The sequence below is a fragment of the Plectropomus leopardus genome, chromosome 8, assembly GCF_026936395.1.
Source record: "Plectropomus leopardus strain MGB_pleo_1.0 chromosome 8, ASM2693639v1, whole genome shotgun sequence".
Classification (NCBI taxonomy): Eukaryota; Metazoa; Chordata; class Actinopteri; order Perciformes; family Serranidae; genus Plectropomus; species Plectropomus leopardus.
The window spans coordinates 21492332-21611299 of record NC_142183.1 but is presented as its reverse complement, the minus strand read 5'-3'; the positions used below and the strand labels follow the sequence as shown (position 1 = coordinate 21611299).

The following is a 118968-nucleotide window of genomic DNA, read 5'->3' as shown; positions in this document are numbered from 1 at the left end:
CATGTCCATAAAAAGTCTGATCAGTCTAATAAGTAAATATGTTCCAATAAGTAAACAGTAAAAACACAGAGCAACTAGAATACGTAAGCAGTAAAAAATGCAAAGCAATATAAAAGGTAAATAGTAAAAAAAAAAAAAAAAAAAAAAGGCAGGGCAATATAATAAGTAAATGGCAAAAAGAGCACTGTAATAAGTCAACAGTAAAAAAACACACAGAGCAATATAATAAGTAAACAGTAAAAAAAACACAGGGCTATGTATTAGGCCAAGTGAAGACTTAAAAGCAAAATACAATAAATTTACAAGTGAATTAATGCTGGTAATGCATGTATTCCACAGTATACACATAATAGATATTGCACCTTAGTGACTGTCAGTAAAAATAAAAGCAAGCTATTATAAATAGATCAGTGTAATTGCTAGATTAAATAACATAACACCTTGTTATTGCAATATAAAAGTGGCCATGCTTCAAACTGAGTAAATTTGTTTTTGACTCTTGACAAGTAACTTACCTTTTATTTTTGATGTTTTTGCAGTTCTCCTTAAATTACATTTCGAGGGCTTTTACCTGTAACAGAGTGCTTTTACATTCTGGTAGTGTGGCCTACTTGTAATTATGGAAAGGATGTGAGCACTTCTTACCACTGTGTGTGTGAAAGAGAGGCTGACTGGCTGGTGTTTGTGAGCTTGTAGCCTATAAGCCAATTGTGTAGTCCACTTACAGTTTATCTATCCACCTGTTCCAATTCAGGTCAGGGTGTCTTTGCTGTGTGAAACTCCAATTAGCGAGGAGTCGGATGTTTGAGATTACGGATTGGCATTAAACCCCTAATGTTTATTTAAGGTCAGGGTGAGGCTGTGGAGTCAGAGGACAGGGATTAGATCCAGGCCTGAAGAGCTGGCAAACTATTTCATAATGCAGCTGTCATTCGAGGGGTCAAAAAAGGAAGTATGGCTACTTTTAGTAAAACATTCTCTTCTTTTACTTTACTCTGAGTTAGAGTTTGTGACTTCATGGTAGCCTATAATCGAATGCATTGTGCTGATCAGCTGGGTAACACTGATTATTGATCGGCAACTGCCCCTGTGATCATATTTCCATTAGAAAGCTTTAAACTTCCTGTGTCACTCGTATCCAGGTGCACAGTCTGTGTGGGACACTGACATAACCCTTCCAAGCATTGCCTTCTTTGACCTAATGAGTCATGTGACCACATGTCCTCTATCATGTGATGTGGATGAGACAGCCAAAGCTATTTTGAAGGACGGCTTTGTCTTAGATTTGCCCACTTTGTAATCAAAATCACCAACCTCACGAGTCACGAGGTCAGAGAAGGTGTATTATTACTTCACAGCTTCTCCACTTAAGATATTATATGGATATGTAGCCTTTTGATGGTGCTGTTGATGTCATGTGTTCCTGTGTGGTACACTCAGACATTAGGTGTGATTTATGCAGTTTTTGTGTTCATTTAAAATTGTATTTATACTTCATATCATTTAAAAGCTATTTGTTGTCTTGGAACAGTTTGGTTAAAGCCAACTTAGTTTTTTATGTAGTTCAGGATTGATTGTTCACTACTTTGTAGCAGTAATCAGTGCTATACATTTAAACATTTAGATATCAATATTCACCCCAAAAGAAGATAAAATTATATCAAAAGTATAGTCCTTATTAGTGATGTTGTAGACCTTGGCACCCGAGGCATCAGCCCTAAATACTATAATAATATCATTTATATTATTTATATTTCTAATATAAATAGCCCTGGATCTGAATACATAGGCCTGATAATAATAATAATAATAATAATAATAATAATAATAATAATAATAATAATAATAATAATGATAATAATAATAATAATCCCAAGATCTAATAATTTGTAACTCTGGTCATACTTGTATTTACCACAAACACTTGAATAAGTATAGCCTACTTATTTTTTTCCGACTCTCGTCAATGAATTTTTAAAAACAGCATTTTTTTTTTTGTTTCTACCGAATACTAATTACTAACTACTAATATTTTTACCATCACAATTCATAATTAATCTGGAAACGTTTTGAAGGGTAAATAGATGCCAGAATGAATAAAAAAGCACACGACAACTACTATTAATACTACTGATAAATTTAAAATAATAATAATAATAATAATCATTTCCAAGGCGAGTATCCCCCCAGACCCTCTACAGAAGGCCGAGCTAAACCCCAGATGTCCTCAAACCCTAGAGCCGCCCCTGTTCCTTAGAATATTACAGCAATAACTTAAGATTCAAGATTCAAAGTGTTTATTGTCATATGCACAGTATGGAAACATGTTTCCCTGTACAATGAAATTCTTACTTTGCTGTCCACAGAATGCCTAACGTGTAGCAAATATAAAAGAAATATTAATAATATAATATATAATAATAATAATTTACAATAGAGTATTTACAGAGTACAATAAGTATTTATGATTATGACATTGTTCTTTTAGTTGCTTAATGCAACACTTTTTTCTTTTCTTTTTTTTTTTTGCATGGGCGCGTGTTGTATAATGCACGTTGTGGTGACTAATCAAAATCACGACTTTCCCTGAGCTTCTGTTCTCAGAAATATGAATGATAAAAAACTTTCAGGATAATCCCAGTAGCTATCATTGCACAATTAAATTCCGAGTAGTGTAGCTCCACACAGCCCATCAAGGCCGCTCTAATCTCACCGGTGAAGAGGATGCAGATAAAGCTCTTGTAGGAATATGATCGCACGGTGATTTCTTTGAGGAATAGTGTAGTATGCATGTATGCGCATATCAGAGACAAAAATGTGCAGCGCTGGCGCCTCCTGTCGACAGTTATGGGCCACTGCCGGTGCACTGAGCTGCAGAAAGAGAGGGGCATTCTCAGATTTCCCGATTTCTCCCAGCCGAGTCCGCTCTGCCGCTTCCACATCACGGCCGACAGCAAAACGAGACGACGACGACGACATGCTCCCGGCGTGCTTCAGTCCCGCAGCCATCCCGACCGGACCGTGTCGTCCCGAATCCACGTAGACTCAAACAAGGTGAGTACATCGACACAACGCGGGTCTCGTCGCGGTGTTTTCGCACATGTTTGGTAACACGACCGAGAGCCCCGCCGCTCGGTCTCCCAGGCCAGGCTAGTGAACATTGTCTGGCGCAGACGGAGAATGAGGCCAGTTCTTCGGCCTGACTCTCTGCTGGCTGCAAACACGAAGCTCCAGTGAAATGGTGGAGGCTCCGCGTCGCTCTTCAGCTCGTCCGTATGGCAGCAGAGAAAGCAGGCTAACGTTATTTTTTGAAGCGGGTCGGGTCGAAGTTTGTGCTCGGGATAGAGCTGTGTCCGGCTGCTCAGGTCTGTGATTTAATATCGGAATTCCTTTATCCAGCCGAATACCGTAATGCAGCCAGCTACAAGCGAGCAACTTGTTTTTGTAACTTTGGTGCGATGTGTAGCCTAAATTGAATGTTCGCTCCAAGTTAGCTTCAACAATTCGGCAACAATGTAGCAATTCAACTACAAACGCTACAGTGTGTCTCTTGCAACGGAAAGGCCGAACGATTTTGTGTGCAAATTATAATTAAAGGTCGATACGACTGTCTGCCACCTAATCTAATAGCACCGCACATGACAGAGGTGGATAAAAGAGCAGCATGGGAATGCAACGACCGCTTTAACATTATTCAATTTGTCCAAATGATTTCTGGGAACTTGGGTTAATTATCAGCAGTGATTACTGCCTCTGTGTTACAACAGATGATGCATCAGAGTGTTATTGAGCTACCTGTAGGAATCATCTGCAGGCTGATTATTACAAATAATGCTCGTCAGTAAGAATTCAGAACTATTTTAATCATAAACTGTGTTTGTAGAGGTGAAAAGAGAATTATGACTATACTATATCATTCTCTAGTTGTAGTTTCAAGAAAAGTAGAGCAGTTTGCACCCTCAACAAAGATGTGCACCCAGTTTTAAGTGTTTTGGTATGTTTATATGTGACATAGCTGTTTCACTTTCCACCACCAGTGATGCCTTTCTTAACAAGATCTGTCTTTACTGTATGAGGCTGCTTTGTTTCTCCTTGTTGTGTATCTCCACCGAGGTAGCTGCATCTATTAGATACTATAAACACTTGACTCCACTCTGTGGTAAAAAGGGGCAGTCCAGACCTGCCTGAAATCTGTTGCCCTGGGGTGTGTGCGCGTGCAAGCGTGCACCTCTGTGAGTAAGAGATTACTAAAAGGCGAATGACTCACGCCCAGAATGTATTTGGTAAAGTCATGAGGACTTTCCCTGTGTTTCGCCTCAGCTGCAGAAGACATTCTTGTGACTGAAAAGCGCTGTCTTTCTGGTTTTATGTATCATGAGATTTATTTGACCAGTGCTCCACATTTTTTGCTATTCCCTAGCCATGTGTTGTTTATCACATGTTCCACCCATCATTTGTAGAAAAAAAAAACGTTGGGGCTTATTCCATTTGCAGATTAGATTAAAAAAAGAGTGTGTTGCTGTCATTTGTTTGTCAAATTTGTGGAGAGCTGAATCTTGAGTTACGTTCTATTTATCTGTGCCAACTGTTTGTCTGGTTGTTCTAACCCTCCATCTGACTGCTCCCACTGGCTGCCAAACATGCTGTGATCTAGCGCTTTCAGTTGATGAAGACTGCCACTGCTGCCGCAGCCATTTGATCATATATCAGCATCTCCTCACTTAGATATGCCCGTGAAATGCTGCGACTGGGCTACAATGCCTGCACATGCAGGTTGATAAAATACTGTAGGCACGACAGTATATGACAGATCGCGTCACCAAGCGCTGTTTGGCCGTTTATCAGAATGAGACATGATCACAGACAATTCGTCATTTTAGATTTTAGGCTTGAATGGGGAAGAGTAAGAAGATTGTCAATCATAGCTCTGACTGTTTTACTGCTGCTCATCTCCGCATAGAGGCGGATGTAATTTTAATTGTGATGCAATAACTATACCATCACGTTTAATGCTTCACAAGGTAACTATTGGGAACTTCAGTGCCCAACAACATGCCATCTCTTGTATTTTTCCATGTCAGTGCCCCTTGTATCCACACTCAGTGTGTGGGGGGCAGACCTCTCTTTAGAGTGGCGCTGAAGCCAGGCATCTTTCCAAGACTCGAGCCCCCCCCCAGCCCCTCTCTGCTGGGTATAAACACTGCTTTGTGCGACAGTACTGCTCCCTATGGTTCTTATTCATATACTACTACAACACCACTGGCTCCACTAGATACTAGAATCTACAATAACCCCAAGTAGCCTGCTGTTTGACAGACAAACTCAGATGTTTTCTCATTAAGTCGAGCTTTTGGATTAATAAGACAGAAAACCAGAGGCAGTTTGTACCATTGTAGCCTTTAAGGTTAGTTTGCATTGAAGTCCCATTTTCTGCCTGGAATGTGGCTGCGGCGTTTGTTGGCTTAGCCTGTACTATTGCGAGGGGTATTGGAGAGCAGGAGCATAGTAAATACATTTCAAACAGCACGGCACAACCCGAGTATTAGCAAATGATCCGATAGCATCTGTAATCCTCGGGAAAACCTGGAGAGTTGTTTTTGAATGGCGCTAGCCTCCATCAGATAGTTGGCAGGCACTGGGGGTGTCCACATGTGTGACTGGCTGGCTAGGCTAGCGGCGCGGCTGAATGCTACAGTATGCAGGCAGATCAGATTACTGAACGATTAGCCATGGCCTCCTATCCCCGGCCCAGGGAAATGATTTTCCACTGTCATAATTCCCCAGACTGAATTACGCAGGCCAGTGACTCAGAGATACTCAATACTACAGGCCCGAGTACTGCTCTGCATAACTGTTGCTCTCTGGAGAGGGGAGATAGGTCGAAAGTGGCTGTACCATTGTTGCACCAGAGGACAAAATAGTTCTCTAATCTGAATAAATAGTGGAGCTCTGGTGTTTGTGCGCAAGCACGGGAAGGTAGTGTGACCCCCATCATCAACTGAAAGGGTTAACACTCATTGTGATGTTTACCCTTTGATTTGCACTTTGACATTCGGAGGCAGCTGGTAAACAGTCCCAAAACTCTAAACTGTCCCTCACATGTCCTTCTATTGTGTCAAAAATGTGAGCACATGTCAGATGGGCGATGAGGCGGTGTAAATCAAGCAGGCCTCTCTGGTGGAATTTTGCTGAATGGAAAGATAGATGGAGAGAGAGGGAGAGAGGGGGAGAGGAAAAGTGGGAGAGGCTAGCCAGTGGAGGTAGGCCCATGTTTCCAAGGTGCCTACCCCCTGAGGCAGGAATCCGATACATTCCAGAGGCTCCTGTATCCAGACGAATAATGGTGACTAGGGTGTAGCGTTTCATCAGATGACACATGATTGGAGCGCAAGTGCTGGGAAAGTAGGAGCTATGTCATAGGCTCAGAGGTAGCCAGCTTTGGTTGCCTGAGGGAGCGGGAGGTATGCCAGAAGAACGGGACAGGTTATGTGAGATATGGATTTATCCCCTGCAGAAGACAGCGCGGTTTTTAAAGCTTTTCTACTTGTCACGCCCCCGCCCATTGGCCACCATTTAGATACAGACATTCAAATATTTTTTTGGCATTTAAGTGACGCCCTGATCCAAGTTACAATGAACAGGGCATTGGAAAACTCTTATTGTCTTTGGTACGTTATATACTCTGTCGTATTCTGATAACGCCCACTGAAATTACTTTTAATGAATAACCTAAAGAGTCATTAGAACCTGCTTGGTTACTCTCTAGAAAAGTTACGGCATGAATCCGCTTTCTATATCCAGGAGTTTCTCAGAATATGGTGACATTACGCCTCTTTCCTACCAAATTGAGTGCGTGCACGCAGGTTTTTTAAACACAGGTAAATAAACCTGCTAAAAATAGGCTATGGACTCCTTTCCCATAGCCAGGAGGGCAGAGCTTGTATATGGCTCTGCAGCAGACAAGTGTTCCCGTTGTGTGTGTGGGTTGTTTTGGTGTGTCCATGTGACCTCACAGATGGACAAACAGATAAACAGTCGAAAGAAGAATAGACAGAGGTCTTTGAAAACTGTATGGTGGTTATTTCTCTTAATAGATCTCTCACTTATCCAGTCTCTTTCAGACCTGGTGCAGACTAATTTGGATTGATGTTTGAGTGCTGCTTAGGTGGAGACAAACAGTTATTAGTGGCGGCACGTCAGTGCATGTTGCCAGTTGTACGCATTCCAACTGCACTAAAAAGCTAGATGTTAGCGAGTGTTAGCAGGTTTTTTGTGTAGAGGGAATACGGCTTAAGACTTAACAATTTCACTTGAGTCTAGATCAGCGTCTTCGATGACGCTGTTCAGGAACCCAAACTAATTTTCCTCTTGGAGTTTTCAACCCCAGAAATTTGTGCTTGCCAGCTCCTGCTAAAGGCTATTTATACTGCAGACACAGAAAAATACCCTGTTTTATTTAGTGGTCAAAAAACAAGCTGTCGGGTGTTAATGGACTTCACCTCAGCCATTCCAGCGGACCCTTGGGGTACAGCGCGTTCATACACTCGGCGAGGGAGCTCTCGGCACTGGCCTGTTAATGAAGCCATTTTCAGAGATGGAGAGATGCAGTAATGGGAACGCACCACTTCACTGCGGGATATTCTAACCCCTTGTCCTCATCATAAGTGCTATCAGTCATCGGATACGATTAGCTTTGTTTTGGTTTTTTTTCCCTCCTTTGTCCATGTAGCAGTTCGGAAGGCTCTTTTTCAGATGTTGCTGTAGTATTGCATTGAGACATACTGTACCTTTTATCTTTTATACTGAGGAACTTTGGTACTGGATCAAGGTTTTTACTATTACACAGGCAATCTGTGATAACGGCTGCTTTGTGTAAATGTTACTGTCAGTCAGACATTATCCTTACATCACTGGACCTATAGCTTGGTGCTAAAAGCTCAGTGATGTGAGCTCGGAGGGCAGACAGGTGGAGGGGAGGGATGGGGGGGGGGTCTGTATGTTTACCCAGTTGTCTGGTGGCCTCGGCCGGCCCTGGCTGCACCACGGATACCACACACATACTCTCACCTACTTTAGAGCTGACATGTGTGTACGCCCACACTCATGCACGCCTTAGGTTGTTTACCATGCCTACACCATATGAGAGGAGAGTAAACTGCTTTTACACATTTTCCTTTGAGTAACACACTATATTAAATTCAATTTAATTTACTGTAATGTTTAAACTGATATTTGGAGAATATGTGGATTTTTTTTAAGACCTGTGATTTGAATTGGCTGCTGCTTGATAGACTGCTTTCCAGTTTTCAGCAGTAGATGACTGTCTTTCTGTTGTTGTTGTTTTTTTTCTTTTCTTTTTGGTGGGTCATCTTTGATATCACAGACGGACCTGATAGTTAGTGAACAATAGAAAGCAGTGTGGAGGCTGGTGAAAATGTAAGTTTTTACTTCTTTGTACTTTCTCAGTCTCTCTTTCAAAAGAAACACAACTACATTTTGAACAATGTTTGAGTGCTGCTTGGACAGATAAAGACGGTAATTTGTGGCAGCGATCATTGCATCGCACCAGCAAAAGTCCTAGAAAATTAGCAACTCTGCCAGAATATTGTATTTCTGTCATGATCGGAGCTGAAGCTGATAAATATCTGTGACCACTGCAGAGTCGTGGGTTCAACAGTGAATGCAGACCAGAACCATTTAAGACATATGTTGGTGGACGTTGGCGTTTTGTTTTTTTGTCCAGTGGTAAAGGGGCTTTAGATTATACTGCATGAGTTTTTCCATATCAACCAATTAATCATTATGTTTGTCATTTTCTGTGGAGTCGTGCGAGAAAAAGAAACAAATCAAGGTAACACAGCACGATTAATTAATATAAAACATGTCATTTTGCAGGTGACGTATTCCCTTAACTAACACATAACTGAAAATACAATTAATCTTTTGCCAGCTAATTTGATAATTGATTAATTAGTTGGTCATGGTTCTCTTCTGTGATAGTAAACTGAATATCTGTGAGTTGTGGACAAAACAAGACATTTGAGGATGTTATCTTGGGCTTTGAGAAACGCTGACATTTTTCACCACTTTCTGACATTTTATATACCAAGCACCTTATTGATTAATCAAGACATTATTAGCAGATCAAACAACAATGAAAATAATCCTTAGTTGCAGCCTAACTGAAATGCATATACAAATGCAGAATAAGGTGTTTATATTTTCATCTGCGTCACACAGTTGACAGCTTATTAGATGCACCTAGCTGAAATGAACTGCAGCCCCACAATAACACTTTCAGACAGAAGATTTCAGACTAAAACTGAGCGTTCTGACCGTCATGAAGGTCGGAGCCACTGCAGAGCTGCTGTATTAGTTTTAGTTACCTATTAACTGACAAATAAGTGTTTCGTCAACGTCCTTATCGTCCTATAACAAGTGTAGCTGTCTTTGCTTACTGTGTTTGACTGTTCCTCCTGAAGCTTTAACATCACAGCTGTGGCGCGATGCTGTCAGGAAGACCATGTTTGGTGTTTACCAACTACAGTTTGTGTTTACAGCGCTGTCACGATAAGCGGTGGTATTGTAGGAAAGAGAGGAGTGAACACCTACACAAGGTCACGCAGAGTTTAGAGTTTTTCTTTTGTTAGCTTATGATGATAGAGACTGTTGTTAGCAGGAGAAAAGTGCAACATAAAAACAGGCACGTCAGTGATTCGGCCTTGAGATCAGTCGCCAGGCCGGAGCACCGTGGCATCCCACCAGAGCAGCAGGACTGAGTAAACTTTAGCAGGGCATCTGGTGCCCAGTGCCCCCTGTTCTCTTCTGTTTTCCCTCTCTCCCCTGTCTCTTAGCCTCAAAGCAGAGCACGCCACCACACCACAGCAAGTCATCTGGTGTCCAGTCAGCTCCCATCTGTGAGCGCATTTGGCTTTGCTGCAAACAAAGCATTGCGGCATGCGAGCGGCCTCAGCTACATCTAAACAGCTCGGCCCTGCTATCGAGCTTAATCTTTGGGTGGAAACTATGAGTGCATTGCCAGGGTTATGGGTCATCTCCATTTCAATTCATTAAATTGCATCGAGGCATTGAGAATCTACCGTAACAAACTGACCACAGCTGATGGCATACCTCTTCTCCATTTTGAATTGCTGAGGTGGAAAGAATTGTAATGGTGCCGACCCGAGGTTTAGCTCCTGGCAGCTCCAAGTGTGCCCCTCCACTGATCCGAGGCGGTGCCGTGTCTGCCCGGCCTGCTGTCTCTCATCCATCCTGGGTGGTAGGGAGCTGTGTGTGTGTTTGTGTGTATGCGCCTGTCCCTGTCTGTGCAGGACAGGTGTTGGCAACCCTGAGGTCAGTCCAGATGCAGCTGGGGCACCTAGACAGGAGGGCAGCCGGAGACTGCAAGTGACAGCAGGATGAATGAGCTTTGTTTTGCCGGGTTTTGGCCAGTTTTATTCAGACGGTGCCGCCTCGAACGGGGTCAGTTGTGATGGTCAGGTGGTGTAACGGCTGGCTGCTCTCAGCAGGGACGTGCCACGGCCGCAAGCATTTGGTCCTTACAGAGAGGCTCGGAGGCTGTTTGGGTAAAGAAGCTAAACTTAAGGAACCACAGTGGGGTGTACGAGCCTGCAAACACAAACACAGCCCTACCCCCTCTGTGAAGTGTTAAGTGGCCGGATATGTTTGGTGAATGGGACACAGGTGTCTGGGCCGGGCTGTGTGTGCCTGGCCAGAGGTCTGTGTTTGTTTTCTCTCCGTAATGGCCCCCAACTCTCCGCTGCAGCTCAACCAGAGCTCGTTGGCTCTCAATGGGCCGGGGTGGAGGCCCCCTCCTTTTTCTTTCTTCTACTGTGAGACTGAGCAGTGGATGAACTTGAGTCAAGAATCTGATAATAAAATTCAAGACATCCCACAACACAATGTTGAGGCTACACAGTGAGCAAGCCTGGTGCTTTTTAGATTCCTCTCTCTTCCTTTATTCTTCCCTTTATCCCTCCTCTGCCTCTGATCTACCCCAGCAAATCAGGCGTTTGAAGTTGTCAAGACTCTGGCTTTACTGTTGAGTCCTCAAAGTGCTTATGTGACAGGTAGAGAAGAGCTGGAGGCGAGTAATGTGACTCCCACATAGTCCACAGCCGCCACAGTCTCCATCCTCATCACCCTTGTCTCCCTCTTGCCTCCCGTACACAGGTGTAGTCTGCGGTGATGTCACTGCGCCATGCTCCTCTTTGAGTAACAGCCCAAAGGTGCACTCTGGGTTCTGAAGGAGACACACCACAACTCCACACTGTTCCTCCCTGGGGAGCGTGGCAGGGTGAGGTAATTGGTTGTTAACCCCTCAGCCACCTCTATGCTTGGACGTCCTACCGTCCGTGGCCGCTATCACCACCCTGATCTGATTGTTTGAGTAAACCCCGTGGCCTCTCCAGATGGCCAGGCCTCTGAGCTGGTTTATGATAACCATACAGTTAATATCTGGCCCACATAACGCTCTCCCAGCTTCCTGCCCCCCCACCCCTCCTCTGCTCCCCACAAACTCTGCTCTCATTTCTCGCTGCCACCCTCTGTGCTATTGTCTCTCATGCCTTCTCCTGAGTGCCCTGTTTTATTTCTTTATTTCACTCATCTTTTTAAATTCCAGAATCCATTTCTTTTGTCCCCAGGCACAAAGGGTGATGGCTAGAGACGGTGTAGCAAATTAAATTTGGTCTCCCTCTTTCGCTCCCCTTGGACGTGGGCACGATGGAACAGTAGAAGGAGAACAGTTGCAAAGAAATCTGGAGGAAAAAGCCCATTTCCCATGCATTACTGTCTCTGTCCTCAGGGTCTATAGTGGAGTAACACCAACACCTCTATCGCCTTTTTTTCTCCTCTCTCTTTAATTTTCTTTTTCATGCTCCCTCCCCGTCTCTCTCTCCTTGCTGCTGTTCCTTCTCACGCAGCCTAACCTGAAGGTCTCCCTGCTCTTGCTACCACCGCTAACACAATCTGACCCAGTTTATTAGTTTGGGTCTAGTGAATCATTAATCGAGGTTATCTAACTGTTCCTGTAATGATTCCGCTGTGACTCTTGTGTCAGAGCTTCACAGCGTTTCGTAGCTGATCAAGCCACATGCTTCTTGCGCTACACATTTGTACTCTATCATAACCATCGTGCAAAAAAAAGCATCGACCCTCAAGCTAGACTATATGTTTAATAGGTGTGCCATGCACTGTAATATGTCATTGTGTCAGAGCACAATACGAGGACTAAGTGCACTGAATGCAAATTAATCTTGTGGGATGGCAGCAGCTGAATAGAGTGTGGTTTTGGGGAAAGGAGGGGAGCAAAGGGAGGGACAGAAGGAGGGCTAATAGTGGCGACAGAGAGGAGAGGGAGAGAAAAGAGCATGTGAGGAGGAGGAGGAGGGATGTGGGATGTAGTCATCGCCAGGCCCATTCATCATGCAATGCCTGCTGGGATGCGCTGGGGTCAGTCCCGCACAACACAATTACAGCCTGTTCTGGTGTGTTGTGCTCGGCTCCACTGTGTTCCGACTATGTTCTGTTGTCTTTTGTTAGATTTCCTCTGTTCTAGCTCTCTTGTTTTCCCCTTTGCATGTTTCCCTCTCTGCTCTGTTCTGTACGCTTGTGTTCAGTGGCAGATTTCACATCTTTTTTTTTTTTTTTTTCCTTCTGTTACATATTTTTGAACTCGCTGCTCAAGCTATCACTAAATGATCTGCTGCAGTCCTTTGAGCAAAACATTTCAATTAGCTGAGCATTTGTTGTGTTTTTGTTTGTTTCTTTGAGTCTTAAACTCTCTCTTTTGTCTTTTGCGATTAATTGACATATTTGTTGCTCATGTGGCGCAGGCTGCTCGCCGGGCTGCCGCACCATCCGTTGCGCAGCCTCCTTCTTTCATCCACATCTGAATTGCAGCCACTAGCTTGATTGGTGTGATTGACGGGCCTGGTTAGCATCGGGGTGTGAGCTTCTAGTAAGCATGTTGTTTACCCTGCCTGCCTGACAGTCCTCTATGAGGCTACAGATGTTTCCAGAAAGCTGTAAATATCCGCTGTGTGCTCTAATGTCAGTTGACAGCATATCCGATCATAAGGATATCTCTGCCTCCATGTCTGTGTCTATTCTTCACGTAGAGAAAAAGAGTTTCCCCCGCCAGGAAACCTTTTAGGTGGTCTGAAGGCCTAAATGAAAACATCACACAAGGACCCAACAACATCAGTTTTTGAAGGCTGATCCGGATATTTTTGTTCACATCGTAGCACATGGCAGGACTATATGTTGTCACGGTGGCATCTGTTTCTGTCACTTTGCGGAAAAACAATACATGAGAGACACTATAGATTCCCGAATAGATCAGAGCGGATGATCTGACCGCATCTTGGAGCACCTAGCTGCACATATTTAGACCTAGATCTATTTTGCACTTTAAGGAACAAACTTTATAATACATCTGCCACGTTTTAAAAACCCAGTGAGTCTTTTATTTTTGAAAAATATTAAAGATGGAAATCACCAGAGGCCCCATGGCACAATTTTATCACAATTATCATGATTTTAAACATTTTGCAACATGCTGAGTATTGCATATATGGTTATATTGCAATTTATTCCCTTCCATATCATTTCAACAATATTGTGAATTTTCAAAGCAGCATACTTTTAACATACCAACACATTGAACTCGTATGGCACTTGTATGAAAAACAAATAGTTATCTTTAAGCTAAATTAGAATTAGTACTTGCACTATGAACTTAAGGCCTACATTTCAAGTAAAAGAAAACGGGACAGAATTAGTTGTCACTTTTGCTTAAAAAAAAAAAACTGCAAACTGCAGTTTTAGCACCCCCTGTCTCTTATTGCAATTTTTTGCTACGATATTTTTGTGCTTTCTTTCTCAATGAGAGAAATGGGCCTTTGACTGCAATGCCAGTAGTTTGGAGTTTGGTTTGAATGGGGTTAGTGTCATTGTCGTGCACATGTGAAGGTGCTTATTGACTAGCCAGGACCAATATTTGCGTTTATTAATGTTCATAGTGGAGGGAGCTGACTCACAGCTTTGAGTCGATCCAAACAAAGTCAGATGTGTTACTGCTTTGGTTAGACCAGAGAAAACAGCCAGAATCTAGCAGGTCATTTGCTCCGTGCTCCATGCTGTCCCCTGTCTTACATCTCTCTTACGCTGTTCTCTCTTGCAGACTATCCATGCACAGTAAACAATCGATTTTTATTGGCTTAATTGAGTAAAGCTATTGCTGTATTAACTGGATTAGCTGCGTCTACCGTCTACAGCTGTGACTCTCAGGAAAAAAACCTCTGTGATGATTATTATTTATCCTAATTGATTTATCAGACATTGGTCATGGGCCGGCCTATCACCTGTTCCCAAACCACAAGTCGATGCCTTTAATAATGTCCAATCAAAAGGCCCAATTCCCCAAATGTTAAACTTACTATGTTGTGACACATCTTTTTCAAATTTAACCCTTTGAAACTTGGAGCTCTTGTGCTGCTTTCAGATGCATTTCAAGAATATTTAAACCTTTGAACCCTGAATCAGATTTATTTAAAAAACGTGAAAAAAGACAATGTGCAACCTGGTAGGAAATGTTCCACAAAGTGAAATAAATTATTAGATTTAAAAAAATATATATTCGTAAAAAAGCTAGGAAAATATGTTGAGGGGAAAAAAGCAAAAAGCAAGAGAAAACACTGTATCTATAATAATCATAATTGCATATTTAAAACTATGTTACCAAATGATTACATTTTAAAGCACTTTTTTAAAAAAAACTGATCTTGTTTTTACTAATTTTGATTTTTACTTTTTGATTTTTGGGTCATTTCTTTTTTTGTTGGTCATTTCCATCTTCCCATGTTTTAGAAAGACATGAATCCTATTTGCTCTGGTTACAAAGGGTTAAGAAGCTGGAAATGTTTGACAATTTTGCTTGAAAAATGATTTAAATAATTAATCAACTGTCAAAATTGCTGTTGTTAAGTAATTGTTTAAGCTTTATATGAAACACTGTATGTAATATATAGCTTTTTTGTGATGTAAAAAATGACATCATAAATTATGAATGGGTCAGACTGAGTTGCTGTCTTGTGTAGTTTATGTATGCCTGTTAGCTGATGAGTTATAGGTACCAACTCTTGTGTTTTGATGTTTAATGATGAGGCTGCTGGTCTTTGGTTTACATGTGGATGACAAATTCTGCCTATAATTAACGACATCATTAGTACAACTGGTCATATTTTGTAATATATCAAGTTGATTATGGTGGGATATTATGCAGCTGAATTTCCTTTTTGTCTTTTAGATTTTTTTTTTCTCAGCCTCATATGTAATTTTGATAATTTAACCTGCCAAAAACAAATCCTTGAAATGACAAATACTCAGTGTTCTTCTAGCAATGTATTCTTGGCATAAACAAGCTGTTTATTAAACAGCATGAGGACCGTGGGGAATTGTGGGTTTTTCTTAGGATGTGTATCTGAGCAATTAATTTCCAGTAGTTGTTGAAGGATTTCTGGTAACAGAACAAAAGAAGAACGCACCCAAATGTCCCAGAAGTTCACTTGCTTGCCGAGGTTGCACTGGGTGGTGACTTGGCTGACGGGAACTAATAGGAAGCCCCAAGATTGACTGAAAGAATGACAAATCTTGGCCAGAAAATGCAACAGCCTAGAGTACGGAGCATCTGGAAACAATTTGAAACAATGGATTGTCTTCAGCAGGCTCCATGTCAAACTGTATGGATGCTTCTCCTTCCTGAGTTTCAGCCTCCAGAGACAAACTCACAAGGAGTTGGATGACATCGAAAGATTGACTTGGCATTCTTTGATTTGATATTCACCTTAAAACTTTTGGTGGATTGGCTGAAGGAGGCAGACTTTTTGAGGATTTTATACTCCCACCCCAAAGCCTGACAGAGTAAAATCATATCCTAATTCCTGGCATGTCAGCTGTGGATAGCATTGCCCTAATGATACGGGATTTTTACTGAATGATATAATCGAATCACTCAAGCGCTTTCACACATGCACTGCAGCCATGAACTTATCAAGACATTACCCAGCGGAGCTGTATGTGAGAACACAAATGTCTGAATCAGCTGGACCGGACATTAAATGGGCTTTGTCCTGCCAGCTCACCAGTGCAAAATTTGTGTAATGTCCGATTGAGCCCATGTGGGAAGAGACCAGGTCGTTGTCCAGAGAATTCATAGCGATCAAGTGGGCATGTTGATGACATAGTTATTGGGTGAATGGTGTGACACTGAAAGAATGCAGACATCTGAAGGTGAAGAGGAACGGTAATTTACACAAAGACGCCAATGAAAACTGGAGAAACACGGGATTTGGGAGCTCGCCGTATTTGTCAGACAAAAAACAAAAACGACTAGAGGCCTGGTTGTTTATGACCAATTATTTTTTTCTCTCGACATTTATGCAAAAAGTGCAAATTGAATAAGATAACGCTCCGTTTTCACATTTAAACATACAATATCAGAAAACGTGTCATTGTAAAGAATTGTCTTAAACTAAGTAATCAACTGGCGAAGTTTCATTAAGATATCTAGTTAAAAAATTTTACCCACAGTGTCAAATTTTTCATGTTAAAATGTATGTAATTTCTTTGCAATATATATCTTTAAAGACCCTTCTCTCTCAAAATGAGTTTTTGACATACTCTTGATCCAAAAATCTCATGCTCAATGCTTCAGTAGCATTAACATACTCTGATTTATTCCTGTCTATATCTTGAAAATTCTTACAGAGGAATTTGTTTATATAGTTTAATTTAAAACCTGATAAGCCTGATTTATATAACATGTTATTCCTAAAACATGGCAATTATTTTCTGATTTATGAAGTGATAAAAATAGATACCCCATGACTCTTATATGTCAGTAAAAAGAAAATCATTTTGAACCTGGCTTTGTCCAATGTTCAGATTTTTGTGCTTAAAATGCATGCAAAATAGTATTTTTTTTTATTAGATAATGCATCATTTGCAATTTTCAAACATACAATTCCACAAAACAAACAACATAATCTTAAATAATAATAAGTTACATAAGTAACAATAATAAGTTGCATTCTCTGCCTTTTGTATTTACAACCTGTACATTTTTTGTTTTCCTTGATACATGCCTATTTTTGCATTATTGTATATTTTATATTTTATATTTTGTATATATTGATATTTTTATATATTTTTTTCTGTACATACGGCTGCTGTGACAAGTTAATTTCCCACAAGTGGGATAAATAAACGTGTCTAAGTCTAAGTCTAAAAATAATTGTCTTAATTTAAGTAATCAACAGGGGTAGCTTTTGTTAGTTAAGAATAATACCTTTATTTACCCATGGTATCTCCGCATAGTAAAATCTAATGCAACATAGATGAGTTATTGGCACCAACAAGACCCTGTGTGATCCCTTTTTAAGACCAAATAAGAAATAATTGTTCACTGCTCTACTACTACTCTAAAAACACAACACTACTCTACTCTAATCCATAGATAAGCTGTGTGAAAACTACTGGAGTCAGTATTAAATATGAAGAGGCCTTTGAGTTCTTTCTATAACCTCTACCCCCAACAATAAACCTGGTCGTATTGTGTTATCTAGGGCAAGTTCTAACCACATCCCATGACAACAGTCTGGGTTTCCAAGTACACCTGCTCAGCGCCTCCCCAACCTGCAGACGCAGCGGCCCGTCTGTCGTCGAGTTGTCTTTTGTGTGCCCTAATGAAGCCGGGGAGATGTGACGACATGCCTCACATTTCACTCTTCACCTAATTGTGTTGATGTGGAGGCTGATATTAGCGTGGTGGTGGTGGTGGTTAATCTTCCCAGTGAGAGGAAATGGCGGAGTCATCAAGGGATACGACACAGCTAATTAGACTTGTGTACGCTTCCATGTGTGTGCGGGGAGAGGTGGGGGGTGAAGCGAGATGGAGCGAGAAGAGAAAATGGCTTTTTTCCCCTTTGAAAGTTTTTTTCATTGATTGAATGGGCACTGAAAGTTACTTTAGAAACCTGCCTTGAATGTGTGGCATATTCTTTGAATGCTGTACTGCTTAATGACAGCATCTGATGAGGGACAACCGTGGGGAAACCTCAACATTCATTACAGCCTGACATTTTACCCACTCCACAAAACACCATCTTGGAGAGTCTGAAATTAAAGTCATTTGAAGTTGCACACAGAGCAAATGGCCTACTGGTACAATAATGCTGTTTTTGACTTCATCCTCCCCCGAGAAAAGCTGTTAGTAGGTTTGACTGATTAGGGCCTGAAGCCACCAGCTCTCAATTAGACAGAAGACAAAGCTTCAACCCTGGCTGCTGGAAAATCAGAAGTAATGAATTAGTGATAAAGGTTTTAAAGACAACACCATTAGAGGGGCTGTCGGGAGTAGGTGGACTGCTTTTTCCTTGCAATTTGCAGAGTAGGTAATCTGCAGTCGAAAGGAATACAAGTGAAACGCTTTAGATTTCTCTTTCATTTTCTCTCCTTCTTTTTCTGTCTCCCTCTGGCTACCGATGACAGCAATATTAACCTCATCTCTGCTGCGCTGTCCTCATGTGACCCAGGAGTCATCTCTTGTGAGGAGTGGTCAACTGCTCTGCCGCCCAGGGTCTCGAGCCTCACTGGAGCTCGTAATACATTATGACTCCGTCGCTTGGGGGTGGGAGGATCAAATCATATATTAAGATTATGTTGCGTGCTGTCACGCCCCACTTGGGTTGAGAAGTACTACGCCAGCAAGAAATTTTTGCAGAGTCATACTCTTGATAGGCTTTTTTTTCTCTTCCAAAAGGCCGCCTCAGGCCGTGTTTGATTTTGTTTTGGATTCCAACCTATTGCCAATGACATCCACACCGCTCATCCCCCATATTGACCATTAGCACGCGCTGTGCCCGTATTCATCAGGCTGATAGTGACACTGTTGCGGTCCATCTCGGTCTGTGGCGGGAGCTCAGTGCTGTCACCTGAGGGATAAAGTTTATGGTGGAAACTTATATCCTCTGAGGTATGCAGGGCAGATGCAGACCCCACGTTGGTTCAGCTGTTATGCCCTGTGCCGACAGGGAGGCCACAGCGTGTCTCCGTCTCTGTTATTGCAGGAGTTATAGAGCTGGGCGAGATATTTATGGTTTGCTCTGAGGTTTTCATGCCTCTTTAAATCAGAATTTAGACTCATGGTGGTCCTTTTGCAGCAGAAATTTAACTGTGTATTAATTTAACATCCCACTTTAGCCTCTTGTTGTATCATTTGTTCCACAGCAACATGTGTTTCTCAGACAGCTCATCTTTAACCTCTTGTGTGACATTTTTTCAAAAACACTGGTTGGTGGTTTATGGTTTTGTCGGACATGGTGGCTTGAGGTCAGCCCACTTGTAGTGCAGACGGCAGGGTGCCATTTTTCCCCCACTGCTTAAAGCTCCACGCTCAAAACCACGGGCGCTTGTTTTCGGACCATAAACTAATTAGCAAAATTGTTGTTTTATTTTGCCCGCAAACATTCGACAAAATCAGCCAATGATGAGCTCCCAGGAGTCACAGTAATGAAAATCATGGTGTACATAAACAAACTGTGCGACAGCTCAGTTTATTAGATAAACAGGATAAAATGAAGAAGTGAAATCTTGCATTTTCACTTCATGTAATTTTACTGTTATTTTAGGAACTTTTAAGATCACATTTCCCCTGATCTCTTATTACAGAGAGAGGAGTGGTTAAACTTCCAGAAATAAATGTAAATGATTGCTTTACTGCCCTTACATTACAGCTTTTCCCCTCATCTTGAAGGTCACTTATGCTGCAATTCCACTGCATGGTGCGGCACGACTCTTCTCAACTGGAGTCAGCATGTTTTGGTTTTAAATTATTAGAAGTTGTTGCTAATAATTAATGCTTGTTTGGGTACCACCTCAATCAAGGCTCCAAGCGAGCTGAGCCAATAATAGAAGGCAGTAGAACCACGATACTGGAATTTCCTTCTTAATAAGAATACCTGGAAAAATATCAAAATTTAACACCATGAGGGGAAAAATGGCACTGAGGGCATAAAGTTCAACATTTTTATTTAAAGATAAAACCAATGAGGCTATAACATATCTAAGGTGACTTTTCTTTTCTTGTTTAGTAGCAGAGAACAGCAGAATGACTGCTGTAAACATTAACAATAAGATTAACCATTTCAAATATTCAGAATCAATACGTATTGATAAGTTGATATTTATATATTTTTTAACCTCAAGTGAGCAGAATAAAGATACAGTGAAACAAATACAACATCCACAAATGCACAAGTTAAACAACAGCAAAAGAAACTAAAACCGCACGTTGATGGTAAAACAATAACGGAATAAACTGCACGTCATTTATCACCCAAGTTACAGGTTGTGACACGTAACTCAGCGGTACACCCGATCTGTTAAACCATTAACCATTCGCTTAAATGTTTCATTGAGACTAACAACTGGTTGCCAGATTTTCCTGAAAGAGTCCCTCTCTGTTTGACATAGTGAATCTAATTTTGTCTAAATGCAAAACATTTCCTAATTCCTTCAGTCACACATCAAATGATGAGAGCTTTCCAAGCAGCGACAATTTTCTTGCTATCAGTGTGGATAGAGAAATGGTGTGAGCTTCATGCGGATTATTCACTCTACCTGGTTCATTATATTTTTGACAACGTGGCTATTTGACACCGATTGGTCAGAGAGAACCGTCTCTCATGGACACGGGGCATCCAGCACGACCCGCCATGTTTAAAAAAAACCAAGCCACAATTAGTATTGACAACATTTTTTAATTTTTTAAAATGTTTTGTTCACTTAATACACAGCGCGGCACAATCCGCTGTACAATTGACGACGTGCAGATGTTCCTCTGTTTGGCTGCCTGTGAAAGAAATCAGCGAGTGCGTTGAAGGTGGTGTCACGTCAGTTTCACGTTCAAGGTTCAAGATTTCTTTTTTAAGTTCCAAAGAGTACATTTGTTGTGCAGATGGGAAATTCAGCCTTCCACAGCTATACAGATTTAAAGGACATTAAAACAAAATACATTAAAACAAGTATCATCTCGTATCAAAATAGTTTGAAAGTAGAAGAGTAAGAACTCTTATGAATGTCATGATTAAGTGCTTCTGCTTACACTCACCCACTCACTGCAAAGCTTTAAGTGCCAAGCGCATCAGCTTGTGCTCGCTTTGTTTAGTAGTGCAATAACTGCAGGTACAAAAGTGTTTCTATATATCGTTTTGTTCTTCATCGTGGGGCCACAAACTGAAGACCAGGACCAGAGAAGCTGGGATTCACTATGTCAGGAATGGAAACAGTCATGAGGAGTAGAGCTGGCCTAACACTGTGAGGAGTAAAGAGCTGACAGGTTGAGTTGTGACTCACCTATAATCTTATTATCCCATTTGACAATTTGGGTTAAAGAAGTATTTCAGCGACATAAAGAGAGTCCTCACATAAAAAGTAGGCCGTCTATGCGGTGGAAAGACGTAAATACTTTTAAAACCGATGCTACATGACTAGCGAAAACCGAGAGAAAGGACTGTGGCAAGTAACAGAATCTTGGTTTATATTTAATCAGCGCTGCTTAGTTTTACGGTTTGATCTCTGTTCCTATGGCCTCCGTTTTCACTGTGCAGGATCAGTATGGCACCACCTCTCTGTTCACAAACTCTTACTATTACAGCTTAACACGGCACTAATATCTGTTTCTGGAAACATTTTAGGCTAGAGATAGGCAGTGCAGTAACATAATCTTGATTAATATACCATCAGCACAGCCTAGTTTTCTTGTTTGCTCAGATTTTGTCTGGATTTGAGACAGAAAGGGGGATAGGTCTATCTCTTGATCCACCTGTAAACTCTTTAGGTCCGCAGTGGCGGCACAGGTGGCGGGCAATATGAAAATGTGGAAGTACAGCCTGTAGTTTGAGCAACAGCCCAAGAGCTTGCAAAACTCCTCCGCATGATATAAGATTCGTCATCAGTTTCGCTGTGGGGGAATATCTAGTCACTGTTTAGAAGGGAGGAAGTTTACTACCCACATTGTTTGATACAAAGCTGGTTGAACATTGACTAAGTACCCTTTTAAAGAGTTCTTGTTTTTGGGGTGCCAGGTGGCTCAGTTGGTAGAGCGGGCGCCCCATTGTACAGGGACTGCGTCCTCACTGCAGCGGCCGCAGGTTCCATTCCGGCCTCTGCCCTTTGCTGCATGTCAGCCCCTCTCTCTCCCCCTTTTGCGCTATAGCTGTCCTATTTCCAATAAAGGCAAAAGCCAAAAAAATAAAATAAAATTTAAAAAAAGCTCTTCTTTTTCAGAGACACCATGACCACCATGTTTTTCACCATGAAGGGAAAAAGACAAAATGTACTCAATAAAAGACGGATATAAGAGGGTCATCATGGTATTATCAATATGAAAACGAGACAGTTTTTTCGATAACAGAACAAACAGTTATTGCTTTTTACACATTGCCTCCAGATTCTTTCCACGTGCTGTCGGCAATCAGATGAGAATACCTGCACTGAGATGTGGTACTAGAGGCCGACTAGAGAGCGTCTCAGCGACCTCAGCGTGATGTTCACAACAATCTCTGCACTTTCCCTCACCTGCTTCCATTATGTTAGTGACTGACAGTGACAGTGCCAGTGGGAGATCTGTCTGTGACAGCTGCATAATGAACATCACGGCATCGCTCTCTTGCTCACAGCCGTCACCTCACCTTTCCGCAGACTCGCCCATTCGCTTGACATGACGGTGACTTCACCCTTGCATAATGGAATCCAACCTTCCTTCCCGTCCCTCTTTGCTCTCATCAGCTGCTTGCTCTAATTAGATGAGGGTGATTTCAATAAAGTTACTGTCGTCCTCACTCCATTAGTTATATTAACACTCGGATTCCTGCCCTGGAGTCGTCTATCTATCCTCCGCCTTTCACCGGGGGGGCCAATCCTCTTCTTTCATGGATCTGTGTAACCTAGTTACTGAGGCCCAGCAGGGGAGGCCAATCAATTAATGAACAAAGGAGCCCGCTCACTGAGCAGCGGCGCGAGTCTGGGACTATAAACAGGGCGCTCCCAAAACATGGTCGCTGTCAGTTCAGTGCTCATCTGATGGATGTTGTTTTGCTTTGTTGTTTTGCGTGTATCTATGAGCACTACTTCAGAGGAGCCTAAAGCCAATGCTGCGCTACCTGTTTGAAAACACACAGCAAGCCAATATTCAGCCAGTCCTTACTGAGAATTAGCGGTGAAAGAAAAAGATGGATTTGATGGATGGATTTTTGTGAGAAAAGGCCCTCCGTCACCATTATGTTTCATCATAATTGAGTTGTTGGTAAATGGACTGTGGCATTTTCTGCCACTGTGTTGTGAAAAGGCTGTGAATAAAACCTTTTTTTAGATGTCGAAAACCTCTGCTTTGCCTCAGACAAAATATGAAGCCGAGCTAGCAAATTAGATATGTGGTCAAAGGTTAAACGTCCATATTAGGTGATTCTGATCGGTCTCCAGTGGCAACAGGCAGATTTGGACAGACAGCACTCCTCTTCTGTCCACCTGTGCTCTCTCTCTATCTTTCACCACTTTCTCATCCTTGTCTTTTCTCAGTACCTCTTTTCATCCTATTGAATCACTCTTTTTTTCCCACCCCTCACTTTTTTTTCACATCCCCTCATCTTTCTTCTCTCCAGCCTCTCGGCCTCTGTCATCCCTGTTTCTTAATCCGGCTATTCGCTCCCTAGTGTTTCCCTCCCTGGAGTTTCCAGCTCCGTCTCCCTGTGTGTGAGATCAGGGAGCAGGCTGTTGTAACAAGCTGTTGAATAATGTAAGCACAGAGGCTATAGGCCAGAGTTTCAGTTAACCCTTTGATCTCTGATCACACAGTGGGTGAGGCGGACACATCATAAATGACAGCTCGACAGCAGGGCAAAGCAGCCCGAAGGCCTTTTTGCTTCCGTCTTCCTCCAGCCTCCACCTAAAGGCTAAAGTTCCCCCATCCGGTTTCATTGTCATGGCCTTTGTAAGCAGGAACACAGCGAGCGTCCCTAGCCTTTGTTATTCTAACGCTGATGTATAATTAAAGGGTTAGAAAAGGCAATGCTGAATAATTGATATCGGAGCAAAAATGTCGTGGCATCCTGAACCTTATCCTACTCAGTATTTTTACCTGCAGTGCAGATAAAAGATTTACCAGTTTGCTTTCTTTCTGGTCGTCTACTCCAGTCTGCACTGATTCATCGTGGCACCGTGCTCTCCTCTGACCGCGGCGCTATTATCATTATTTCATTCAGCCTTATTTCACCTTTGTGTACACTGTTAGGTGTCAGAACATTAGGCAGCGGGCTGGAGAATAGTTGCATTAAATCCTCATGAGCAGTCAAGTTTGTGCGTGTGTTACCAATTTGTATCAATTAACTGACCGATTCGAGCTTTTCTAAGCTTAAAAAAAATACTGCAGCCAGCACAAAAGGTCTCATTAACCCTTTGTAATCAATACAGACCCCCCTCTCTCCTTAAGTGCTTCTAGTTAACTTTAGAGCCTCATATCCTGAGGCTAGGGTGTATTGATCTGCTGGACTGATTGGAAGTTTCCCTTCAGGAGGTGAAGGATAGCTGTGGGACCAGGGATGTTTTGGCAAGAGAGGAGGAGTGGGTCCTCGTGGCTGGATCAGCTTACTACTTCCTACCCCCACACACCTGTTACAGCCAGCAGGAGGAAAAACACCCCACCAATCTGTGTGTGGAGTTGTGTATCTGTATGTGTGTGTGTGTGTGAGAGAGAGTAGAAACTGCTGTTTGTGTGCTCAGGAGAGCAAATGGCTGAGAGGCGTAGCAAATGAGAAATGTGTTACATAGGGTTTATGGTGACGACGTGTGCCTGAACCGCATTGACTCTGGCAGCTGCTGGTCGGTTATGGATGGGTGGCAGGAGACAGATTTTAGATTTTTACATGGCTAACACGCTACGTGACAGTCTGCTTTTCAGATTGGGTGTTTGGACCCATAACCCAATACCAAGCTGCGTACACCCAGCAGCACCTGAACGTGCACACCTCTACACACATGACTACACATATACATGTACATATACACACCATTAAACTATTTGGCAGTGTGTGTGTGTGTGTAGACAATGCTGCACAGTGACATTTAATCCATAACTCTGACAAGCTTCCCTTGAACTGACAGGGAAAAGCATAGCTCTCTTCCCACATAAATACCCCCCCCCCCTCTATCCACTGGCCTGTTTCAGTCTCTAAAAAAATACTGAAATACCGTTTTGATCTCAAAGTGTGTTCCAGGACATACACCGTGCATGCAGCCCTGTGGAGGCTTGACCCAAGGCCCCAGCTATCCCCTTCTGTAAACTGATATTCTCGTGTGTGTGCGTGTGTGTGTGTGCGCCTGTGTGTGTGCATGCGTGTAATGTCACGGTAGGACACACAGCAGCTGTAGAGGCGGCAGTGAAGAGGGGAAATGGGAAGAGCCAGCACAGTAGACAGAGCCCAGATAGACCTGTCAGCTCTGTGACACCAACACATGCCTCACCCTCTGGTCCAGGACGAGAACAGAGGAAGCGAAAGCAGCTTGGCTGGCGACAGGTAGAGCGCCTCAGCAAGGGGCTGAAATAGACAGAGATTCTCGACCAGTTGCGGAGTTAAGACTAAAGCTGGGAAGGGGATAATGGTGAGCTGTGCCGTAGCTGTGTTGATTTCAGGGACTGGGAAGACTTTAGGGAGAGGGAGAGAAGACGTGGCAGGTACAATGCCTAAGAAAGTATAACCCTCTCCTTTAACTGTTCATAATGAATGTATTGGATTTTGCCTCTTTTTTTCTTTTAAACCCTAATTAAAGTACGGACAAAATAAAAGACAAAATTGTATAAATATTTATCCACCTCAAGTTAATGTTTAGTAATAGTTTTAGTCTGGCAGCTGTCGCAGTGCAGGCGCTGCCAAGTTTCATGAACTGCAAGTTTTAAGTCCTGCTGCTGATTCTGGATTGCACTGAGGTCTGGACCCAACCACCGGCAGGACATTAACACTGTTGTGTTTAGGCCATTCCTGTGTAGCTTTTGGCTTATTTTTGTCTCAGGTCACAGTCTTCTGTCAGGCGTCAGCGTGATTTCCTACACGCTATGATCTTGCTTCATTCATTTTACCCTCTTCCTCCACAATTGTGTAAATCACCGGTTTTATCATGACACATTATTATGTTATATCTTGACAATGATATATTTGCTGATATCACAGAGTCACAGTAGGATTTTGATTCAGTTCAGGGACTTGCGATGAATATGAGACAATGTCATATGCCAATTTAACACAGGTGGTTACAGAAGAAGCTTCCACCCTTTTCCTTTTTCCCTTTTGGTCATAAAAGAAAATGCCAAAACAGAAGTAACTAAATAATTGAAGCCAGTGACATGCAGTAAAAAAAGAGTTAATTGACTCAACTAACACACATAAAATGTAGATGAATAGCAATAAAATTCAGCTCAATAATAACCATCAAGGTTCATAGACAAAGAAGAAAAAAATTGCTAGTTGCATGAATTACTCTGGCAACAGCATGACCAGCTACATTATCGGCAAGTTGCTGTTATCCTAGATTTGTCACGGCTTGTGTATTTCCGCTACTTGCCACTTAAAGTTTGTAGTGGGTCAAATAATTATCTGTGGTTTTGATCAATGTCCAAGTCCAATGTTCCATTTTAACACAAATTTTAACATCACATTTTCCTGTCCCCATGCATCCCTGTGTGCACCACAATGCACAGAAAGATAGCGTAGTGTCAGCTAACTTAGTTAAATAACACAGCACCGCAGCGAGAAACAAAAACGTGGTAGGTTGACGCCTCACTGCATCATTGGGGCGCTGAAGAAAGTTGAGGCCAGCTTAACTTTGTTTTGTAGCTCATCCCGCATCTCCACAGCGATAAGTCTCGGGAATATTTGTAGGTTAATGTCGCCTGCTTTCAATGAAAATGACCCGTAGCCTGATACTGTGTCGCTCATAATGTGAACACATGTCACTGCATCTTCCGACAGAACAGCACAGTTATTTCAGTCTGCATGTCATTTTTCAGACTAACTTTGTTGAAACACAGTAGCAAATATTGCCATAGTGAGAGCAACAAATTAGTGGAGTGAGATACCCGGCCAAGTTCATCATGTTTCCTGAGTACTTTGTCTCATAAAAGCGTTGTTTACATATGGCATGAGCTTTTCTCCAAAATCCCAAATATTTCCACAGTGCTGACTTTATTCCCGAGAGGGCAGTTATTTTCCCCATCGTCTTTTTCTTGGCTGTTAGCCATTATCTGTCTTCACTTTTTGACAGAGACGCACATGTGCCATGTTAAAGATGAGGACATGGGTCGATGTTTCACTTTGCATAGATGATATCAGATAGTTGAGCAATGTATTAATACATCGACCCGAGATGGATGGATTGTGCTCCCCTAATGGTGGGAATGAGTTTCTGGTAGTGTGCCACATTTGGCTCACACCCAACATAGCTTTCAGTATGATGGCCAAAAAGCTGCATTTTTATCTCATCACACTACAAAACTTCAACTTTGTTTCAGATTCTCCCACATGCCTTTTGGCAAACACTCGCTGAGGGGTCATGTGATTTTTATTTTATTTTTTTTACAATGGCTTTCTCTTCTCCAGTGTGCTGTAAAACTGTAACTAGTGAAATCCCCAGGCAACAGTTTTTGAATGCACACTGTCTCCCATCTCTCAGCCGTGAAACCACGTAGAGCTGCAGGCCTCTTGGTGGCCGTCACACTAGTGTCCTTCAATGCAGAGATGCTCCGTTTCCTCAGCTTTCTCATGGCAAATACACAGCTGTGCCAGATTTGGTCCTCTAATGACTGACCTTACTGTACTGCAAGAGATAATTCACTCTCTGTCTTCCTTGTATTTTCTTGTGTTTGTTTGGACTTTTCCTTTGACCACAAAGGTAGTTTTATGTCAGCTGTTCCTCCAGATACAGGTGTACTAAACATCAGTTTTCACCCTGTAATTACTCACCGCTGCTCTCAATTCAACATATGCAGTTTGTGAAAACTGTGATTGTGATTGTTTTAATCATTTTTCTGACATAAATATTAACATACCAAATAAAGAGCTAATACGCTCCAAATGCCCTCTCGTCAGCAACCTTGTTGTGGCATTGTATCCATCTTATAATTGTCAACTAATTTGTAGATTTCTCGAAAATGGCAAAGAAACAGTCAAAGGGGGGTGAGTGCTGCCACGTTGGATGACTGGAAAGTGTAGCTGAGCTTGACTGTGGTTGTGTTTTAAAAACCGCGACAGAGAAAGAGAGAGAGAGAGAGAGAGAGAGACAGGAAAAGCTGGAGCCGAGCATCAGTTTCAAAAAAACACACAGGATTTGTAATAGGATTCATGACCGGGGCTACAATTTGGAGAGTAATTATTGTTATTGCGATAAACCAATCACGAGGCAGGGTATTTCTCTGCAGTTGGAGTTTTCCCACATTTGCTGCCTAAAATTACCGCGATGGGGGCACGTGTCAAGTGCGCACTGTTTGTTTATGTAAAACGTACAGTATACAGCCCTCCAGACAAATTTCCACCGCCATCCGCTTATCTGTTGTTCTTGATTGTGCTTTGAAAGCAAGCTGATGATTACGAGCACGTTTTCATGCAGGAGGAAAAATCCTATCCGTTTGATCTCGCAGGCAAAAATATGGGCAGCACAACAGAATCTCATCTCTTGTGTCAGCTATTCTTTCGCACCGTGATATTCCCATGGGAACGCATTTCTGCTGTGCGAATCACAGTCAGATCAGTGCGGGCCGTTTCTTATCTGGACATGAAAGAACGGAAGATGGAAGAGGGAGGTTTAAAAAGGGGGAGAGGAAAAAGGGAAAGAGGAGGGGAGAGGGAGGGCTCCCCTGGGAATGATAATACCTGAAATTCACTGGGCGGCTTCCTGAATCCAGCTCATCATCATTTCATGAGCAGGTATTGTACTTATACCTATTATACTTCGAGATACATGCTCCGCTTGGCTGTTCCCCCTCAGTCTCTCTCTGATTGATTGAGTAGATTAGACAGTTATATTGTTTATGTGTGTGCCACAGCCCATGTTACAGCATGCCTGGGGATTTTATTATTAGTTTGATAGTTTTCTTTTATTTATCTGCGGTCATCACAAGCGTTGTTGTTGTTTGATAGCATCTCTGGTTCAAGTCAGGTCAGCAAATCTGTTATTGCTGCTCCGCTGCAGGTATAAAAGTCTTAATAAAACTGTTGTGCTTTAGTCAGAGATTCTGTGCAACTCAGGATCTGTTTTCTCAGCTGAATAGGCAGTTGATTTGATCGGCAGACCCTGCAGCATGAAACCACACTGACAAGTGCTGTTATCTCTGCTCGCCCCCCTTCCACTCAGACCCCCCCCAACTCCCACGCTCACTCGCACATTCACACACACAAACGGACGCGCCTCATCCACGAGCACTATGACTTTCACCTCTGAGTGATGTCCATTGTGTGTATAAGGAGAGACCCATTACGAATCCCGAGTCCCAATGGAGACATTGTGTTGGCCGCCTTGCTCCCCTGTCCTTCAGCAGCGTCCTAAGATGACAGTAGATAAACAATGGGAACAAACAGTCACTCCCACCAGCATTGATCTGGCTCTCTCGGCCCCCCCTCCTCTCACCAACAACGCCACATTGATTCCACCTACACTCAATTTATATGAAAGCCCCCGTGCCCCACCTCCCTTTGCTACCAAGACTGACAAAAATGATAAATGACCAACCCCTTCCTCCCTCGGCCGCCGCCTCCCTGTGCCTCGCGCTGGCTGTCCGATGCACTACAAGCCTATTTCTCCCCTCAGAAATCCAATAGACTGAGGGCCCCTCCTTCCCTCGGAAGCGTACCTTTTTATTTTTTTGCAAGGTGGTGGTTATTCATTGCCTCAGGTCCTCGCTGTAATTTCCACTCATAAACATGCCACTGCCGTAATTTCAAGCTTGCAGGACATCCATATGCATGATGTCAAAGCATCAAAAGAGACCAATGAAGGAAGTTATTATGTATTTCAATTGCACACACCGTAGGATCTCCTTTCCTGCTGGCTGCTGGCTAATTGTCTGAGATGCCACTCAAAGATGAAGTCATATACGCAGAGCCTCCAAAGTGGGGCCAGTTATTTCTCTTTCTCTGATTGATCAGTAACATGATTGCAGTAAATTTAGACGTGACACCTTGGCTGTTTGGATCAGCCGTGGTTTGTAGATGATAACGGGTCGACTTCCCATCTTATTGGAGTTTCAGCTCGGTCTCTGTTATTTCTCTGTGCCGCTCCTGACTCCTTCTCAACTGCTAATAAAAGTCTGCAGTATACAAATTATGTCTTGCATGGTCTCCACTTTTTTTTTTTTTATTGTACAGATCCAGTGTCCCCATGCCTGTAAATGGGGCACAGAGTGTCTATAAATAGATATACTGTGGTAGCGAGCTGCCGGTGGTTATCAGCAGCAGTTGGGGGGCTCTGACTGTGTATGCATGCGCTGTGCTTTTTATGCCCTGTGTGGAGGTGATCGAGGCTATTGATGAAGGTGTTGGTTCCGCTCTCGCCACTTTGCGCCACCACCCAGAGGAATAATACCTCTGAGGAAAGTCTCCATTTCACATCTCTGCTACATCATTCCCTAATGACTCCTTCCTTGCTTCGTCTCCACCAGCCACAGTTTTCCCACAGCTCATCCACACTGCTTTTCACACTGTGAGGTAATCCATTTTACACTTCCTGCCGCGCTCAGATCCCTCCTGCCCGAGATCCCAGATCTAAAGAGGCCGGGTGGTTTGGGAGCCTATTCTAAGATGAAAAAGACTTTGAGAGCGCCATGTATATTTTATTCTCTGCCCTGTGTTTTTATTCATCTCGGTCCTAATCGTCCCCACATAATATGAATGTGTAATCATACCATTACGCCATGCCCGCTCAGGTTATTTTCAAGGAGGATGATATCTGTGTTGATGGGATGTGACATGATCTCCCCTAATGGGAATCTAAGGGTGGGATCTTTGTCTTTCTTGAGTTGAATACACAGTACAGAAATGCCCCAATCCTCTCTAATTGTCATTGAACACACTTTAGCTGTCGTTTCATTCCGCTCATAATTGCTCTAAGGAAAAAGACTGCACTCCGTTGTCTGGATTTGAAGAGGAGGCTCTGCCTTTTTGTCCCATTACTGTGTCGACGAATAACATTGCAATCATTTCAATTACGACAGCGCCGGGACCGAGGTCTTCAAGTAGGGCCTTGAGATGTAATTGGAGGGGCACGGGTGAATTGAGGAAAGGCATTTTTCTTCTGTGAAATTGCTTCAGTCTTGGGGACAGTAAATTGAGGTGCTGAAAAATGATGTGATAATTCAGCCGCATGGTTTGGTAGGGGAAATGGTCTGAAAGTCACTTTCTGGAGAATTAGAAGGCAAAACTACATTTCCCTCCCGAGTCCTCTGTCCTTCACGCAGTGGCATGAAATGAATTGATGAGACAGAGGGAGAGGGAAGTGTCGGTGTAAATGTTTGCAGCTAAAATGAAGCTGCCTGCTTGTGCATTCAGATTGGCTGAAGGGTGGGAGGCTCAAGCTGGAGTGAAAATACGGCGCCACGTTCCACGCTATTTCATGGCCTAAGCCTTTAATCGCAGCAGCCACAATGGATGCATAAAATGGAATTCAAATTTCAGATTGATTGATTCTATATTGATGAATGCCAAGGCTGGCTTAAGGAAAGAAAAAAAAACCCTGCGACTGTGGCTTTTTAAAAAAATGTAACCTCTTTAAGAAGGCGAGTCCTTGCTTCTCTCATGTGCCTGTTTGTTGCTTTAGATGTGCTTCAAAAGAAATATGAAAATTTGCGCTTTTTGAAGTTTAATCTCTCGCAAGGAAGGGTAGGAGGCTGAATGCAAATACAGAAATTTGCTTTAGCTTTGGTGCTGGTGCCGGAGAATTCCAGCTCAGTGGTCTTGTAGCTGTTGACAGTGGGTGAGTAACGCTTGCACCATTTTATAACAAGAGTAAAGATGCATCTCATTCGACCTCTCTCTCAATACAGCGTTCAATCCTCGCCCTCGTCGCTCTATTGTGTCTCGTTTCTTAATCCCTTCAAGGCATCTCACACAGTAACAGAGCTGCCATAAGCACATTTGGTACTGTTTGCAGTGTCGAGATTAACAGGATTACAGATTAGGGATTACACTGGCGTCATTCTTACCCATTGTTAACCTTGACCCATACCCCTGGTGTACAATTCAACCAGTCAGGCCAAAGTTGTTTTTGTCTTTTGTTAAGACCTGGAGTGTTTGCACAAAAGCTCAGTAATATTTGCCCAGGAATAAATACAAACAAAACCCACGTGCTTTGTAGCGAGGTAATTTGGATTCTTCTAATGAGTCTCTGGGGTCTCCGCTGTGATCGAGCCACTGTGGTACACGCACATCAATACACTAACAAAGACAGAGAAGTGACAACAACAGTAGCCTTTTGATGAGTGTCCTATGGATTACTGCCCTCCCTCTATTTCCTTCTGCACAGTTTCCATGCCTCTGAGCGCAACGTAACTCCGGCGTTTCCATGGAGAACGTGCGGTTGCCAGGGCCTGTGGTGATTGAACACAGAGGGTCATCGTTTATTTCTGTCAGTCACTGGCAAGGGGACGGAGGGGGCAGCAGGGGGAGAAGGGGATACTGTTGGGTCCCGAGGGGCTTGGAAGGTCTAGCTCTCCTTTAAAAGTTTATTTGTCGAAGGGATCACCAACGGCCAGTCCGACTCTGGTCGACAGTGTTAATGTACCGACTCTCCTCACAAGCCCCGGGATACTCAGTCTTATTCACACTTTAAAAGAAGTGCATCAGCAGTGTCGGGGGGGAGAAGGGGGGGACGTGTGAGGCTACATATGGCCAACCTTAGCGGTGTTTATCCAGAGAGTTGTTACAGCTGAGGACCAGGATCCGGTCCCCCTGTTCCTCATCGGCTCTCATTAATCTAGCAGTATGGTTCTGGCCTGCTTCCCATGATGTAGAGGGAGCAGGTTTTAGTGACCACCCACCCCGAGGAAAAGCATTAGTCTATCCTCTCGGCCGTCACCTGCTATTGTTTATGCCTCCACTTCATCCTGTCACCATCTTTCAGCTGCTATAAAATAACGAGGGGACTATTTTAATTGATGTTTTCAAAGCCTTGAGATGGATGGTCGCCTTAGGGTTGAATTTCTCGCTCATTTCTCCCGCCAGTCTGTTTTTTTTCTCAAGGTTTGGTAGTCGATCATCTTGTCTTTTCCTTTGCCTTTGTCTCCCTCTGCACTCATGCTCTTCTTTGTTTTTCCTCTTATTGGTCTGTCTGCCACCTCCATTGAGGGAAACTTTTAGTCCGCGTGTGCAATTACAGAGCTCATATTCTCTTTGAGCTCTTTCCATCTTTGAGAATGAAAAGGTTGACGATCAGATACGCATTAGTCTCCATCTGCCTCTCCCATATGCATGAGTTAAGACACTGACTCTCTTTGGCAAAGTGAAACACTCTGGTCTCTGCGCACCTTTTGGCTGCTCCTTTCCTTACGGATGTGTCTGCCGGCTACACCTCTCATCAGCTAAACATGAAATATTCATGTTCTCTTTTCTTCCTCCTCTACATTTTTTGCATCAGTTATTTTGGAGGAAGGAGGACGGAGATGTTTGCGGTTGTATCTTGGCTTCTTTCAAGGTATACATGGCACAGAAAGGAGAAGACACTTTAGGTGAGATGAGCGTGCAGACATTTGAGATCCATTAGCCATTATTCTCTTCAGTCAGTGCTATATCCTCATCTCCATTATAGTCTAATGTATTGTACTCTCTCTATTTAGCTGGCCCGATCTCAAAGCCGAAGCTTCACACTCGAGGCCTTGAGCTTTCCCTCTATTTATGTCAGCTGCTCTCTTACTCCCCCCCTCAGGCTGTCACCCTCTCTCTCCCTCCCTTCGTCCGTTGGTTGTATCTGTATCTCAGTCTGAAGGTCAACATTGGGAGGCGGTCATTGCTGCTGCGAATTGGGCAAGAAGTGAGGTTTTCTGTGCCTCTGCTCTGTTTGTGTTGTGTCACTATTTAATCTGCTCCCGAGCCCCTGTCAACGGTGTCATTAGAGTCACGGCCGAGCTCATTGTCTCTCTGCAGACGCAGATAACATGTCTTCATTCTGATTAATCATTAACCCGAAATTACTTTAAAATCACCTTCCTCTTTAAGAGTGGAGCTGAGTGTTTCGAAATAATTATTTCATCATCAATAAATTATTTTTCTATATCAATATACAGCTAGATGTATGCAAAAATGCATGTCAGCTTGATAAACTGATGATCAAAGTAATGAACTGTGGCTCTCTGTTGTGCATAATATAATAATATAATAGAAAAACTCTTCTGTGAAAAACAAAAGTTGTTTATTGCTTCAAATTTTTAACATAAATAAGTATTTCAATGCTGGAAATATAGTCTTTTTTTTTATAACGACCGGCTGTCTATGCAAAAGAAAGACACAAATACTTTTGAAATTGATGCTACATGACAAGTTAAAACAGAGAAAAAAAATGCTTTTGCTCAAGAGGTGAAGAACCCACAACTACCAGAATGCACTGTGCTGCATTGGACCAATAAATGCTTCTGCTCTTAAATGACTTCATGCGAACTCGGCCATTTGACACACTGGCAGCCAGCTGGTAACAAACAGTCTCATATTATAGTTAAACACTAAGGAGGTAAAACATTTGAGGCAAAAAATAGGCAACGCAGTAACAGGATCTTGGTTCATATTTGATCAGCACTGCGTAGTTTTACCGTTTGACCGGAGTTCGGTCTGAATTGGGGTGGATCTGTCTTTTTATCCACTTCTATAGTCTTTGTGTTTTTGGTGTTGGCATGGTTTAGGGCAATAAAATGTAGAAGAAAAATTTTGAAATACAACCTGTAGTTAAAGCATGAGCCAAATCCAGCAAAAAAAAAAAAACAAAAAAAAAACCACACACATACTACCCACATTGTTTTGATACAAAGCTTGTTGAAAAAAAGTCCCTTTAAACAACATTTTTTCTAAAGAAGATATCAACAAACATCACAATATGATTCTGCTGGTGAAATAGCTCTTCAATACCCCTGTGGCATTTAGTAGTGTAGTGACGTTTTACTGAGCGTGGGACTGTTTGGCGACATGATAAACATCCATGTTGTGATGGTTTCACACTGTTCCACTGATGCACAGGTGGCTTTAGTGTGCCAGGAAATGCAGTAATGCACCAGCAAAGGCGAGGAAGAAGAAGACTGCTTGTAAGTTAAGTGCAGGTTGTGAAATGGTATAAAAGAAATAGTTTCGCAAATGTAGACTTGAATTTAAAATATACTTTCATATCAAACATTTATATAAAATCAAATCAAATATGCATGTAAAAAAACAAATAATTGATAGACAATGGTAAACAAGCGCAACAGACAAAAAGCAACTACATTAACATGTTATGTCCAAAACAAAGTAAAAAGAGGCGAGGTGTTTATGTAGTCCCGTCCCTACCTCTAATCCATCAATACTCAATCACACACACCAACTCTTCCCCCCAGTGTCCATCCACACAGCTAAACCTTTGTCTTCTTCATGCATAATTAACAGCACTTCAAATTCAAGAAGGTAAAAATAAAAACGATATTTCCAAATCCCATGCTCTACCTTGCAAAAGTTGTTGTTTTTGTACATTAATTGATATTTTTTCTTTTGTTTGACTCTCTCCTGCACTCCAATCCACAAAATCACTCCACAAATTGTTTTGCACTTTTGAGATTGGTCTGAACACAATGCTGTTTCATTTTTTTTCCTTTAGCTGCCCTCTCTGTCCAAGATAAATGTTTCATATTGCCAGGAAGTAAATAGATTCTTGTTTTGTACATTTTTTGTGAAGTTCTAAATTCTACTAGACCTCTGAATTTCAATGTACGGGACTTTAAAAACAGACTGTTAGTGTGTTGCCAATATTCAACATTGTTTACTATCATAATGACTCCTTTTTTTCTAGCATGCATAATGATTGTAAGCTGCTTTTGTAGGTGTTGGCCCATACCTCCACGCAGTGATTCAAATACGGTAATACAAGTAAACCATACAAAGTGTACATTATTTTATGATCCAGAGTGTTTCTTGTTTTTCCCAGAACTGCGACGCTCCTGGCCAACTTTGCCTGCACATATTTATATGGGATATCCAGCACATTTCTTTGTCCAATATTACACCCAGAAATGTATTTTTATTTACCAGGATTTTTCCTGGCTGAAAATGAAGTGGAGGTGGTACCATCCTGATCATGCGCACACACGTACATCTTTACTGTGGCTTCAGCTGGCTCAAACAACTTTCTCACACGCAATGTATTTTAGGAGATTTTGTAATTATATTTCTGTAAGGTGATTTTGGTGACACAACACTATATGTAAGAGTGAAGAAATCCCAGATTTTAAGAAAAAGCACATTTTTCCAAATCAAGTGTTGTCGTATAACCAAAAGCAGACCATTGATTGAAGTGATTTTCAACGGTGTATAAGAAAGAGGTGTCACTTGAGTTTTAACAGCAGTTTGGTTGTGAGTTATTGATCCAGGAAGTTCAAATCTGTTTATCTTTCCAACTTACCAAATTACACAGAGCTGCATTCACAAACGCAGACTGCCATTTGCAACTACATTTTTTAAGTGCCACTGGTGCTATAACACTAAATTAAAATATCCAACATCAGAGAAAAGGACAATAATAATGACCGTACTGACTCTCTCTTGCATTTAGAGCACTGGTACCTGCTTTTCTGTGTTCCAGCCAAAAACAGATTACTTCTTTTTTCCTCTTTGGCAACGTAGGCAGTGCCTTTCCCGCTGTGCTGATTACGATACAGAGCCTCCACATCGGCACAATGCTGCGTTCGCCCTTTCAAATGACAGAAATCCATGTTTTCCATGAAGACACTCGTCAGTGTTGAGATGCAGCCACCTTGTAAATCTGCAGGAAAAACGAGGACAATTGATGATGGACAAAGATGTTATAGAAAGATTCATTTTAAGTCTTTCTGTAATATCATAGTCAGTTCAGTTTTATGTGCTTATGTTAAGATTACCAAAAATAAGTTTTTGTATTTCAAATGTAATCATTTGTTTATTAAACTCCAACCTCCAAAAGCTGCTACATATTTTCCCCTGAACATAAAATATTTGTGTCCTCTGCAGATGAAACGCATTTCAATGTTCTTAATACTTAAGGTGTCATTTATATACAGATCAATCAGTTCAGGAACTAATACTGACCCCTATGGGAGTCCGCTGGTAGTCACATGTCTGCAAAAACTGTTGCCAGTTGCCTATATGGTCTTTTAACCAGTTGAGGACAACACCTCTGATGCCATACCTTTTCATTTTATTGAGTAATGTGTCATGATGGTATTAAATCCTTTTTAAAAATACATAAATATGCTGTTATCTACACAACTTGTAATTTCTTCCATTAATTCCATTAATGCCATGTTTAATGAGGATAGAAATGCATTCAGCCCATTTGTTAGGTGTCATGCACTTAAATAAGAAACACTGAATGTAAACAAAAACTTTACAGGGCACCTTTTGGTTTGAAGAAAACAAGTGGCTCAAAGATCTAAATTTGAACTTGTACTTTCAGACATGTTATAGACTAAATTAATTAATAAAAAAATAACATTAATTCCGTAATTATGTGTTGCAGCCCAGGATTCACCTGCTATATAGTATTTATAATAATACATAATGAATTAATGCACAGCCCTCATAACTAACAGTTGTAAAGTGAGAAACCTCATGATTGGATGATAGTTGGACCTTGGTGTCATGTTAAAAGTTTTCTCCCCCGTCTCTTCTTCTGCTTGACTGTTTCCAGCAGCAGTCACTTCCTGTGCCTAATCATACTTTGATATGCCATGACACGAACTCTGGCTCCCTCAGAAACAAACAAACAAGGTACCGGGGGATATTCAAGCGACCAGGGCTGTTGGTTTTTGTCTGCTCGGCTGCGATACATTCTCTGAACGCCCACAGTTTTTTCACGGCCTCTCTTTACATTAGACTCTGCCTCCCTGCAAAGAGGAAACTTGGACACGACTCAGAGAAAAAGAAGTGTGATTTCATCCACTGCACTCGCAGGGAGATTTAAGGCATCCCGTTAAGCTTAGCTGGGAGGCTCGAGGGGGCAGAGCTACTCGCCAGAATGCTGACCTTGATTACATTAAAGGGACACTGTACAGGCTGGATTTCCCCCATTCAGTACTGTGTTTACATGAACGATAACAATAACAAAGTGTTGTCTGTTTGAGAATTGTGTTAGAAATAAGGTATGAAAGGATCTGAAGTTTATCTCCGATAAGGCTGAGAAAAATCAATAATTTATTGATTGGAATGCTATCACATGGATGAATGCAGCCCAGTGGATCCACTGTGCTCTGCATAGTATGGCCACTCTTGGATTTTTAATGTTACTCACCTTTAATTAAACCCTGGTTTATAGTATTACTAATAAACCCTATGATGGCATTGTCAAATCCAGTTTATGTCTAATTTGTGTCTGATGAGTCTTGATGGGTTTGGTGGTCACTGTTTAATGTCTTTGGGTTGAGAGGGTTGTGACTCTAATGTGGTATCCAGGGTTTTATAAAGGCTTGTGTGTGTGTGTATCTCGATAGCTCTCCAGCTGACTGGTCAGAGCATTTCCATGCAAAGGTAATGATGCTCCGTCGCGTTTCTCCTCTAGGCCTCTAAATGGAGAAATGATGTATTTGTAAGTGGCTAGCTCACACCGTTCCCATGCTGCGTCTTGTACTTTTTCACTCGGCTTGATGGAGATTGACTAAAGGGCTGGTATATTATGATCGGTCTGCAGAGGGTATGGGGATGTATATTGAGTGTGATAAGGGGTTTTCTCCCCATGTTAAGGAACCGTTGTTGCCAGGTCTGTCTGTCACTGTCTTCCACTCCTCTGCTCTTGGATCGTTTCCCTTCCATCCGCTTGCTTTTCTCCCTTCTGCTGCACTCCATTTCGGTCCTTGATACTGTTGAGGATTTGAGGGAAATAGAAGGCGAGTGTCCCCGCGGGTGATGGCTTCACTTGTATGCAGTCACACAGTCCTACTGGACTGAATCTGGAATTGGCTCGCCTCAAGGCTTTGTTGTCACTCACATTCTGCCTATTGATTGTGTGGAGGCTGCGTGAGCGAGCGATTTTTGTGTGTGTGTGTGTGTGTGTGTATGTGTGTGTTTATGTTTGTGCACACAGGGGTTAGAAGTGTGTGCGTGTGTGTAGGGGGAAATTGGCAGCTCTTACTTTGTGTAGGTGAATGCAAGGACTACTTTGGAGTGAACTTTTGGAGTGTTGGCACTGACAGTATACGCACGTCTCCCACACACAGCTAAACCCACTCGACAAAAGAATGCAATATGTTGTTTGTTCTATAGGCGCTGTTGCCTTGCTTTGAGATTTTGACATTATTTTCTTGTGTCTTTCTGTTTTTCTAGGTGAGGAGATTCGATCCCGAGGGATGGTGCTGCTGAGATGACCTGCGCGACATTGCTTTTCTCAAGAGATCATTCTCTAATCAAAAGAGCGGTGCGAAGTCTACGCGGGACATGGTTGGCAGGTTCACATGATGGACAGGTGATGGAGTCTTCCATCATCTTTCTCCACCAGTGACTCGGCCTGCCAGCCTTCCCTCTGAGGCATAAGTGTGTACCAGCGGTCCAAGGCCCCCTATTTCTCTGCCATGGTGACATAAGCGGCGCTGCAATATGAGGGAGAGCCAATGTGAGACCGTCTTTCTTTCTCCAGTAGCTGCTGCAGCTGCTACCTTAACGCCATTTGTGTTTAGCTCCATAACAAGACTGACTTTGTCGTGAATAACCCCCGCTCGCCGTTTTCTACCCACACTAAGAGAGACTGTCCCCGTATTGCTGGGCTTGTGGGGTGGAGCGGTGTGGCGCGAGACGATGCTGGGATGTGTGTCACGCCTCCGTCGGCTGGTCCGTCTCCTCCCCCTGCAGACCTCCCTCCTCCTCCTCTTCCTCTTCTGCACCATCAGCGTCTTCATCTCAGCCTACTTCCTCTATGGCGTCAAGCGGGAGCTGGAGCCATCGGGAGGGGGCGTGTCCGGGGCCGAGGGAGCATCCGCAGACTCAGACGACCAGAGGGTCACTCCGTCTCGGCTGCTACCTTTACGGGGTGTCTCAGGAGGCCCTGGGGTGGATCCTGGAGGGGCCAGGACAGATCCTGTGGTTCTGGTGTTTGTTGAAAGTCAGTATTCTCAACTAGGTCAGGAGATCGTGGCCATCTTGGAGTCTGGCCGGTTCAGGTACCGGACTGAGATCTCTCCCGGTAAAGGGGACATGCCCACATTGACAGACAAAGAGAGAGGGCGCTTCACACTGGTGATTTATGAGAATATTCTCAAGTACGTTAACTTGGACGCCTGGAACCGAGAGCTGCTGGACAAATACTGTGTGGAATATGGAGTGGGCATCATTGGCTTCTTCAAGGTTAGGACAACACCACACTCCCTCTTCCTCCCTCTCTCCTCTCCCTCCCTCCTCTCACTCACACCTTCTGCCCTGTCCATCTGGCTCCACCGTCTCTAAGGAGATGGGATTCACAGGGTTGGAAAGACCTGCCTGGTTTAATATCACTCAGTCCCACTGCACTGTTTCTCTCATCTCCTATCTATTTCTTGTTTTTCTTTATTCTGTAATCTGGTAGCTTTCACTCCTCTTGCCCAGTATCTTGTTTCTTTTTTTTTTTGTTTTCTCTCCTTTTGTTTTAGTTTCTATAAAGTCTGCAGCCTCTGTACCTCTTTATTTCTCTATATCTCTCTCACTCTATCTCTCTCTCCCTCTCCCTCTCTCTCAGTAATCCCAAGCTGAACCTGTTTGCCCGAGGCCTGTTTTCAGGTCTTATGGTTTTAATCACCATCTCTGAGCCATGGGAAGAATATAAAAAGAGATGTGGAGGCATGGATGGTGGTGCAGTGATGTTAGGCGGTGTAGGTGAAGGTTAGGAGCGAAAGCCTGGTGGGATTTACTGGCTATTGGGAGTGAAGGAAGTAGAGCGAGGGTGTGCATCCCAATGACCTGGACACACGGCACTGCTGCTCTGCTATCTAAACCAAACTGTTTGCAGCAGAACCCAACTGATAACTGTACGCCTAAAGCTTATAGCTTATTACACATATCTCTACAGCGCGTTTGTTGGCGGATAAGTAAGAAGAACTTGCAGTTCAAAAACTGCAGGAGATATTTTTGAGGTAAACAGTGTCACCATAACAGGTATATTAGTTTTGATCTGTAAAATGTTGCCTTTGATACATACCCTCATAATTCCTAAATGCCAGATTTAAAAGACCGAAAATATGTTGTTTTTTTTTAAAATGCACTGTGTTTTATGTTAACGCCTGAGGACCTCTTTAACAGCTCAAAAAACAAACTTGATGTTGTTTCATCAGCTTGGTGCTTAGTGACTTTCCTAATTTTAGTATAATTGCTTAGAAACATGATCTTGAACTAATAAAATGTTTCAGAAGTCCATTATAGAAAATGGCACAATACCTCTGTTTCTCAGAGACTTTGGCTCTAAAACATGATTACATACAACAGGTTTTCGAATTATAGCTGCTCCTCGAAATGTGGAGATTTGAATCATCATTCTGAGACCCCTTAGTCAACTCAAACGGCTTCATGTTTAACAGTCGTTTTTTGAATAGTTTGCTCATCAGCGCTCTGTGTAGTGAACTTCTGGGGACACTTTGGTCCCCAGATTTTGCTGCGGAGTGAGTGCTCTTGACTTTCATAATCCTCTTTGATGCAAGCAGTTGCAGACATGCAGGCAGTGTTATGGAGAGAGAAAGAGACAGCACTGTTAGGTAAGAAGTGGTGAATTTACAGCTCACTGCAAGTTAATACACTGCAGTCTCAGGCTTTTGTTTAATATCTAGTGTCAGCATAAAATGTTGTTGCGCATTAGTGATCTATAATTAGCACAGTTAGCTTGTTTACTACATGAATGCCACAGTCACACTGATTGTCCCACTGAGCCCAAACTTTAAAACTATACAGTATACTGTATATGAAAGAGTCGGGTACAGTCCTATTTCATACGCTCTCTAACTGTGCCCTACCAAGTCTATTTGGATTTCTGTTATTGGTGTTTTATAACAGTTTATTTGTAACTCTAACCAAATCATCTGAAATACCATCTTATGCAAGTGTAAAAACGTATTTTATATTTACAATTTTAGTTTAAGGCGCAATGGAAATCTGCCTTATGACCTTGTGCAGGCCTCCTTCTCGTGAACACAATATCCCAAGGAGGCCTTGAGGGGATTGACTCTAATTTGGCACAAACTCTCAATTAGACCTAAACGATGAACTAATTAGACTTTAGTGGTCAAAAGTCGTTGTGACGTCACAAAACACCCTTTTGGGCATTTTTGCAAATTATAACACAATTTCTCACAAATGGTAAATAGGATGGAGTGATGATATTTTATATCCAAAAGGTCTCAAAGGTCAACATCACTGTGACATCGTAATGCTCATCTCATAACAATTTTAATTTAAAAATATACATACACACACACACACACACACACACACACACATATATATATATATATATATATATATATATATATATATAAAATATATAACAAGGCTATAATACAGAATGGAAACATTGACTTTTCTTGGTTATTAGCAGAGAACAGCAGAATTAATTTAGTAAACATGAAGAGAAAGAGAAAGCAAGAGATCGCAGCCATCACTGGTGTATCAGTATAACGTGAAAAGTGCATTGCAAATGTTTTCAATACTCAGAACCAATATGAATTAATACATCTATATTTTTGACAACACAGATCACCAGCCAGCGCATGTCGGTGTTAACTTTATGAAATACATCTAACACCCATACATGCATAGTGGTGAAATTTCAAGTAAGATTTCGGTAGAAGTGCAGGAGGAAGTAGGGCTTGTGTAACTGTGGCAGTAGAGATGTGAGAGAATCAGAGAATGACACATTATGGTGGAAATTTCAATGAATAATCAGTGAACCCTCGGTGTTTGAATGTTAGAGGACACAGCAGGAGGTTATTCATTTTGACTGCAATCTCAGAGCTCAGCAGATTGAGCATAGCAGGTAGAAGCTGCCTCATGCCTTCACGTTTGAGTAGGCCTGACATTCCTTATTTCACACATGATTGGAGAAATTGGGGAATTATATCCAATACATTTCTGTCTTCATCACGCCAGTGTATGATGAATGTGTGTGATTTCTCTCTCTTGTCTCTGTCTCTCTGTTGATCAGGCCAATGAAAATAGTCTGCTCAGTGCGCAGCTGAAAGGCTTCCCGCTCTTTCTTCACTCTAACTTGGGCCTCAAGGACTGCACTGTCAACCCCAAGTCCCCCCTGCTCTTTATCACTCGATCCGGGCAGCCCCTGCCAGGTCCACTCCCCGGGGATGACTGGACCGTTTTCCAGTCCAACCACTCAACATACGAGCCCGTGTTGCTGGCCAAGACCCAATCAGCTGAGAGCATCGCATCAATGGGGCAGAACGCCGCTCTGCTCCCGTCTGTGGTGCAGGACCTGGGGCTCCATGATGGTATCCAGAGGGTCCTGTTCGGCAACAACTTGGTCTTCTGGCTGCACAAGTTGGTGTTTGTGGACGCCGTGGCCTTTCTGACAGGGAAAAGGCTCTCGTTGTCCCTGGAGCGCTACATCCTGGTGGATATAGATGACATCTTTGTGGGCAAGGAGGGCACCCGCATGAAGGTGCCTGATGTAAAGGTGAGTCTGTGCATGAGTTTGAGAGTGAATAAAACTTTCAGAATAGAAACTGAACCCACTTGGGTATGCATCAACCAGTGTTTTCAACAGCCCTTTGCGAAAATATAAAAATTGCCTCACACATGTGCTCCCCTCTGCCAGTCATACAGAACCCCCGTCTTCTCGCTCCTCTTCTCCTTTTGAATGTGTTCGTCCCAGTAGGCCGCTCAAAGCTGACAGGCCCCACTGCTCACACTGTCACAGAAGCTCCACAGCAATGAATATTTCAGGGGCCCAGAGACATACAAAGAATGTTGAAAAGCTCCTTGCTTGCGTCCCCTCAGAGCAGAACAGACCCCCCTCACATGTGGAGGCAGAGGGTGTAAGAAAGATATATGGAAGAGGCATCAAGCCTCCTCACTGGCAGCGCAACAGCAAGCTTTTAGGAACGAATCACACCCTGACAAGACGGAGAAATGTGCGAGCGTGAGAGAGGGTGTGTGCTGGGAGTTTCATCCAGCGTGGAGATCAAATGAAACAAACACCCGAATCAGAGGAGAGCGAAATATCAAACAGAATGAAGGAGAGGAGTGAGGCAACTGGGAGTGGATGTTGGATGTTTACCGAAAGAAACTTGCAGAATGAAATATGTATGTGGGCACGCGTGTGCCTGGGTGTTCACACTTCCTCATTAATGCACTCGTGCACCAGTATGAACGCAACGTGTATTGACTCACCTCCTTTCCTCCCACCCTTTCAGGCCCTGCTGGAGACACAAAGGGAGCTGCGCACCCATGTGCCCAACTTCACCTTCAATCTGGGCTTCTCAGGGAAATTCTTTCACGCTGGTGAGATGCAGCCTGTGAAAAGAACCTTTGCCACTGTTAATTCAAGCAGAGATAAGAACATGCACTAAACTGAAAGAGATAACACTTCTATTTTTTAATTCACATCATTTTAATTTCTCTACATTTCTTCTTCTCCTTCTTGCCCTGACTTTATTTCCTGTGCTGTTAATCTCCACGTGTTTCACTCTCCCTTCGCCTCTCTAACTTTCATTTCATCCCTGACCCCATTTCATCTCTTGCCTCTTCTTTGTCATTGTCTACTTCTATCTCCTCCATTTCCTTTTCACTCGTTACCCCTCTCCTTTCTGTTAACCTCTCGTCCTCATTTGTCTCCTCCCCGCTTTCCACCCTCCCTGCTGTGCCCAGGATCTGATGAGGAGGACCTGGGAGACGACCTGCTGCTTTCCTACGTGAAGGAGTTTTGGTGGTTCCCTCACATGTGGAGCCACATGCAGCCCCATCTATTCCACAACCAGTCCGTGCTGGCCGAGCAGATGTTGCTCAACAAGAAATTTGCAATGGTGAGTCAGTCAGTCAGACAGCGGGGGCGAAGGTCAGGGCACAGCTTTGAGTGAGCGCTGTGATCAGAGCTGTTTTTGCTTATCCTACCTTTCTTGTTCAAATAGGTAATGTTATTTAAGGTGTTGATGCTGTTTTTAAAGTTAAAATCTGTAAGATTTCTGTCCTGGTTCAGAAATACTTGGTCACAGAGGTAACAGTACTTAATAGTACAGCAAAGACTACTTGAACAGAGCGACTTTTGAATCTTTTCACAGTGCAGTCAAACAGAAAAAAAATAGTTGCAACTGTAATCTGATTTTATGCCTCAAACAGGAAGTTTTCCACACAACAGGAGGACAGAGTGCAGTTTGTTAGCTTACTGAGGTTAGAGATGTTCAGCCTGTCGCCTGCAGCTCCTCATCTAACAGCTCACTGTGGCAGCTCCTTCTTGTTCCAATACTCCCTTTGCAAAAATTAAAAGTGATCTGCTGACAGAGAGAGGACGAAAAAAGACATTGGTATTTCTTTCCCTTCATTTTTCGCCAGCTGAACGCATTTAACATTTAGCAGCGGCTGTATGATGTTCCATTTACATTAGCAGTAAGTTGATACAGCTCTTGTACAGCTGTGAGAAAGCAAACAGGAAACAGAAAGGAAAATTATGCTGGATTACACGCATATACAGGGTTTCCCACACATTTGTGGCTGCCCGCCACGATTAAAACATCTGCCGCCATGTATTGTTCTTAAATTTTTGGAGTTGGACAGTTCATTAGGTGTGCCATTGTTATATATATGTATATTGATTGGTTATGCAGTACACCACACTTTTTGAGTGCAGAGCCTACTCTGAGTCCAAGTATATTCTCACTCCCTGTGCAGCAGCTGCTGCTCTCATCCATTGATCTGATCAGCTCTGACTGTATCAACAGATCAATTATTCCCCCCCTTAGACGCAAAATTCACAAAGTACTGTGGAGAAAAAAGAAAAAAAAATCTCATGAGGAATTCCACCTGCACAAACATGAAGAACATGAAGTTTGCTGACAACCCGGGCGGCCACCTGACCCCCAGCTGCCGCCACGCATACATTCTGATTCTGTGAGAAACACTTAAAATGCATCGTTTTCCTGTAAAACCCTCATGTTTAATGAAGGTAGTCTGAATCTGGTGCCTGAGTGGTTGACCCAGCCTCTACCAACACAAAAAATCAAGGTGTAACCAGAGGAGATGGGCTACATGGGGACAAACCTCGGGTATAATGTCCAATAAATCCTCTTCCTACCTCACTCGCCCCTCCCAAACAAAGAATAACTAATAGAGTTGCCACGATTAGCTCCGGCGACAGCTGCAGCCAGTGGAGTCCAGAAGTACAGTCAAGATGTCGATGAAGATAACAAATCTTTTTTTTTTTTTCATTTTTGTATCATGCCTAACTTTAAAATGAGACCATGCTTTTTTATGGATGTTAGTTTTTTAGTGCAACAGACTTGTCAAGGCTTGTTCTTAGCCAAGAAAATGTGCGGGAATGCCTTTAGCTCTTTGCTTTTGCTCTTGATGTTGATGATGACTCGTAGCCTCTACCAACTAGTTAAGAGCAGTGAGGAGTCGGCAGTCTGACTGTGCAAAACAGTCAAGAAAATGGGTTTTTCAAAAAATTGTGAATTGCAGCAACCACAAGAGGTCCTTGAGGATTAAGTCAGAAATGTGCACAAAAACTATTACGGTGATAGGTCCAGTAGTATGTGAGATTAGCTGATCCACACCTTGCGGAGATCAAAATGTGGTTTGATTTCATAAAAATCTTATGGATTATATTACAGCTTTAGTATATTGGGAACATAATACGTTGAGCTTTTCATTCTCTCTTCTTCTTGCTCTTTAACTCTCTCTCATTCAACCTTTAGGAGCATGGGATCCCCACGAACATGGGCTATGCGGTGGCGCCCCACCACTCTGGCGTCTATCCGGTCCACATGCAGCTGTACGACGCCTGGAAGAAGGTGTGGGGCATCAAGGTGACCAGCACAGAGGAATACCCACACCTGAAGCCTGCCCGCTTCCGGCGAGGTTTCATCCACAGCGGCATTAGCGTAAGATCACTTTTCAAACATACCGGGCATCCATAAGGCCTCATTATCTTGTTACCTCTGGCCCCTTACTTCCCCTCCTCTTGGCTTCTCAACATCTATTACCTTTTCTGTTAATAATCCCTTTCAGGGTTCTATTTCTTCATCCGTGTAGGCTATCCTTCATTCATTAATTATCTCTCCATCTTCCACCTCCTCCAGTTCTTTTGTTCTTATTCTTCTCTCATGGCCAGCAGCTGCTCTTCATCCTGTCCATCCTCTCTGCCTCTGCTTTCCTTAAGTCTCATCCCTAAAGATACTGAGCAGAATCTTATTTTCATTTAGCGTATATCACTAAGACAACAGTAGTCCATAGGAAGCCAATCATCTCATCAGCTTTGCTGGGCTGTTGTATTCCTCCACAGTGTGAGATGGTAGTGCAGCCTTGCGTGAGGTACCTGTCTGAGCAGTGCTGCCCCAGCATGCCTCAACACCATAACAAAGACTGACATCTTTGGCAACAGCATAGCAAGTGTCTACACACAACCAATTGCTGAAATGTCAACACCTCCCCCCAAAAAACTGCACTCTATTCAACTTCAGAGCTCTGGCCAAATCTGAATAATAAAGTTATGAGAGCAGAATTAAAGTTGAATAGATTGCATTCAGAAGATTCAAAAGAAGAAGAAAAACTCTTATTTGTTTGTTTCCCAGGTTGACCTTCAGCACTGATGGGAAACAGTGCAGCCTCAGTCCACTTCCTTTGTAGTGTTGGCATTCAGTCGGCCTGTGTGGTCTCAGAGCTCCACTCCCGTCCTTGAGATAACGCAGTCTGAATGGACAGTCTCCACTGCTTACTGATGATTGATATTCAGTTCCCCAGACACTCCAAACTGTAAACGCATTTCCATGAATTTCCATATAGACTCAGAGTGAAAAAGAGGTTTGCTTTGGCTAGATGAGCTGCATAATATGAATGTTATTGAGAGCAAACAATGTGTGGGGTAACCGCCTGGAGTACTGACAGCTCCGCTCTCAGTGGAGATCTGATGGTGTGTGTGTTTATTTGTGTGAATGCGTTTCTTTGTGATTTCATTCCAATGTATGTGTGTGTGAATTTGTCCTTTTGGTAAAACTGTGTTCGTTCATATCACAGGTGCTGCCCAGGCAGACGTGTGGTCTTTTCACACACACCATCTTCTATAAAGACTACCCGGGCAGTCCGAATGAACTGGACAAGCTCATCAATGGAGGAGAACTCTTCCTCACTGTGTTGCTGAACCCTGTGAGTCAAATTCACATCCAAACACAGCACCGCTTTTGTCTTGCACACTCGGAAACCCATTTAACTGGTGGTGTAAATTGAAATATAAATCCGGGCAGAACAATGACTAGTCAGTGAGTCACGCTGTGATGTCGTCGGCATCATGCTTTCTCTTTTTACACTACTGTGAAAGCGTGTTTTATTTTAGCTGCATTTGTCACAATGTTTTTTTTTTTGAGATGGTAAAAATGGTTGCTTTTTTAAAAGGAATATATATATATATATATATATATATATATATATATATATATATATATATATATATATATGCAACTAGTTTCACCCTGCAATATGCACTCTGCAGAAAATTGCGCTTCTGTCAAACCAACGTCCAACCTATGTAATAGGGTACTCTGTTCAAGCAGCTTAATCATCACTTGGTGCCTCCCTTGTATCTCCACAACCTTTTCTTATCGGGGACTTGTTATTCCTTTCCTTCTTTTCAGTTAAATACATAATGTTACATTGCAGGATGTTTATATTAACATGACAAGTTTCAAATAATGAGGTAAACGTGTTAAAGTAGTCCCTGTGAACAAAATCTCAACCTTCGGGCTATTTCAAATACAGTTTGTTTCTAGTTTGGTCACAAAATGAATTGTGACAGATTTTTTTTATATGGTCATCCACTCCAGGCATGCTACTGCAAGTGTTTACATTACGTAGCCTATACTGCTACATGAAGCTACATCAGGGAAACAGGTAGTCTTGGTTAATGATTTTGTTAATTTCTCCTTGATTTAGAATCACATTTCTTTTGGAACATGTACAGTTGTGTTTAGAAGCTTTAATTTTTGATTTTTTAACTGGAGGAAGTGCTGCTATGTGCAGTCATTCCCTGGCTGCAGGTACATTGCTACATGTAGCTACATGCTAAGATCAGTAAAACATGTAATCTGGTTGCCAGTGTTATTACTTTCTCCCTGATTTGGAATTATGTTCCTTCTCAAACATAGATGTCTTGTTGTGTTTAGAAGTTTTGATGGGTGACTTTTTACAGCAGAAAGCCCTGATATTCTCTGTTGCTGACCAATCAGAGCAGACTTGACTTTTTTGGGAGGGGGCTTAAAGAGACAGGCACTAAAACTGAGCACTCTCCGGCAGAGGGTGAATACAGGCGTGCCAGCACAGACAATATGAGGAAAAAAGATAATTTAACAATAAAGCATGTAAACCTGAAATACAACAATGAACCTAAAATTTTGCATAACGGGTCCCTTTTAAAGTGTGTTTATATAACCCCTAAAGCATCCACTCGTGTTTTTAGTGCATTACCAGTAACAGCGGCTCAGTAAAATAATAAGTTCACAATTTTTATTAGTCTGTCTTTAAATAGTCAGGTGCACATGTTATCATTGCAACAGGTTTAGAGTGCTGTAATCCTTCCTCCTGTTCATACAGACCCCGAGATCAGCTTCAAGAGCTGTTTCAGTGTCAGTGATAGAACAAATGAGCCAAAAGCCACTGAAGCGATCCTTAATGCAGTGTAAATGCTGGCATCAGACAATTGTTTTAAAACAGACCTAATATCTGTTAACCTTTAAAAGCTATGCTGCTCTAATGCTGATGAGACTGCTAAAAATCAGTATAGTGATGCAAATGGTTGTCAGAGTTATGTGGGCAAAAACATAGAATTACTTATTTATATGCTTATTATTTTCTTTATTCATTTTGTCGTTTAAGATGATAGCAAAAACACGTGTTATGATTTCTTAGAGCTCATTGTTCCAATTGCTTGTTTAATCGAACCAAAAGTGGGAAATTTAAAAAAATAAATAAAAAATGGTTAGGTATGACAAATAAAGTTGATTTTAGAAGCCAGAACAATCAAATGTTTGACTTTTATGTTGGTGGACAAATTAATCAACTAATTGTTTCAGCTCAAGCTAACACCTTTATCCCCTTTAATAAATCTTACTCTGCTTGTTCCTCCTCATTCACAGATTAGCATCTTCATGACCCATCTGTCCAACTATGGGAACGATCGCCTCGGCCTGTACACCTTTAAAAGCCTGGTGATGTTCCTCCAGACGTGGACCAACCTGAAGATGCAGACCCTGCCACCTGTTCAGCTCGCCCAGAAGTACTTCAGCCTGTTCCCCTCCGAGAGAGATCCACTCTGGCAGGTGATGATGAGAGAATTAATTTTAATATTTATTGCATATTAAATCTGCACTCAGTTGTAAATTTCTGAAGTCCTGCAATAGAAAGCTGCAATAACGACATAATTTAGCAGACAATAATATTCTAGAAAATACATTGTATCCCTTTTAAAATATAACATTATACTGTAACAGCTTGAGTCTTCTGCCATGATGAGTAAAAACACAATGGTGATAATGAGCAATACATTGCTTTATTGGTAGATTTAGAGCAACGTCGTTTTCTCATCCTAACATATTTTATTAAATGCCTGAAGAACAAAGGTTAACCTGCTTTCTCTTGTTTGTTAATTTGTTAGAATTGTGTAGAGACCACACTAAAAACAAAATATTGTTTATCTTTCTGTGGCTACAGGATCCTTGTGAGGACAAAAGGCACAAGGACATCTGGTCCAAAGAGAAAACATGTGACCGCTTCCCCAAACTGCTCGTCATCGGTCCTCAGAAGACAGGTAAGACGCAGTGCTTCAACACCCCCTACAGGACAAATTTGGAAATTATCATTCAGTTCAAAGCAGAAGTCGTGTCATGTTCGAGGAAAGCTGATTGAATGAGGTTTTGATTTTGATCTTTTTTGAAAATCAGAGGTAGTAGAGTAGATTGTGTAGATTGTGAGCTGTTAGAAGGTTTTGCTGTAAAAGGATATGCTAAAACTTCTCACTCTTTTCTTCCCCTTTTCATCTTGTCTGTACCACATGCTGTTTCTTACCTTCTCAGGGACGACAGCGCTCTACCTGTTTCTCGGCATGCACCCTGACCTGACCAGTAATTACCCCAGTAAGGAGACCTTTGAGGAGATCCAGTTCTTCAATGGGCACAACTACCACAGAGGCATTGACTGGTACAAAACCTCCCACACACATCTCCACCTTTAATAAGATGGCGGTGCAGGGCAGCAGTTACCAACCACATTTAACCAGCTATATATTCAGAAAAGACCTCACCTTATAATTGCTGGGCTTACTTGATTTGGGAGTATACTTAGTAGTTTTTGCGAGTACTTTTTCTCCAACAATTCTGTCAGCACTGAAAGTTTGTCAGCACCAACTCATTAAGCAAGGAACACTTAATCTGGTGTCAGTGTATTTATTTCCCCTCATTTAGCATTGATAGCCAGCATATAAACATGTACTTAATGTGATTCATAACACACTACAATTTAGATGTAAAAACACCAAACTACTGTAGGAGTATGATCAGATAATGAATGCCATTATAGTAATATTCAAGTGTCATAAACTTAACTTCACCTTCACAGGAGAAGTTATAATTGCTGATTAATAGTGGAAATTAATATACACATTAAGGTTCAAATTAAGTGTTTAGTTATAAAACAATTTTTGAATGTTTGCATACTGCTTATAAATGCTACAGGGAGGGAATCAAAGTGTCAAGAGAATACTTCACCGAAATAAATGACCATTTGTTCATAAAATACTCATATATATATATATACCGATTTTCTTGCATTCCTCCACAGTGAACAAAGAATTCAAATGAGGGGAACATTCTTCATGAATTGAAGTAAACGGGGTCCACGTTTAACATCAAAACTATATCAAAACATCCTTCACAAACTTTCGTACAGTTTACAAAGTATCATTCAAGTCTCATTTAACCAGTCGTAATGCTTAGTATTTCCATAACACATGCATTTTCACTGTGACTTTATGATTTAAAACACTTGTGCCTGTGAGTAACATGCCTAAGCACAAATGCATATAAGCACAGTTAAACAGTGTTTATATGCACGCACGTGACCAGGCATGCTACTCTGCCATGCATGAGACTGTAACTACCTGTTGAATCAGTAATTTTGTATAAATTAATGTGTTTAGTATATACTGAGTGTACTGCTGTTTAAATGAGACTTGGATTGTACTGCAGTAGTTTTGTGAGACATTCTAAACAGCTGTTTTGATATAGATTTGTTGTTTTTAACACACATGAATAACTGATATACAAATGGTCACTTTGCAGCTACAGTATTCCTTTAACGATCAAGGCAAGATGCACTGTACAGGTGAAAAGAATTCATGGTTGTTTGAGTTCCAATAAACACACTTTCAGTAATTTGCTACGTTTAAAACTTCAGTACAGGAAATGCTTTTCCATATCTATAGGTAGTAGTAATATAGTTAAAATATTTTGAAAAGCATTTTAAGTCACAAAAACAAGAAAAAAAGAATTAATGTTTTTTTTTTTTTTTACTTTTTTCATTAAATGTCAAACCCTGGAGTGGTTGGGGTGTTTCCATTTAATGTAAATTAAATCAAGAATCAAAATGCAAATGATGCCAAGACCACGAAAACAAATATACTCATTAATTAAATTTCTACGAGCAAGACCAGCAACATTTTTAACACCTATTTAGCTAGAAATTCACTGTTTTGAGTTTCCTGTAGGTTTTAATTGATTTAAAACCTGCATCAATGAGAAGCTTCATGCATCAGAGCACCAAGAGTCCAACACAAAATTTACTTGGCAGGCTTGATATTTATGTGAGTGGGCTGCCCAAATATTAACATTGTACGTGTTTTCTTTTTTGTGTGTGTGAGGTGACAAGCTGTTGCACATGGTTGATCACCCACACAGCACACAGAGAAATTATCCTTATCTGCAGAGAGCAAATATGACCAGATCAACTGTGGCTGCGTGTAACACTTTATATGTTTGTGTTTGCTGTGCGTCAGGTATATGGAGTATTTCCCTCTGCCCTCCAACACCAGTTCAGACTACTACTTTGAGAAGAGTGCCAACTACTTTGACTCTGAGGTGGCTGCTCAGAGGGCTGCGGCTCTGCTGCCGAAAGCCAAGATCATCACCATCCTCATCAACCCGGCGGACAGAGCGTACTCTTGGTATCAGGTCTGTCACAGGAAACCTTAAACCAGCCTAATAGCTCATAATGAAAAGTGTGTTATCTCTTAAAAGTGTGTGATTTCATGCCACCCACTGACTGAAATGTTGACATTTAAATTGTATTGCAGCTGTTTTTTGTATGTCTTTTCATTCTGCTTAAACGTTTTTTTCTGCACATTTGCAGATAAAGATTAGGTCACACTAATATTATAGTATTATACAATACAGTTTGTTAGATTGAGATTGCAGTGGTGGCATTGTAGGATTGTGTCTGACTTGTGTGATCCAAACACTCCAGTAACTTCAGAGTGTTGTAAAGCCCTGAAGTCAAAATGCATCGAACAAGATAGAGAGCACCCTCTATTATTTATACAGTGTGCAGTCTCCCCCGTCGATTTGATTTGGACAGTTTCATTTCAGTTATGTAACTTATCACTTAGAAAAAAAATAAATAAAAATGCAGGCAAAACAAACTTTTGATTCCAGGCCTTTCAAGGTCTCCCTCCCATAGGGCCCGTGGGTAATGACTTTCCCCCACTATGACGCTCCTGCACACAACTGTATTATCGAGGCGGTCTAGCAGCAATCTGACGGCAACATCGTTTACAAAAACCTGAAACCAAAAATCTGTTTCAGCTCTTACTCAGTTGTAGTAAATTTATTTTTTAAAAAGTAGATGAAGTTATAGATCTGCCTTTGTTTGGCATTTGGCACTTCGTCAAAACATCATCACTTTCATGACAACTAAAACTGTAAAGACTAACTCATTTAATCCAATAAAGCACTTTATTCCAATTAAGGATTTTGTTGGAGGACTCTGAAACTCTTTTTTCGGATGATGATGATGTTACAAAATATGACATCAAGCATTCAAAGCTTCATTCAGAAACCTCAAAATAAGCTTAAATGTTGCCAAAAATGATTTCCAGTACAGCCCTAATAATTATGAGTGTATTTTCGACTTATCCTCCTCTTTTCTCTTTCTGCACTCAGCACCAAAGAGCCCACGATGACCCGGTGGCGTTGAAATACTCCTTCCACGATGTCATCACCGCCGGCCATGACGCTCCCGTCAAACTGCGGGTCCTCCAGAATCGCTGTCTTGTGCCAGGCTGGTACGCCATCCACCTGGAGCGCTGGCTCAACTACTACCACTCCAGCCAGGTACTGTAGGTGTATCCATGCACATAGTGGCAGTAAGCAGTAAATGAACCAATGTGAAGTGTTTTGGAGCGGCAGAGTTAGCGTCAGTCAGGAAAACTTTCTCCTCTGTGTAAATCGAGCTTTATGGCTGGCTGGCAGGTATTTTTCCCCCAGAAAGGTTTTGGGTTAAAGGAGGCTTGTTTACTCTTTTGGTCAGTCTTTACAGGCAGTGTGTTAAATCCACTTGTCCGTGAGGGAAGGGAGCTGCCCTTTCGGGACAGTCTCCCATAAACAAGCTCTTGTTGCCCAAAAATGACTATAAATCTATAATATGATGATGTGCTGTCTTTCATGTCTTTATTTAAACAAGGACCATGCATAAAAAACATTAATCTCAAAAAGAGAATAGATTATTCATGCCAGATTTAGCTATTAGCTGGTTTACATCTGCAGTAATAATGAAAACAATTAGCACTAGTATGAAGATATTTAAAAATTATATGTATAATATGCTGAGTGTGTAAAATGTGTAACAAATATAAAACTTTGTGCTTTATGCTACAATGCAATGTATAAACTTGTATGTAAAGTTAGAAATATAAAACGTGTGTGATGCTGGAAAGCTGCAATAGTCTGTCAGTAGATCATTTGATTCAGATGTCAGGTTTTCAGCGAGCCATTGTGTTACAAAAAGAACATTTGTATTTTTTTTGTCCAGAACATTAAAATTTGTAAAATGATTGTGATAATGATGTGAGACTGTTTTGCAGCTGTTGCATACAAAACTGTTGTGTTTCTGCTGTGACGTTTGGGTATTGTTTGTGTCTCACCCAGTTGTTAGTCTTGGATGGACAGATGCTGAAGACTGAGCCTGCGTCAGTCATGGATAAAATCCAGAAGTATCTGGCCCTGGCCAACGTCATCAATTACCACAAGATCCTAGCGTGAGTATGGTGCAGTGATTTACAGACTGATTTATAGCTTTAGATTCCTCGAGTTACATTAGTTGTAGCTTGTCATTTTGAACCTCATGTGTATGCAACAAAATTGGTTAGTCAAGTTTCAGGTCTTCAGCAAACAAAACAAGGCAGGCATGTAAGACTTAATTTCATTTTGCAGGAATCATTTTCTGCTCTTGTTTTGTTGTAGAAACTAACAATCTGTTGCAAAGCTTTTCTTTAGGGGTTTGAGTCCGCTGGGGGACCTTTGTTGCATCGTCCTCTCCCTCGTTTCCTGTCATCTCTCTACTGGCACTACCTAGTAAAGGCATAAAATGGCCAAACAATAAACAGATAAATGTTTTTTGATGTAACTACATGTAGGCTGTGATCGGTAACAGTAGATTCGAACAGTAAATTAAGTGTTCTGCACTTCACAATAGTACTTAATCAAGTCAGTTTGTTTTGATTTTATTTTAGGGTTTCGGCCTGCGTCAAACAAAAAACATGCAGGTCGGATCGCAGCTGTTGGATGATAAATATACTAAAACCAAATGATAATGATAATAATATAATTTAATCTTTCAATCCTCGGACTGCTGACGCTGTGTTTGCTCTCTCTTCTGCACCAGCTGTTATATGAGAGCCACTGTAATGAGGTGCCTTGCTAAAAGGCATATTAACTGTGGAGATGAGCTGCTCAATATTACAGCAAGTAACACTCATTTGAATTGTAGTTAGTTAAATTACCTTCAATTTAGGATATATCATCTTAGTTTCACATGAATGAAATGTCCCAAAATGATTTCTTAAAACATGTTGTCTATCCAAATTATTTGAACAGCGCAAAGGTATTGAAGGATTTGCAGTTTCGGTTCTTGCAGTTACAGTTCTTGCAGTTTCTTGCAGTTTCGGTTCCTCTGCAGTCTTGAAAATCAGATCTGTGCAAGACTCTGGTTGATGATACATTATTGTTAGGGCTGTCAAACGATTAATCACAGAATTTTAATAGTTAATCACAGTTAATCCCATTTTTTAATCATATGTCAGTTATATCCCGATGTCAGCTGAGATAGGCTTCAGTCCCTGTGCGACCCTTAAAAAAATAAGGTTACGGCTAATGAATGAATACATTTTCAGTTCCATAATTTTGCCTTAAAAACAGTTTGGACAGTCCATGTTGACAGGTAAAGCAGTTCTTACCAGATTGTCTTGATTAGGAATCACATGACAGCAAAAAACCTCATGGCACTAGCAGGTCTGTAAAAGGGAGACTCATGGGTACACTTAGAACCCATTTTCATTTAGATATCTTAAGATCAGAGGTCAAGCGACCCCTGTGAAATGACCATGCCATTTTTCCATCACCAAAGTTTAGACTAACTTTGGAGCTTTAATTTAGCATGACATGGTTGGTGACACTGGATTCCTCAGGTCTTCTGGTTTCACATGATACCAGTTTCATCACTCTAGCTGTCAGCGCTCGGCCTGGTACAGAAGACAGAAATGTCGGACGGCGGTTAACACGATTTAAAAAAAAAATTGTGTTATGTACAGACCTTGCATCACGATCAGCACGTTAACGCTGACGTCCCTTATTATCTTATGCATCTAATATGTCTAGGTTTGACCCTAAGAAAGGCTTCTGGTGTCAGCTGCTTGAGGGAGGAAAGACCAAGTGTTTAGGAAAGAGTAAAGGGCGCAGGTACCCCGACATGGACCCTGAGGTATGATTATTCTCCAGACTTTTGCTTTAAGAAATACATTTGACCATTACTTTCACTATTTTTGATAATGTTTTTGGCTTCGATTTCATCTCGTCTCCTGCAGTCACAGGCCTTCCTCAGGGAGTACTATAGGGATCACAACATCGAGCTGTCCAAGCTGCTCTACAGGATGGGTCAGCCGCTGCCCAGCTGGCTCAGAGAAGAGCTGGTCCACACCAGGTAGCAGCACCACAGGGGGGGAGAAAGCTCCACACACTGAACCACTGCTCCACCCTGCTGGGGGACTCGGGCCAAGCGGTCTGAAATTTTGAAGATCCCAAATAGTTTTGAAAGAGACTTAAATATGCCAAGATTTGAGAATGGGATGCCCAACCAGAACTCAAAACTTAACTGTGATCTTCCTAAAATGAACAGGGAAACTGGTGAGCAAAAAGAGAGTTGCATTCAGCAGCTGCTCCTGTCTTTCCTTGAGCTTCTCGTTGCTGTTGCTCACCTGCAGGACAAACCAGGACAATGGACGCCCTAATGCTGGCCTCCACTGTGTCCTACAGAAGAGGGTAAGACTCAGTGATGCACAGGAGGGACCTTCAGTGTTTGATAATCACATCCCTGCTCTCCTCACCCAAACCTTCTCCTCTTCGCATGAACTTCAAGAGGAGAAAAAAAAACATCTGAAGCTTGTGTTTCAGTTTCAGCTCTGGACAACAGGTGGAAGAGATGAGCATCACCTGTGTCTCCAACTGTGAGTTTTAGTGTTTAAAACAGGCGAAATGACATTGACTTCATGGATGAAAGCCTGACTGACAGAGGGACATTGGTTGGAAATGCCTTTGAGACAAGTAAGTGCTGGTAAGTGTTTGTGTGAGAGGATTATGGGACATCTGGAGTCTTGACTCAGGCTGCATGTTGTAGCCTCACTCGATAGGCCTTGGTAGAATCTAGTTAACGCATTTACAAGTGCCAGGACAGAATCTTCATCAAAATATTACCACATGGACTTTTGAGGGTTCTTTTTTTTTCAAGTTTTATGTTTTCGCAGACTTTGTGTTAACGTTTATAAAATGCTCACGGCAATGCATTATTTTAGAATGTACCAAAACTAAACATCTTAGCTCAGTTTTCTGATATAGGCCAGATGTACAGAAGACCGGTGTGTTCAAAACTGTTTGGCTCGGCCTCCTCCGTAGTCAGTTCCATGACCATTAAAGAGGCTGAAGCCGGAACGGTTGGATAGATGTTGAAAGCACAATATTTAAGGCACTCAAGCGTACATTGATTCTGAACATACAGGTTACTGGAAAGCACACTAACACAATGCATCCTACTACAATCTGTGAAGAAGATCATAAGCTAGCTACTGTATGTTTAATTACACGTTCTGGTCGGAGAGATTCACATGGTGTACAGAACATGGTTGTGCGATTCAAATCCATTTTTTCAGCATTGGCTTTTTTTTTTTATTTGTCAAAAGTGTATATTTTGTCTTTTAATTTTGTTTCATTTATTTAGTTTTTTTTGGGGGAAAAAAGCTGTCTCTGGGAAATAGTTGCCAGGCAAACCAACAAGTATGCCCAGTGAGACCATACAAGACGTTTGGTTGTCGGTTGAGGTGTTACCACTGCAACTAGATGTCAAGCATAGATAACAAGAAGCTGCTCTTATTGCAATAGTTTTGTACAATGTTCTGATGTAATAACAATGCACATGTCGGTCCTTTATTTCCTGACTTTGTAATGTACATAATAGGTACGCAACCCTCAGTAGACCTAAATTATTGAATGTGTTTGGGTTTACACTCTCCATCAGCCCATTCCCATAGTGTGAACTGTCAGTGCTGTACTGAGGGGAGTTTGGATCATGTCGTTGTGCGGAGGTGTGTCGCTCAGATTGTTTCCTCTCATGTCCTCTCACTGCCAACTATTGTACACAGGTACTGAGTCTCTCCATATAAAGTATTAAGTGATAACACATAACAGCAATGATGGTACTAATCTCCTGGACTGTATGATAAAGATTTGTAATTGTTGTCAATAATTTTTACAGTGTAACTAATATTGTCGGTGCTTTTTAATTTGCAAATAAAACACCACTGTATTTTTCAGTAGTTGGATCTTTTTCCCCCCTCCTTTCTAAGTTGAATCTCTTACTGTTTATCACAGACAAAATCTTATCTAATTTAGTGTCACTAAAATCTAAGCAAGCAGGATGATGGTGGCTCCTTTTGTGCAGAGATTTCTAGAAATGTGTGTCACTGTTTGAGTAGAAACTCGTATTTGTTTGTCTTTTGCTTTCACTTTGTGGCGAGGTACTTTCGAGAGGCAAACAACCTGAATCACAAAGTTCAACAACAAAATATACTTTTTTTGGGTCCTCCTGTTAAACCTAACCCAAGAAAGATTTACATGTCGCTCATGTTTAATTCCAATTCCTTGTTTGGGAAAACACCGAAAACATGCCAAAGAAACAGTCTTCTCTTTTGTTCGAGGACGTTGACAATGGCCAACACAAACGTGAACTATTGCATTTAACAATAAAAATACATAGATGTAAAAATAATTACCTCAATTCACATGTTCGCATGGTTACTACTGACGGATATTTCAGAATAAAAGTGCATTTTAGTATTATTACATGTATTGTTGTTTGTTATTGTTGGTATTAGAGGAGGTACTTTTTTTGCCTTTATTGTTTGCTTATTTCTTTTTGCTGTAAGGCACTTATTAAATTTGCTAAACAGAAAAATACTATACAAAAATAAAAATGCATAAGCATTCCCATAGCTCTATTAAGTAGTAATATAGTTAAAGTTACAGCAAGATTAGTAAGTTATTATTAAACCTATATAAATTGATTAAACCATGTTAACCTGAAATTTGCATCAATAAAAGGTAATATCATACATTACAAGTTAGGTTAAACTCAGGCACCAAAACCCCACTCTCCTCACTATTGTCTGCCTCTATCAACAAGTGATGGTGGTATAATCTGACCAATCACAGCTCGCACACTCTCATAGCTCCACTGAGCCACATCCCACAATGCTTTAAAGACAAGGGACTTTCCTCATGCATTCACCTTTCTGAGGAACCTGTCTGGTATTCCTTCCTCATTTTTTGGGACCATTTATCTACTGGAGCTACCAGATTGTCTCAAGTTTATTGATTTGAAGAAGTTGAGAGACATTTCCAAAACAGATGGCCCAGACTACAGAAGAAGCCCCGCTGGCCACTGGCAGCCTGGCGGGCAGTGAAGAAGTCCTTGTTCCCCCTGCAACAACCAGAGGGTGAGAGGAACCTGTCTCATATATTTATACTCATAATAACAGCTCTTTGCTCTGTCATACTCCCACATTCTAATCTGTGTTAGTATAGTGTGCATTTCCCTTTCTATAGCTTAATTAAAATGTGTGATGAATATCAATTAAACCCTTTTTTAAAATAAGTTAGTAGGTAATTTGTGTTTGTATTTTCTGTTATTCTTACATTTGATGATAGTTAAGTCTGTTTTATCGTTGCATCAGATTTGTTAAAGGAAAATAAATTAGTTGGTGCTTTCCAATATTGGACATGTTAACATTGTGTTTTTGCATTAAATATATTTAAAACCATCTTCATTTATCTGAAATTGGGCACTTAGCAGAAGGCGTCTGCCTGGCAACTGGTGATGCTGTTTTGCTATTGGCTCATAATTAACCACAAAGGAAAACACTGGCCATTGTTCTACATTTCAGCTTAGAAATATATTTAATGTATGAATTTTACAACTCTGCAGTCTTTCTAATACATGAAAACTATTTAATATTTGTGATGGATTATGAAGGCTTGTTATCTCTCTTCCATCGCTGATTTATGTTGCTTTGTAGGCCTGTGTAGTTTTAATAAGATACTCTCAAGATAAATTAGAATAAATAGTGAAAAAATAAAAATGCTCTTTAATATACTTTATGATGATGTTGTTTACATGCAGAGGCTTTGTTGAGTTTCTGGTGTGTAGTTTCACTTTTCATTGTAGCAGAACTATTTATGAACTAATTGAATGTAGAGTTGTTGTGACCTTTTTATGAGATAAATCGTTTTTACACCTGTTAATACATTTTAAAAAGACAAAATAATAGTTGGATGTACTTCCTCCTAACATCAGGAGGAGGAGTCTGCCTGGTAACAAGTGATGCTCAAATGTCATTGGCTGATTATAAGGAGAAAGAAAGGGATGACTTTTGTCCTAGGACTTTTATGTGTGTGCTGGTTTGTTTTTGTTATTGTTTTTTTAAAGCTACCAATATCACAATTTTTAAGAGATGATCATTTGCTTTTTTTGGATAATGCCAAGTTTGTTTACAAATGGGGCTTTGTGTGCCAGACAGTCCATACCCAAATCACCTCTGCTTTAATGACACAAACCGCACTTTTTGGAATAACTTTAATACAAACGTTAGTAAAACATTAACATATCACTTTTTATCTGAATTTGGCTGTATATTCTGTCTCCCCTGCTGCTTCTGTTTCTCTCTCAGGGGATCCAACAGCCGTGCCTTCAAGATAGCAGGCCTGACAACCCTCGCATGTCTGCTGCTGGCCAGCCAGGTCTTCACCGCTTACATGGTGTTCAACCAGAAGCAGCAGATCCATTCGCTGCAGAGGAACTCGGAGAAATTGGGCAAACAGCTCACCCGCTCATCCCATGGTAAAAGGAGGCATTACCGCCCTAATGATGAGATAGGATGGTTCGAGAAGGAATGTGTCATTGATGAGTAATAGTCTTCGTCAGACAGGAGGAGGAGGAGGCTGGTGGACGGGGAAGTGAGAGTTTGCTTTAAGGAACTTGATCTGAATACTTGGATCGGGAGAGTTAAAGTTCTACTGGTGATTCATAAGAATCTACTATTTTTATGTTGACCTGAACATTTCAAATAGTGTCACACAGATTATGTATGAGTAAAATCAGGTGTTGATGTGATGAAAAGCATCTGTTTTAGCTGGATTTTATGTTGCCTGTTGCCATCTGTAATTTAATTTACTATTTAATATATTTATTCTGGGGAGCTTTAATGTTTGTCAGTGTAATGATAGAATTTCAGATCAGGTATTGGTCAGGTGTGTGAATTTTGTACCACAAACAACACATTTTTCTATAACTTTCACATTCTCTCTCCCCCCTTTTTTTTTTTTTTTTTTACACTTTCTTCGTGCAATGTCATATTTCTTTGGTTAACTTTTTTCTTCGCTAACTTGTTTTTTAACAGCTGCGGCTCCAATGAGGATGCAGATGCCGATGAGCAGCCTTCCTCTGATGATGGACTTCACTGCAGATACAGACACCAAGACACCCCTGACTGTAGGTTTACACCTTCCTCCTGGAATAAAATGATCTAACTCCATCTCGCTGGCAACACACTTGTTTAGGACTTAAAATATGGCCCTGGATTGTGTAAAATGAATGAATACACGAATGTAAATAAGCAATATTTTACTCCTCTGTTCCCTCCCATCAGAAAGTGAAGGAGACCGTCGTCAGCGTGGAGACGCAGCTGAAGGACCTCATGCAGGTATGCTGCACTCTTCATCCTGGTTGTCCTCACTTTGCTGATGGTGTTGTCACTGAGCTCTGGTCATGTTTTTCGCAGGACTCCCAGCTGCCGCAGTTCAATGAGACCTTCCTGGCCAACCTGCTGAGCATGAAGCAACACGTGAATGAGAGCGATTGGAAGGTAAAGTCTCACACAAATGTTCATGGAGACAGTTAAAGCCAAGATATAAATAAATAAAATTAGTCATTCATAGATATTTTTTTCTTTTCACATTTTGCATTCTGCAGAGCTTTGAGTCCTGGATGCGCTATTGGCTGATCTTCCAGATGGCCCAGCAGAAGCCTGCTCCCCCAACAAGTGAGCCGAATTAGTGCAACTTATTTTACTTTATATTTCAGTGTGTAGCTAAGGTTTTGGCGGTATCTATTTTTTCATACCGTCATACCTCCCTGATAATTAATATATACGATGATATTAGCATTGTAAAAATACAAATAAATAAATGAAAAAGCTGAGCTACTCGTGATAAAAGTCATTGCAGCATGTATGCCATTGCCTTGCCTACAGTGTCACATTTCTAATATGCATTTAGCCTACTTAGACAAGTCTTGGGTTTCAATACATATTCTCCATAGAGTGCTGAACAGATATGAAATAAGCACTCTTCTTCCTGGAGGACCTAATGACAGTTGTTGCCACAGCAGATATCGACACATTGGTGTTATGTGCAGATGGTGGTGGCAAACTGGCTGTTGAATAAAATAATGTGGCTAATAAACTGCTTTTGTAGTCACTGAGTTATTCATATATTAATAACATTGGGTGAGGTGGGTTTTTTTTCAGTAATGTGCATTTTATTGGACTTTTTATGAATAAAACAAAAAGGGTTATATCATTTTCTCTATTTGGAATGCAAAACTTTGAAGATCAATATCTTAAGAGAGAACCTTATAACTCTGAGGAGGTAATTTTACACAAACACTGTCAATGTGTGCTTATGATGTATGCCTAAAGGTGAGCTCAACAGGTTTTGTTTTTTTGAGTAACCACTCCAGAAATGTTTCTTGGATGCTTCTTAGTGTTTTTTAGTGTTTTCCACCATAGTTTCCAAAAGTGACCATAGTGAGCTGTCAAGGTATTGGCATTTTGTTATCTTGGACACAGTCATGCTAACTGTTTCCCCTTTTCAAGTCTTTTTGCCACGCTAAGTTAGCAGCTATGGCTATAGTCGCAAAAAAAAAATCACTATGACTTTTGCTGTTTGCCACAGTAACCATTATTTAACACCAAACAACGTTTGAAGTTCCTAATTTTCTCCACCAATTCCATCCCTCAGCCTCTGCACCTCTGACCAAATGCCAGACGGAGGCACAAACTGGATTCTCCAAGATCGGCGACTACAAGCCCCAATGTGACGAGCAGGGTCGCTACAAGCCCAGGCAGTGCTGGCACTCCACAGGCTACTGCTGGTGTGTGGACGAGTTTGGCACACTCATCGAGGGCACCCGCATTCGTGGCCGCCCCGACTGTCAGAGAGGTGGGAGTTACAGATTAAAGGACTTTTGATTCAAAGAAGCATCTGCAGCTTACCAGCTTAAGCCGTCATGAATGATAAACTCAGTTGCCACGTTTCTGTCCTGTTCATTTTAGCTCCAGTCTATCCTCGTCGCGTGATGATGGCACCGAGGCTGATGCAGAAGACTCTCAGCCTTGATGGTGAGATTTTTTTTTTTTTTACTGGATTATTAGTTTTAAATGTTTACTCACAAGCTTTTGTTGATTACTACACATCATCACATATTGTGATTTTCTTTTCTTTTTTTCAGATGAGGGAAACAAATGAAGCAAAGTGTTGGGTGTTTCTTTTCATCAAGCTTCAACATGAGAAACTGAGTGTTTTAAGATCGCCGCAAACAGCTCTGTAATTGTTTTTATTCCTGATCAGTCCCTGCACTTCCATATAACCTTCTGATTTTTTATCATTTAGCTGGCTACTTGAAATTAAACCAATAGAGGCCTGTTACAGCCATATAACAGCTATTGCTTTACTTTTTTACATCTATTTTATAATAGACAATGTTGGGGTGTTCTCATTGATATTTTAAAGGGATAGTGCGGATCATTTGAAGTAGAGTTGTATGGAGTATATGTGCGTAATTAGTGTATTACATACAGTAGGTGTCTGTCGGCATGGCCCCAGTTTGAAGAAGCAGGCTGGGGTACGACATGGAAGCCAAGCGATCTGCTGCCGTGGAGGGGTCAGCAACAAAACATACAACCCTACTTAAAATAATTAACAACAACAGAAGTGTACACTATATATGAGTCTTTTCGCTGCTTCACCTTTCTGTCAGGCAGCCTGTTAAGACAGGGAAGTCATTAACAGCTTCAGTTTCCATCTATGTTCTCGTCAAAGCCATCAGACTCCTTTGAGAAAAACATTTTTGCTTGCTGAACACAGGAGATGCTGGTCTACAGCTGCTTTGGTCAGTTAGTTGTTTGTGCTATCATGTTACTGGTGAATCCAAACTAATTCTTTTAAACCCCAAAGTCACACAATAACACAAACAAAATAACTTGTCAAGGCAGTGGAAGACCAGCAGCTCCTGTGTTTAGCAAAGTTAAATCACTGTTTTTCTCAGCATAGTCTGGCTTTGAAGAGTGCAATATAAACCTGAGTCTGACAGCAAGGTAAAGCAGTGAAAATACTCTAAATGTAGCATACACTTAAAAAGATAACGATTATTTCAGGTGGATTAAACATGTTTTGTTACTGCCCCCTCCACAGTAGTAGATTGTTTAACTTCCCTGTTGGACTCCTGCCAGCATCTCCAAACTGGGGGCGTGCAAACATTTACTGTGTGTATTTTACTGACTATACAAGTACCCTATACAACCCCCCTTCAAAAATCTGGAACTATCCCCTTAATCTACATATTCATATCATCTACAGTATATCAAGAAGTGTATGTTAAATATGTTTGTCTTTACAGAATGCTTTAAGTGTTGGTTCACCCAAATTAAACATTTACTCCCTCACCTCTAATAATATCAAGACATTGAATGTTGTTCGGGTTTGATGATATCGTCATCTGCTTTCACCCCACAATAATGGAAGTGAATGGAAGTATGTTGATAATGCATAAAAGCATGAAAACACTGAAAAATGTACCACCAGATTCTTTCTAGAAACAATGTCCTTTGTTACTCTGATAATCCATAGACCTCACTGGGAACAGTTTTCATTAGAACTATTTTTTTTTAATTAAAAAGTAGTTCCAACAACAACTGCTCACAGTAAGGTCTGTAGATTATTCATAGTAAGAGGACACAGTGTCCAAAAGGAGATGTTGCAGTTTAATTTTTGAAATGTTTTCCACACTGTGAGCCCCACACACATAACCTCAGCTAAATAAAAACAAAACTAATTACATAGCAAGCTGTATGAGAATTTAGTGAGAAAATATGGTTGTATTTATTACTGTTTGTAGTTTGGGTGACCCGACCCTTTAAAGCCTGTAAAGGTATGAGGATGTAACTTTACTATGAAGGTGTTTGTGTTAAGAAGGCTAAATAAAGTTTTCCTAACAACAATGTTGGAATTGTTAAACATATGTTCAACCCCTGATCATTTTATAAATCAAGTAACATTTAAAGCTATAGAGAGAGTAAGGCCTAAATAAACTTTAACCTGATTAGATGCACTGATGCTGCTCATGTGGTCCTGGATTTCATGCACTCTGTGTCTAATTTTAAAGGGACATACCACCCCAACATCAAAAATACACATTTTCCTCTTACCTGTAGTGCTGTTTAACAATGTTGATTGTTTTGGTGTGAGTTGGAGAGTGTTGGAGATACAAGCCACAGAGACATCTGCCTTTCCTTGAATATGATGGAACCAGATAGCATTCAGCTCAAAATGCTTAAACACCCCCAAAAAACTCAACAGCACTGTCTCTTTCCAGAAATCATGACTCAGTTACTCGAGAAAACTGCTCACAGGAAATCTGTGGATTATCTCGAGGAACCGGGTCATGGTCATTGCTGCTGAGTTTTTTCAAATGTTTTTTTTTTTTTTTTTGTCACAAGCTGAGTGCCATCTAGTTCCATCAGAGAGAAGGCAGACATCTATAAAGCTGATATCGCCAACACTGCAACTCTCATCAAAACAATCTAGACTGATAAATAGCGCCACATGTAAGAAGAAAAAGATAAGAAAATACGTCTTTCATGTGGGGATGAACTGTCCCTTTTAAGTTTCACTTTTTGAAGAAGCAGACAGTTTTATAATCAGACACTCCGGGCTGCATCTTACGCTCGGCGCACTGCGCAACGCAAGTGTCACTGCTAGTGTCAGACCGGCACAGTTGTCATTTTCACACCTGGCGCCCACGACCTTTGAATAACAAATGTACCTGCGGCCATCTGCGCACTCCTGGGCCTGTCAGTCTTGAAGTGAGGTGTGGTCAGGCGTACTGTTGGTGGATTGCTATTTTGAGGCAACAGAAAGCGAATGCGCCATTGACCAAATAAAAGCTGGTCTGAAGTCAAAGGCGCAGTCTATGTCCTGCTATTTAAATGGCAGATTATTCAGAAAGCAAGATGAGCCTGCACTCATTGGAGCATTCTTTGTGGCATGTTGTGTGTTGCACAACATTGATATACGTCACTTATGTCTCTTGGACATAAATTAGGGCACATTACAGGATGTAGGAAGGCATGAGGCTGAACTACTGCCAGTTAACCCAATTATGCCAGCAGCAGCACGCGCGCTGAGAGATCAGCTGGCTCATTCTGTTTCTGCTTGACTTTTACGCTGAGTGGCGAGCTTTGTTTACCCCTCCTCACATCACTGTACACTTTTCTGGATTGTAAGGCCGTTCTGGAGGTTCCAAAAAATGACTGAACCTGCACAGCCACGTCCTCTCATACTTGCATTACCTCTGCTGCTTTTGTTGATATCTGCTGCTTCCGTAAATTGTCTGCTAGCGCGCCTTCAACTCGCGCACAAGCAGATCGGTTTCTTCAGCAGAACACCTCTCACATCTGTAATTCACCAAATCTGTCATTTAGATCTCAATCTGCCAATTCCTGGCGCACCTGGCTTTTTAAGGGAATGAGAGCTGACCCAAAGATTGATTCATTCATGTTCCACCCAAAACACACCCATGACTAATTCAGAGTCTAAATACAACCCCTCTGCACAGTGTTCTGCACCTGGCACCCAAATTATCTGCCGTTTAACCAGCAAAATGGACTTTGGCATGCCCTAAATGCATTTGCGCCATGCGCGTTAGACCATGCCCTATAGATAATCTAAATCAGGCCCAGCATCCGGTCGGCAAATAAGAAAACCATTGTGCCCTTGACTTACGTGTATCAGAAAGGTACATTTAACCTGGTGTTTTGGGGAAGTACTGTATGTCCTGTAAAATGGATCTTCCTCCTTCATTAAAAGGTGCGAGGAAGAGGAAGGGAAATGGGAGTACCTGTAGTAGAAAACAGAAGTCAGGTGAACATAAAGACAACAAACACAGTCAACCATTGATGGTCAACATCTGCAGCTTAACTGAGCAGAGGGTAAGTGCTTGACTTAAAGATGTAATGTATCTTGCTGAATTTGTGATCTTGATGCATTTTTATGACCAGTTATAGATTTTTTGGAGATCTTAGAACTTTTATATTATGTAGCCAAAGTTTTCCAGTTGGACAACATTTTGCATCTTTTAAAAGTTACCAAAGTACCCTTCTTTTATTAAAAAGCATGTTTGGTTCAATTTAAAACCTTACTTTTAGATATTTAACAATGGCTTTTTCAAGACCTACTGAAATCCTGCCCTAAAATGTTCTCTCCTCTCTGGATCTTGACATTTTCAGGTGTTGCTGACAGTCCTCCTGCCATGACACTGAATCAGAGATTCATTCTGTTTCTCCTACTGGGACTCACTGTCACTTCAGGAGGGGATTCTTCTCTTTGCATTTTAAGTGAGAATTTGCTTCGTTGTGTGTGCGACGTCATGGTTATCCATGACCCACTAAGTCTGATAAACTGTATCCATGCTTTGGAGCTGGAGCTGAGAGATGGGACACTGGATGTATCTGAGATGGACATTAACTTGGATCCAATGATTTTCCAGTTCATCCAGATAGATGAACTCATTTTTAATAACGTGAGAATGTCCTCCTCATTCATCACTAGGGTGATCCCCTTTCTGTCCCTGATGAATTTAAACAAAATTAACATAATTTCTTCCACTCTGGAAGCTGTCCAGCCTATAGAGCATCCCAAGTTTCTGGAAGCATCGACAGTTGAAGCCCTTGTACTGGAAGATGTAACCATGGACCCCTCTTTCCTCCAGCCGTCCTTTGAGATGCTCCACCACTGGTTGTTTGGCACCCTGAAATCTCTTGTGCTTGTTAATTCTGGCTTGGTTGAGATTGACTGCAACTGGGCTCAAAGAGTTGAAAACCTGACTTACCTGGATCTGTCAAAAAATCCCCTCTCTTTCGCTCACCTGCAAAAAATCTCACATTGCCCCTTTCTGTCATTCAAGTACCTGAAATCTCTTCATCTAAGACACAGCAACCTCACCTCCTTCCAGTCTCTCTGTACACTCCTGAGTCTCACCCCTGCCCTCGCTGAACTTGATGTCAGCAGCAACAATTTCTCCATCGTTCACTTTTCACACTGCCCTCAGGTGAACCCTCTCAGGATGCTCAACCTTTCCCACTCAGGGATCAAAGAGATTCACTCGCTACTCTCTACATCTCTGGAAGAACTGGATCTAAGTTATAATTCTTTACAGGTGTTTCGTAACCCACCACAGACCCTGAAAAAGCTAAATTTGTCTCATAACCGCTTCATACGTCTCCACTCTCTGCATAACCTGTCTCATCTCCGGGAGCTAAAGGTGGACAGTAACCAGCTCATCATGTTGATAGAAGACACAGGTGTCATTTTGAGCACATTGGAGCAGCTTGAGAAGATCCCTAATGAGTGTGACTGTGCCTTAAAAGAGTTCATCATCTTCCTGGACAACACAAACACTTTGTCTTTGGAGGACGTGCCCGAAGAGTGTCTCTGTACCACATTAGTGGTCCAGCAGAAAACCACTCAGCAAACCACTCAGATAACCACCCACATCATGAATTTGTCTCTTGAAACACACATGACGACAACTGGTGGGACACGACGCCACAACTCTCCTCTCTGTCTGATACTCGTTATGGGTTTATTGTCACACTTGATTTATTTTTCTTGATGTTTGCAGCAGACTGCATCCTTGTGAGTTTGATTGTATATGTATACGGATAGTTGTGTGTATGGAGAGGTTGTATGTTGTTATGTCACCTGTGTTCTCTCTAATGCCCAATACAAATTTCTCTTAAGGGAGTCAGTAAAAGCTTATCTTATCTTAAACTCACCTTTTTTAAGTACCACTTCCCAATAATGCCTCCTTTATAAAGGGTTTAAACCAACTGTTTTTTTCACTACTTGATATATTATTTATTAAAATATACATATCAACAATATACTATTGATAAGAAAAGAAGAAGAAAAACTTTTAGAATGCCAGGTTGTAAAAAAAAATCCTGTTGCTGATTTGAGTCTAAACATGGGTGGATTATGAAACTATTGGCCCCTGGACAAAGATGTGTAAAGGGGCCCCGCCACCTCTCCAATACACAAAAGAAAGACACCAAGAATTTGTAATGCGTTTGAATCTCTCTCTCTCTGGTAATTTTGTGTCTTTGAGATTTGTGCCTTTTTTGTGTAGTTTTGTGATTGTTTTGTGTCTCTTTGCAGCCCCTTTGCATCTCCATGCGGTCTTAGGGTGTCTCTTTGTGGTCTTTTTGAGTTTTTTACTGGTCTGAGCGTGTTCATTTCAGTTAAATTTTGTAAGTGAAGGCCAGAGGGGTCCCCTGACACTTTGGGCACCTGGGCCTGTGCCCAGTAGGCCGGTTCAGTAATCCATCCATTACTGTCTGAAAGAGTTACCAGAAAAGCAAATTGGCTTTGTACATTTCTGCAAACCACTGACAAGTTACATTTGTAAGAATATGCATATCATATCAATGCTTCTAGATCATTGTGGTTGTGATAACATTCCAATCTTGACATAATAAAGCTGTTGAAAAGAAATTGTTTTGCATGTATAACTGCTCATAATTACTCTCAGTTGAGACGTTTCTGTCCATCTTGGTAAACACACCCTGATCACTCACACCAGTGAAAGTAGATTCTGGCCCATTAATATTTCAGTGTCATGTAATAAAATCCAGGTAACCTCGTGGCTAAGGTACACACACGCATGGGATGGCCACTGTGAGCATGAACGTACCTGTAAGTACCGTCTTTTTAAAACCACATTAGTAAGTAAAGATGAAAATGAAAATTGAGACTGGCTTGTTTTGACCAATTTTCCTGTCTCTCCAGTTGTGTGAGGGAGCTGAAACAGTGAAAGTGGGAGTTGTTCTCACTACAGTCTCAGGTAAAGCAAGGACAAAAATGCAAAATCTGTAAATCTGCCTTGCTGTCGCTGGGGATTTGTGTTTGAATGTTTCTCTGTGTTTGCGTAAAGACTGTGTGGCTATTAGTGGAGAAGGACGTGATGTGGACTACAAATCGAGGAAGGATGAGGTAAAACATTTGAATTTGTTTCACTTGATATTCAACATTTTGCTCTTTTAAAGGTCTCACTGTTGTTTTGTGTTTTCCAATCAGGAAGCAAAGACCTTCTCCTTTGACCAAGTTGTGACTGTGGACAATATACAGGTATAAAAAAGCTTCTGACCTCCAATATATACCAATGTTAATAAGATCTGGAAACTAAATTCTGAATATAAATCTGCAGAGTTTCTGCCCTGAGCTCCTCCTGCCTCTCACTGAGTCCATATCCAGTGGTTATAACGGAGCGCTCCTGATATGTGGAGCCTCCACAGAGAAGATTAGCACTTTGATCAACCACAGCATCATCAAACAGGTGAGGGCCAAAAACAAAGCTACACTTAATATTAGAAGATTTTATATTTTCTCACTATCACTCCTTCTCCGAACTCTGTCGCAGGTCTTGGCAGATCTGTATAGTCGTTTGTTGTCACGCGTGAAAGAAGAGTTGTTCATCTCTGTGTCGTTCCTTCAGGTTTGTCCTTCTATATATTAGCATCCCCATAAATCATATTAGACACAATATGGTGCAGGGTAGCTTCTGATGTTTGTCAATGTCAGTTTTATCCAGATGGCAGTGCTGTGGATCTCCTGAGCCCCAATAGACAGACTCTAAAACTTGTGGCACATCCCATCCTAGGAAGGTGAGTCCAGATGATGATTTTTTAAGGTAGATATAATAAACTACAAATACATATTATATTATAGGTCAAGTGTGTAGGATTTAGGGGATATATTGGCAGATGTAGAATATAATGGATTAAGTATGTTTTATATGTGTATAATCACATGAAAATACGAATCCTTGTGATAATTTTACTTCAGAATGAGCCAGACCTGAAACTGTTTTTTTACAGTCCCCCCAGGATTTTGCGGGCTGTTTTGATGATTGTTGTGGCCAGAACTGCCTGATTTTACGGCAACTTTTATTTTTAAAAAAATTGCGATGCAAGTTGCAATGTATATGTGCATCTTTTTCAATGACATTGTAGGGGCAAGTGAAAATTATAAAATAAAATAAAAATAGTTGTATGGCTATCTCAGAGCCCGAACGTTTTATACGAGGACTCAGTGTTTCCCCACACAATTAGCATCTATTTGTGATGGTTGCGGGTAGCAACAGCTAAATGCTGTGATCATATGATCAGCTCTACAACACAACACTGAAGGACCGTCTCAGTGAGCCACTCTCCTCCTGCTCTCTCTGCCAGGATAGAATAAGCCAATAAAACAATCTGATCTCCTCACTACTTGCAATATTTTGCCACTTGAGCAGAAGCCCTGCAGCAGCAGTTAACATCTAAATGCTAGTTGTTAATCTCACACTGACACCAAAATGGCTGAACTGGCACTAAGCCATTTAATAATGTGGGGGGAGAGGGGGCTGAGTGAATCAATACCTGAACCCCTTTTAAAGGGTCAAATTTGTGGTTAATTTGCACTGGTTTGCAAGGTTGTACAGAATTCATAGGAATTGGCTGAATTTGTTTTGATCGCCTTATCGCAAAGTCCTGGAGGGACTGGTTTGTACGAGTTTAAATCACCTGGTCCCTTGTTTTGGAAGGGGGAGGAGACCTCTGTAGATAATTCAGCTCCTAAACAATGAACACTGAAGGAATTCTAACCTGCGGTTCATGCTTGGCACATGGGAAGTTACAGCTGGCTGATATTATCAGTCCTCACCACTAGATGCTACTGAAACCTACACACTTCTCCTTTAAGTGTATGAAATGTAAACCAATTTTTTCTCTCAGTCTTGTAGGAGGTCTATGTGAGGTGTGTGTGTGTTCAGCAGAGGAAGCCTATATTCTGTATGAAACATGCAGGGAGACACTGAAGGCCAATGCAGGCTCCATTTCCAGCAGGTAAAGAAGAGGCCAAATAAACTCTGGCCATGTAATCCACTGACTGAGTCAATGAATTCATTACAACGGCCGATCACAATAGAGCTAAGTGTTTCACTGTTGCATGAGTCACAGAGCAGATTTATCTCTGTGTTTCCATTGTTGTTGCACACAATGTCATGTCAAGTTACCCTGTCCTGAGCTTAATGAGGAGCTGGAATGAACAAACCTGTTATTGTCTCTTTGTGTTCATGGTGTGTGCTACCCTCAGATGTAGTTCCTTGTTCTCTGTGACTGTTGAGTGGAAACTTCATCCAGAGGAGGTGGAGTCAGAGGTCTGCCGCAGCAGACTGCAGCTGTTCAGCCTGGCAGGAGGAGCCAGCAGGACTGACCTCCGAGGGTCAGTCACATTATACTCATTTACAGTGAACTATCTATTACACGGGCCAGAGGAACTAAAAATAATACTCTAATGTTGAGCTAAAGCACTTTTCTGACTGTGGTTGCACTGTCCATTGGGGATTTTCTGGTGAATTAGCAAGTTATACTGGAGGAGGAAATGCTTTCAAAATGTACCAAAGCGAACCCTCATTAAACATGCCTTTGAAAGGAAAACTACAACAGACCTTTTTACATGTCATAGGAAAATCACTGGCAGGCGTTCAGCCTCAGCAAAGGGTAGAAAAATCTTTTCACAGAAACGGCAACGCGTTGAACAACCTGCTTTGTTATTTAAGCACTGGGAGGTTTAATTCAGGAAACATAAATTTGCCAAAACAAGTGTGAAATAAAAACAAAAACTGTATGTACTAAAACTAAAGGTCTACTAGAATTTGGCTTAAATACAAGTCTTTTGTGACTGGGTAACACCTCTGACACTTAAATAAAAAGAAAACATACCTCAAAACCTCTTGCACACCATTTCACATCGTTTTTGGGAAACATGTCGTTCAACCCAGAAACCGCAGCAAAATGGTGCACATGGATTTTTAGATTGAACATGTTCCAGACACATGCTCCAACATGATCAGTTTAGTGAATATTGAATTTCAATCTAGCAGTTTCAGTTTCTGACACAGTGCATGCTTGCACTATCACACTGCCATAGCTTACTGGGACTCATGAATAGAACAAAGCCAAAGTTCATATATGACAGGTCAAAATGTGTACAAAAAAACAGCATACTTAGAAGATCAGTTGTGTAGTATACACTGTACACAGTTAGTATGTAGGAAAAGGTAATAATTGAATACTCATGTGGAAAACTTCTGGTCAGTGTTAACTTTTGATGAATACAAGAACAATCTAGATGAACTGCAGTGGTCCTGTCTTGAAAATATTACAACTGAAATGTGACCTCAGAAAAGATTTCTGTACAGTGTGTGTGTGCACAGACACAGAACCAAAAACGTAAAGTGTGTGCCAGCAGGGAGGAAGCAAACCAGTGTGTGTCAGGGCTATTTGTCGGGAACAGCTGCAAGGTCTTCATCTTATCTTTACCTCCAAACACTCAGAGCCTCCTCACATAAAGCATGCCAAGTGTGAAGGACTCTGAGGCCTCTCAAAATACCAAACGCAACAATGCACCTATATTACAGTTAATTTCTCCATATTTGACTTCTGTGACTCCCTCCTTTCTGGCATCAACCAAAAGTCACCACCTCCAACTAGTTCAGAATGCAGCAGAAGCTTATTCCTGGATTTAAAAGTTGATGTTATCCGGATCCTGGCTTCTCTGCACTGGCTCCATGTCTGATCCTGAATTGATTTTAAGATTTTACTGATCACATCTAGGTCTGACTCCAAGCTACGTAGCAGAAAATGTCAACCCCATATGAGCCATTTTGCAGCCTCAGATCTTTAGTTGGAGCTTCTCTGGCCATTTTTTATTGCTTTTATCGTCACACACTTTATGAGATTTTCAATATACATAAACAATACATAACTATATCAGTATACAAACATCCATAAGACAAATCAGAAAGAAATAACATAAAAACTAAACTTAAAACTAATTACACACTGCTGGAGGAGCATTTAATAATTATTTTCAATGATCCATTTAACTTATGTTCAAGATAATCAATAAAGTGACCTCCCTTTTTATCCTTTTTTACATCAACAGAATTGTTTTGTTTTTTTAAGGTTATACTGCAGGGAGTTGGGTTTTTTTTAAATCATTTGCTTTATTATTATTTTTTATTACTTTTATCCTTTAAATTTGTATTTATCCGTTTAATTTTGTTTGCTTTGCTTGGCCTTACTGCTGGATTTCTGTTGATATATTGTTGTCTGATTATCCTGCTTTTGCTTTGTCTGTCAGAGCTGTTTTAAAGATGCTCTAAAAATATAGTTAATATTGTAATGCACAAATCATACATGGCTTCATGTCAATAATTTTCTGCCACAAATACTCTCCAGAGTCAGCCCGCTCGTGAAGGCTGTGGACCAAATCCAATCTGAGGCCACAACAGAAAAGATCCTTCCATTCCTCCTAAATGATGCCTTAACAGGAAACTGCAGGACAGTCCTCATCTACTGTGTCAACCCTCAAGGTGAGTGATTGTCTGGATCCAGCCACTCCAACTGACCCATAATCCTCTGAGGATAAAAATGACTCTCTTTATCCATCAGGTCAACCAGATGATGAGACCCCCTCCGCTTTGGCTTTGGCCCAGAAAGTGAAAGGTTTGGTCACAAAGGTCACTGTTGTTCGCTGGTGTCCAAGGGCAACTGAGCAAAAGCTCCGAGATGACATCGCAGTGTTGAGAAGCATGATGATGTCACAGGGGGAAAATGAAGTTCACAACACCTTGATGCTAGCAGAGTTGACCCAAAACCTCCAGGTAACTCATTAAATAATCCAAAATAGTGCTTTCTCACCATCCTCTGAGGAGTTCATAACTGCAGCGTGATCTCTCCAACAGACTGTAAAAAATCAGTCATGGGAGAAGAGGAGGGAAGAGTCAAAAAAGATAAAGGACAAAACACAGGTTCCTACAAGGATTGTTGACATTTCCACACAAGTTTAACAAAATTATAACAGATTCTGTGTGATCCAAACATAATGAGATGAGCAGCATGTTTTGCATTGATTTGGCAGAGCTGTCGGACCCCAAACAGCAGTTTTCACAGCAGCGATCACAGAGAGGGTACAGACACAATGAAATACTTACAAGCCCAACTGAAACAAGAAATGGAAGAACATATCAGAGGTAATCTGCTGTGATATGAAATATGCTTATGAATACTGTAGGGACACCAATGATATTGTGTGTGCTTCTCATATCCACAGAGGGTAAAGGGAATTTAGAGAGAGTCCAGGAGAGAGTAACAAGAATCCAGCAGCTCAGAGAGGCTCTGAGAGAGGAGACACTGAAGAACGGGGCTGCTAAAGATAAATCTGACCTCTGTCAACAAGTAATGCACTCTATCTATTAAATATGATATTGCATGCCTGTACATCAGATTGTATAACGTGCTTACATGGCTTTTTGAATACCCCATTAAAAACATAAACAAGATTTATGTGTGTGAGAGCGGGCAACCCACACTAAGAAATTTATTTTGCCAATTTCAGTCTCAGTTAGAATACAACAAAGCACAGGAACAGAGGAGGCAACTTAAGGAGGACCACGGGAGATTAATTCAGGAGGAGGTGGAGAAGATGGAGAGAGACTTGGCACAGGAACAGCTACTGGTGAGATAATGAAATACACTGTTGTTTAACATTATTCAGTTTGTGATCTATCTTAGCTGAGCATGCTGAGTCAGTTTGAATTAATGCAAGACTGGATTTATGGTGGGCAGTGGAAACCACTGCATTTGCAACTTAATTCTGTTATTCCCTTGCATTTTTTATGGTTTCATCCATTCCTCTGCTAGACAGAAGGCCCCCAGAGAGAGCTGCTGGTGCTGACCAGAGAGAGGCGGGTCCTGGTGCTGCAGATAGAGGCCCTGCGTGCTGAGGCCCAGCAGGCTGAGAAAGACCTGCAGAATCAATATCACAGACACCAAGCAGAGCTGCACTGTCTAAGAGAGGAGAGCCTGCAGGTGGGGGTTCGTTGTATCTGTGATGGAACACTAATTCAAATGTCATCACATTTTTAATGAGTTAGTTTATTTTTAAGTTTACCGGTGTCTTTTTATCATTTGATGTAGGTGTATTCAGTCTATTTGCAGGATGTAAATGTGGTTTCATCTTGAGTTATCTGTTCTTTGACTCAGAGTGTAATTTTAGTCCCAAGAGAGACACATTTGTAATAATCATAGATGGATTACTGGTTGGGGCTACAGGGCACAGGCCTGTAGCCTGTAGCCTCTGACACTTTGGGCCCAGGGGCCCAAAGTGTCAGAGGCTTTCACCCACAGTACCTACACCAGCAGCAGCTACACACCCTCCTTGTTTTTGAATCATGTGATGATAAATTCATGAAAGACACAAAGTTTATCCCAATATCTACGTCTATAAAACATAAAAAACTCATGACATGATTGATTCAGTATAAATACAAAAGTTAAAATATGAAAAATTACTTACTAAGTTACTATAGCCCTCTATTATATAAGATTTATATGGATAATATCTCATATTACATATATTGATATTGAGATTTATCTTCAATTATCTTTAATCATGCATTTGTCAATACATGGGTGAATTTAAAATGTTGGATACTATCAGTGATTGGCATTAATTATGAGGACTGATGTAATGCACTGACACATCACATATGGAGGCCTGCTATTGGCCAATTCAGTGCTTGAGGGAGGGCATCTTAGGTAGACATGATTGTAGTCCACATTTTACAACACTAAAGGCTTTTAGAGCCTGTCTTTTTTCACAAATTCAATTCAAAAATAAAACTGCAATAAATGCATTATAATAACACAAGTGTAGATAAACACCTCAGATCAGAGGCATAGATTCTACACAAGAACTGGAAAAAGAAGCATTTTTAACAGATGTCTGAGACAAAAAATGAATTAAAACATGCAAGAGTAAAATAAAACAAAAAATAATTTATGATATAACTATCAGACTGTTCAGTATAAATACAGCTGCTTGATGAAATGTTTACATAGAAAAAGAATAATTCTTTGCTGTCTTTCCTGCGTCACTCATTTTTCTGTATTATCTGTTTACTGCTGCCCAGGTGTTCAGAGTGTTTCGGCAGGTAAGTGAGGAGCAGAGGAGAATGTCAGAGGGCAGATACCGCAGTGTGCTGCTGGAAGCTGTGGAAGATGCCGTCTACCTGTCTGCCCAGAACCAGGAGTTGCAGGCTGACAACAAACAACTCCGTAAAGGTCGGTGTATGTTCCTTAACCTCTACCACACTGGCTGTTATATTAAAGATAGAGCTTTACTGAACCTATTAAGAAAAGAGTGGCAGAAATGTCATGTTTTCTTTGTCTTTTACAGTATTGGGAGAGTTAAAGGACACTCTGGCTGTGCGAGGTGATCCTGCAACTTAACTGTTGTCAGAACGATGAAAATATGAATATAAAAGATGTTCATGAATCAGTGTGCTTAATGTAAATCACAAGAAATGAAACTGTTATTGATAATTTATTGGTTATCATTAATACACTTTATAACACTTTGACATGATCTTCGACATTGTTCTTGGCAGAGAATGAATACAAAACAAAATAACAATAGCAGCACTCTTCAGAAATGTTGAACTGACGATTTTATAATCCTGACTTGCATTATTATATGAATTTACACACATTTTTGTGACCACGCTTTGCTGTAAATTCTTAAATATGATGTAAAAACTCTAATTAAGCTGACGCAACTGTTCACAGATAATATGGTATATGGTTACACATCAAAATACGTGTGTTGGATTCTGGATTTAAGAAGGCAGAGAGATGTAAGGCAGAAAACAAATCAAATCTGACACTAGGAAAAACTAGGAAACTAGGAAACAGAAGTTCAGGTAGACAGTTCAATGGACCTTGTGGTTCAGTTATTTACTATCTGTAATAAAGGTAAGCTGCCAGTCCAATCATAGAAACAGGCAGGAGGAAAAAAGGTGTGAGCTGCAGCCCTAACACTGCCCAAGACAACAGAGCATTGACCAGCATGGAGCAGGAAATGACAAACAGTCTGGTGATCCCGCTGCCGTGCTTGAGCACCACAGACATCAAGAGTCCGTTAGCTGCCTGCCCTGCTATAATGACCCAGACCACCCCTGAGTATCCCTCCAGAAAGTTCTTTTCACCTGCTGCAAAGGAAAAGGAGGAGAGCCCGTTGATGGCCACACCAAACACATAGAGGTAGAGATTCTGCAAACTGAGCGGCAACTTCTGGCTCTTCAGCACCATCTCTGTGTAAACTGCTGCCAGCCCTGAAACACAGCAGTACACCAGCACAAGGAAAAGCCCCCAAGCTGTGATATGAAGCCTGGGACCTTCCTCTGCTTCAGCCCTCTCAGTGTCCCCTGGATCCAGGCTGCTGTAGCTGTGGCACACGCCTGCACCCATGAGGAGCCCCAGAGCCAACCACTGAGAGGGCCGGAGCCTCTTTCCCAGGCAGAGGGAGTACAGCAGGGCAGTGGAGGCAATTTTCAGGTTAGAGAGGACTTGGTATGAGCTTGGGTCCATGTAAGCCTGCATGAGAACTACCAGGTTGTTGTTGAGGGCGTAGAGAATGGCAGGGACTGCGTAGGGGGCCACACGGACTAAAGTTGGAGGAACATGTAAGGCGGAAGTACCCCCAGTTAAAACAAGAGTCACCAGAGAAATCAGGAGTTTGGATAACTCAATCATGACAACACATGACGAGGGGTTGAAAGGAACTTGACCATCTACCTTAGTGAGAGAAATGAGCGGTGCATGAGAGCCATAGATAAGGACCATCAGCCCAAAGAGGACACCCCACAGAATCCTTTTCACCCACTGTCTCCTAATCCTCGCTGGGGAACTGGGCCCCACATTCTGGATCACAATCATCCTCAGGGATGCAAAATAAACACTCAATGTCTCACAAATCTGAATACAAGCTATAGTGCAAAAAAACCTTGCTTTTTGGCTTTTTTTAAAAATAAATAGCTATAAATCTCAATCATTAAAATATCTATTATAAAATACTCAGATGCACTATTCTCTGTATAACTCCGTCTATGTATTTGGAACGGAACAATAAATGTGTGGGTGACATTTGATGGAACTGCTGCCTATTTTTAACTTGCCAGTTCAAGATCTAACGTGCTTAGATAACTGCACCAGGCAGCAGACAAGGTATGAAATCTGATGGATCAAACAGTAAAACCTTGTAGGCATCAAGTTCTCCAATTTGCATTAACACCAAACAAAGACGCGTCAATTAAGCAGTGTTTGACTGAACCGAAAGCAAAATTGCAAATAAAAATGAGTCCCCAGTGAAACTCCAGTTATATCATTATATCCATAGTCCAGTCTACACTGATTTCTTGAAGGCTGATCCGTCAGGAGCCACCGACAAGCCAGCAGCTGCAACAATATTTCTTTCTCTTGGGCCTGTTATGTCTCTGGCGTGACCAGCCGTCAGACCAGATTATTTTGGTCCTTTTTTCAAGCTGCTCATATAGTCTTTCACGGTCCTTTCAATGTTGGGCACTTGATAGTTCTGTGCCGCGTACATTCCAGTGATTGTTCCCAGCAGCACTCCCAGGATGGCAGAGGAGCGTAGCTTGGCAACCACATAGCCAGCCAGTAAGCCCTTCAAAAATGGAGATCCAAACACAGAGCCTCCCTAAAGGAGCAAGAAAAAAAAACAAGAATTTTCAGCACACTCCCTGCACATAAAAAGGACAAACTGATAAGGGAATAAAATGTAATGCAATTACAATACAAGTACAGAAAAATATTTATCATGATTTATCATGCTGTCAAAAAACAAACAAACAAACAACACAAAAGAATCAGAAAGAAATTTAAGAGGACACAATTAAACAAATAAAGTCTGTCATCTCACTGGAGATAATTGCATTCTTATTTCAATAATGCAAATAAAAATACAAAATTTGAATGAAGAGCAAATGCTGTGAATGCTTATATACACTTCTGTCTATTTGAGCATTGCATTCATGGACCATTGACATTATCTCTGAAACAATCCATGGTTGATAGAAGAGAGGAAACCACTTCAACAAGAGCTGAACACAATTTCAACCCTTTGGAACTCGGAGCAACATCATTGTTTTTGTGCTGCATTCAGACATCTTTCACACATTTAAACATTTGAGCCCTAAGCAAATCGGTTTGGTTTCTTTAAAAAAAAAAAGTGGAGAGAAAGAGGTAATGAGCAATTTGCCAAAATGGCACAGAAACTGCAATAAATTTCTAGATTTATAAAATTATCTTTAAAAAGCAAGAGCTAGGGAAAACGTTCAAATATTTTCATCACATATTGTAACGTATGTTAAAGAGTAATTTTTTATTTTTTTTTATTTTGTTAAAATAATTTCCTTATTTGTTTCTGTTTTATCCCGCACACCCCCACCCACCTACCAACTTTCTTTGTTTTGTTGTGTATGTGTGTTTTGTTGTTGTTGTTCTAATTTTAAGTATTTGCCTCTATCTCATGTTTTTGAAAGAAATCAAGCTAATTAGCTCCGATTCCAAACTATCAGGATCACCTTTAAAAACTTACCTGAGGAATTCCCACAGAAACTTCGCTCTCTACTCGCCTCTGGATTTCCTCCAGCTGATGTTTGAGCTGCGTCAAATCTTTTAACTGTTTCAGAGGATCCTAAAAAGAAAGTAAGACATCAAATATAAATATTAGAAACGGTGTGCTAATCCTGACGCATGTGAAACCGAAGGTAGCCAGCGTTAATGTGCAATGAAGCCTAAAGATAAATTTACTGAGAAGTTTCCAAGAAGAGCTTCTGTTACAAAAGCTCGTTTTATCGAAGTTAGCTGATTAGCTGATAGCAACATAACTTAACCGGCTCAAGGATCGATTGAGTTCATGAAGAATAAGCGATCGTCGCCCCGGTAACTTCATTTTACAGCCAACCGCTGCTGCTGCTGAGAGGCCCCGTCTTTTGTCCTCTTAAAAAATATCGCTTTCTGTCCTAAAGGGTGAAATTAATACATTTAAATTCAGGACACAACAGCTCGCTCACCTTGTCATCCGCCATCTTTGCTCGGTTGAGTGCTCTTAGTTCGGCTCATAAGCCTGGGACAGTTTTTCGCTTCAGCTCGATTACTTTGGTCTGGGTTATAGTTTTTAAAAGAGTAAAGATGCTCGTGTTGCGCCTCTTTGGGGACTTTGAGAGAGTCAAGATGTGTAACCGCCAAATACTTGTTTTTCTACCGTTGAACCATTGCTGTGTTTATTTTCCGGGATTTTTTCATGTATTTTTTTCCCGTTGAGACACGACGCACACGTTACTTTCACGTGTCTAAAACGTGTTGCGTGATTGGCCCGTACGTGTTTATTCCGGTATCTGATTGGTTTGAGAGCATAGCAACAAACCGCCATGTTTTTTTACAAGTCGACGAGAAACGAAGCTACTTTACAGACATTAATGCATCGCAAAATCCGTGATTTAAGATGAATCATTTGGGAATTTCAGCATCATTTACCATCGGCAAAATGCCTGATTTTGTCGGCGACTCTTAAAGGTTGTTCAGAGCCGTTTGTAGAGCCCTGGGTCATCGTAGGTAAGGCTTCAATAAGAAGGCATTTCATTGGATAACTCACTGACTGAGCAGGCAGTATACGCACACGCCATTAAACCTACTTTTAAAGCAGGGAAGGACCCGTGTTTTTAACATGGTAGCGCTTTATTAGTCTCCCTATGAGCCTTATGCATGACAAGCTCCCATTATATTAGATTAAGATACAGCAGAGCTTTATTCTCTCTCTGCATGAAGAACCAGCCTTTAGTCACTCTGTCCTACTTTCTTTGTCTTTTAATAGACAATGTATCTCTATTTACCCTTTAGAGATATAGCTCCCCACTGAGCTGTCATTAACTCCAGAAATCCAGTGTTGTGATTAAAGTGTAGAGAAGTGAAGCTGCACAATCATGTGTCTGTTTACATGTTTTAAATAGTACAAACGAGGGTGTAAAAGCATGGAATTATGCAAAGCAATGTATATTAAACAAACCCTACTTTAGCTTCAAGTAATACAGTCTGATACAACATCCCTGCTACAAACTCTACATTCATAAAGCTACAAACATGAACAACCAACTAATCTCATTTTTTTCTAGTTGACCCTATACCTTTGGAGATCATGGAGAAAGTTGAGGTGATTGAGGTTTTGAAACTGAATGAGGATGGGGAGAGCTGCTACAGCCAAACGGAGGTGTCCACCCCAAAGAAGAGGAAGAGCAAAGCTCAAGAAGACAATGCTGAGAAACCTAAGAAGCCAAGGTGATGTACATACCCCAAAGGACGTTCACACAGCTGTAACGGTATCATGACACAAATCATGGCCCTGTCATAAAAAGGGCTGGAGTCTCGTCTCTCCCGTTATCATGTACTAATTGAATGAATCTGTCTGTTTTAGGTCTGCCTACCTGCTTTACTACTTTGACGTTCACCAGATTATGCAACAGGAAATCCCTAATCTGCCACAGTCAGAGATCAACAAGAGAATCAGTGAGAGCTGGAGAAGGCTCAGTGTAGCTGAGAAAGGCTACTATCTGGAGAAAGCCAAGTCGGAGAAGGAGGGCACAGACACAGTAAGCTGCATCCTCAACTTTTTTATTTAAGCAAACCAGTGCATCTGAGCATCCCTGGAGCCTTTCATTTCACTGATTAAATTTGCTAATGGAAACAACATCAGAATAAAGGTACAAGGTAGATTTATTAATATTATTTATTATGGGATCTAATAAAGAAACCTATTCTGAAAGTCGGAAAAGTGCTTATTTAGATATCTTGCTGTGTTCAATATATATATACTGCTTATTTTTGATGTTAAAAATGAACTTTTTTTTTCAGAAGAAACTGTGTTATCGTTGGTGCCAAGTAAAAGATAAAACTGACACAACTAATGTTAAACAGTGTCACTGATCACTGACATGATAAAAATGTACAAAATAGGTTATAGGCTATAATAAACTGAACATGCAGGTCAGAAGTAATAACCTCTCGTGATAAATAAGTTCTGATATCTGTTGCCAGGGGCGTGAATATAGACAGTTCAGGCAGGGTGGTCGCAGTGTTGCATCCACAATATGTTTGGCAGAAAACTAGCCCCTATAGTAGTTCACATTGCTAACTTAGAAATATTAACTGTTTTCAGAGAAAAAATCAAAATAAATAGAAAATATTGCCATTTGCCACATATGTCTTTAAGAAGGGAACCCCATCTCCATTGTAGTTTTCATCTTTTTTTAAATTTATTTTAAAGATTAGTCAATAGCAATATATAACAAAATATGTCATAAAATATATGCTTATTCTACATTATAAATAAGCTAAAAAAAACTATTCAATGAAATTTATAGTTCTTTATTTTCTTTAGTAATTTTGCATATTCATGTATGCAGTGATGATTTCTGTTTACTATGTATGTTGGTGTTATCCAGTGTCAAGTCTCTATTTGATCAGATGAGATGATAAGATTATTTGGTGGCTACTTTAGGTTTATAACTTACACAGTAACTAACACACACAGGGGACCCTCATAATAGCCTGCACGAGGCCCATTTTAACTACGTTATGCCACTGCCTGTTACATCAGCACAGCTTGCAGTAGTAAATAAATGATAGTGCCAAGCAGACAACCCAAGCCAAACTTTTCAAAAGGTTTTCCTTTTTTGCTGTTGACCTTCTATATGATTGTCAGAGCACTTGTTGCCAATCTGACTGATTTTACCTGTAATGAATACATTTGGCTCACGTAAGTACAGACAAATTCGGAACAGAGAGACTCATCAGCATCAAGTACCAGAGCAAAGATAACCAGCTTTTGCCTGCTTTGTCTTGACAGCAGCTCATCCACTGGTGTCTAGTATGATGTCAAAGTGAATCCAGGAATAGTCATGAAAAATATTCTCGATTGTGCTTTTCTCTCAGTCGTCTCTGAGCCCCTCTAAAGACCCTCCGGGCTTCCGCAAAATCCTCCCCAGGGCCAGTTACTTTCTCCTGTCTAAAGGCTGCTCTTCAAATCAGCAGCTAGGCGGCTCTCAGCCAGAGGTGAGCGTGCAGACTCTGGACTCTCCAGTGGAGGGAGGCCTGCCCTCCATCTCTGTCACCCAAGAGCCTCAGTTCACACCTCTTGGGTTGGCCGGTGAGGTGGAGCTTTCTGAGCAGTCCATTGTTATTGATGACATTGCTGAGGAAACGGAAGTGGCGTCTAATCCCTCCGCTCTCCGAGGAATCCCACCCTCCTCTTCCTCCTCTGTCTCATGCAAATCCCCGGCCGCCACAGACGTCCCACATGGCTCTGCTGGCCTCACAGCAAATGGGGTCACGCTGAAAGGAAATGAGACAAGATTGGCTGGTTGTGGTTATGGTGGGACAATGGTGCAGCAGATACAGGGAGAAACTACACAGGTTGTTGCCATTATACCCACTCAGGTGAGACTTAAATGTCCTTCTACCAGTAAGCATATCACATTTTTCAAGAAACTTCAGATCTTGACCAATTTAATCATAAAGATGTGGTTAAACTAATGCAGTGAAGTGATCTGTCCTTTACTTCAGAACCTGCTGGAGCCTAAGTCTTTGCCAGGTGTCAGCTCTGTGGGCCCAGTGATGATGGTCTCAGTAGGAGCCAGTGTAGAACAAAGTGCAAGACCTTCCTATAAAATGGTATGCACCCACATTATTCACTTATAAATGTATACATGTCAACGTTGAAATTGGCAAACAGTCTACACACAGAAAAAGTAAATGAGGAATATCATCATTTAGATTTAAGATATTTGGGGGTGGTAATAGCAGTTTAGAGGAATGAACTTCCATGTTTCTCTCTTTTTTGCAGTCTGTGAAGACATACACCCGCAGAGGTCGAGGGAGGTGTCCAAACCCTGGATGCTCATTTGTATATGTCACCCGCCACAAGCCACCAACGTGCCCTGAATGTGGGAGCCACTTGGGTGGAAAATGGATATCTGCTGTAAGTGTCAAGCATAATCTGCACATACAGTTTGGGATCAATCTCATGTGAACATCCAAAGATTCACCCTCCAGTTTTGACTTGCGTATCACGTCAGTAAACTTTGGCTGCATTTATGTAATAGGCAAAGAAGACACAGGAGAGAGAGGCTGCATCCAAGCAATTACCACAGAAAGCTGAAACCAAGATTAAAGAAAGCTGCCAACCCATACCCCCTGCCACACAGGAGGGGAATGCTAATGCTGGTAAAACAAACATCACTGAGAGCAAAAAAGAAGTTCAACGGTCCCTCAAAAAGCAGCGTGCAGTTCCAGATGTAAAGCCACCAGAGGGCAGCAGCACCAGAGAGCAGGAACAAACAAGGTAGCGCCCATGAAGTTTTAACATCAGTTTTTTAAGCATGTTCTGTTTGTTACAAGGGCCCCAGTTGCATGTCGACCATGTGGACTGTGAAAACTGTGCTGTACACCATTTACAGAATGGTGCTTTAATGCTTAAGTGCAGTAAGTATACGTACATAACTTAGGCTAACTGTATGTGTAACTAAAATAGTTGTTTCAGTGTGTCTGCAGGTTCTTAAAAAGTCTTAAAATATCTTAAATGAATTATTCAAATAAATATTAGGCCTTAAAAGTCATTGAATAGTGTTAAATTGGAATGTGTGAGGTCTGAATTGCCACAAATATTTAATCTAAATTCATTTATCCATCTTTTAATTTTTCTCTGTTACAATAGGTCAAGATCTTCTGCATTCACATCGCTGATGTTGCAAATCTTAACACCTGTCACTGAAACCAACTCTGTCTTTTTATTCTATACTTGCACTTGCCTGTTGGCAAAATGTAGATTCATCCAACACACTCTGGTAACCATATTCCTGCATTAAACTTACATACTACACCTCTTTACATGTATCTGCATTGCTTGAATAATCCAAAAATTATTTGTCCAAAAGTTTGTCTTGAATTAGGTTAAAAATTATCTTGAAAGGGTCTAAAAAGTGCCATATTTGCCAGTAGATACCCTATATTTATTTTATTTACTTGAATACCTTTTGTTAATCCAAAAATATGTTTGGACAGGATTATAATGTTACCTTTGTGTGTTGTTACAGCCATTTTCTTTGCAAGTGTTGATCAAAGTGTGTATCTTACTTGATGTATTTTCCTTCTGTCGCTGAGTAGACAGATGAAAGACGGTCTTCAGGGCACGACAGTCCCAGGTCAACACAGAAGCAATGCCACTGTTCAAAAGAGGCCTGTGAGACCCATCCTTCCTGCCTACTACAGCACAGGTGGGATAAAACATGCAGCACTCCGGCAATATTCTGTTGTCAGTGTTAAATTAAAGTGTTACAATATGGATTTGGCTTGTGTTTATGTTCCAGGCCGTGCTGTGTTCCAGATCATAACTGTCCCACCTGAAAAAGGAAAGTGTCAGAGTGCAAACAACAGCAAATCATCCACCGGTACTTTGCATCAATTGATTTTATTTGTATTATACTACGATTAAATGAGAGTTTGTGGTTTGCTTGTGGTTTTATTGTATTTTTTGTCAGTGTTTCTTATCGGCATATACAGATTACCTTTGTTTATACAGAGAGGAAGTGATATGTTTGTATATGGGTTACTGCACTTTCTGAGGTCTCTGCTCTTTGCTGATTTGGTCATTGTCTAACCACAGTGCCTCGAGAGAGTTTCTCAGGTCTCAAACCAAGCACTTTAAAACAGCTCGGCCAGGCGGTCCCGGCAACCAAAGCTAAGCAGGTTAACACAAACACTCCCACACTCACGCTCTAAAAAACACACATACAAATAGAAAAAAGCTAAGATGCCCAATATATGTCCAATATCCTGACATTTTGCATGTCTCTCTGTAGGATTCTTCTGTCTCAGCAGATGGAAACCAGCCTGTGTCTTCACTGGTTGATAGGAGAGTGAATATCGTGTCAGTCGTGCCTTTTAAACAACACACCGTTTCCAGCTTCGTCAGTACACTGCTATTCACATTACAAATTAACATTTTCTTATTACAGTTCACTAAATGTTCCTTTTACTTAGTTTTCTTTTTTCTTCACTTTTTCTTTATTCTTTTAGGATTTGGGTCTGTCTACGGCACGAGGAAGGGGTCGATGTAAGAACCCGTCGTGTGACTACATGTATAAGAACAGGCACAAACCTGCAGTGTGCCCTAAATGTGGCTGTGAGCTGACCCAGAAGAATGCCAAGGGAGCAAAGGTGAAAGCTTACTTCCTCGAGGTTGTCCTCAAGTGTATGATTAGTTTCCAGCTCTATCTTGTACCCTTAGATCCCTGAGCAGCAGTTGCTTCTCAGTATCCATAAATCTCGGCCTAACAACAAGTCTTTGATGTCAGGTCATTAATCATTGCAGTTTTCCTCTTTGTGTAATTTTGACCATCTGTATATCGTTTGTCTTCACAGTTTGTAATTTTTTTATATAAAAATATATTAGTCCCCGTAGTAGTACTAGAGGTCGTAAGAACAGACACCAGGGGGCGATCAAGATTGAAAAGTTACACTTACGGGGCACTCTCATGTTGTCCATCTTTATATACAGTCTATGGTAAGAGCTGTATTTTTACATCAGAATTTCTACATTGCAATGATGCAGGAAATCATTGCTGAAACAAACTCATGAACAAGCCCATAAATCTCAATCCTTTCTCCCCCGATCTTTTTTCTTTGCTGTAGCATTATACCACTTTAATAGAACAGATTATTAGCCACTCACCTCAAAACTCTCTTTTACATCATGTAATGTGGATTTTCTTTTTTCCTCTCTCAGTCGGAGACTCTGCTCGACCCGTACCAGGTCCTGAGTCCTGCTCAGAAGGACATCCAGCGGCAGAATACCCTGCAGTTACTGCAACGTTCTCTGCAGATTCCTGAGAGTGAGACCGAGCTGCAGGAAACACTGACCCTCATCCAGGAGCTCAACAGTCTCCAGATCATCTTGGTTCAACCAGGTGACCAGGAGCACAAGGACAGCGTAGAGACGGAGACGTTGGTAGAATCTGGGTGGCCTCAGTTCTATGAATCGGCAGCTACTCACTGTGGCTTGTGTAACTACCCTCTCTTCAAAGGAGGTCAGAGGTGAGAGGATGAGTTTCTGCATTCTGGCTCTCCTGTTTCTGGCTTTAATATTTCAATACCAGCATGTTATGTTGATGTCCTGTTCCCCAAAGTTTGCTCTTATGTTTGTGTGTGTGTGTGTGCTTGTCCATCATAGTACCGTTGCAGGACAAGTGGACTGCTGGCTGCTCACTGAGACACTGATCCAGACAGCCACTCTTCAGCTCAAGGTGTGTCTCAACATTCAGTGTCTGGCTCTGCACAGCTTCACAGACCTGCATCCAGGTAAACAGCACCACTTACAACTTTACATTCAGGTCATTAAATTCCTGTATAAGACATGAAAAAATGCTTTGAAAGAGTTTAAAATATACATCATCTCAGCCATTATTTAAGCATGTACGTAAAAATCCCAAAATAGGTCTAATGTTGCACAAAATAGGTTAGGTAAATCTCGCTGTGCTGACTGTTGAAATTCCTCTAGTATCACATGATACACAGTGGTGTATGCAGCTAGTGGGTGTTAGGAATATCTAACGAGCGGGTTAAGATAGCAAGAGCTGACAATTTCCTTATCTGCCAATGCACAGGAGTGTGTGTTTATTAATGTGTGGCTTTTGAGAGACGGACACTAACCATGCTAATTGTTGTGCCTGATCATTGCTATATGGGCCTTAAACTTATAAATAGGGTAAAATATGATTGAAAAGTGATTTAAAAATGTTGCGTTTAAAAAAAAATATGGGACCTCTGGACAATGTTCAGTCACTTTGTTTTGTACTGAAGCCTCAGAGATTATCCTTACTCTTGGTTTATGTCCTCCATTGTGTCAGAGGTGACTGCTGAAGTGTTTTTACCAGTGTTTTAACAGAAACTCTGTGTTGCCGCAGCTGTTGTGTTCTATTTGTGGTTACAAGACTACAGCTAGACACCAGTGTTTTACCCATGTTTTTATGGTTACCTCAATGCTTAGTCACAGTGACTAAAGTGCGTATAATCAGCTTGTCCTGAGGAAGATTTACTTTATTTTTGAATAAATGTTTTTTTCATACTTATGTGCATTTGAGTAATACACAGCTGTTTTGTCAGGAAATAAAAAATAAAAAGAACTGTTGTTTTGCTGAGCCGGCCTGTCTTTCCCCCTCTGGGGCTTCCGGTCGTGTTGTTCAGAGATGACTTCTTTTCATACAAGCATCCAAAAACACACAAACACACACACACACACACACACACACACACACACATATTACCCACACATACCCTACTTTATCTAATCTAACTTCTACTCCCGGGCTCTTATCACATCACATACATCATTATAACTGCTTCATGTTCTTATCTGTACATCTGCCTATATGGTTTGTTTTTTTTCCACTGTCTATTTATATATGTCACTCTCTTTTTTTTGATCAGAATAAGAACTTTTCACAATGTGGCAAACACTTATACAATTTATGGCATCATGTATGCACATTTGCATAAAAAGGTGTTTTTAAAAAGGAAAATTTAAAAAAGAATAAAATATAAACATTTAAAACAAATGATTCATAATGAAATTGGCACAGTACCATATTACATTGGTATTTTAATTAATTAATTACAGGAGTTCATCGGTTTTTATATGAACTTTTGCTGTGGAAGATTTTTTAAACTGTGATATATGGCCTGCTGTGCGTTTACTCTGTGAATTAAAATATTGATTATTTTTTTAACAGGGTTGTTCAACATTGGGAACCGACTGCTGGTTAGTATTGACCTGTTACTGAAGATCAGGGCCTGTATCAAACTGGGCCAACCTCCTGCTCATGCAGCCAGGACCATACTAGACAACGTTCCCAGTCATCCTGGTAACACTTTACTCTGCATTCTACTGCATTTTTTGCTCAATGTTACCTTGGATTTTCATTATTTTCAGTCTTCTTCATCTTCTGTCATTTAAATTTGTTTTTTATGACTTTCATTGTGTCCTCCTCTTTTGCATCAGTCCATGCTCTGAGTCCAGAGGAGTTATCGCAAATTCAAGAGTTTCTCCTGAGTGGTTACTGGGCCTTTGAGTGTCTCACAGTGCGAGATTACAATGACATGATCTGCGGCATTTGTGGTGTTGCTCCTAAACTTGAGATTGCACAGCGATACACAAGAAATGTACTGGAGCTGAAGAATGTGGAGGTGAGAGATGAATGCAAGAAAAAAAAGTGTGAAATAAAAGCCCCCAAAAGAATCATGGCAACATAGTCATGGAGAAATTAGCTATAGAGACCAAAAACATGATTTGTACCAGGTTTTTAATGTGTATTTCTGCTGTTAAGTTGGGCATTTTAACATAGAGAGATTGACTCACTTTTTTAGTCAGCCTCAAGTGGTCATTTGGCACTTCTATGTTGGACCCAGAGGTTATTGCCTGGTTTTGCATATATGTTTTTGCATGTATATGCTCCATACTTTCGTGACCTCTCCACAAGCTGACAAACATTTCATGTCCTGCACAGTTTACCTGGCCCGAGTGTTCAGTTTCAGATGAGGTACACATGGATGACTTCTGGCTGACCATGGAGAGTGAGGCTATTGAGCAAGCGACTTTCCCCACTGACATCCCTATCACACGGGTGGATGCTTCTATCATTGCTCCCTTCATTCCCCCGCTCATGAGGAGTCCCTCTGTCATAAACACAGAGAAGGACAAGGTCCTGTCACACACACAGCAGCCCTCAGGTATGTGATTCTTAAAAACTACTGCTGAATATTCTTGTTTTAAAAGTGCGACATCACGAAGTGCACAAAACCTTTGATATTTATATTTTTATTTTTTACAAAAAAAAAGGTTTGCCAGTTTTTTATATACATGGTACAGGGATGATGTTTTTTTTGTAGAATTTAGCATCGCCATAGTTCCCTCTACAAAATTCCAGTGGTATTTTGCTATTAGATTTTGGATTATTGCGGAAATAAATTTGGTGGCAAACAGAATTTATAATTCTTATTTGTTTTATTCAACAAAACAGTAAAAAGAAATCAACACCACTTTGATGAATTTTTCAAAGTGTAATTGCAATTGCCAGAGGGAAAAAGCTGACATGAAGTCATAAATTAACTACACCACGATCCCGTGACTTCAGCGTCACCACCACAACGAGGCTATTAAGCTGCGGTAGCCACTTGTGAGCAACGGCCTTATTTTAGAAAGTTTCAGAATTTGTAAGTGCCATGTTTACTGGTGTAATTTATATCATAGACCAAAACACGAAAGTGTCCGAAGCTTGTTTTAACCACAGATCTTATTTTTTGGCACCTAACAAAAATCCATTAAAAAAACAGCAACAAATTAAAACGTTGTCTTTAGGAGACTTAAAGTGTAAAAAAGCTAACGGCTCTTTATGTTTATGTACAGAAAGAGGTATTTCAATGCAGCACTTTCAGTCCTCTGTCTTCACTTCAAGGAGTATACTGGTATATCCATGTATAGACTCAACTCATATACATGTGTAACACATCTACACTAAAGCACATCTATATTTGCCTGTATACACACACACACACACACACACACACACATACAGCCTACATACCTATTTATACTTCTACTTCAATCTGTCACACTCTATTAAATATATAACTACAGATATTAGAACCGGATAAATTGATTGTATTCATTTATTAGAAATTTCATAGAATCTGTTTTTTTTTTTGGATCCTCAAAATCAAATTTTTCATTTTAAATATTTTCAAAATTATCCTGTACCAATCTTTCAATTTAAGTGGTACAGGATTTAGCCATTTTTGACAGAATGTGTCCCAAAAAGAGAGCCTCCAAGTACAGTGGGGTTTGAGTCTTGAATACTGTGCATAACAATTTGTGAATGGCATTCCTATATAAACTCAGTTTGGGACCATTTAGAGTATACGGGAATGATTTGCCTCCAGTGAGCCACACAGGACCACTAAAAACTGAACATTTCCCCCAAAACCTCCCTAGAAAGCCCCATTCCTGCACCCACTGCTGAATTTCATCCTTCATATGCATTAACACTGTGACAGGAAATTCTCAAGTATATTCTTTTGAAGTGAAAAAAGGGCAATGCGGCTTCATAGAGAGGGAGATGGAAAAAAGTGATTACATTCAGAGGGATTTTATGCTCTGTTTGTTATGGATAGATAATGTTAGTATGATGATGCAGAAAGCATGCAAGGATAGCAGTTTATTGTTACGTGTTTAACATGTTCTTCCATGCAGTACAGAGTTACATTAAGTAATAATTTTTCTAAGGATTTTTTATAAATAACTACATAAGTAATCTCTTAATTGTAGTTGCAATGGCTTGTGTGAGCTTTAAGAACTCATTTTTGAGAGAATGTTTTTTCTTTATCTGTTTTCAGGAGATCCATCAGTTTTGGTGCGCCTCATTCATGATGGTCAGCTGAGACTTGACAAGATTGAAGATCATAGTGAAGACGAGCTGAGAACAATACTGGACTGCTGCGGGGCAAGCCTCAGCCCAGGCTCGACCAAGGTTTGTGTGTGTGTGTGTGTGTGTGTGTGTGTGTGTGTGTGTGTGTGTGTGTGTGAGAGAGAGAGAGAAAGAGAGAGAGAGAGACAGAAACAAATGGGTTTGTTCGCACGTTTTTGAACCAAACTGATCTGGGATCTGGGAAGATTAAATTAACTACAAACTAATTTGATAATCAGTTACTCGGGTTGAGTATTTTTTCCAAGAAAAGAAAAAATTCTCTGAATCCAGCATTTTTATATGTCAATATTTTCTGGTGTCTACAGTTGTCTAAACTTAGTATCCTTGGGTTGTAAATAAAACAAGACACTTGGGTACATCATCTTGACATTTTATAGCCCAAACAGATAAATTTAGAAAATAATTGGAAGATTAATCAACAAGCAAAATAAGCCCTGATGCTCAGTAAAGCCTGGATTTTGCTGTTGGGCCATTTGTCCATGTTTTCCTTCATTTATTTAATCACAAGCTGTTGTTTCCACGGCTGACAGGTTTTTATAATGGCAGCTGTGAAAATGTCCTTCCTGTCAGAAATCTTCTGATGCCTGGAAGTAAACTATTTTACCGTTAAATACTATCTAGAGTATTAGTGTTACTGTTTGAGCAAAAACAGTCATGATGTTCATGCAATGCAGACACAATAAATAGGGGAGTTCCTAGAGCTATGAGAAAGTTTCTCCGGTCAGAAAATGCCTAATGACTGGAAGTAAGCATGTTGACCGTAAAATACCAGCAAGAGTGTTACTGTCTGAAGAGCTATTCTTATCATGTGATGAGTTTGTGGCCTAAAGAACAGGAAATCCCCTCCTCTCCTCCTCTTCATGTAAGACTTTACTGTCTTGCTATTTTAGCAAGTCATTTTGCTTTCTATAAAATGAGGCAGAATTTATTTGAAAGATGGTTTTCTTATTTATTGCTCTGTGTTCACGTTCACCTTATATCTACTTATTCTGGTGTGCCTGTATTTGTAGGGGAAGATAGATTAAATAAAAGCCTCTGTTCTGTGTCCGTCTGTGTTAGAATGAGCTGCTGACCTCCCTGATCTCCTTGTACACGCTTGTTCACGGCGGTCTTTCAACGGCTCCACAGCCCCCTCCACATCTCACTGCTGGAAAACTCTCCAAGGTCTGCCCCCACAAGGTAAAAACCACAGCCAAAACAATCATATATGACGAACACATGTATGATAGATGAGCACTGTAAAAATGTATACTCAAATGTCCCTTTTGTATTTAAGACTTTGGAAAGGCTTTTCCATTTCTGTCTTTGTGCCTACAGGTGGTGTGTGGCTCTAAGTACCTAGTGAGAGGAGAGACGGCTCGGGACCACGTAGACCTGCTGCTCTCCTCCCGCTACTGGCCCCCAGTCTATGTTAGTGACTGTGCATGTGAGGTGGCACTCTGTGCTGACATGCAGTACCCAGAAATGGCAAGCCAAATGTGGGGCAGGAACCAAGGCTGCTTCTCTGACCCTTTCGAAAAGCCAGAGGTGAGTGATGTGATGTGTTAGATAAAATTCGAAACTAAAATAGTCAAGGCTGGATTTGTTTGTTTTTTTTATTGTAGAAATTATACAAATGTTCTTCAGGGATGTTCCTAAAGACTAAATTCCCTGACATTCACACAGAAGTAAATTTAGATTAGTCAACTACCCTAACAGAAAAAAAAAAAAAACAGAAAACAGTCAGAATGTAGCACAATTTAGTCTAGAACGAAAAACATACAAAAACATAATGCATATATTATAAGAGTCATTTGAAAATGTTGATTGTATTTTTCAATAAGCACAAAAACTGCTCAGGAATAACTTAAAGAACACGAGAAGGAGCTCAAAGCATCTACCTGGCCGAGTGTCTGTGGAATGTACCGACTCATTTCATTAATATATTTGCCGTAACCTCTTATCCTGTTAGTTGTTATGGAGGTCTGGAACCTATCCCAGCTGTCATTGGGCAAGAGGCAGGGCCAACCCTCCACTGGTCGCTAGACTATCACAGAGCTGACACATAGAGAGGGCACCAATCACGCTCACACGGCCTAAGCTGCATGTTTTTTGGACTGTGGGAGGAAGCCGGATAAGCCACGCTGAAACAGGGACAACATGCAAACTCGGAAGGGCCCCACAGTCGGCCAGCGGGTTTGAGTCAAGAGCCCTTGCACTGGCTGCCCGTTGTAGCAAGATGATCAGTGTTATCACTTTACCCACCAGTTGTTTTAATGTTTTATGTATTTGAGTGAAGGTACACTTCAAAATAGACAATTTTGAATATTCTGCATTTCTCAGATGATTCTAAAGTAAAAATTAGCCCTGAATTTTCTGTATTTACAAACAGTTAAACATTGTAGTTGTCATTTAAGAGTTAGATCTGTCAATTCAGCTTTAGTAAAACAAGATTATTAGCCTTTTGTAGACAGTATTGTAGATCTATTTTAAACCAAAGATTGAGCCTGTAATACAACTACTTATATCAAGAATACATACGTGGCAGTCTCAGACAATCTCTCCCCTTTCCTTTTAGTTTGTGTCATGTGCTGAGCTACAAGACCAGCTGTACAGCGCTGACTTGTCGTTGGTAGCAGAGAATCAGCAGGTCCACCCCATCACCAAATCATCTTGTTGCTGGCTCGTTCATCCTCCTGGAGCTGCTCAGGAACCTTCAGCTCTTCCATCGGAGCATTACTCCATGGCCCTCTGCAGAGATCTGGAGCCCTACGTTAGCCTGGTGGCTGAGCTGGAGAAAGAGAAGGAAGAGGAGGACGACGAGGGGGCAGAGAAGAAAGAGCAGATGGACAAAGCTGAGAATGACTCTACAGAGAACTCACTTGATGCGGACTGTTACGCGGTAAGCCATACACGGCGGCAACCGGTGGTTTTCAACAACACAGCTTATTACTACCTTTACAACCGTTTGGTCGATTTTCTCACCAGCAGAGACATTGTAAGTCAGCAGATAAACGAAGTGGTGAAGGCCTGTCAACCTGGGGAGGTAGTGATCAGGGATGCTCTGTACCGACTGGGAGTGGCACAGATCAACACAGACAAAGAGGATGAGGAAGGCAGGGTGCAGGGACAGACACAAGAGGGAGGGACAGAGACATATGAGGTTGTGCTTCCTGAATAGAAATGTTCAAGATATACTGTACAGTCAGCATGCAGACAGAGGGATGGACTGAATGTAAAGATTGCTGCATGTAAAGACCTGAGTGCAAATAATAGGAGAAACAGAAGGGAGACGTAAGTGCGACCAGAAGGATCCACGAATTTGGAAGTAACACTGTGCTAATCACAATTTAGTGCTGGAGAGTACTTTACTGTTAGATGAGTGTGTACAACAGCGCATTTAATCAGCCATACATAGTTATACTGATGTTAGGAAATAGACTGAATAGAGATAAAGTGGGTTGAATTATGCCGAAGCTGACCTTATTATTGGTGATGAGAAGAATAATCAGCAGTGTTAACTCTGAATGTAATTAAAAAATTTTTTTAAAAATAAATAAATAAAAATGACTGGTTATGCGGTCATATTCGAAAACATCTCTATCTAAATTTAATAGTAAGTTTAGAGTAAGTAGAAAACACGTTGATGAATTCTGAAAATCAAGTGTATTGTTTCAAACGACTAAAGGAATGTAACAGTTTTTTTGTGTGAGATGCCCAGAGGTGAGAGTGTGTGTGTAGGTGAGCCTTCCTGTGACTGAATGAATGTATAGAGGATTTTAATAAGTCGGTTAATTCAAGCCTAAATGTATATATTTAAACATGAATAGTGTGTTGTATTTATTCCCCTTCATGTTAAGAGAAATTTCTGCTTTACATTTTACATTGTTACCTCCCCCCCGCCACGTGTTGCCTTTTAGACTGATGTTTGCTTTTGAAAAGTGATGATAATTATACTGAACCATGATATCGTAATGGAACGTGTGGCCTTCACTTTATTTTGGATTTCTATTTTCTTCTCATTAGAGATCCATTTAAAGACACTTACAGTCAGTTGTCTTAATTCCTGTGAACCAAATGGCGAATTAACTCTTTAAAAACGAACTCTGTAGACCTGCCTGCATGAAGTGCTGTAGGGATATTACTTTGTGTCTCCAGTGCTTTGATTAGCAATCAGAACAAGACTGTCATAAAGCATGTAGGGTTTGTCCAAGTGGTTGAAATTTGTTCATATGCTAACACTCTAAGTTTTCAGTATGGGAAACCTAATGATCTCAACACTTCGCAGCAGCCAAGTATAATGTAGATAAAGAAATATTGTAATACTTAAAGAGTCCTGTGAACTGCATATGTAACAAATAAATATAAATAAATTGATCAGTGTAGAGCTGACCAACTTTATTGTGGCAAAATGGTCAAACTTAAAAAAAAAACAAAAAACAAAAGCAAAGATAAAATCTGTGTTAATTAGTTAAAGGTCCAGTGTGTGGCATCTAGTGGCCTCTAGTGGTGAGGATGCAGAACTGAAACTTTCACCCATGTGCCAAGCGTAGAGAACTACGGTGGCAGACACAAAAAATCAAATGGCCCTATGTAGATCCAGTGTTTGGTTTGTCTGTTCTACATCTACATCAGAAACAACATGGTGGATTCCGTGGAATGAAAACATAATTACGAATATCATACACCGGACCTTTAATAGAAACTAATAAATAGAGCAGTATTAATGCACTTGTGTTGTAACATTAAAAGAACATCGGGGAGCAATATTTCTGAAATTGTAAGTGGAAAAACACATGTTTTCTATTCACGGCATAAAGGAAGTGTTTCAACCTTTGCGCAACCAAAATAGGAAAAGAATAGCATTTCTTTTTCCCCGGTAGCTATTGGTAACTAACCCCACTTACCAAAGAGTGTCAGTGTAAGATATTTGCAGTTACTATCCTCAGTAGCGGAAATGTTTGACAGAGGAAATACTGAACTGGAAAAAACATTGCAGTGTGTCCTGTGTTGTTGGAAGTCCCTAGGCTCTGAGGAAAATTCAGACATATAAGATTGTCTTTGTGACTGCTGTGGAAACTAATACCACTTGTAAATGCTTTTGGGGTGGTTGGGGGGAGGGTAGAAGCTGTCTGTTTCTGTTTTACAGTGAAGATGCTTGTTTTAAGTAGGCTTTGAGTACAAATACTCTTCTATAACGTGTAAGAGATAGCGGACAAAGACACAACCTAATGTAGGCCACTACAGAAATAACTACTGTAAGGTTCCACATCAAAACCGCCAAAACCACCAGAATTACACTCATTTTCATAACAGTCATGTGGCTGAAAAAGAGGCCTTAAATGTCATCAATTTCATGGTTATCATGAGTGAGTGAAAAGGCTCCAAATTATGTAAAGAGTAAAACAGATTTTATATAGCTGGAGCTTTTAGCTTGGACATCTTGTGCTAACTCCATTTTTTTGCACAGTGCTTCTAATTGTGTGGTTTTCCCCTTCATGCAAAGTCATTAGGATTGTGGATATATAAGCTACTGGGAGTCTTTACAAAGGGATGACAGTCGTAAACTCCACTAAGGTTAAGAGAAATACTGTGATTTTTATCCAATAACATGACTGTAGTCAATATTCTTTGCATAATAATGTTTTGCATAAACTTCATGATGCCATGATATAGTATGGTTACCATCACTTAGACCAACTACAACATTACAACGCTGGACATTTTCAAAAAATATTCTGTTTTTTTTTTTTTGTTTGATTGTTTTTAAATACTTGCGAACATTTTGCTGCCATATACATTGCTATATTTACTTAAAGTAAGGACAAAAACATCATTTAGTCTGTTTAATTGAATTTAAATCAGTCCAATATAGGTTTACAACCAACACACTACATAACATTTTACAGTGAAAATCTTTACTTAATGTATAACAGTGCCCTTGAGCTCATTATTTGTTATTTATGTTCATGAAAAAACAAAATGCTTGAAATAATAACAAGAAGCTTATTGAGAAGAAACAACAACATGAAGAAAAACACTTTAACTGCTTGTCTACTCAAATCATTTCCAAATTGAGAATAATGTACCTGGTTATGATACTGATTTAGTTAATGAATTCAATTTTTTTATTAATGTTTGTCCTGGTTTTGCTGGGAAGATTGCAAATACTAACAGTACAGACATTGTAATAAGTACAGTCACAAATGTAATAAGTTCTGTGTTTATAAGGGAAAGAGATGCGAGAGAAATAATAGAAACTGTCAAATCATTTAAGAGTAAAAAGTCTACAGACTGCAGTGGAACTGATTTGGCTATGGTCGAGAACACTGTTGAGTGTGGCTAAAAACCTCTCACACATATCTTTCATCTGTCTTTACATCCTGGTGTGTTTCCAGGCAAAATGAAAACAGCTAAAATGGTACATATATTCAAAGCTGGTGATAGACATGTCTTCTCAAATTATAGACCACTTTAGTTACTTTCACAGTTCTCTAAAATACTGGAAAAAATATTCTCTAAGACACTAAATGGATTCCTCACTAAAAATAATGAAGAACAGTATGGGTTTAGGGCTGGTAGAACAACCTCGCTTGCACTTACAAAATTTGCGGCAGAAATAACAGCAGCGATAGAAAATAAAGAATATTCGGTCGGAGTGTTCCTAGACCATCAACTATTTTTTAAAAAAATGCAAAGACTAGGAATTAGAGGGGTAGCACTCTCTTGGTTAAGTAGTTAATTGGAAAATAGGGAACAGTATGTAAAGATCAATAGCTTCAAATCGAATACACATACAGATCACCTGTGGGGTTCCGCAGGGTTCAGTTTTGGGGCCATTGTTGTTTTTTATGTACATAAATGACATATGTGAGGAATCCTCAGTGCTAAAAACAATATTATTTGCAGAAGACACAAATTTAATTTGTTGTGGTAAGAACTTTTTCACCTTTTAGATACAGTGGAAAGTGAATTGAAAATGCTAAAGTAAGAACAAACACTGAATTTAAGCAAGACCAAATTTGTAATTTTTGGGAACCCCTTGACCGACCCAAACAAAAAACTCATGATAAATGAAGTGGGAATTGAAGGAGTGTCAGAAATTAAGTTTCTTGGAGTAATAATAGACAATAAACTATGCTGAAAACCACGTATAAAATACATCAAGGCCAAAATATCAGAGTCAATTGCAATGTGATATAAAGTCAAAGATTTCCTGAAACAGACTTCACTAAAAACCCTGTACTGTTCCTTTGTACTTCCTTATATGACTTACTGTGTGGAAGTGTGTGGACATACGTATAAGACAACCACAAATCCAGTTTTGATTGACTTAAAGTTAAGGACCTAGATGACTTCAAAACAATTTAAATCATGTACAGAGCTAAAAAATCATCTCCTCCCTTTTAATATCCAAAAGTTGTTTCAAATCAAGGTAAATACACATGATCTGAGAGGAACTTTTATGTTCATGAAACAGTGAGGACTGACACAAAATATCATTGTAATACAGACAAAGGGGTTAATTTATGGAACAATTGTAGTGTGGAACTGAAAACACGTAAAACATATGTGAAACATTTCAACATGTCTTAAAAATAATATATTGAAGGGAAATGAGCTAGTCGAACAGAGAGGGAAATGGGCACAGTAAGAAGTGATACAAGACAGGTTAGCTGTGTAGAAACAAAAATTGTCCTTTAGCTTATATATTCAAATGAATTACATATCGTTTGATATTAACTTTTGACCTGAAGTTAACTCATATGAACTTTTGCCAATCATCTGACCAACTGTCCTTGGAAGTTTTATTTGTGTGTGAGCAATCTTGCTGTTGCTGGGAAGAGGAGACAAACGATCCTTGTTCCAGTGCACCTTATCTTCCTATTTATATCATCCCTGATTTTCCTAACACTGTGTTTGTGATTATAAATATGTGACTGAACGTGTTCTTCTAAAATATCTATCTTAATAGATTGAATCTGTTAAGCCCTTATCCTTTTTTCTCTTTTATTACTTAATTAAAGTATATAAAAGACAGCTGCGTTTGTTTCATGATTTGTTTGTTGTCTTCTCTTAAAAGGAAAAACTGTAATTTTAAATAAACATTCTATGCTATGACGTGTCTCAGCACACTATTTTATGCTGTTTTCAGCTCTTTCCAGCTGTTTTTGGGTCAGGTCAAATTTTGACATTTGTCGCCATACTATATTGCATTTTTGGTCATTTTTTGGACTTGCCATATTATGGTGTATTTGACCCTTTTTACAACTTTCTATGCTATGAATAGCTCGGCAGACGATTCTAGTTTGCTTCCAGCTATTTATGGGACAGGTCATAGTTTGACGTTTTTGGCCATACTATAGTATTGCAATTTTAGTCATATTTTGCATTTTCGGTCATGATTTCCACATGCCAAATTATGGCATTGTTGGCGCTTTTTGTAACTTTCTTTGCTATGGTGTGTCTCGACAGGCTATTTCATTTCCTTTAATGTGGTTTTCAGCTGTTTTTGGGACATGTCATATTTCGACATTTTTGCCATACTATAGCCTTGCATTTTCGGTCAGTTTTTCTGCATGCCAAGTTATGGTGTTTTCCGTACTTATTGCAACTTTCTGTGCCATGGCATGTCTCGACAGGCTAATTTATGTGGTTTATTGTGGTTTTCAGTTGTTTTTGGGACATGTCATATTTTGACATTTTTGCCATACTATAGCCTTACATTTGGGGTCATTTTTTCCATATGCCCAATTATGGTGTTTTTTGCCCCTTTTGTTACTTTTAGATATGGCACGACTTTGAAGGCTATTTCATGTGGTTAAATGTGGTTTTCAGCTCTTTTTGTGACATGTCATATTTTGACATTTTTGCCATACTATATCCTTGCATTTTCGGTCATTTTTTCCACATGCCAAATTATAATGTTTTTTGGAAGTTTTTACAAATTTCTATGCTATGGCGTCTTTTGGGAGGGTATTTGAAGTGGTTTAATGTGGCTTTCGGCTGTTTTGGATTTTCGGTCACTTTTTTGAAATGCCAAATTATGGTGTTTTCAACCCTTTTTGTAACTTTCTTTGCTATGGCATGTCTCAACAGGCTATTTTATGTGGTTTAATGTGTTTTTCATGTGTTTTTGGGACATTTTTGCTTTACAGTCTTGAGTTCTTGGTCATATTTTCGCCGTGCCAAATGATGCTGTTTTTGGCTATTTTTGCAAATGTCTTTGCTATGGCGTTTCCTGGCAGGTTACCTAACCCTAATCTAAGCTGTTTCCAGCTGTTTTCAACTGTTTTTGAGACATGTCAAATTTTGAACTTTTTGCCTTACTATAGTCTTGGATTTTTGGTCATATTTTCGACGTGCCAAATTATGCTTTTTTTGCTTCTTTTTGCAACTTTCTTTGCTATGACTTGTCTTGGCAGGCTAATCTAAGCTGTTTCCAGCTGTTTTCAACCATTTTTGGGACATGCCATATTTTGCCATTTTTGCCTTACTATAGTCTTGGATTTTTTGGTCATGTTTTTGACGTGCCAAATTATGCTTTTGTTGCCTGTTTTTGCAACTTTATTTGCTATGGTATATTTTGGTAGGCTAATCTAAGCTGTTTCCAGCTGTTTTCAACTGTTTTTGAGACGTCTCAAATTTTAAACTTTTTGCCTTACTATAGTCTTGGATTTTTGGTCATATTTTCGACGTGCCAAATTATGCTTTTGTTGCCTGTTTTTGCAACTTTCTTTGCTATGGCGTTTCTATGCGGGCTATTTTAAGCTGTTTCCAGCAGTTTTCAACTGTTTTTTAGACGTGTCAAATTTTGAACTTTTTGCCTTACTATAGTCTTGGATATTTGGTCATATTTTCGACGTGCCAAATTATGCTTTTTTTGCTTCTTTTTGCAACTTTATTTGCTATGGCGTTCCTTAGCAGGCTAATTGAAGCTGTTTCCAGCTGTTTTCAACTGTTTTTGAGACGTGTCAAATTTTGAACTTTTTGCCTTACTCTTGGATTTTTGGTCATATTTTCAACGTGCTTAATTATGCTTTTGTTACCTGTTTTTGCAACTTTCTTTGCTATGACTTGTCTTGGCAGGCTAATCTAAGCTGTTTCCAGCTGTTTTCAACTGTTTTAGAGACGTGTCAAATTTTGAACTTTTTGCCTTACTATAGTCTTGGATTTTTGGTCATGTTTTCGACGTGCCAAATTATGCTTTTTTTGCTTCTTTTTGCAACTTTCTTTGCTATGGTTTATCTTGGTAGGCTAATCTAAGTTGTTTCCAGCAGTTTTCAACTGTTTTTTAGACGTGTCAAATTTTGAACTTTTTGCCTTACTATAGTCTTGGATTTTTGGTCATGTTTTCGACGTGCCAAATTATGCTTTTTTTGCTTCTTTTTGCAACTTTATTTGCTATGGTTTATCTTGGTAGGCTAATCTAAGCTGTTTCCAGCTGTTTTCAACTGTTTTTTAGACGTGTCAAATTTTGAACTTTTTGCCTTACTATAGTCTTGGATATTTGGTCATATTTTCGACGTGCCAAATTATGCTTTTTTTGCTTCTTTTTGCAACTTTATTTGCTATGGTATATCTTGGTAGGCTAATCTAAGCTGTTTCCAGTTGTTTTCAACTGTTTTAGAGACGTGTCAAATTTTGAACTTTTTGCCTTACTATAGTCTTGGATTTTTGGTCATATTTTCAACGTGCCAAATTATGCTTTTTTTGCTTCTTTTTGCAACTTTATTTGCTATGGCGTTCCTTAGCAGGCTAATCGAAGCTGTTTCCAGCTGTTTTCAACTGTTTTTGAGACGTGTCAAATTTTGAACTTTTTGCCTTACTATAGTCTTGGATTTTTGGTCATATTTTCAACGTGCCAAATTATGCTTTTGTTACCTGTTTTTGCAACTTTCTTTGCTATGACTTGTCTTGGCAGGCTAATCTAAGCTGTTTCCAGCTGTTTTCAACTGTTTTAGAGACGTGTCAAATTTTGAACTTTTTGCCTTACTATAGTCTTGGATTTTTGGTCATGTTTTCGACGTGCCAAATTATGCTTTTTTTGCTTCTTTTTGCAACTTTCTTTGCTATGGTTTATCTTGGTAGGCTAATCTAAGTTGTTTCCAGCAGTTTTCAACTGTTTTTGAGACGTGTCAAATTTTGAACTTTTTGCCTTACTATAGTCTTGGATTTTTGGTCATGTTTTCGACGTGCCAAATTATGCTTTTTTTGCTTCTTTTTGCAACTTTATTTGCTATGGTTTATCTTGGTAGGCTAATCTAAGCTGTTTCCAGCTGTTTTCAACTGTTTTTTAGACGTGTCAAATTTTGAACTTTTTGCCTTACTATAGTCTTGGATTTTTGGTCATATTTTCGACGTGCCAAATTCTGCTTTTTTGCTTCTTTTTGCAACTTTCTTTGCTATGGCGTTTATCTTGAGCTATTTTAAGCTGTTTCCAGCAGTTTTCAACTGTTTTGAGACGTGTCAAATTTTGAACTTTTTGCCTTACTATAGTCTTGGATTTTGGTCATATTTTCGACGTACAAATTATGCTTTTTTGCTTCTTTTTGCAACTTTATTTGCTATGGTTTATCTTGGTAGGCTAATCTAAGCTGTTTCCAGCTGTTTTCAACTGTTTTTGAGACGTGTCAAATTTTGAACTTTTGCCTTACTATAGTCTTGGATTTTTGGTCATATTTTCGACGTGCCAAATTATGCTTTTGTTGCCTGTTTTTGCAACTTTCTTTGCTATGGCGTTTCTATCTTGGGCTATTTTAAGCTGTTTCCAGCAGTTTTCAACTGTTTTTGAGACGTGTCAAATTTTGAACTTTTTGCCTTACTATAGTCTTGGATTTTTGGTCATATTTTCAACGTGCTTAATTATGCTTTTGTTACCTGTTTTTGCAACTTTCTTTGCTATGACTTGTCTTGGCAGGCTAATCTAAGCTGTTTCCAGCAGTTTTCAACTGTTTTTGAGACGTGTCAAATTTTGAACTTTTTGCCTTACTATAGTCTTGGATTTTTGGTCATGTTTTCGACGTGCCAAATTATGCTTTTTTTGCTTCTTTTTGCAACTTTCCTTGCTATGGTTTATCTTGGTAGGCTAACCTAAGTTGTTTCCAGCAGTTTTCAACTGTTTTTGAGACGTGTCAAATTTTGAACTTTTTGCCTTACTATAGTCTTGGATTTTTGGTCATTTTTTCGACGTGTCAAATTATGCTTTTTTGCTTCTTTTTGCAACTTTATTTGCTATGGTATATCTTGGTAGGCTAATCTAAGCTGTTTCCAGCTGTTTTCAACTGTTTTAGAGACGTGTCAAATTTTGAACTTTTTGCCTTACTATAGTCTTGGATTTTTGGTCATGTTTTCGACGTGCCAAATTATGCTTTTGTTGCCTGTTTTTGCAACTTTCTTTGCTATGGCGTTTCTATGCGGGCTATTTTAAGCTGTTTCCAGCAGTTTTCAACTGTTTTTGAGACGTGTCAAATTTTGAACTTTTTGCCTTACTATAGTCTTGGATTTTTGGTCATATTTTCGACGTGCCAAATTATGCTTTTGTTGCCTGTTTTTGCAACTTTCTTTGCTATGCTTTATCTTGGTAGGCTAATCTAAGCTGTTTCCAGCTGTTTTCAACTGTTTTTGAGACGTGTCAAATTTTGAACTTTTTGCCTTACTATAGTCTTGGATTTTTGGTCATGTTTTCGACGTGCCAAATTATGCTTTTTTTGCTTCTTTTTGCAACTTTCCTTGCTATGGTTTATCTTGGTAGGCTAATCTAAGCTGTTTCCAGCTGTTTTCAACCGTTTTTGGGACATGTCATATTTTGCCATTTTTGCCTTACTATAGTCTTGGATTTTTGGTCATGTTTTCGACGTGCCAAATTATGCTTTTTTTGCTTCTTTTTGCAACTTTATTTGCTATGGTATATCTTGGTAGGCTAATCTAAGCTGTTTCCAGCTGTTTTCAACTGTTTTTGAGACGTGTCAAATTTTGAACTTTTTGCCTTACTATAGTCTTGGATTTTTGGTCATGTTTTCGACGTGCCAAATTATGCTTTTTTTGCTTCTTTTTGCAACTTTCTTTGCTATGGTTTATCTTGGTAGGCTAATCTAAGCTGTTTCCAGCTGTTTTCAACTGTTTTTGAGACGTGTCAAATTTTGAACTTTTTGCCTTACTATAGTCTTGGATTTTTGGTCATGTTTTCGACGTGCCAAATTATGCTTTTTTTGCTTCTTTTTGCAACTTTCTTTGCTATGGTTTATCTTGGTAGGCTAATCTAAGCTGTTTCCAGCTGTTTTCAACTGTTTTTGAGACGTGTCAAATTTTGAACTTTTTGCCTTACTATAGTCTTGGATTTTTGGTCATATTTTCGACGTGCCAAATTATGCTTTTTTTGCCTGTTTTTGCAACTTTCTTTGCTATGGTTTATCTTGGTAGGCTAATCTAAGCTGTTTCCAGCTGTTTTCAACTGTTTTTGAGACGTGTCAAATTTTGAACTTTTTGCCTTACTATAGTCTTGGATTTTTTGGTCACATTTTCGACGTGCCAAATTATGCTTTTTTTGCTTCTTTTTGCAACTTTCTTTGCTATGGTTTATCTTGGTAGGCTAATCTAAGCTGTTTCCAGCTGTTTTCAACTGTTTTTGAGACGTGTCAAATTTTGAACTTTTGCCTTACTATAGTCTTGGATTTTTGGTCATGTTTTCGACGTGCCAAATTATGCTTTTTTGCTTCTTTTTTGCAACTTTCTTTGCTATGCTATTATCTTGGTAGGCTAATCTAAGCTGTTTCCAGCTGTTTTCAACTGTTTTTGAGACGTGTCAAATTTTGAACTTTTTGCCTTACTATAGTCTTGGATTTTTGGTCATATTTTCGACGTGCCAAATTATGCTTTTGTTACCTGTTTTTGCAACTTTCTTTGCTATGCTTTATCTTGGTAGGCTAATCTAAGCTGTTTCCAGCTGTTTTCAACTGTTTTTGAGACGTGTCAAATTTTGAACTTTTTGCCTTACTATAGTCTTGGATTTTTGGTCATATTTTCAACGTGCCAAATTATGCTTTTGTTACCTGTTTTTGCAACTTTCTTTGCTATGACTTGTCTTGGCAGGCTAATCTAAGCTGTTTCCAGCAGTTTTCAACTGTTTTTGAGACGTGTCAAATTTTGAACTTTTTGCCTTACTATAGTCTTGGATTTTTGGTCATGTTTTCGACGTGCCAAATTATGCTTTTGTTGCCTGTTTTTTGCAACTTTCTTTGCTATGGTTTATCTTGGTAGGCTAATCTAAGCTGTTTCCAGCTGTTTTCAACTGTTTTTGAGACGTGTCAAATTTTGAACTTTTGCCTTACTATAGTCTTGGATTTTTGGTCATGTTTTCGACGTGCCAAATTATGCTTTTTTTGCTTCTTTTTGCAACTTTCTTTGCTATGGTTTATCTTGGTAGGCTAACCTAAGTTGTTTCCAGCAGTTTTCAACTGTTTTTGAGACGTGTCAAATTTTGAACTTTTTGCCTTACTATAGTCTTGGATTTTTGGTCATATTTTCGACGTGCCAAATTATGCTTTTGTTGCCTGTTTTTGCAACTTTCTTTGCTATGGCGTTTCTATGCGGGCTATTTTAAGCTGTTTCCAGCAGTTTTCAACTGTTTTTGAGACGTGTCAAATTTTGAACTTTTTGCCTTACTATAGTCTTGGATTTTTGGTCATGTTTTCGACGTGCCAAATTATGCTTTTTTTGCTTCTTTTTGCAACTTTCTTTGCTATGGTTTATCTTGGTAGGCTAATCTAAGTTGTTTCCAGCTGTTTTCAACTGTTTTTGAGACGTGTCAAATTTTGAACTTTTTGCCTTACTATAGTCTTGGATTTTTGGTCATATTTTCGACGTGCCAAATTATGCTTTTGTTGCCTGTTTTTGCAACTTTCCTTGCTATGGTGTTTCTATCTTGGTAGGCTAATTTTAAGCTGTTTCCAGCTGTTTTCAACTGTTTTTGAGACGTGTCAAATTTTGAACTTTTTGCCTTACTATAGTCTTGGATTTTTGGTCATGTTTTCGACGTGCCAAATTATGCTTTTGTTACCTGTTTTTGCAACTTTCTTTGCTATGGTTTATCTTGGTAGGCTAACCTAAGTTGTTTCCAGCTGTTTTCAACTGTTTTTGAGACGTGTCAAATTTTGAACTTTTTGCCTTACTATAGTCTTGGATTTTTGGTCATATTTTCGACGTGCCAAATTATGCTTTTGTTGCCTGTTTTTGCAACTTTCTTTGCTATGCTTTATCTTGGTAGGCTAATCTAAGCTGTTTCCAGCTGTTTTCAACTGTTTTTGAGACGTGTCAAATTTTGAACTTTTTGCCTTACTATAGTCTTGGATTTTTGGTCATATTTTCGACGTGCCAAATTATGCTTTTGTTGCCTGTTTTTGCAACTTTCTTTGCTATGCTTTATCTTGGTAGGCTAATCTAAGCTGTTTCCAGCTGTTTTCAACTGTTTTTGGGACGTGTCAAATTTTGAACTTTTTGCCTTACTATAGTCTTGGATTTTTGGTCATGTTTTCGACGTGCCTAATTATGCTTTTTTTGCTTCTTTTTGCAACTTTCTTTGCTATGGTTTATCTTGGTAGGCTAACCTAAGTTGTTTCCAGCTGTTTTCAACTGTTTTTGAGACGTGTCAAATTTTGAACTTTTTGCCTTACTATAGTCTTGGATTTTTGGTCATATTTTCGACGTGCCAAATTATGCTTTTGTTGCCTGTTTTTGCAACTTTCCTTGCTATGGTTTATCTTGGTTGGCTAATCTAAGCTGTTTCCAGCAGTTTTCAACTGTTTTTGAGACGTGTCAAATTTTGAACTTTTTGCCTTACTATAGTCTTGGATTTTTGGTCATGTTTTCGACGTGCCAAATTATGCTTTTGTTGCCTGTTTTTGCAACTTTCTTTGCTATGGTTTATCTTGGTAGGCTAACCTAAGTTGTTTCCAGCTGTTTTCAACTGTTTTTGAGACGTGTCAAATTTTGAACTTTTTGCCTTACTATAGTCTTGGATTTTTGGTCATGTTTTCGACGTGCTTAATTATGCTTTTTTTGCTTCTTTTTGCAACTTTCTTTGCTATGGTATATCTTGGTAGGCTAATCTAAGCTGTTTCCAGCTGTTTTCAACTGTTTTTGAGACGTGTCAAATTTTGAACTTTTTGCCTTACTATAGTCTTGGATTTTTTGGTCACATTTTTCGACGTGCCAAATTATGCTTTTGTTACCTGTTTTTGCAACTTTCTTTGCTATGGCGTTTCTTGGCAGGCTAATCTAAGCTGTTTCCAGCAGTTTTCAACTGTTTTTGAGACGTGTCAAATTTTGAACTTTTTGCCTTACTATAGTCTTGGATTTTTGGTCATGTTTTCGACGTGCCAAATTATGCTTTTTTTGCTTCTTTTTGCAACTTTCCTTGCTATGGTTTATCTTGGTTGGCTAATCTAAGCTGTTTCCAGCAGTTTTCAACTGTTTTTGAGACGTGTCAAATTTTGAACTTTTTGCCTTACTATAGTCTTGGATTTTTGGTCATGTTTTCGACGTGCCAAATTATGCTTTTTTTGCTTCTTTTTGCAACTTTCTTTGCTATGGTTTATCTTGGTAGGCTAACCTAAGTTGTTTCCAGCTGTTTTCAACTGTTTTTGAGACGTGTCAAATTTTGAACTTTTGCCTTACTATAGTCTTGGATTTTTGGTCATGTTTTCGACGTGCCAAATTATGCTTTTTTTGCTTCTTTTTGCAACTTTCTTTGCTATGGTTTATCTTGGTAGGCTAATCTAAGCTGTTTCCAGCTGTTTTCAACTGTTTTTGAGACGTGTCAAATTTTGAACTTTTTGCCTTACTATAGTCTTGGATTTTTGGTCATGTTTTTGACGTGCCAAATCATGCTTTTTTTTGCTTCTTTTTGCAACTTTCTTTGCAATGGTTTATCTTGGTAGGCTAACCTAAGTTGTTTCCAGCAGTTTTCAACTGTTTTTGAGACGTGTCAAATTTTGAACTTTTTGCCTTACTATAGTCTTGGATTTTTGGTCACATTTTCAACGTGCCAAATTATGCTTTTGTTGCCTGTTTTTGCAACTTTCTTTGCTATGGCGTTTCTATGCGGGCTATTTTAAGCTGTTTCCAGCAGTTTTCAACTGTTTTTGAGACGTGTCAAATTTTGAACTTTTTGCCTTACTATAGTCTTGGATTTTTGGTCATAATTTCAACGTGCCAAATTACGCTTTTGTTACCTGTTTTTGCAACTTTCTTTGCTATGACTTGTCTTGGCAGGCTAATCTAAGCTGTTTCCAGCTGTTTTCAACTGTTTTTGAGACGTGTCAAATTTTGAACTTTTTGCCTTACTATAGTCTTGGATTTTTGGTCATGTTTTCGACGTGCCAAATTACGCTTTTTTTGCTTCTTTTTGCAACTTTCTTTGCTATGGTTTATCTTGGTAGGCTAACCTAAGCTGTTTCCAGCTGTTTTCAACTGTTTTAGAGACGTGTCAAATTTTGAACTTTTTGCCTTACTATAGTCTTGGATTTTGGTCATATTTTCGACGTGCCAAATTATGCTTTTTTTGCTTCTTTTTGCAACTTTCTTTGCAATGGTTTATCTTGGTAGGCTAACCTAAGTTGTTTCCAGCAGTTTTCAACTGTTTTTGAGACGTGTCAAATTTTGAACTTTTTGCCTTACTATAGTCTTGGATTTTTGGTCATGTTTTCGACGTGCCAAATTATGCTTTTGTTGCCTGTTTTTGCAACTTTCTTTGCTATGGCGTTTCTATGCGGGCTATTTTAAGCTGTTTCCAGCTGTTTTCAACTGTTTTTGAGACGTGTCAAATTTTGAACTTTTTGCCTTACTATAGTCTTGGATTTTTGGTCATAATTTCAACGTGCCAAATTACGCTTTTGTTACCTGTTTTTGCAACTTTCTTTGCTATGACTTGTCTTGGCAGGCTAATCTAAGCTGTTTCCAGCTGTTTTCAACTGTTTTAGAGACGTGTCAAATTTTGAACTTTTTGCCTTACTATAGTCTTGGATTTTTGGTCATGTTTTCGACGTGCCAAATTATGCTTTTTTTGCTTCTTTTTGCAACTTTCTTTGCTATGGTTTATCTTGGTAGGCTAATCTAAGCTGTTTCCAGCTGTTTTCAACTGTTTTAGAGACGTGTCAAATTTTGAACTTTTTGCCTTACTATAGTCTTGGATTTTTGGTCATGTTTTCGACGTGCCAAATTATGCTTTTTTTGCTTCTTTTTGCAACTTTCTTTGCAATGGTTTATCTTGGTAGGCTAAACTAAGTTGTTTCCAGCAGTTTTCAACTGTTTTTTAGACGTGTCAAATTTTGAACTTTTTGCCTTACTATAGTCTTGGATTTTTGGTCATGTTTTCGACGTGCCAAATTATGCTTTTTTTGCTTCTTTTTGCAACTTTATTTGCTATGGTATATCTTGGTAGGCTAATCTAAGCTGTTTCCAGCTGTTTTCAACTGTTTTTGAGACGTGTCAAATTTTGAACTTTTTGCCTTACTATAGTCTTGGATTTTTGGTCATATTTTCGACGTGCCAAATTATGCTTTTGTTACCTGTTTTTGCAACTTTCTTTGCTATGACTTGTCTTGGCAGGCTAATCTAAGCTGTTTCCAGCTGTTTTCAACCGTTTTTGGGACATGTCATATTTTGCCATTTTTGCCTTACTATAGTCTTGGATTTTTTGGTCACATTTTCGACGTGCCAAATTATGCTTTTTTTGCTTCTTTTTGCAACTTTCTTTGCTATGGTTTATCTTGGTAGGCTAATCTAAGCTGTTTCCAGCTGTTTTCAACTGTTTTAGAGACGTGTCAAATTTTGAACTTTTTGCCTTACTATAGTCTTGGATTTTTGGTCATGTTTTCGACGTGCCAAATTATGCTTTTTTTGCTTCTTTTTGCAACTTTCTTTGCTATGGTATATCTTGGTAGGCTAATCTAAGCTGTTTCCAGCTGTTTTCAACTGTTTTTGAGACGTGTCAAATTTTGAACTTTTTGCCTTACTATAGTCTTGGATTTTTGGTCATAATTTCAACGTGCCAAATTACGCTTTTGTTACCTGTTTTTGCAACTTTCTTTGCTATGACTTGTCTTGGCAGGCTAATCTAAGCTGTTTCCAGCTGTTTTCAACCGTTTTTGGGACATGTCATATTTTGCCATTTTTGCCTTACTATAGTCTTGGATTTTTTGGTCACATTTTCGACGTGCCAAATTATGCTTTTGTTGCCTGTTTTTGCAACTTTCTTTGCTATGGCGTTTCTATGCGGGCTATTTTAAGCTGTTTCCAGCTGTTTTCAACTGTTTTTGAGACGTGTCAAATTTTGAACTTTTTGCCTTACTATAGTCTTGGATTTTTGGTCATAATTTCAACGTGCCAAATTACGCTTTTGTTACCTGTTTTTGCAACTTTCTTTGCTATGACTTGTCTTGGCAGGCTAATCTAAGCTGTTTCCAGCTGTTTTCAACTGTTTTAGAGACGTGTCAAATTTTGAACGTTTTGCCTTACTATAGTCTTGGATTTTTGGTCATGTTTTCGACGTGCCAAATTATGCTTTTTTTGCTTCTTTTTGCAACTTTCTTTGCTATGGTTTATCTTGGTAGGCTAATCTAAGCTGTTTCCAGCTGTTTTCAACTGTTTTAGAGACGTGTCAAATTTTGAACTTTTTGCCTTACTATAGTCTTGGATTTTTGGTCATATTTTCGACGTGCCAAATTATGCTTTTGTTGCCTGTTTTTGCAACTTTCTTTGCTATGGCGTTTCTATGCGGGCTATTTTAAGCTGTTTCCAGCAGTTTTCAACTGTTTTTGAGACGTGTCAAATTTTGAACTTTTTGCCTTACTATAGTCTTGGATTTTTGGTCATATTTTCGACGTGCCAAATTATGCTTTTGTTGCCTGTTTTTGCAACTTTCTTTGCTATGGCGTTTCTATGCGGGCTATTTTAAGCTGTTTCCAGCAGTTTTCAACTGTTTTTGAGACGTGTCAAATTTTGAACTTTTTGCCTTACTATAGTCTTGGATTTTTGGTCATATTTTCGACGTGCCAAATTATGCTTTTGTTGCCTGTTTTTGCAACTTTCTTTGCTATGGCGTTTCTATGCGGGCTATTTTAAGCTGTTTCCAGCAGTTTTCAACTGTTTTTTAGACGTGTCAAATTTTGAACTTTTTGCCTTACTATAGTCTTGGATTTTTGGTCATATTTTCAACGTGCCAAATTATGCTTTTGTTGCCTGTTTTTGCAACTTTCTTTGCTATGGTGTTTCTATGCAGGCTAATCTAAGCTGTTTCCAGCTGTTTTCAACTGTTTTAGAGACGTGTCAAATTTTGAACTTTTTGCCTTACTATAGTCTTGGATTTTTGGTCATAATTTCAACGTGCCAAATTACGCTTTTGTTACCTGTTTTTGCAACTTTCTTTGCTATGACTTGTCTTGGCAGGCTAATCTAAGCTGTTTCCAGCTGTTTTCAACCGTTTTTGGGACATGTCATATTTTGCCATTTTTGCCTTACTATAGTCTTGGATTTTTTGGTCACATTTTCGACGTGCCAAATTATGCTTTTGTTGCCTGTTTTTGCAACTTTCTTTGCTATGGTTTATCTTGGTAGGCTAATCTAAGCTGTTTCCAGCTGTTTTCAACTGTTTTTGAGACGTGTCAAATTTTGAACTTTTTGCCTTACTATAGTCTTGGATTTTTTGGTCACATTTTCGACGTGCCAAATTATGCTTTTTTTGCCTGTTTTTGCAACTTTCTTTGCTATGGCGTTTCTATGCGGGCTATTTTAAGCTGTTTCCAGCAGTTTTCAACTGTTTTTTAGACGTGTCAAATTTTGAACTTTTTGCCTTACTATAGTCTTGGATTTTTGGTCATATTTTCGACGTGCCAAATTATGCTTTTGTTGCCTGTTTTTGCAACTTTCTTTGCTATGGCGTTTCTATGCAGGCTATTTTAAGCTGTTTCCAGCTGTTTTCAACTGTTTTAGAGACGTGTCAAATTTTGAACTTTTTGCCTTACTATAGTCTTGGATTTTTGGTCATGTTTTCGACGTGCCAAATTATGCTTTTTTTGCTTCTTTTTGCAACTTTATTTGCTATGGTATATCTTGGTAGGCTAATCTAAGCTGTTTCCAGCTGTTTTCAACTGTTTTAGAGACGTGTCAAATTTTGAACTTTTTGCCTTACTATAGTCTTGGATATTTGGTCATATTTTCAACGTGCTTAATTATGCTTTTGTTACCTGTTTTTGCAACTTTCTTTGCTATGACTTGTCTTGGCAGGCTAATCTAAGCTGTTTCCAGCTGTTTTCAACCGTTTTGGGACATGCCATATTTTGCCATTTTTGCCTTACTATAGTCTTGGATTTTTTGGTCACATTTTTCGACGTGCCAAATTATGCTTTTGTTGCCTGTTTTTGCAACTTTCTTTGCTATGGCGTTTCTATGCGGGCTATTTTAAGCTGTTTCCAGCTGTTTTCAACTGTTTTTGAGACGTGTCAAATTTTGAACTTTTTGCCTTACTATAGTCTTGGATTTTTGGTCATAATTTCAACGTGCCAAATTACGCTTTTGTTACCTGTTTTTGCAACTTTCTTTGCTATGACTTGTCTTGGCAGGCTAATCTAAGCTGTTTCCAGCTGTTTTCAACCGTTTTTGGGACATGTCATATTTTGCCATTTTTGCCTTACTATAGTCTTGGATTTTTTGGTCACATTTTCGACGTGCCAAATTATGCTTTTTTTGCTTCTTTTTGCAACTTTCTTTGCTATGGTTTATCTTGGTAGGCTAATCTAAGCTGTTTCCAGCTGTTTTCAACTGTTTTAGAGACGTGTCAAATTTTGAACGTTTTGCCTTACGATAGTCTTGGATTTTTGGTCATGTTTTCGACGTGCCAAATTATGCTTTTTTTGCTTCTTTTTGCAACTTTCTTTGCTATGGTTTATCTTGGTAGGCTAATCTAAGTTGTTTCCAGCTGTTTTCAACTGTTTTAGAGACGTGTCAAATTTTGAACTTTTTGCCTTACTATAGTCTTGGATTTTTGGTCATATTTTCAACGTGCCAAATTATGCTTTTGTTGCCTGTTTTTGCAACTTTATTTGCTATGACTTGTCTTGGCAGGCTAATCTAAGCTGTTTCCAGCTGTTTTCAACTGTTTTAGAGACGTGTCAAATTTTGAACTTTTTGCCTTACTATAGTCTTGGATTTTTTGGTCACATTTTCGACGTGCCAAATTATGCTTTTGTTGCCTGTTTTTGCAACTTTCTTTGCTATGGCGTTTCTATGCGGGCTATTTTAAGCTGTTTCCAGCAGTTTTCAATTGTTTTTGAGACGTGTCAAATTTTTGAACTTTTTGCCTTACTATAGTCTTGGATTTTTGGTCATATTTTCGACGTGCCAAATTATGCTTTTGTTGCCTGTTTTTGCAACTTTCTTTGCTATGGCGTTTCTATGCGGGCTATTTTAAGCTGTTTCCAGCAGTTTTCAATTGTTTTTGAGACGTGTCAAATTTTTGAACTTTTTGCCTTGCTATAGTCTTGGATTTTTGGTCATATTTTCGACGTGCCAAATTATGCTTTTGTTGCCTGTTTTTGCAACTTTCTTTGCTATGGCGTTTCTATGCGGGCTATTTTAAGCTGTTTCCAGCTGTTTTCAACTGTTTTTGAGACGTGTCAAATTTTGAACTTTTTGCCTTACTATAGTCTTGGATTTTTGGTCATAATTTCAACGTGCCAAATTACGCTTTTGTTACCTGTTTTTGCAACTTTCTTTGCTATGACTTGTCTTGGCAGGCTAATCTAAGCTGTTTCCAGCTGTTTTCAACCGTTTTTGGGACATGTCATATCTTGCCATTTTTGCCTTACTATAGTCTTGGATTTTTTGGTCACATTTTCGACGTGCCAAATTATGCTTTTTTTGCTTCTTTTTGCAACTTTCTTTGCTATGGTTTATCTTGGTAGGCTAATCTAAGCTGTTTCCAGCTGTTTTCAACTGTTTTAGAGACGTGTCAAATTTTGAACTTTTTGCCTTACTATAGTCTTGGATTTTTGGTCATGTTTTCGACGTGCCAAATTATGCTTTTTTTGCTTCTTTTTGCAACTTTCTTTGCTATGGTTTATCTTGGTAGGCTAATCTAAGTTGTTTCCAGCTGTTTTCAACTGTTTTAGAGACGTGTCAAATTTTGAACTTTTTGCCTTACTATAGTCTTGGAGTTTTGGTCATATTTTCAACGTGCCAAATTATGCTTTTGTTGCCTGTTTTTGCAACTTTCCTTGCTATGACTTGTCTTGGCAGGCTAATCTAAGCTGTTTCCAGCTGTTTTCAACTGTTTTAGAGACGTGTCAAATTTTGAACTTTTGCCTTACTATAGTCTTGGATTTTTTGGTCACATTTTTCGACGTGCCAAATTATGCTTTTGTTGCCTGTTTTTGCAACTTTCTTTGCTATGGCGTTTCTATGCGGGCTATTTTAAGCTGTTTCCAGCAGTTTTCAACTGTTTTTGAGACGTGTCAAATTTTGAACTTTTTGCCTTACTATAGTCTTGGATTTTTGGTCATATTTTCGACGTGCCAAATTATGCTTTTGTTGCCTGTTTTTGCAACTTTCTTTGCTATGGCGTTTCTATGCAGGCTATTTTAAGCTGTTTCCAGCAGTTTTCAACTGTTTTTGAGACGTGTCAAATTTTGAACTTTTTGCCTTACTATAGTCTTGGATTTTTGGTCATGTTTTCGACGTGCCAAATTACACTTTTTTTGCTTCTTTTTGCAACTTTCTTTGCTATGGTTTATCTTGGTAGGCTAATCTAAGTTGTTTCCAGTTGTTTTCAACTGTTTTTGAGACGTGTCAAATTTTGAACTTTTTGCCTTACTATAGTCTTGGATTTTTGGTCATATTTTCGACGTGCCAAATTATGCTTTTTTTGCTTCTTTTTGCAACTTTCTTTGCTATGGTTTATCTTGGTAGGCTAACCTAAGTTGTTTCCAGCTGTTTTCAACTGTTTTTGAGACGTGTCAAATTTTGAACTTTTTGCCTTACTATAGTCTTGGATTTTTGGTCATATTTTCGACGTGCCAAATTATGCTTTTGTTGCCTGTTTTTGCAACTTTCTTTGCTATGGTTTATCTTGGTAGGCTAATCTAAGCTGTTTCCAGCTGTTTTCAACTGTTTTTGAGACGTGTCAAATTTTGAACTTTTTGCCTTACTATAGTCTTGGATTTTTGGTCATATTTTCGACGTGCCAAATTATGCTTTTTGCTTCTTTTTGCAACTTTCTTTGCTATGGTATATCTTGGTTGGCTAATCTAAGCTGTTTCCAGCAGTTTTCAACTGTTTTTGAGACGTGTCAAATTTTGAACTTTTTGCCTTACTATAGTCTTGGATTTTTGGTCATATTTTCGACGTGCCAAATTATGCTTTTGTTACCTGTTTTTGCAACTTTCTTTGCTATGGTTTATCTTGGTAGGCTAATCTAAGTTGTTTCCAGCTGTTTTCAACTGTTTTAGAGACGTGTCAAATTTTGAACTTTTTGCCTTACTATAGTCTTGGATTTTTGGTCATATTTTCGACGTGCCAAATTATGCTTTTGTTGCCTGTTTTTGCAACTTTCTTTGCTATGGCGTTTCTATGCGGGCTATTTTAAGCTGTTTCCAGCAGTTTTCAACTGTTTTTGAGACGTGTCAAATTTTGAACTTTTTGCCTTACTATAGTCTTGGATTTTTGGTCATATTTTCGACGTGCCAAATTATGCTTTTGTTGCCTGTTTTTGCAACTTTCTTTGCTATGGTGTTTCTATGCGGGCTATTTT

The 118968-nt window shown here is 40.1% G+C and overlaps 6 protein-coding genes across 7 annotated transcripts; 4 read left to right on the top strand and 2 right to left on the bottom strand.

The window, feature by feature from the left end:
• Positions 1-2785: 2785 nt before the first annotated feature.
• Positions 2786-59613, top strand: ndst1a (N-deacetylase/N-sulfotransferase (heparan glucosaminyl) 1a). The gene is made up of 15 exons (XM_042493718.2): positions 2786-3054; positions 39642-40655; positions 43474-43956; positions 44696-44783; positions 45150-45304; positions 47192-47377; positions 48510-48638; positions 50621-50803; positions 51195-51291; positions 51557-51680; positions 53533-53707; positions 54695-54865; positions 55679-55788; positions 57407-57509; positions 57613-59613. Exons 2-15 carry the CDS (start codon positions 40110-40112, stop codon positions 57730-57732), a joined length of 2670 nt encoding a protein of 889 aa, XP_042349652.1. The 5' UTR covers positions 2786-3054; positions 39642-40109; the 3' UTR covers positions 57733-59613.
• A 952-nt stretch (positions 59614-60565) lies between these two features.
• cd74a (CD74 molecule, major histocompatibility complex, class II invariant chain a) lies at positions 60566-66630 on the top strand. The gene is made up of 9 exons (XM_042493719.2): positions 60566-60792; positions 62023-62192; positions 62752-62843; positions 63001-63054; positions 63133-63216; positions 63324-63393; positions 64373-64573; positions 64687-64752; positions 64863-66630. The coding sequence occupies exons 1-9, from the start codon at positions 60704-60706 to the stop codon at positions 64877-64879; spliced, it is 843 nt and encodes a 280-aa protein (XP_042349653.1). The 5' UTR covers positions 60566-60703; the 3' UTR covers positions 64880-66630.
• A 2426-nt stretch (positions 66631-69056) lies between these two features.
• On the top strand, positions 69057-79324 carry LOC148188935 (uncharacterized). The gene is given in 19 exon segments (XM_088081441.1): positions 69057-70221; positions 70311-70324; positions 71477-71531; positions 71622-71680; positions 71765-71815; positions 71895-72023; positions 72108-72182; positions 72269-72351; positions 73462-73572; positions 73823-73951; positions 75973-76106; positions 76186-76397; positions 76479-76544; positions 76655-76766; positions 76847-76971; positions 77132-77251; positions 77437-77604; positions 78708-78858; positions 78974-79324. Coding segments are annotated over 19 exon segments (3030 nt in total). The 3' UTR covers positions 79045-79324.
• On the bottom strand, positions 79108-80512 carry LOC121947943 (putative UDP-sugar transporter protein SLC35A4). Its single transcript, XM_042493147.2, has one exon. The coding sequence runs from the start codon at positions 80509-80511 to the stop codon at positions 79534-79536; it is 978 nt and encodes a 325-aa protein (XP_042349081.2). The 5' UTR covers position 80512; the 3' UTR covers positions 79108-79533.
• Positions 80513-81094: 582 nt separating this feature from the next.
• On the bottom strand, positions 81095-82829 carry LOC121947945 (SLC35A4 upstream open reading frame protein). Its single transcript, XM_042493148.2, has 3 exons — positions 82671-82829; positions 82193-82291; positions 81095-81292 (listed from the first exon to the last, which is right to left on the bottom strand). The coding sequence occupies exons 1-3, from the start codon at positions 82683-82685 to the stop codon at positions 81095-81097; spliced, it is 312 nt and encodes a 103-aa protein (XP_042349082.2). The 5' UTR covers positions 82686-82829.
• A 226-nt stretch (positions 82830-83055) lies between these two features.
• hmgxb3 (HMG box domain containing 3) lies at positions 83056-98551 on the top strand. 2 transcript variants are annotated; one of them, XM_042493796.2, is made up of 21 exons: positions 83056-83211; positions 83769-83931; positions 84068-84242; positions 85585-86088; positions 86215-86322; positions 86495-86629; positions 86754-86992; positions 87814-87923; positions 88017-88097; positions 88313-88395; positions 88509-88616; positions 88726-88866; positions 89435-89742; positions 89879-90006; positions 91437-91568; positions 91706-91890; positions 92211-92433; positions 94096-94229; positions 95247-95366; positions 95505-95714; positions 96745-98551. In XM_042493796.2, the coding sequence occupies exons 2-21, from the start codon at positions 83792-83794 to the stop codon at positions 97345-97347; spliced, it is 3867 nt and encodes a 1288-aa protein (XP_042349730.2). In that variant the 5' UTR covers positions 83056-83211; positions 83769-83791; the 3' UTR covers positions 97348-98551. The 2 variants fall into 2 exon arrangements, with proteins under 2 accessions (XP_042349730.2, XP_087937277.1); XM_088081151.1 differs by lacking the exon at positions 83056-83211 and adding an exon at positions 83285-83326.
• Positions 98552-118968: the final 20417 nt, after the last annotated feature.

Coding starts and splice junctions, on each gene's coding strand:
- ndst1a (XM_042493718.2), top strand. CDS start 40,110: ATGCTGGGATGTGTGTCACGCCTCCGTCGGCTGGTCCGTCTCCTCCCC. Junction 53,708..54,694: donor GAGCGTACTCTTGGTATCAG/GTCTGTCACAGG, acceptor TTCTGCACTCAG/CACCAAAGAGCCCACGATGA. Junction 55,789..57,406: donor AATTACCACAAGATCCTAGC/GTGAGTATGGTG, acceptor TAATATGTCTAG/GTTTGACCCTAAGAAAGGCT.
- cd74a (XM_042493719.2), top strand. CDS start 60,704: ATGGCCCAGACTACAGAAGAAGCCCCGCTGGCCACTGGCAGCCTGGCG. Junction 62,193..62,751: donor GCTCACCCGCTCATCCCATG/GTAAAAGGAGGC, acceptor GTTTTTTAACAG/CTGCGGCTCCAATGAGGATG. Junction 63,055..63,132: donor AGCTGAAGGACCTCATGCAG/GTATGCTGCACT, acceptor TGTTTTTCGCAG/GACTCCCAGCTGCCGCAGTT.
- LOC121947943 (XM_042493147.2), bottom strand. CDS start 80,511: ATGATTGTGATCCAGAATGTGGGGCCCAGTTCCCCAGCGAGGATTAGG.
- LOC121947945 (XM_042493148.2), bottom strand. Junction 81,293..82,192: donor TTTCTGTGGGAATTCCTCAG/GTAAGTTTTTAA, acceptor TTGCTCCTTTAG/GGAGGCTCTGTGTTTGGATC.
- hmgxb3 (XM_042493796.2), top strand. CDS start 83,792: ATGGAGAAAGTTGAGGTGATTGAGGTTTTGAAACTGAATGAGGATGGG. Junction 83,932..84,067: donor GAGAAACCTAAGAAGCCAAG/GTGATGTACATA, acceptor TGTCTGTTTTAG/GTCTGCCTACCTGCTTTACT. Junction 91,891..92,210: donor TGGAGCTGAAGAATGTGGAG/GTGAGAGATGAA, acceptor TGTCCTGCACAG/TTTACCTGGCCCGAGTGTTC.